Source organism: Melozone crissalis, unplaced genomic scaffold (genome assembly GCF_028551555.1).
Source record: "Melozone crissalis strain CALT ecotype California unplaced genomic scaffold, PUWL_Pcris_2 ptg000114l_1, whole genome shotgun sequence".
NCBI lineage: Eukaryota > Metazoa > Chordata > Aves > Passeriformes > Passerellidae > Melozone > Melozone crissalis.
The window spans coordinates 2,135,456-2,274,537 of record NW_026535891.1 but is presented as its reverse complement, the minus strand read 5'-3'; the positions used below and the strand labels follow the sequence as shown (position 1 = coordinate 2,274,537).

The 139,082-nt window shown below is 55.5% G+C and overlaps 1 pseudogene; it reads right to left on the bottom strand.

Annotated features, from left to right (window-relative positions):
- Positions 1-36,840: 36,840 nt before the first annotated feature.
- Positions 36,841-72,179, bottom strand: LOC128948107 (Fc receptor-like protein 3; annotated as a pseudogene).
- Positions 72,180-139,082: the final 66,903 nt, after the last annotated feature.

Sequence of the window (139,082 nt, the reverse complement as noted above, 5' to 3'; positions counted from 1 at the left end):
CCATCCATTGAAATGTCCCTCCACACAGGCCCTTGATTCTCCCAGATCCCCCATTCCCACAGGTACCCTCATTCCCCCAGCACACCCAACCCATGACTCCAAATCCCTGGAGCCCACGTTTCCCTGGGACTCCCATCCCTGAGTCCTCCCAGCCCTGAGCACCCCCATCCCTGTTGTCTCCCCCTCCTCAGCATCCCCAGCCCCTACAGCCTCCTCGGCTCCCCCAGCCCTGCCTGGGGAATTCCAGCCCTCCTTGAAACCTGCCCTGTGGCACCCAAGTTTCTCAGATCTTTTGCTGGCTTCCCCACTCCTTTTTCAGCTCCCTCCCCGGATCCCCCAGCCCTACATGGGTACCCCCATCCTTCCCCGACACTTTTTCTGTGTCCTGCCATCCCTGCCCCAGGTCCTTCCGCAGGTCCCTCCATTCCTGGCTCATGTCCTCCCATCCCTCACTGGGTCCCCTGACCCCTCCCTGTGTCCTCTCACTCCTCTCTGAGGTCCCTACACATTCCCCAGGTCACACCAATCCCTCCCTGGGTCCCCACACCCTCTCTTGTGCTGTCCCACTCCCTCTCGAGGTGTGCCCTCCTTGAACACCCCATACCCCTGTTTCCAAGCCCCCCTCCCCATCTCTGCATCTCCTCTCCCTCACTGGGATCCTCCTGCCCCTCCCCGACCACCCAGGTCCCTCACTGTCCCCTGCTGTCCCCCTCTCCTGCAGGGGTCCCACTCTCGGGGGTGTCCCTGTCAGCACGGCCCCCCGAAGGACAGGTGGCATTTAGGGATCGCCTGGTGCTGAGCCGTGCGGTGGCCGCAGGGACAGGTCCTCTGTGGGGGAAGGAGAGGGGAGGTGAGGACTGTGACTCTGAGTTTGTCGGGAACTGGCTTTGAATGTGTTCATTCAAAGCACTGCTAGGCACTGGAGGGGGGGGGGGGGGGGCACTGCTGGGCACTGGCCTCCACCTGGAGCTGCGCCACGTTGGGGACAATGACAGTGGCCAGTACCAGTGCCAGGTCAGTGACGGGGACAGCATGGCCAAGAGTGACCCCATGAATGTCACCGTCCTGGGTGAGCAGGACTCTCGGGCTGGGGGTGACCCTACTCACGGCAGCCCCATCCCACCTCACCCAGTACCAGCCCTGTGTGTATCCCCACAGTGCCCATGGCCGATGCCTCCATCACTCCCGCTTCCCTGTCACACCAGGTGTGCACAGGTGGCCCCGTGACTCTGGGCTGTTTGATGCAAGTGGGCTCACCCCCTGTCACCTTCACCTGGCTGCACAATGGGCAGGAGGTGGCCCAGGGTCCCCTCCTGGAGCTCAGGGACATCGATGTGGGACATTCAAGCACCTACCAATGCGTGGCCGCCAACCAGCTGAGAAAGGACGGGCACTGAGTGTACTGGGCACTCAGCCCAGAGCTGGCCGTGGAGGTGACACCTCACTCATCATGGGTCACAGGTGGGGTCACACAAGGTCACCAGGGAGTGCAGGACCCCTGGATTTATGGGTGACCATGATGGTTCCCCCTCTGTTTCATGCAGTGGCCAAAGGGGTCGGTGGGCCATGTGATGCCTGCACAGCAAACAAGCACCCAAGGGGGGCTTTGCTGGCCGTGGGTCACCCCAAAATCTTAGGCCCCCAAGGAAGGAGCTGAGATCCCTGTGCCCATCCAGCAACTACCCATCCCTGGCATCCCCATTTTCCTGGGAACCTTAACATGGGGCCCCCATTCCTTTAGGTCCCCCATTGCTGGACCCCCATCCCATTACTGACATTCCCCAGAATCTCCACAGCCCAGGACCTCCATTCCCAGGGAACCCTCTCCTGTTCTTTCAATCCACTGAAATCCTCCTTCCCCCAGAACCCTGATGATCTCAGGAACTCCATTCCCATGGGAACCCCCATTGCCCCAGCATTCCCATCCCATGACCCCAAATACCTGAATCCCATGTTAACCTGGGACTCCCATCCTTGAGTCCCCTCAGCCCTGCGGACCCCCGGACCTATGACTCCCCCTCCTCAAGAGTCCCATTCCCCTGGACACCCATCCCTGGGACACCAAACCCCTGCGCCCCCCACTCCTGAGAACCCCATGCCCCACTTTGTCCCACCCACCCTCATCCCCTTCCTGTGCCCAGACCGTCCCCACCCTGCCCCCACCAGGTGCCACCTACATGTGGGGACAGACGTGACCTTGCTTCCTTCTCCTTCATCCAAAGAGCTCCAAGCCAGGGGAGCGGTGGCCACAGCAGTGAGTGACAGCCAGTGCACATGGCTGGGGACACCGGGATGGCCGGGAAGGTGGCACTGCTCCTGTGGGGTGAGTGCCCTGGGCACGGGCCTGACACCCCAGGGATAGGGAGGGGAGGAGGCACAGGGGGGCTGCGGAGTCCCCTGAGGTCCCCAATTCCAGCAGTGCCAGTCCATGATACCCATAGTGGACCTGGGTGTGACTGGGGATGTAGAGTGGCTTTTGGGACAGGAAGAAAGGGCAGGAATTTGGGGATGGGGATGTGGGGACAAGAATGTGGGGACTGGCACCTTTGGGCTCAGGGAGCTCTGGGGATAGGGACAAGGGAACTGAGATGCAGGGACAGAAGGGGACAAGAACGGTGAGGATGTGGCCATGGGGATGGGATCATGGGGATGGGATCATGAGCTGGTGGGAGTGACCTGGGCCAGCATGCACTAGGTCCATAGTGTCCTCGTGCCTGGGGTGTCCACAGTGTCCCTATGTTCTGCCTCAGCCCAGGGTGGCCTCACTGTCCCTGTTCCCAATGTATCTGTGCCACATGGATGTGGTGCACAGGTGGCTGTGACACTGACATGTGTCCCTGCCTCTCCAAACCTTTTGGGGACTGACCCCACACATTTTCTCACAAGAACTGCTGTCCCCATGGGGACAGTTTGGGGACAGCCCCCACACCCAGTGTCGCCTTGCTGCTGTCTCCATGGTGCCACCCTCACTGAGCCCTGTCTCTTCTCCCTTCCAGCCCAGACCCTCAGCCTTGCTGGTGAGTCCTCGGGGGATGCCATGGCCCCACCCTGCTGTCCCCAGCCCCACACTGGCCTTGGCAGGCTGGTGTCCCCTGTCACTCACAGCTGCCCAGACCACCCAGCTCCTCGTGGAGCACCCCTGGAGGCCGGCAGTGCTGTGGGACCGGGTGACACTGACCTGCCAGGGCTCGGGGACTGCCAGAGCCGCCAGCACCTGGAACAAGGACGGGAAGCTCTGGAGGCAGGATGATGACCACTTCACTGTCACCAAGATTGGCACCTACACGTGTGACACACCTGGCACCGGGTTCAGCCCCTCCATGAGAGTCTCAAATGGTGAGGGGGGTTTGGGTGTCCTCAGCCTGGCACCCAGGGGGAACCCAAGGGTTCTGGGTGGACTCTGCTCCATGGGTCACCTCCTGTGTGACTAGAGCCTGTCCCCTGCTCTGGGGACATCCCAGCGCATCCCAGAGTGGAGAATACCATGTTGGATTTGGGCAACCCTGGTGGGCTGGGAGACCCAATTTGGGGGGTTCTGGTGATATCATGTGTGTCAGAACCCCTCTGTCCCCTAGACTGTTTGGTGCTGCAGGTGCCGGCGGGGACACTCCTGGAGGGGGACACAATGACACTGCGCTTCCAGGGCAAGTGGAACCGCAAGGTCAACTTGGTGTCCATCTACAGCGAGGGGGAGGAACTGCAAGGGCTCAGCAATGGGACCAAACTGTCCCTGTGCCCCCTGCAGCTGCAACACAGCGGCAACCACAGCTGCAATGGCCAGGTGGAAACCTCGAGGTGGAAGGAGTCAGCACCAGTGACAGTGACAGTGCACGTTGAGCACCCCAAAGCCCCCATCCCGACACCCCCATAGCCACACAGCCCCTCCCCTGGGATTCAGGCTCACAAATCCCCCTCCCCTCTCCTTCCTAGAGCTCTTCTCAGTGCTGGTGCTGGAGGGTCCTTCCAAGCCCACCATGGGGTCCCCCCTGACTCTCAGCTGCCTCAACACCCCCAACCCCCTGCAGCCCCAAGCCCCCCTCCTGCATGTGTTCTCCCGGGACGAGCAGGTGGTGGGTTGCCCACAGGGGTCCCCACAGCTGCTGGTGCCCGCCGTGGGGGTCTCCCACTCGGGGAATTATAGCTGCCCCTGTCCATCCCCGTGGAGGCACAAAGATGCCAAAGGGCTGAGAGAAAAACAAATTCCTGAAACAGCAATGAGAAAGAATAAAACTAACAGCAACAGTAACAAGGTTCTGAGTCCAAATTGTCACACAAGGAACAATTTCCAGGGGAAGCCAGCAATAAGGAACAAACCCCAGGTATTTCCCCTAAGCACGTTTCCTCCACCAGATGAACCTGGTAGGGCCCTGGACATTCCCTGCTCTGATGGCCAAAGAAGCCTTCAGGAGGCTCTGGATTCTCTTGTCCCCTGTCCCAAACTCCTCCTCTGCCGAGTTCCCTACACTAGGATGCCACAAAGGCCTTGTGGGGATTCCAGAATCTCCCCTTTTGCCAGGGCAGTCAGGATCAGGCCATGGTACAGGGTGGGGTGTCAGAGACAGGAAAGGTTTGATGTCTAGAGACATTTTGGAACAGCTGTGTGTGGTAAGGGGGCTGCTGAGGCCCTGCTTTTGGTGGGACAGGGAGGGCCTTGCCTTTCCATTAGTCTGTCAACTCTGCCACTCTGGGGACAGTGGCACGGTCTGCAAAACCCAGCTCCTGAGTGGCCACGGGACCAGAAGTGCCACTTGGGGAGAGGGTGCTTGGTGGCCCAACTAGCTTAAAAGACATACATGTGGTGGCCATGTCCCTGACTGTGTCTTCTCTTGGGGTGTCTGTCCCAGCCAGAGTGGAACCCAGAAACTTGGCAACCCCTCAAATGAGAAATGTCTACCAAAGAAAGTGGGAACATTCCTGGAATGGAAAGAAGACTCATACAAAAGACTCCATAATTTTAAAGTTGATGGAGTTTCAAGGCAGAACTGTAGGACAAGGAATAACGGCCCTTTACTGTGAAATTTATAAACCAAATCACAACAAACAACACGAACCCAAAACTTTACCTCCCACTCAGCGCTGTTGGTTTTTGTGGCAGTTATAACCGCGGCCGGCAGAGGCAGCTGCAGGGAGCACTCCCGGCTAGCAGGGGGCGCTCCCGGGAGCTCTCCTGCCCAGCAGGGGGTGCCCCGGTCCAGCTCCATCCCCTCAGGGGCCATGGCGGCCTCGGACGGGAGGGAGGAGGGGAAATCGCTCCTTTTGCAAACTCACGGGCACCAATGAGTCCCGGCACCACCACCGGCAGCGGGCAGAAGCCGCCAAGGCAGCAGGTTGGATCCCAGTACCCACTGGCAGCGTAGCAGTGTCCTGGGGCCAGACACAGGCCCTGCACAACACCCGTGGCCACACTCCATAATCCCGAATGGAAGGAAGGCAGCACCTGACCCCAGGCAGGTGTCAGGTCCACAGCAGCACCTCTGGTGGCTTTAAACCACAATTTCTGCAAACCCTCAGCCTTTCACTCAGGTGAGGAGGGCAGGGATGGAGCAGCTTTGGGGACACCTGGAATCCACACAGGGTCACTCCCCAGAGCCCAACCATGGCCAGGGGCAGAGCCCCTACTCGGTATTCCCACACTTTTCCCTCTTATCTGGCAGACACATCCCAAACCCAAACATTCTTTCCATGAGGCTCCAGAAGGCTGCAGGTTTTGTTCAAGAAGGAGGGTCCAGGTCAGGCTGTTGAGCAGAATGTTGTGGGTTGTGCAGTAGTTTTGTGGTTCTCTCTGTCCCTTACAAAGAGGAACAAACACACAATTGCTGGATTTCCAGGCTGGTTCCCACACAGCTGCCCCTGCTGGGGGGGTTTCCAACCAGCCCTGATCTGAAAACCATCAAAGGCCCTCTCAGAGCCACTGCTTGGGCTCCCCTTGGGGTTTGTGCTTCTTGCAGAGCTGAGCAAACCACAGGCAGGCCTTTTTCCTCCACAGAATTCTCACCTCTGCAGCAGCTCCATAGGCCCAGAGCCGCTTGGAATTTGTCTGGTGTGATACCCAGGCTGCTGGCTCCTTGTGGGGAGCTGTGCTGGGCTCTGGGTCACCCCAAAATCTGAGGCACCCAGGGAAGGAACTGGGAGCTGTGGTCTCACCCAGCCACTGCCCGTCCCTGGCACCTCCATTCCCCTGGAAATCAAATCATGGGTACCCCATTTCTTATGTCTCCCCCTCTCTGGAACCCGTATCCCAGTACTCACATTCCCCAGGATCTCTATGGCCCAGGTCCCATCATTCCCAAGGAACTCTCTGCTGTTCATTCCATCCCTAAAATTCCCTTCCCAAATGACCTTGATTTTCACAGGACCCCACTTCCCACAGGAACCCCCATTCCCCCAACATCCCCATCCCATGACCCCAAATCCCTGGAAATCACATTCCTCTGGGCCTCCCATCCCAGAGACCCCTCAGTTTTGGGGACCCCCATTCCCAGTGACTCTTCCCTCTCAGCACCCCCATTCCCAGGGACCCCATCCCTGGGACCCCCCATTCCCCTGGACACCCATCCCCACATCCCCAAACCCCCTGAGCACCTCATTCCTGGGAACCCCATGTCCCACTGTGTCCCACCCAGGCTTGTCCCCATCCTGTCCCCACCTTGCCCACAGCCTGTCCCCAGCTTGTGGCCACCCTGCCCCCACCAGGTGCCACCTATGCAGGAGGACAAGACTTGACCTCGCTTCCTTCCCCTTTGGCCAAATAGCCACCAGCCAGGGGACAGCCACCCCTGGCAGTGAGCGACAGCCAAGCCACATGGCTGGGGACACCGGGATGGCCGGGAAGGTGGCGCTGCCCCTGTGGGGTGAGGCACAGGCCTGACACCCCGGGGATAGAGAGGGGAGAGGGGCCCAGGGGGACTGTGGTGTCCCCTGAGGTCCCCAAAGCCAGCAGGGCATGGAGCCATGTGTGACCAGAGTTGTGGGTTAGCTTTGGGGACAGAAACAGGAGACAGGAATGAGGGGACAGGGACAGGGGGATGAAGATGTGGGTACAAGGATGTGGCAGAAGGAACCTTGGGGCTGGGGCAGCTGTGGGGACAGGGAAAGGAACACAGGAATGCAGGGACAGGGACAAGCGGACAAACACCATGTTGATGGGCCATTGGGACAGGTGCCATCAGAAATGGACCATGGGCACAGGGCCATGGGGATGTGGCTGTGGGGCTGGCAGGGGTCACCTGTGCCAGGACAGCATCTTCATGCCTGAGCAAGTGTTGGCTGCTGTGTCATTGTCCTTGAGACATGTGTGAGACACCATTGCCCCCACTGAGACCTTTCAGAAACAGCCCCACACTCCATGCCCCCGTGCTGCTGTCCGTTCAGTGCACCCTCACCCAGCCCTGTCCCTTCTCCCTTCCAGCCCAGACCCTCGGCCTCACTGGTGAGTCCTCGAGGGATGCCATGGCCCCATCGCGCTGTCCCCAGCTCCCTGGTGGCCCTGGTAGTCTGGTGTCCCCTGTCACCCACAGGTGTCCAGACCACCCAGATCCTGGTGGAGCCCCCCTGGACACCACCGGTGCTGTGGGACCGGGTGACACTGACCTACCAGGGCTTGGGGACCACCGATGCCACCGCCTGGTACAAGGATGGGCAGCGCTTGTGGCAGGAGAGACAGGAGCGCTTCACTGTCACCGAGAGTGGCACCTACTGGTGTGACAGACCCGGCACCGGATGCAGCCCCCTCGTGATAGTCTTAAAACGTAAGGGGGGTTTGGGTGTCCCCAGGCTGGCACCCATGGGGACTCCGATGGCTCTGGGTGTGCTCCGCCCCATGGGGCACCTCCTGTGTGACCAGAGCCTGTCCCCGGGACACGGGGACATCCCAGAGCATTCCAGAGTGGGAGAAACCGTGTGGTAACTGGGGACCCCTGGTGTGCTGGGTATGAAACAATGGGGGGGTCCTGGTGCCATCAGGTGTGACAGGTCCCCTCTGTCCCCCAGCCTGGCTGCTGATGCAGGAGCCAGGGCGGGCGCTCCTGGAGGGGGACACAATGACACTGCGCTGCCGGGGTTGGGAGAACAGAACGGTCAACTCGGTGTCCTTCTACCGAGAGGGGAAGGAACTGGAGAGGCTCCGCGATGGCACCAAGCTGTCCCTGCCCCTCTCTGCAGCTGAACCACAGCGGCAGCAACAGCTGCGAGGGCCAGGTGAAATTCGGGACATCAGAGAAGTTGTAGCAGTCAGTGCCGGTGACAGTGACAGTGCACGGTGAGCACTCCACAACCCCAAACCCCGACACCCCCACAGCCCCTCCCCTGGGATTCAGGCTCACAAATCCCCCTCCCCTCTCCTTCCCAGAGCTCTTCTCGGTGCCGGTGCTGGAGGGTCCCTCCAAGCCCACCGTGGAGTCCTCCCTGACTCTCAGCTGTCTCAGCACCCCCAGCCCCCTGCAGCCCCAAGCCCCCCTCCTGTGCCTGTTCTACCGGGACGGCAGGTGGTGGGGGGCCCACAGGGGTCCCCACAGCTGCTGGTGCCGCCGTGGGGATCTCCCACTCGGGGAATTACAGCTGTGAGGTGCGCTCCGAGGGTGGGGCCATGCAGAAGAGCAGCGCCTGGCTCCGCATCACAGTGCTGTGAGTGCGGGAATGGGCATGGGGAGCCCCCACAGCCTCCACAGCTCCCCCAGCCCTGCCTGGGGACTCCCAGTCCTTCCTGTCAGCTGACCTGTGGCCCCTAATTTTCCTGTATCCCTCCCTGGCTCCCCTGCTCCTTTCTCTGGTCCCTCCTTGGATCCCACATAGGTACCCCCATCCTCCCCTGGCACATTTTCCGTGTCCTGCCATTGCTGACCCGGGTCCCTCCATTCTTGGCTTGTGTCCACCCATCCCTCACTGGGTCCCCTGACCCCTCCCTACATCCCTCCACCCCTCTCTGAGATCCCCACACATTCCCCAGGTCCCACCATCCTCTCCCTGTATCCCTGTACCCTCCCTGGTGTCACCCCCATCCCCCTTCAGGTGTCCCTTCCCTGAACCCCCCATCCCCCTGTTTCCAATCCGCCCATCTCTGCGCCCCCTCTCCCTCACTGGGATCCTCCTGCCCCTCCCTGACTACCCAGGTCCCTCACTGTCCTCTGCTGTCCCCCTCCCCTGCAGGGGTCCCACTCTCGGGGGTGTCCCCGTCAGCGCAGCCCCCCAGGGGACAGGTGGCACTCTGGAACAGCCTGGTGCTGAGCTGCACAGTGGCCATGGGGACAGGTCCCCTGTACTTCTCCTGGCACCGAGAGGGCTCAGGGGCTCTGTTGGGCACTGGCCCCCACCTGGAGCTGCCCCACGTTGGGGACAATGACAGCGACCAGTATGGTGCCGTGTCAGAGGAAGGAGACCCAGACACCAGTTGGTTCATCCAAGTCCAATTTATTGATCGAATACGGCGGGTTAAATATAGTTCTTAATAAGCTTCATACATATTGCAAAAGTTGAGCTCAGGATTGGTTAGTTACATATCAGCAACTACACCTACTTCTACATTCTTGTGCTTATTCTTCTGTTACATTCTGCAGATATTCAGGACTAATCTCACCTCCCTTTCCTCATGTTGCAGCAAGGCCATCCGGCATTCTTGCCTGTCAGCAGTCACTGAATCAGAGACTGCTGACCTCCCTTTCAAGCTTAACCAGTGGCATTAAGTCAGTATGGCCTTTCTCAGCTAACCTGTCCCCACAATGTTCCTTAGCCATGGTCCAAGCCCTAAGCCTTTAAGCCATTCGTCAATTCCTAAACCTTCTTCTTCTTTGAGATTGTGAAGTCCCTGTTGCAGTTCTTTTATCTTAGTGTGAATGGACACCGAATGATCAGACAAATTCATACAACACATTCCCTCAAACTCTTCACATCCATGTCCTTGTGCTAAGAGCAAAAAATCTACAGCAGCTCTATTTTGCAAAACAGCATGGTTAACACTCTGCACATCTGCGGTTAACATGTCTAGAATTTGGGATGTCTTGTTCACCTCATTTTTTGCCCAGCACCCTAATGGCTTTGCTAAATTTATAGCCTTATTGGCAGATCCTCCTGGTAAAATAGTTGAAACTACTACTTGTCTGAATGTACCCCAAAACTCTGGATCTCCAATCTGGCTGCAGTCCAAGTCATGTATACTACGCTTTTTCCTGTTTGATGTTTGACTGAGCTGCATTAGCAAGGACACATTAGGGTGAAACAAGGACAATTTTCCCAAATAACAGGGTCCACCCTGTGGCTTAGCTGGTACACCATTCCACGCCCTGTCTCCACAAATTAAAAATATTCCTGTAGGTAATTTCATTGGTGCCGTGATTTTTGTACTGTTACATTGACTGTAATACTGTGGAGAGAATTCACTCAAATTCAGGGATGAATCTAAGGTGGCCCATGTTTCTTTAGGTTGATTTAAATTTTGAACATCCAAGGGTTTGAAACTAAACTATCCTCCAGCTGTAGTGTTAGGCATACTGGCATTTGCACTTCCAAAAAGATCCAATTCTTCAGGAGGAGAATGCAAAGAGGTGTTAAGTGATTGGATTAGTAAGCATTGGCGATAGCCATCACTCTGACCTGCAGTATACCCTTGTTGCACTGGCAATGTGATGTTTGACATGTTAGACATACATAAGGTTCGATTATTTATCAAACCACAAAATTCTCCTGGAGACCACACCGGAAGTCCTACCAGGCATGTTCGAAATGGGTTAGTAATTCCTCCAAGACTAAGACAAAGCGATGATTGATTAATTTGATTAGCAAGTGTTACCCATAGATTTTCTCTTGGCTGACTGAAATGTGTCATCCCTATTGCTTCACTTGCTGCAGCATTGAGCAGTATAAAAACAAACCTCATTTTTCTTTCTGCTTTCTCTGTTTTTCCTTTCTTCGTTGTCTTTTCCCTGGTTTGTTAGAATGTCTATTGTAAGGCTGAGTCAATTTCTGAATACACTGATTTAATTCCAAATCAGCATCCTTTCTTACAGTTATAGCGTGAGGTAAGTTTAAAGGCAAATCAGCTTTACAGCGAGCTGCTATGATGCGTGAGGATGTAGTAATTTCAAGCTCCCTAAGTACTTGCTGTAATTTCCACCTTATATATGCTATGGCCACTTGTTCTGTACTCTCATAAAGTTGTAATCCTGACCTTCCTGGTAGACCAGTACTTTGCTGAAGAGCTCTATACCAGGAAGAATATCGAATCCACTTCCCAAAACAAGGGTGACACCATAAAATTTGCTATTGTCCTTTGTGAGTACCAATAAACCTTATTACAACCTGCACAATGCAAAGCTACCCAAGCATAGCACTTATCATTATCCCTTTTGCAAACATAACAAGGAAGTGTATATAGGAAAGGATCAGTATTAAAATTTGTCTGTGTGATCCAATCCAACCAGTTCAATGGTGGTGATTGCAAAGCCTCTTCAGCTTTCTTACTATATACAGCTACCAATTCAAGCTCCTTCTTTAATACAAAATGTATCTTATCTCGTAATCGCTGTTCTTGTTCTTCAACACCTATAGCATGCCACGAAGCAGGGTCCCATGGAGCTACAGCATCCCACAAGGCAGGGTCCCATAGATGTGAAATTGCCCTAATCATAGAAAGCTAATTAGTAATCACTAATAGCCTTATTTAGATGAGGTTGTTCCCTATCTTACCTTCTTTTTCTTATCTGTTTTCAGTTTTGCTGCTCCTAACTTTACTGGTCCTGTTACTTGCAAACTTAATTTTTGCAACTTTTCAATGCAGCAGTCTAGTGCTCTTTCAGGATTCCCTCTGAAGGGTCCTACAATAGAACATTGCGTTAAAGGTACTAATTTTCTACACCTTACAGAGACTATACGTGATTTACTTTGAACCTCAATTCTATTTACAACACATTGTACTTCCCAACGATAATAAGCAAGAATTTTTTGTTCAGGAGACTCATAAAGATTTAAAGCTATATATGCATTTTGCCCTGTTTGTCTCCTTAATTCATCTTGCCAGCTTTTACCCCACGTGTGCTCGTGCTCACAAGTGTGACACCATAAATCCCATAATAATGATTGTTCTATCCAAAAAGTTCTATCACAACCCCCACAAGGTAGGGCTATCCAGGCAGCACAATGTGGATTGTAACAGTCAAGGCAATGTTCCTTTGCTGGATTTGTTAAACGAAAAGTTGATAATGAGTCAATAAAACCAATCAACTCCTGGGCCGTCCGATAGTGACGTGTCAGTGCTTTGTCCAACACTTTCGAGTGTCCCTTCAACTGTAACAGTAGTGGTCGTAGGACTAGAAACAGTTTCTTCCCCAGTCACTCCCTGTCCTCTTCCGTGAGGCAGTCCACCAGAGGCTACATCAAAAACAGGTTTAGTCCACTTAGCAGGCACCCACAAGGGTCCTGTAGGTGAGGAAACACAGAGATATCCCCGACCCCAGTATAATACTTTTGCAGGTTTTTCCCATAATCCTGTAGTCGGGTTTTAGTTTCCTGACCTGACCTCGGATGATGTTTAATTGCAGGAGGGATATCATCTTCCCCAAAAATACATAAATGATTGATCACATGCAGAACCTTAGCCAAACATGACTGTGGATCTCTCAAATCTTGATGCTTTTCAATATACTGCTTAAGGGTACCATTTGCTCTTTCCACTATTGCCTGTCCAGTAGGAGTGTGTGGAATACCTGTCACATGCTTAACAGACCACTGATTCAAAAATTTCTGGACCCTAGCACTTACATAAGCTCAACCATTATCCGTTTTGATACTCTTTGGAACTCCCATGACAGCAAAGCAACTTAACAGGTGCCTGATAACATGTGTAGCTTTTTCCCCGGCCTAAGCCGTAGCCCATATGTAATGACTATATGTATCTATAGTGACATGCACATACTTAACTTTACCAAATCTAGGTACTTGTGTAACATCCATTTGCCATTTTTCATTTATTTCTAAACCTCGAGGATTAACTCCAATGCCTAAACCTATTCCACCATTATGATAACTACATATTGGACATGCTCTAACAACGTCCTTAGCTTCTGACAAACTCAGCTCAAAGTGCTTTGCTAATCCTTTTGCATTTTGATGATATTTACTATGTGCTTCTCTGGCCAATGTATGCTTATCAATAGGACAAGAGTTATCAATGGGTAGGGTAACCAATTTATCTGCACGTTCATTTCCTTCTCCTAAACCTTCAGACCATTTATGACTCCCAATATGAATCACAGAATACACTGCACTTCTTTCTCGTAAAGCTTTCCTTAATTGTATCAATAACTCATACAATCGTTTATTATTCACTTCCTTAATTACTGCTTCCTCTATTCGTCTGGCTACTCCGGCAACATACATAGAATCTGTGACCACATTTAAAGGCTCCTGTAAGTTGGACACTGCCCATACTACTGCTAACAATTCCAGTGTTTGTAAGCTATCTGCAGGGTCTGTTGTGAGAAGTTGATGCTTCCATTGTCCTTTTTCTTGCCAGGTGACAGCAGCACGCCTTGATTTCTTTCCTGCATCTGTAAAAGCTGTAATAGCTCCTGTATCCAATAATCCATAAAGGGTTATGCTTTGATGCCCATGGGTAATTTCCACTTTTTGTTTTGGTCTATTTTGTAAATCCACAGTTAAAAGTGTAACACCAGTAGAGCCAAAACCCTTTTCATCCCGCATTTGTCCAGTAAATGATGGTATACCAGATGTCATTTGTGATAGTGGTATTAATTGTCCAATGCGTTGTCCTTTTGTTATTTTAATAGGAGGATAAAGGGTGTAAACCATGATTTGTATTTCCCCTGTATAATCCGCATCGATAACACCAGGTAATACAAATAATCCCAGCATAGTTTTTGAAGAACGTCCTAATAACAATGCTCCACATTTTTATGCATTTAATATAAGAGGACCCTTTACTCCAGTTTGTATCCTCTCAGGCCGGTTCGCCATTAGTGTGACGTCTACTGCTGCTGATAAATCCAAACCGAGGCTCCCTGCTGTTGCGGTTGCAGACAGGAGGTGACAGTGATGTTACGTCGGCAGCTGGTGTGTCCGATGTCACGGCGGCTACTTGTGTCTGGGCGCGTATGTCCCTCATTGCCGCATCGGTAACACTTGATGAATGGTCTCGAGCTCTGCGTGTCCACCAGTGAGCCGCTTCGGAGAGGAGCAAGAGCAGCTAACACCTGATTCTGAGCAGCTAACACCTGATTTTGAGTAGACTCTGCTTGCCTTTGTAACCCTAATCCTAATTCCTTTAAAGCTTCTGCTATAAATGCCTGTGAAGCTGTTGGCAGTAATGCCATTCGCTCTAAAGCTTCCTCAATAGTCCAATTTGCCCCTAAAGTAGCTAACACTCTTGCATTTGCCTAACAGGTTCACTTTTTACTCCAAACTGATTAACTGTAGAACGTAACTGGGCTAACAACTTCCAATCTAAGGGAGTATATTCCGCTATATTATGCGTAAGGTTCCCCTGTGCATCATACTGTGGTGTGTATGTGACCGGACATGCAAGATTAGAAGCTACTTCCACCGCCTCACCATCCCCCATCTGCATTACTTCTTTTGCCAAAGCAGCCCAAGCTATCCTCCTCTGTTTAGCCATCTCCCCCCATAGATCACGGTGTGCCCCTGGGATGGGATCTGGCTCTTTAAGGACGCTATGCTGCTGGCACTTCGGTACCGAGACCAAGCTCTCGCACAGGGAAGGCGGTGGAGCAGGAGCCGACTCGCGCGGGGAAGGCGGCCCCCCCGCTGAGGCCGGCTCGCGCGGGGGAAGCGGCCCCCCGGCTGCTGGAGCTGACAGTGAAACCGGAGTCGACTCGCGCGGGGGAAGCGGCCCCCCCCACCGGAGCCGGCCCGCTCGGGGGAAGCGGCGGAGGCAAAGGTGGCGGCGGAGGCAAAGCTGGCTTGCTCCCACCCCCACCATCCGACCCGCCTGAAGCTGGCGGCGGAGGCAAAGCTGGCTTGCTCTTACCCCCACCATCCAACTCGCCCTCCCCCTCTGACAGGAAGGGTGCAGATGGTTCCACTGTATCTAAGGGAAAATTTTCCACACCATTTTGCTGGGGACCCTTAGGCATAAGTATCTGAGTTACAGAAGGTGCTAAGGGATCATCCTCACGACCATACCCTATATTCCTCTTATGAGCTTCTGTTGCCCTTTCTGCTGCCTTTCTCTCAGAGACCTGCTGAAGTAACGTATTATACACCACCCGCCATAACTTGCCAAATTTCTTTGCTGACTTATCATCATCTAACACTACATCCCACAGGATATCCCCAAACTTTTTCCACTCTACTATCTCATGAACTGTATGTGGGTTAGCAAAAATTCTTTTAGAATAACCATAAGCTAATAACCCTGGTAATTCCTTTTTTAAATCTATCCCTTTTACTCCTCATCTTTCTAAATATGAGGAGAAGGGACCGTATGTCGCTTGCCTATCCATACCTATATATCAGCACGTGCTGTTGCAGCCCTTCCAGGCTTCCTGCGACACGTAGAGACATGAGATACCTTTTGTAATCCTCAAGGGTGCTTTTAAAATCTGGCACCGTCCCGGATGCAAGGACTCTCACCCAACTTCCCCGACCGTGGTGAGTTTATAATCCAAGAGAGCGAACGTTCAGAGTGTTTGCCCGCATTCTCCACCATTTGTCGGAGGAAGGAGACCCAGACACCAGTTGGTTCATCCAAGTCCAATTTATTGATCGAATACGGCGGGTTAAATATAGTTCTTAATAAGCTTCATACATATTGCAAAAGTTGAGCTCAGGATTGGTTAGTTACATATCAGCAACTACACCTACTTCTACATTCTTGTGCTTATTCTTCTGTTACATTCTGCAGATATTCAGGACTAATCTCACCTCCCTTTCCTCATGTTGCAGCAAGGCCATCCGGCATTCTTGCCTGTCAGCAGTCACTGAATCAGAGACTGCTGACCTCCCTTTCAAGCTTAACCAGCGGCATTAAGTCAGTATGGCCTTTCTCAGCTAACCAACTCTTAATAAAATCCTCCACAGTGCCGTGTCAGTGACGGGGAGAGCACGGCCAAGAGTGACCCCCTGAATGTCACCGTCAGGGTGAGTGGGACCCTCGGGCTGGGGGTGACCCTGCTCAAGGCACCCCCATCCCACCTGGCTCAGTGCCAGCACCGTCTCTGTCCCCACAGTGCCCATGGCCAATGCCGCCATCACTCCCGCTTCCCTGTCACACCAGGTGCATGCAGGTGACAACGTGACCCTGCACTGCTTGGTGCAGGTGGGCTCAGCCCCTGTCACCTTCACCTGGCTGCACAACGGGCAGGAGGTGGCCCGGAGTCCCCTCCTGGAGCTCAGGGACATCGATGTGGGACTTTCGGGCACCTACCAGTGCGTGGCCACCAACCAGCTGGGACAGGACGGGCACCGCGTGTTCCAGGCACTCAGCCCTGAGCTGGCACTGTTGGCAACCCCTCACTCACCGTGGGTCAGAGGCGGGGTCACACATGGTCACCAGAGTGTTCAGGACCTCTGGGGTTCAGAGTGACCCCAGTGTGTCCCCCTCTGTCCCAGCAGTGGCTGTGAATGTTGGCAGGACCCTCCTGTTCCTCCTCCTGCCCATGGCTGTCATCACGGGCTGTCACTGGTGGCACCGCCAGGGTGGGTGACACTGGGAGGGATGGGGGTCCTGGAGTGAGGGGGAGCCCCCAGAGTGGGGCAGAGATTGGCACCACCCAGGGCCTCTGAGCTGGGTGACACTGAGCCCGCAGTGACCTCCGCTGGGCATCCTGTGGGATTTGGGTGGAATTTGGAGGGTCTTGGTTGGGCTCCAGGGTCATCGCTGGGTGGGCTTTGAGGAACATTAAGGTGCATGGGGAACTCCTGGAGGATTTGTGGAGTTAATGGCGGGCTGTACAAGGATGTTAGGGAGTCTTTTTGGCATCCTGGGGGAGTTTTGGGTGTACCCCTCCCTGCCAGGCTTGGGGTTCTGGGGGCTCAGAGGGTTTGGGGCACTGTGGGGGTTGGGGGCACTGCAGTGGTGCAGAAGTTCTGGGAAGTTCAGGGATGCTCGGAGAGTTGGGGGAAGCAGGAGACCAGTGGGAATCAGGGCTGCAGTGGGGATTTGGGCGTCCCGTAGATGGTTGGAGCTGCTAAAGTCCCAGGAATGTTCAGGGTTCCCAGTGTCCCCACGGTCACCCCCTCCCCTTTCCCTTGCAGCCATTAGGAAGCCCCAGGACAGGTGAGTGGAGGGCTCAGGCTGGGACTCCTCTTTCCCCCTCCCCTGAAACCAACCAGAGCCCTGTTATCCACACAGAACCCCCCCAGAGGAAGGGGCAGTGCTGGACCCCCACATCGTGGGCACCGAGTGGGCAGAGGGTGAGTAAAGCAGAGGGACAGGGACACATCACCCACGTGTGTCACCCCACCCACTTGCCCACAACTGGTGTCTCTCACAGGGCACCCCTGTGCCTCATCCCCCCAGGTGACCTGCACTGAGCTGCTGGGATCCCACGGGTGACAGCGGGACCCCAGTGTCATCTGCGAGAACATGCTGGGGACACTGGGGGCACTGGGGAAACTGGGGGCAGTGGGGGCACTGGGGACACTGGGGGCACTGGGGGTCCCTGCCCTAGGGCACCCCCTGTGTGTCCCCCCCACCTCATTTCCCATGGGTGCCCACACCGCCCGGGGGGGTGGCCACGAGTGGGGGCTGCCCAGGGCTCCCCATTCCAGTGCTCCCAGTGCTCCCAGTACCCACGGAGCTCCCCATTCCCTCACCCAGTGCCAGGGGGCACAGCAACCCTGTCCCTCTTATGGGACCCAAAACTCAGCTTTTTGATTAAACCAGGAGATATGGTTTTTGTTTGTTCAGCTCTCCCCTGTTCGGGTCAGGAAGGGGGAGGGTCCCAATCAGGTTGTTGAACCAATCCTTCTCAGTTCTCAAAATTCAGAATCCAAAGGGTCACAAAAGGAACAATTTCCAGGGAAAGTCCCCAAAAAGGAACAAGCCCTGGATATTTTCCCCAGCCCATTTGCTCCATCACAGGAATCTGGCAGGGCCCTGGACCTTCCTTTCTCTGATGGCCAAAGCGGTCTTCAGGAGGCCTGGATTCTCTTGTCCCCTGTCCCAAACCTCTCCTCTGCCATGTTCCCCACACGAGGATGTTACAAAGGCCTTGTGGGGGTTCCAGAGTCTCCCCCTTTTCCAGGACAGTCAGGATCAGGCCATGGCACAGGGTGGGGCTTAGTTTCCAGTCACTTCCAGGAGCTCTGGATACCCCTCCAGGTCAAGGCAAGCTGTGTCCTTCCCTCTGCTGCCACAGGAATGGGGGCAAAGGCTTTGGCAATGTCCATGGGGGCACCACTTGTTTGCCTCGCACTCCAGCTTGTCCTGGACTTCTGGCATATCCTGCACAGCCTCTCTCAGTGGCGCTGGCACTTGGTTCCAGCCCCTACAGTCCCAGTCAGTGTCCACTCTCCACTGGACTCACGCTCTGGCCATGGGGGGCTCTTGTCAGGGGCATTCCCTGGAAATTGTTCCTTTTCTGACCCTTGGGATTCTGAATCCTGTTGCTGTTGGTTTTGTTCTCTTGTTGCTGTTTGCAGGAAATTGTTCTTCTCTCAGCCCTTTGAGATCTTTGCCTTCTGTGCCTCCACTGGGAGCCGGAGGGGCAGCAGCCCCTGGTTTTTAGTGGCAGCCCAGAATTGGAGAATCCCAGAGCTGAACAAAGAAACCCCATTTCTGCCAGTCTAACCCAAAAGCTGCATTTTGGGCCAATAGCAGGGGCTCTGTGCCTCCCTGGCATTGGGAGGAGCAATGGGGAGCCACTGGCAGCATGCAGTATGTCTTGGGGTGGTTTTATGATTATGCCCTGTTCCTGATTCTCTGCTTTATGCCCAGCAATGGCTGCTGTAGGTTTAAAGTGGATCTGGGAGAGGGTGGCAGCCTTGGAGCTTCTGCACAGGCTTGGTTTAAAGCCTCCTTCTGGAGCATGCTGGGTGCAGTGTCGAACATTATTTTGTGGCTTAGCTAGCTTGTTTTTTTGTTAGCAAGAAGCTTTTATTTTTTTTTCCTTCCCCTGGCCTGCAGAGTCTGCAGTATCAATCCTTTGGTGGCTTCTGTTTTAGTTTCCTTTCGAACTGTTGAGCTTAGTTTTGGTCAGAGATCAAGCAATTGCCTAGACCATCAACCAGGAGCCTGCAGGAGCTGCCCCAGTCAGCCCAAGAGCTCAGGAAAAGATGAACCAACGAGAGAAAGGACACCAAAATCCACCAGCTTAATCTGCTGTAAGGAGGAGACTAATGCCAGAAGTTCAACAGGTTCCTGTTGGAACCCAGGACATCCCTCTGGCTGTCCTGAGCAGCCAAGACCCTTGCCAGGGGCTCAGAGACCCTGGCACAGAGCCCAGAATGCCTGTGTGGTTTTGATTATGTCCTGTGGAGCAAGTTACCAACTTTAGATGAAGATCTACAAGCCACAACAGTTAAGAAGAATGATAGTGAATTTATCATGGGGTGAAAAAGTAGATTTTGGGGTTTTCCAGAATGGGGGTTCAGGGGGAAAGATGGAGGGAACTGGATATGTCCAGCCTTTCTCCTTCTTCTTCTTGGCCTCCATAATCTGCTGGGATGTTGGCACTTTTAGATTGGCTTAGAGTAGAAGCTCACTATCTAATGTAGGCGATAGGTATTGGAAAGTAATTGTAAACATTGTATACGTAATTTTTAATATAAAGACATAACATCGGCCTGGGGGCAGGCAGAGTGCCTGGACTGTCTTGCTGAATGGAACCTCAGCTGTGAGACAGAGTGAAAATCCCCCCCGAGTAAAAATCCATTTTGAATTAGGTGAAGTGTCTAGGAGAGGTGAAAAGTCTGTAAGGCCAAAGCTGAAGGGAACACTGCAGGACATGGATAGTGAGGTGACACAAAAAAAAAGAAAAAAACCAGAAATGGTTACAAGGCCAATCTGCCCTGGCCTAGGAATTCTTTTGATAAAGAGGAACTGGTGATAAATATCACGCGGAATGAATTTGTATGAACCTATTGTGAAACTGTATGCATATGTATTTGGAAGGGGAGATAAAAGGAGATCTGAAGTTCTCAGAGGTACACATGTCTTTTTTTGAGGAGAGCAATCTCCGCATGCATCCAGTCCTGTAAGAAACATACCAAGCTTTACAACCTTTACAAAGTTGTGAGGTTTCTTCTTTTCTCCGCAACACATTTTGGCGAACCAGGCCAGGAGTTCTCTGTCCCCGCAGGGGCAGGGGGAATAGACGGACCTCCAAGGTGCACCCTAGGAATTTTTTTTCCTGGTGGGGCTCCGCTTCTCTCGACATGCCTCCTGCGAAAACAGACAAGGACCTGCTGGCTGTGGAGGAAGATATGGTATGTACTGAGGGGTCCCCGGGGGAAAAGAGAGGTAGGGAGTAAATCACTCAGAGACATCTGGGTCCAGCTGATGGAGCAGCTGGAGTAGAGATGGGGGTTCATTGTTCTGATAAGGCAGACCGCTAGCGACCCTAGGGGGTGGGTCGAATGAATCTCTATATGCGTGTGTGTGTCAAACACTGTGTCGCTGTATGGTTAATGCATTGTGTGGTCAGTGCACTATGTTTCTAATCGTGCAAGTGTTTAAGTGTATGGTGTATAAAAGAAAGTAGATCTACAGTGCTCTACAGTGCGGAGGGGGGTGAGAACTACCCGAGTTTGAAGCAGCCAAGCGAGGCCTGAGGCACCGGCTGCAGCAGGCTGTGGGGACAGGGAGAGAAGTGCCCTGCGGAGAAGCGAGTGCAAGAATATCAGTGACAGTATTTATTGTGTTTAAATGTAGTGATTTTTGTAGATTTGGTACATTTTAATCGTGAGTACGAGCTCAGAGAGTTCCTTTGCCCTGGATGTTTAGACTTGATCTCTAGACTGTGTGCTGTTATTTTGATTGTGTCCAGTAAGAACTGATGTGAGTAAATGCTGAATTATGGTATGCTGTGTTGTGTTGAGAAAAGTGGGCACTTTGAGAGATATGCCCTTTCCCAGTGATTTTGTGTGGTGATTTTCTTCCACTGCATTGTGGTAATTTGATTCTCAGATTGTATAGTAGTGATTGTGGAGATTTTAAGATTTTGTTTGCAACAAGAGTAGCATTTTACACAGAAGAACTATGGTATGGTGATTTATGCTTAACTACAATAAAGCGAATTAAAGGAATTCCAAGAATTCTCCCCCCAACAGCAATTCAAGCCTTGGCTCTAGTGAATTTGAGATAAGGGGCGGGGAGGGGGTGGGCGGTGCGTGTGCCTGTGTCTGTGGGCAGAGTTTCGGCTGGGACAAGCACAGCCTTTTTGCAAGGCAGTAAAACAAGTGTAAGTAGACACAGTGCTTAATTAGATTGTGCAAGAAGAGAACTAGAAAAGGCTGATATTTTGTAAAACAGAGTTTAGATAGAAGAGATGTATGAGTTTATGAGACTTCAGCTGGTACTACAGTAGGTCTGGACTGAGAACAGCCTGCTGTAGGGATTTAGAGTTCTCTGTAATAAACGGAATAGCCTGCCTTTGCGGGCAATTCCTCAGAGCCTTTGGTGCATCAAGAGGCTGGCACGCTGCGTTAAGTATTATTGCAGTGCAGAGTTTGTGAGAAACGCTGGTATTGCTGTTCTAAAAAGCGTCAGGGCACATGCCCCGAGTGTAAATTAAAGGTTTCTGGTCAAGCTGATTCAGAACCTAAGATCTTAAGGCTCTTGTGTGAGAAATCACATCTGATACCTGCCACCTGGAGCTGTGTGTGTGTAGGAGGAAGACTGAGAAACTACTGGGAAGGTCTGTAAAAAGAGGTTTGGGTGGAAGTGAGATAGGGCAAGGAGAAAGAGATAATGAGAACTGACCAGAACAAAGAGGTTCCTAAATTAGCCCCTTTTTGGAGGGGCTTACTGGGACAAGGCTGCCAGTAGGAGCAGCTCAGAAAATAAAAAGATTTATAATACTTCACTGCAGTTAGTACTGTTTTAAAATAGGAAGGTAAATGGGATGGGGTTTTTGTATGCTGATATGTGTTTTTGTTTTAAGAAACCACCCAGAATGGCAAAGAGACTGTGAGATCAGACCACCCTCTGGTCTTGGCCCTTGAAAAGGAAAACAAGGCAAAGAGAAAGCAAATCAAACGTGTTGTTCAGCATGCAGCATAGGATGGCAACGTATGAAGTCAAGCAAAGATTATCATGCTGAAATGCAAAGTGATTATAGTGCACAAAATGAGTACATATAATTTGTTAAAGGCTCCTCCTAAGGTAAGGGAGGAAGGATAAAGATGACTTCCCCAGAAGGGTAGAATTTTAGTCGACACAAGGGCCATATATTCAGTTTTAAATAAAGCTTTAGTACCTGCGGAAAATGTTTATGTTGTAGTGTGAGGAACAACTGAACAACTGGCCAGTCTGAGAAGGCATACTTTTGCAAACCTTTAAAGTAACATGTGTACTATGTGTACTGTTGCCTTCTGATGCAAGGCGAGGCGACCTGATTCTGAGGAAACGGCACGGCGACCCAAACTCTCCAGGGTCAGTCGGGCCAAGAACACACGCAAGCACCAGTATGGTTGACGGTTCAAGACCTTTATTGTCCCGTCTCATCGGGTTTTATACTCTGCAAGTTTTTTCTCTACGTCAGGGGGTCTTACCTTACTGTAATTGTTTAGAAAGGAGTAAAAGGTTACTAATATTAGGGGGGACTACATTCTTGGGTGATCTCTTATCACTAGAAGTTAGGGGGAGAGGAATTCTACTGCTTTCCATGACATCGCGAGATTTTCCGAGCGCCTCTCCCTATCTACTACATCTCCCCCCCCTTTTTCACAAATGAACGAGGTAGTCATATACATAGGTACTGAGATGAGGTATGAGGTTGTTGACAAAGAAAGAGGTTTGGTAAACTCGGGTAGAAAATCTTGTGACTGGCAGTGTTCCCTGGTCGAATTCACAGGAGTTGTTGCCGGCCTATGAACAGGATGTTGGCCCGTTCCTGGCGCGTCTGAATGAATGAGACTAGCTTGTTCAGTAGGCATGGTCCGAAGGTGACTGCTAGAAGCAGCAATGCCAATGGACCTATTAGGGTAGAAATCAGAGTGGTTAGCCATGGTGATCGATTGAACCAGGACTCGAACCAACCCTGTTGGTCTTCCCTGTCTTTTTGCCTCTGAGCCAGTCTGTTTCGGAGTTCCGCCATGGAGTCTCTCACGACTCCCATGTGGTCTGCGTAGGAGCAGCACTCCTCCTTCAAGGCGGCACACAGGCCTCCTTGCTGCATGAACAGGAGGTCTAGACCTCGCCTGTTCTGCAAGACCACTTCTGAGAGTGAGGAGACTGACTTCTCTAGAAAGGAGATGGATTTCTCGATCCTCTGCAGATCCTCGTCGATTGTTGCAGCTGTGACAGTCCTTGGTGTTGGGTCGCCAGGGCTGAGACTCCTGTGGCCGTTCCGGCTGCTCCTAGGCCGAGCAGCATTGCGATAGTTATACCTGTTGCTATTTCTCTTTTGTGAAGCCGGCTGGGTTCCTCAAAAAGGTGGTACACTTCTTCATCTGCGTGGTACAGGACCCTAGGAACAATCAGAACTTGGACACAAAAGTCGTTGGAGTCATCGAATTTGGCAAGGAGGACACAGGGACTCACTCCTGATTGCTGGCAAACCCACATCCCAGATGCGGATGGGACTACCCACTTATTGTTTTTCCCGTCGGGTTTGACAACTTCGGTGCAGACGTTGCCTTTCCGCCTAGCTAGGGTTGCATTGCCAAAGCATCTGCCCTGGCCTGTGACTTGACTCAGGGTGATTCCTTTGCGGGGGGTGTCCCATCTACATTGGTTGGGTGCATCTGCTGTGGAGTAACTGAACAGAGTGTTTAAAGCGACTCCTTCGTAAAAGGGAGGTTCGACATTGTAACAAAGCCAGCAGGATTCAGTTAGGTTAGGGTTAGTATCGTTCAGGAATAGGAAGGTAGCTTCTAGCATACGAAGGATTGGGTCTAAATCTGACTCGGCTAAACGGTCTACCTGGCCGTAGAAAGGCTTCTACAAGGCCGTTCGGGATATCAGCGACCCTTGTGGGCGAGGCTTTGGGGTGGGTCACGTTTTTCCCTTTCGGCATGCTTTTAATCACTTTGTTGGGTCCGATCGCTCGGGGCGCCGACGGTTGGAGCCTAATAATTCGCACGTTCGCCTTTTCTTTTGACCCTTGAAGGACTACTGTCCACGTTCTGCCTGTTGCCCAACTAGGGTGATGTGGCTGCAAAACTGTCATGATGTAGTCTGTGCATTTCTGAAATTTGGGGATTTTATGGCGATATCGATGGAAGTTTCCAGGTATGAAGATGGGTGTTTTGCAACTGGTGGGTGCCCAGGTGAACTGTCAGAATTTGTCGGGCTCTTGTGGATCCCACCCAGGCCCCGACAGTCTGGCATCTGTGACAACGGTTTTGCAGCCCCAGTGCCCACAGTGTCCCCACCCTGGGTGATTGCAGTAGCTTTTCCCAGGGTTTGAAGCTGGGCACCAGTAGGATAGGTACATGTGTGTGGCGTGTGGGGAATGGGGGCCTACCTTTGGTCATCCTGGAAACAGGTCGGTGATGCAGAGCACGAAGGATGGAGTGTTCGGTGTGATGATTTCTCTGAGCACCTTGTCACTACTAAGGTGTTGCATGACCCACCTGAATGGCCGATGGGGGTAGTGATCTGGGCTGGCTTGCCCTCTGGCAACAAGCCCCAACAGCAAAATCACACAGAAACACCGTTGATGCTTGGGTCTCACCCGTGCGGGTCTCTCGAGCGCTGCCTGACGGCTTGGTGGTCCGTCGCTTACCTCTGGAATGGGGATGTATGCATCACGAGGACGTCCCACGAGCATGTCCTGTAAACAGAAACTCACAACTCTCATCAGTCTCATTCTGCTCGCTATGGAGGTCCGGCTTAATTGACTTAAGTAGACACCACCTGGTTTTGCCGTCCTTTTTGACAGCTGCGTACCCTCGCCCTGTGAGCATCAACCTCCAGCCCAGTTCCCATTCGCCTAGCTCATTTCTGATTACAACCTGTGGGCCCTCCTCCAGCATTCGAGTGACCCAATGTTTTTGAACGGGACTGTTAGTTTCATCTCCCCTAGGGAATTGGTTCAATGCCAGCAGAGCGGTTGCCAGTATACATGCCTGGTCTCCTGGGGGAATGGCATTGGCAAAGCCCTCTGCTTTCACCAACACTTCTATCTTGGTTTTCAGGGTCTGATTTGCTCTCTCGACTATGGCCTGCCCGGTACTGTTATACGGGATACCTCGCACTAATGTGATGCTCCATTTCGAAGCGAACTCTTGTACTGGTTTAGAAATGAAACTGGAACCGTTGTCGGTTTTGATCTGTTTAGGGATACCAAGCCAGGCCATGGCTGTCAGCCAGTGCTGAATTGTGGCCTTGGAGTTTGTTTTGGCGTGCTGTGTGGCTATGATCGTTCCGCTATAAGTGTCTACTGTCACTGCAAGCCATGCTCGAGGCTTCAGCAGTTCGCACCAAGTGAAGTCCGACTTCCAGATTTCTGAGGGCTTGAGACCTCTCGGGTTGACCCCGTAGGTCCACAGGGGTGACTTCTGGCAATGAGGGCAGGTGGCTACCACATGTTTTGCGTCCGCTGTCGAGATTCCGCATCTCTTCGCCAGTGCTTTGGCTCCTATGTGGAGCGACTCATGCAGTTGACGAGCTTCCTGCAACGTCCAGATGCCTTTCGCTGCGGCATCTGCTTTGTCGTTGCCGATCTGGAAGTAACCTTTGACTGGGTCGTGGCTGTTGATGTGGATGACTGACACGGTGCCCTGTCGCGAGGAGAGTGCTTCTTCTAGCGTTAGGGCTGCTGCTGATGTCGACACTCCTGGTCCTGCCATGGCTAGGCAAAGCCTTGCCACGAATATAGAGTCCGTTACTATGTTGAGGTGTTCTTCTTGGAAGAGTCCGCACGCCAAGACGACTGCTGCTGCCTCCAGTTGTTGCACTGACAGTGTGGGGTCACACGCTTTGACGCAATGCCATTGCTCTCCTGTCTGCCACACTGCTGCTGCGGTTGAGGTCGTGGAGGAAGCGTCTGTGAAGACCGTTGGTCCTGGCTGCAGTCGACCCATGACCTTTGGCGGCATGTCCATGTCAACTACGGTCAGCAGCTGAGTCCAGGGTGGCTTGGAGGAGTAGGAGATTTCTCCTCCAAAGCCGGTGAGAGCAAGGGCTAGGTACTCCGATATTGTGGCTGACTCCAAGGTTGGTTGCTTGCGGAAAGGGAGGTGGATGCTTGTTGGCTCTGTTCCCAGGTGTCTCAAAGCGAGTTTCCTGCCCTTCATGATGAGGTTAGCAATGCATTCGATTCCCGGGGAAAACACATGGGCAGGTCTTCCGAGCACCACCCATTGAATGGGTCGGGCCTTTTCAGAAGGTCCTTGGGCCAGTGCTCCCACTCCCCCCTTCAGTGTAAAGTGGACGTATAGGTCCAGGGGCATGGCTGGGTTCCACCTGGCAAGTGTGCCAGTAGCCATCTGGCTTTCGATGAAGTCGAGGGAGCTCATTGCCTGCGGTGTCAGCTTCTTGGGATCCCAGGGGTTCTTTCCTTTCAGGAGGTCATACAGAGGGTCCATGACCTCGGGGGGAACTAAGACGATGTTGCGAAGCCACTGCAGTGATCCCACCAGGCGTTGCACATCGTGGAGTGTTTCGATGTCTCGACTGACCTTCGCCTTGGGGGGTGTGACGTAGGAGCTTGTGATCCCTACTCCCAGGAAGGTCACGCAGGGTCCTCTCTTGACCTTTGCACTCGCGATCTCGAAGCCGTTGGCCTGAAGGGTTTCTGTGATTGTGGACACCAGGTGATCTACTTGGCTTGCCGATGGTGCAGCGACTAAGATGTCGTCCATGTATTGGATGATAGTTGCGTCGGGATAGGAGTGTCGGACCGGCATCAGTGCTTTGTCCACGGTGATTTGGCATATGACGGGGCTGTCAACAAGACCTTGTGGAAGTACCCTCCATTGGAAGCAGAGGTTGGGCCGCTCGCCGTTTCGAAACGCCACGGAAAAGGCAAACCGTTCTCTGTCCTCAGGGTGCAGGGGTATCGAAAAGAAACAGTCCTTGATGTCCAGCACTGCGCATGGCTGCCCTTCGGGGATGGCTGAGTTCGCGGGGAGCAGTGTCTGGACTGGACCCATGGGTCGGATCGTCTTGTTCACTTCTCTCAGGTCGTGGATGAGGCAATAGCCTTCTCCAGACCTTTTGGGGATCACGAATACAGGGGTGTTCCACAGGCTGACGGAGGGTTCTCTGTGACCCTTTTGCAGTTCGCGGTCGACCAGTTCCAGCAAGGCTGCCATTCGAGGCTCTGTCAGGGGCCACTGCTCAACCCATACAGGGTCTGATGATTTCCAAGTCAATTTGATTGGCAGCGGAGGGTGCACGGCAGTGGCCCTCAGGATAAATTTGTGATCCGAAATCCTAGCAAGGAAAGAACATCCCTTCCCAACAGGGGTGGAGAATTTTGCAAAATGTAGGGGTAGATTGCTACTGTCTGTTCTGGTCCCTCTTTTGTGTGAAGTGTTAAAGCCACCAGCTGGGTGCTTTTCCATGCCCGGGACTGCCCTCCCACTCCATTCACTGGAGGGACTTCTTTGAATTGCCAATGCCCGGGCCAATACGCTTGGGGAATAATTGTGCAGTCTGATCCCGTGTCCGCCCAGAACTGAAACCCTATGACGTGGGGATCTTGACTGCCGTAAAGGTGGCATGTCCCCCACACCATCAGGGGCTCCTTCCCTATTCTCATGGCCAGGGCCACCCAGGGATCCCGCGCTGATGCGTCCCCTGCTGGTCCTGTGACACCGGCGCGGCTTGTGGCAGTGGGGGGTGTGAAAGCATCACTGGTGGTGTTGTGCAGTTCTGGCATTGCGTTGTAGGTGGGGATATAAAATTGACTGCTTCCTGTGGGGGCATGGGGTATGAGGGTCCCCTGCCCCACTGGGGGTTGCTGTAGCTGGGCCGCTGCACATTCCAGGCAGGAGGGGGCTGAACACGGCCCGGCCACCCCCTCCCTCTGCCGTTTCCCTGAAGCCTGGATCTGCATTCCTTAGCTAAATGCCCCTTTTTCCCACATGCCCAGCATGGTCCCCTAAGTTCTCCCTGGCGTTGTGGAGCAGCTGCTGATCGACGCCTTGGCTGAGGGCAGTTTACTGCCACGTGGCCTGCCTGGACACACTTGAGGCATGCCATCACACTGGTTATTGCAGTGTGGACTGCTGCTTGGATGGGAGCAAGGTGTTCCTCCTTTGCAACGTGTCTGATCATGTCTGCTATGTTGGCCCCAGGTGGCAGTGATCTTAAAATGTCCTTGGTGGCTGAGTTGCATTGCTGGCGTAGGCAGTCTGCCAGCATGGGACCCTTAGCCTTTGGGGGCAATGAGGAGGAATCTAACGCTGCCTGAAGCCTGTCCACAAACTGAGTGAAGCTCTCACTTTCACTCTGTCTTCTGGTAGACCACTGTGAGGGTTTGGCTACTACTTTGGCAGTAGCACGGATGGCTTCCCGGGCAGCACGAGTGGTTGTCATAACTTCATGGGGCCTTAATCCCTTAGCCTGGGCCTGGGGGGTGATCATAGTAGGGTCTCTACCCATCAATCTCTGTATACTGGAGTCGTGTAGTGGATGGTCAGGCCCCGTTATCTGGGCTAGCTCCTTTGCGCATTGATCCTCCCACTCTTGTTTAAAAAAAATCATCCCCGCGCCATTGAAAATCATCCTACACGTCTGTTTGATGTCAAAGGGAAGCATGTCATCCCCCCCAAAAACGCCGTCAATGAGTGTGGTAACCATGGCGGAATTAATTCCCTTGTCTGCAATCGCTTTAATAATTGTCTGTACCTCTTTTAGATTCAGTGGAGAATAGGTCCTTCTTTGGTTTTCGCCTGCCCCCCCCACACGGACAGGAAACACTAGCTTGGCTGAAGGGGTGTATTCGGCGCAGGCTATCTTTATTTTTCGCCAGTCTGTAAGTAGGGTTCGGTCTTTCTCTGATGACCCCTTCACCCATGCGGGAGCACTGCGACTAGAGATCTTATATGCTGCTGCTCTCCCTCTGTTAAGGCTAGTATCCGAACCGGAGCTCCCCAACTCCCTCTCAGACTCGTCCCGGCTCGAGTCTGAGTCGGAGTCGGAAGTCGAATGGCCGAGCATTTCCGGGCTGCTCTGCCTTTTTCTTGAGATCCGACCCTGCCCCCTCCTGCGGGGGGTGGACCGTTCCCTCCCCCTGGGGTCTCCCCGCCTCCTGCTGGAGGAGGTCCTTGCCTTATACGGGCTTAATTTGAATAGAGCGCTCTGAGTGGTCTCACCCCTCACCGCGGGGACCGCACCCCCTCCCCGCTCTCCCGCGCATGCGACGTTAAGTGGGCTGGCTCCATTTCCGCCCTTTGCCCCCTCTTCTCTTCCGCCCTGACCACGCGGCCGGCCGCCATCTTTGAGCCCATTTGGTGGCGGAGAGATTGTACCGATCCCGGCGGTTTCTGACCGTCCCGCCGCTTCCCGCGCCTCCTCCACCAGCCCCCCCCAAAAATACCGCGCCTGTTGCTCTGCCTCCTGCGTCGGTTCGGCGATTGGCGAGGGGGGGGGCGGGTAGAGGGGTCGCGGTTTTGTCGAGAGGCTCCGAGGGGGGGCTGGGGTCTGGTGGGCTCTGCGGGGGTTGGGGGGTCTCCCGGGGGTTTTGGGCTCAGGCTCGAGGGGAGGTGGGACGCTTCTAGCCCCCGCACATCCCGTCTGCAATCTGATCGCTTTCCGGGGTGGTCTGTGTCGCTGCCCCCACTCCTAGCTGCGGAGTGGCTATTAAACAACTTCTGGCAGCTTTCCAGGTTTCTTGCTCTTGTCGAGCTTTTTGCAGAGCCCGGATGACTCTGCCCCACGATTTTAGGGCTTTCCCCGAGCCTGAACACATGGTATCCTCGGCCAGGGTTTTCGTGAAATTATCCCACACCTCCGGGTGTAAAATATCCACGGGGCTCTCTATAGCCCCCAGATTAATCAATCTTGGCAATGCGAGAGTCATATCTTTGAGCTTACAATCGATTCCCCATTGTGCATGCATTTCACTTACTACCTTTGCGATCGCTTCCATGATTCTAGGGCGTCCCCTCGGCTGCACAAGGCCAGCTGTGCAGCCGCCGTCCTCTGTCCAGGCGATCCCCGTTCCCCGGGCACTGGTTCGATCCCGGGTGTCGGCACCACTTGTTGCCTTCTGATGCAAGGCAAGGCGACCTGGTTCTGAGGAAACGGCACGGCGACCCAAACTCTCCAGGGTCAGTCGGGCCAAGAACACACGCAAGCACCAGTAAGGTGGACAGTTCAAGACCTTTATTGTCCCGTCTCGTCGGGTTTTATATTCTACAAGTTTTTTCTCTACATCAGGGGGTCTTACCTTACTGTAATTGTTTAGTAAGGAGTAAAAAGTTACTAATATTAGGGGGGATTACATTCTTGGGTGATCTCTTATCACTAGAAGTTAGGGGGAGAGGAATTCTACTGCTTTCCATGACATCGCGAGATTTTCCGAGCACCTCTCCCTATCTGCTACAGTGTACTTAAAAACTTTTGTACAATTCGCTCAATTGACTAAACATTCTCAAATGAGAAAGGTTACTCTGGAGGCAAATGATATAAATATGTTAGGCTTAAAATTAACAGACACTGAAATAAGGAAAGACATTAGTAAAGAGATATTAGAATAAGTAAATAAGTGTTTTCGAGGGTATAGGCCTCTGCTGTACCAGGGAGAGTGAAAAATGCCCCCCCATGGTAATCAAGCTTAAGGAAAGAACTCAACCAGTGAGAATTGAGTAGTACCCTCAAAAGGAAGATAGGGAAGGAATCAGCCCAATAATTGATAGTACTGGATTGACGGCTGTCAATAAGAAAACACAGAATTTATACCCTGTGGTAGCAAATCCAGATACTTTACTAACTTGTTTAACACCTGAGCTAACCTGGTTCACTGTTTTAGGCCTAAGAGATGCCTTCTTTTGCCTCCTTATCCACCAAGCCAGCCATAAAATTTTTCCATTCAAACACAGCTCACATAGTCCATGAGCCTGAAGGCTTCAAAGTTCCCCACTCCGATTGGAGAACAGCTTGCAAAGACCCAGAGTCCTGGGAAGCTCCACAAGAGGAAAGGAGGCTGTTGCAGTACATGGATGATCTTTCAGTAGCCACTCGGATGAGGGAAGCGAGAGAAGCCTGGACGGTAAGCCTTTTGAATTTCCTAGGACTCCAAGGATAGAGTCTCAAAGAAAAAGGCACAGGTAGTGAAACAGAAGGTAATCTAAGAAGGTAATCTACCTGGGGTAAGAAGTGAGTGCTGAGCAGCAGACTTTAAGGCAGGGAAGCCATATGCCAAACCCCGAAACCCCAGACAACGAAGGAACTCCGAACCTTCTTAGGCATGGCAGAGTAGTGCCAACTATGGGTTTATAATTATGGACTGCTCATCAGACCCCTCTATGCTCTTATTGCCGATGGAAACAGAGATCTCCAGTGGACAAAAGGAGCCACACAGGCCTTTCACCAGCTAAAGAGTGCCCTCATGTCAGCTCCAGCTTTGAGACTTCCAGATGTAAGTAAACCATTCTTTCTATTTTTCCATGCAAGGAATTGCCCTGGGAATACTGGTACAGGACTTGGGTCCATACCGAAGGGCAGTTGCTTACTTCTCTAAGCAACTAGATGCATCCGCCAAAGGATGGCCAGGTTGCCCCAGAGGTGTAGCAGCAGTTGTGCTGAATATTCAAGAGGCACCCAAGTCTACCCTAGGACAAAAATGACTGTTGCTAGTGTCCCACACAGTGTCCGCAGTACTGGAAGTAAAGGGTGGCCACTGGTTTTCACCACAGAGGTTTCTGAAATACTAGGCCATCATGGTAGAGCAAGATGATGTAGAGATAGTGGTGACTAATATTGTCAACCCACCTTCTTTTCTCAGTGGAATCAAAGAAAAGCAGTACACCATGATTGCCTAGAAACCATTGAAGCTACCTTCTCCAGCCACACAGACTTAAAGGACACTCCTTTAGACGATGCCGAGACCTGGTTCACTGACGGGAGCAGCTATATTGCCAGTGGAAAGCAACATGCAAAGTACACAGTGACTACCTGCAGAGAGGTAATAGAGTCTGGACCCTTACCAACAGGTACCTCTGCACAGAAGGCTGAGATAAATGCATTGACCCATGCCTTAGAAACAGCGAAAGACATTCAGAGTCTTGCACGCACGTGGAGCCATCTGGAAGGAAAGGGGTCTGCTAACCTCACAAGGGAAGAAGAGACAATGCAGCTGCTGGAAGCAGTTCAGCTACCTGAAAAAGCATATTAAGGCACACCAGAGAGTGAGCTTTAAATTGGAGGAAAGAAATGAGCTGGCGGATGGAGAGGCAAAGAAGGCAGCAAAGGGTGAGGTACAGATTTTCCTCGAAGGTAAGCCATAATACAATAATACTAATCAAATGAGACGTACAACTGCAAGGGGTGGGCTACCATTGAAAGAGAGCTAGTAATCCCTTCCCATTTTTGTGGTTACTAGTGAAAGAAGGGCACCAGAAAACACACCAGGGCCTAACTACTTAAAAGCCTTTTATAGAGTGTGGCTCCTTTCCCAAAATGACCAAGGCTGCCAGTGATACAGAGTGCACTGAAATGAAGTGTTGACTTTGAAGTAGTAATTTCCACAGGCTTTCTAGAACATACATCTGATTGAAAGAATTTATTGTTGTCAGGAATTTATATGCCACTATCACTCAGGTAAGCCGACAATGTGATCCTTGCCTCCAGACAAACCCCAAAAATACCCCAGGCCAAAATTCAGTCAGACTGAGAGAGGCCACAAGCCTGTACAGCAGTGGCAAATTAACTTTTCAGAACTCCCAAGGAAAGGGGGGTATCATTATTTACTAGTATTGATAGATACATTTTCAAGATGGCCAGAAACATTCCCCACCAGAACTGTCAAAGCTCAAGAGGGGCCCAGAGTATTGTTACAAGAAATAATACCACGGTTCAGAGTTCCAGCCACAACATCCTCAGATGGAGAATCATATTTCATTTCCAAAGCAGCGCAACAGATTAGTAGCCACCTGGGCATAGATTAGGAACTTCACACTCCATACCGCCCCAATCAAATAGCCAGGTAGAGAAAATGAATCATTTGATTAAGCAGCAGATTGTAAGACTGGGGCAAGAAGTTCATCTACCCTAGCCCCAAGCTCTTCCACTGGCACTATTGCGAATTTGAACTAAACCTTGAGCTAAAAGAATGCTGAATCCTTTTGAAATGCCTTATAGAAGACCATATGGAATACAAAAGGAAGGTCCACCCACATTAGGGTGATAACACTGGCCACCTACATGGTGGCTTTAAGCAAATAACTCAGAGAATTTGAGAAACATGTGGCTGGAACTCGGAGCAAGGAGTTAGCCTGGGGATGATGTATGTGTTAAGTCTCTTACAGAGAAGACTTTGGAACCACAGTGGGAGAGACCGCTGCAAGTACTTCTCACCACCTTCACTGCAATCAAAATCAAAGAGCAGAATGCCTAGATCCATCACTCTCAAGTGAAGAAAGCCCTAAAGTCCCTTGGAGAGTGACACCAGTGACACCAGAAGACAATGAACTGAGACTAAAACTTACTCGGGCAAAATGAGTATATTGCAGTCGGGGGTAGTTCATACTTTAGTTTACAGAATTGTTTTGTATGTAATTATAACTGAAGTTTCAGAACTAGAGAGTAACTCTATCCAAAGCAATGCTGAATGGCCTTGGTCCCAGGCTTTTAATCAGTATACTGGATCCATGAGAGAACTTCCTGAGATAAAAGATTTAAACGTATCTACTGTAGTAATCCATGGGAATCGGGTATATGAGAAGCAAGAATGGCAGGAATGAGAACTGTGGGCACTTCAAAGAATCAGAGGAGAAGAAATCAAAGTAAGGTGCCAGGTCATCAATAAGATGGCTTATGAGAGACCAGATGCAATAAGTGACTCAACCTCTCCTGGTGTATATGAACACCAGGAAGTTTGTGATAGCCTAAGTCATTCAGACTGTTAGTGTAATTTCACCTTAATACAGCCTGTAGAAGTGACCTACCTTTGAGCTCGAGTTGCTATCAGACTTTCATTTAAATTCAAAGTAGACACTGCACTTTTAACAACAGCAGGGCCTTATACAACCCATACTAGGACTCAAATAGTTCAGACTCTACCCAAATTTGAACTTAAAGTGTATGAAATAGGCCCCTACGTAGTAAAGAATGTAAGAGAACAACAACTATTATTCAATCCAGAATGGTCTCTCAAAAGTGTTGAGTTGCTAATGCAAATTAACATCTCAAAAATCCAACCAGCCTGCTCCTCCTTCCTAAAAACATCCTTTGAAGGCTAGACAACGAAGTTACAAAGAAAACTGTATCTCCAGAGCAGAATAAGAAAAGATCTAACTGAGATATTAAGGACAAGATTAAGAGTTTTAAATGGAATTGATTCAAAAATACTGATGAATAAACTGACCACTGCAGCAGGTAGCCTAACAAAATTGAAGCAGCCTTTACAGTCATCTCTATTGGCATTAAGAAGTAGCCAGTGGCAGATTTCAAAAGTACTGCCAAAGTAAGAAAGTACGAAAAAGCCAGGGACCAAGACCACAAGGTAATAGCAAAAGCACTTAGTAAAGTTCAGGATAATGTGTCTTTAGCTTTCAGTTGTATACAAGCACAGTTATAGATGCAAACAACAGCAGCTCTGATCATACGGGAAAGGGGTGAAAGTCATTTTCCTGCTGAAATTTAGAAAATTGTTTGAGATAATGCAATTGATTTTGAAAGGAAGTTTCAATCGTGGTGGACTATGGTGAATTTCAGCTATGATCCTGCTTCTCATGTGGCCACTGCCTTTGTGCTTACTGTATGTAATGCCACTGTTTATGTTATCCATCCCATCATTGCACTAAGATTAAATCATGAAAAAACAATACTCTACCCTTCAGAACATAGAGTGTGGGGCACAAAAGGTGAATGAAAAGTGCAGACAGTAAACTTAGAATCCTGCATTACTAGAGAACAGATGAGATTCATTTGTGAAAGCAATACTATTAATGCCCAAGATATGTGTTTAGACAGTGAATAGAGTATTTGTCACTTCGAAGTTCATCCAGTCACTGACCAAAAACTGTGCTCGTATATGCTAGAAAAGAGTATGTGTGCCTGAGAACTGCTTGTGCTGCTGTAAAAATTGATAGCAATGATGTTATTTTGTCTAGTAGAAATCATTCTAATTTCTGTATTTGTAATTTGTTAAGATTATCAAGTGTAGTTTTTCGTACTTAGACCGAGTGACATCCCACCAGCTGATTGAAAGCAATTACACAATGAATCACAGACTATCACCTACTCCTATTGTTTCCCGATTGATAAATGACACAAAACTCGGATAAGTTTTGTGGGTGCTTTATTAAGGGCCTGGGGGTGCCGGCGGACTAACATCCCAAGTCCGAGCCCCCAATTTCACATATGAGTGCTTCCCTTTTTATACATGCAATTCATAACAAGGTCTCCAAGAAACAGTTCCCCTTGCCTAGTCACAGTCCCCTTGTGATACATTCCTTAGTTCACAAGCAAGATCATAAATCTTCTGCTTATCTTATTCTAAGAGCATTGTATGCTGCCTCCAGACAGGTTAGCATTCTTACTTTCCTGCACTAGTTTAAATATTTATTAAATTCCTAAGACTACCTGCTAGGTTACACACAAGCCCAACACACACACTATCAACAGCTACAAACTGCTTTTAACAAACCAATTCACACACAACTCATAACTAAACTATAATTACACATTTTGCTAAATTTCATTTCTTTTCCAACACTATTAGAATGGATCTTAGATTAGTAAAACAATTAATTAAGCACCAAGACCTACTAAAGATCCTAAAGAAAAACTCAAAGAAGCAGAGAGAACTGTTCAATGTGATACAAAAAGAAATAGCTAGAATTCTGCAGAGTAAAACAAAATGCAGATCATCACTGGTGAGATGTGGTCTTTAAGTAGTCGCCAACTGCAAATAGAATCTTTAATAAGTTGTGTCATCCTACTGTAGTTTTGTTAATATTAGTTAGCATAGGTTTAAGATTATCCATTATGAAACATACATGGTAAAGCACTAAAGTACACTTGTTGTTCTTTTACTTTGTACAAATAAGAATTTGTACAAAGTAAAAGAATTTACTTCCCCCTTTTAGGCAAGGGGAGAATGAGGCAAAATGAAAATTTTCCAAGATAGAAATTCATTTTATTTAGGTGAAATGTACATTTTTGAGTAAAGTCTGCATTTAGAAACCATAGTTATTTAGCCAGACAGCAAGGCCTAAGCTCAGTGAAGTTATTTCAGCGAAGGACAGAGATAAAGGGGGGGAGACAGAAGATGACAGAGAGAGACAGGGACTGCTGTAAGGGCAAGTCAGCCTGACCTCGGAATTCTTTCAGATAAAAAGGAACTAGTGCCAAATGTCACACGAAACCCATAAACCATATTGTGAAACTGTATGCATATGTATTTGAGAGGGAGATAAAAAGAGACCTGAAGTTCTCAGAGGTCCACATGCCTTTTTTGAGGAGAGCAATCTCTGCATGCATCCAGCGCTGTAAGAAACATACCAGCTTTAACACTTTCAAAAAGTTGTGGAATACTTTTTCTTTTCTCCACAAAACAAATGTGTCCCTGCCCCCCCATACTCAGACCTTGCTCACTCGGTGCCCACGATGTGGTTATTGAGCACAGCCCCCTCCTCCTGGGGGGTCCTGTGGGGAAAAGGGGAGTCCCAGCCTGAGCCCCCCAGTCACCTGTCCTGGAGCTTCCTGGTGGCAACAAGGAAAAGGGGAGGGGGTGACCAAGGGGACACTGGGACCCCTGAACCTTCCTGGGATCTCAGCAGCTCCAATCACCCACGGGACCCCAATTCCCCATTTCAACCCCAATTCCCAATGAACCCCTGATTCTTCCTGGACACTCTAAACACCCCTGAGGACCCCAGAAATTATGCACCACCGCAGGACCCTAATCCCCTGGTGCCCCAAACCCTCTCTGTCCCTGGAACCCCAAGCCTGGCAGGGAGGGGCATCTCCAAACTCCCCCAGGACCCAAAAAGGTCCTCCAACATCCCTGCACAGCCCTCCAGGAGCTCCCCAAACTCTCCAGGAGCTCCCAGTGCCAACCCAATGTTCCTCAAAGCCCACCCAGCCATGACCCTGGAGCACAACCAACACCCTCCAAATTTCCCCCACATGCCCAAGACCTCCAGCCGAGGTGACTGCAGGCTCAGTTTCCCTCAGCTCAGGGGCCCTGGGTGGTGCCGAACTCTGACTCCACTCTGGGGTCTCCCCCTCACTCCAGGACCCCCCATCCCCCTTATTTCCACCAACCTTGCGGTGCCATCAGTGACAGCCCCCGATGACAGCCAGGAGCAGGAGCAGGAACAGGAGGGTCCTGCTGACATTCACAGCCACTGCTGGGAATAGAGTGGGACACACTGAGGTGACCCTGAACCATGGGGGTCAGTAACACCCCGGTGACCCTGTGTGACTCCACCTGTGACACAGGATGACCCACGTGTCACCTCCAGGGCCAGCTCTGGGCTCAGTGCCCAGAACACGCGGTGCCTGTCCTGTCCCAGCTGGTTGGTGGCCACACACTGGTAGGTGCCCAAATGTTCCATATCAATGTCCCTGAGCTCCAGGAGGGGACCCCAGGCCACCTCCTGCCCGTTGTGCAGCCAGGTAAAGGTGACAGGGGCTGAGCCCACCTGCACCGAGCAGTGCAGGGTCATGTTGTCACCTGCATGCGCCTGGTGTGACAGGGGACTGAGGGTGATGGTGGCATTGGCCACGGGCACCTGTGGGGTCGCAGACAAGGCTGGCAGTGGGCGAGGTCGGAGGGGGGTGCTGTGCGTAGGGTCACCCCCAGCCCGAGGGTCCTGCTCACACAGGATGGTGACATTCAGGGGGTCACTCTCGGCCACGCTGTCCCCGTCACTAACCCGGCACCAGTACTGGCCGCTGTCATTTTCCCCAATGTGGCGCAGCTCCAGGCGGAGGCCAGTGCCCAGCAGTGCCGCTGAGCCCTCCCGGTGCCAGGAGGAGGACAGGGGACCTGTCCCCACCGTGCAGCCCAGCACCAGGCTGTCCCCAAGTGCCACCTCTCATCCTGGGGGGCTGTGCTGACAGGAACACCCCCGAGGGCGGGACCCCTGTGGGACGGGGGGACAGCAGAAGACAGTGAGGGACCCGGGGCAGTCAGGGAGGGGCAGCAGGACCCCAATGTGGGAGAGGGGGCACACAGATGGGGAGGCTTGGAAACAGGGGAATGGGGCATTCAGGAGGGCAGACACCTGAAGAGGGAGTGGGGCAACACCAGGGAGGGTATGGGGAAACAGGGAGAGGATGGAGGGACCTGGGGAACGTGCGGGGACCTCAGAGAGGGGTGGGGGGCAGCAAGAAGGACTGAAGGGACCCGGTGAGGGATAGGAAGACATGGGCAAGGAATGGGGCACCTGGGGAGGGACCTGGGGCTGGGAGGGCAGGACATGGAAAAAGTGTCAGGGAAGGATGGGGGTACCCATGTAGGGCTGGGGGATCAGGGGAAAGACCCAAGAAAGGATGGGGGGGCAGGGACAGATCTGGGAAAGGTTAGGGCCACAGGGCAGGTGTCAGGGAGCGCTGGGAGTCCCCATGCAGTGCTGGGGGCCCAAGGAGGCTGTGAGGGCTCCCCATGCCCATCCCCACACTCACTGCACACCGTGATACGGAGACGGGCGCTGCTCTTCCGCACGGCCCCACCCTTCGAGTGCATCTGGCAGCTGTAATTACCCGGGTGGGAGACCCCCACAACGGGCACCAGCAGCTGCGGGGACCCCTGCCGGCCCCCCTCCACCTGCCCGTACTGGTAGAACACGTGCAGGAGGGGGTCTCAGGGCCGCAGGGGGCTGGTTGTGCTGAGGCAGCTGAGAGTCAGGGGGGACCCTTGGGTGGGTTCAGGGGGACCCTCCAGCACCGGCACCAAGAAGAGCTCTGGGAAGGAGAGGGGAGGTGAGGACTGTGATTCTGAGTCTGCTGGGAAGTGACTTTGGGAGTGTCAAGATATTGGAGTTGCAGCCGTGGGGGTGCTCACCATGCACTGTCACTGGCACTGGCACTGACTGTGCCCACATTGACATTTCGGTGTCCACCCAGCCCCTGCAGGTGTAGTGGCCACTGTGGTGCAGCTGTAGAATCAACAGGCAGAGCTTGGCCCCATAGCAGGACCTCCCCACCTCCTTGCCCCCATGGTAGAATCGCACCTCTGTGAGTGGCATGTCCCGCCAATGCCAGCAGCGCAGTGTAACCGTGTCTCCCTGCAGCAGTGCCCGTGCCAACACCTGCAGCACCAACCGGGCTGCGAGACACAGGGGTCTCAACACACCAGGGGTCCCGTTTTCATAAGGGTCCCCCCATTGGGTCACACCCAGGGCACCAGGGGTACCTGTTGGAGAATTTTGCTCAGACATGGCTTGAAGGAAAAAAGGCCATGAAAATATACAACTGATGGGAAAGTAAAAGGCAGCTGTAAGCAGCTAAGTCTCAAGCCTGTTTCTTAGGCACATTTCTATAAGCAGCAGAGTTCTCAGGCTGTTTTTTCATAACAGGTAAACATTCTGTCCTTGGCTGTTACAGAAAGCAAAAGTGACAAACATGGAGGCCTTGAGAACCATTCATATCAGGGTGAGAACACAAATCTTGGTTTCAATAACAAGCCACAGGTATTGAAAACAAAAGGAGGGATTAATGTTTAATCTGTAACCTATGATGAGCTCAGGTTTTGCAAATGTATGAGCTTAATTAACACTGTTATAAAATGTGCCTGGTGGATCAATAAATCGGAGTTCGATGCTGATCAGATGATGTGTCATCTCCCTTCACTGCATCAAATGGTGACCCCGACCTCATACTGCGACGCACCACGGGGAGTGAAGAAACGGGTCGGGTTCCGTAGCAGCTGGGACAGCAAAAGCGCAAAGAAAAAAAAGCAGATAGAAAAGAAGCCAAGACGCGCCGTGCTCTAGGTGATCGTAAAGGCGAGCCTGGCCGAGATGTGCTGCCACGACCTCGAGTAGCTGCAAAAGCGCTTTCGATTTAGGTATGGAGAGGCAAGCAGCATATAATGTATTTATTGCTTTTTTGCAGAAAAGGCAGGTTAAAGGACTAGATTTGCAGAGGGATTTACCAGGACTTTTATCTTATGGTTATGATAGAGGAGTTTTCCTTAACCCCCATACGGTTCACGAGTTAACAGAGTGGCGTAAATTCTGTGATATAATATGGTAGGCTACTTTAGATGGTGATAAAACTGCCAAGAAGTTAGGTAAATTATGGCGGGTCGTTCACAATGAATTGCTGCAGTTGCAGGCTGAAAAAAAGGCTGCTCAGCAGGCTACCGCCGCTCATGACTGTAATAAAGATTATGATCAATATAGGGAATACGATCAGGAGAGGGGAATTCCATCTGCCCCCGCAATGAGGACGGTTTCATTACCTGCTTCACTGCCGCCTTTGGCAAGCCAGGCTACACAGAGCGCTTTATTACCTGCTTCGCCACTGTCTTCGGCAAGCCAGGCTCCACAGACCACTTCTGAGGCTCCCGTATCCTCTGAACAACAGCATCCATGGCCGAGACCGCCCGGTCAGCTCCCGAAAAGCAATCAGCCAATCCCTGGGGCGGAAAACAACCTAGTGGCGGCTATTGCGAGGGAGCGACGGGAGGCGTGGGCTGCCTTGGCAAGAGATGAAATGGAAAAGGGAGATCAGGAGATTGTAAGCGTTGCTACTGAACTGGCTTGCCCGGTTGTCTTCAGTCCTCAGGATGGGGGTGGCATGCAGGTGACTATTACCGCTATTGATTGGAAATGGTTGTCTCAACTACGATCTACTGTCAGTCAGTTTGGAGTTAAAAGTGAGCCAGTCAAACAAATGTTAGATTATATTTTTGACACTAGCCTCCTTCTCGTTAATGATTGTCGTGGATTAGCTAAATTGATTTTTACTCAACATCAGCAGCTGTTATTTAATGCTCATTGGCAAGTGCTTGTTAACGAATGTGTGGCAGTTCAGAGGCAGCCGGGTGACCCTCTCCATGGCATCACTATTAATGAACTTATGGGCCTGGGACCTTTTCTTCGTACTGAGGCACAAGCTCTATTGGGCCAGAAGAAGTGCCGGGAGGCTATGAGATTAGTTAGACTCACTATAGAGAGGGTAAAAGAACCAGGAGGGGTACCCATGTATATGGGAATTAAGCAAGGGGCAGAAGAGTCATTTGGGTCATTTATTGATAAGGCTGCTGCCGCAACTGAAAGAGCTGGGGTGCCAGAATATCTTAGGGAGGCATTACTCAAGGAGTGTGCTCTCCAAAATTGTAATTCTACTACTAGGAGAGTGATTAATACTCTGGGTGCCAATTGGACTATAGAAGGAGGCATTAGAAAGGATGGCATTGGTGCCAACAGGAGCAGAAGCCTTTGTAGTAGATGCAATCAAACAAGTAGGGCTAGACCTACAAGAACAGGTGAAATCCTCTCAAAGTCAGGTGTTAGCTGCTCTTGCACCTCTTCAAACGTCAGCAGCACTGCCTCCGACAGCTAATTGGGGCCAAAAATGCCGCTCGGACACCTACGATACGAGTGCCTGCAAGCAGAGACCGGGAAGCGTGAACTGCAGGGACCACGCACTGGCTCAAGTCGTTGCTGAAGCATCAGCACCCTCTTCTGTCTCCAACCCGACACCACAGAGAGCTGCCATAGGGGGAGCGGAGCCGCCGTGGGGGGAGTGACCCGCGCCGCCACAGCTGCAGCACGGACAGAGCGCACGCTGCACCCAGGGCGGGGGGGTTCGCCAGCTCCAACACAAGCAGCGGGGGACCGGAGCGCTTTTCCAGTGCCAGGATTTCTCTCTCCGCCCCGCAGCCGGCAAGAAAGCTTCAGTTTTAGACCTAACAGCAGTAATAAATGTGACTCTTGTCAACAAAAGAAGGGATCCCTACTGCAATTAAGAAACCAGTGATAATAAACAAATGACACCAAGGACCATTGCTATCAAGACGTTTCTCACCTAAGTTAAAAGGACCTTTTGTTCTCCCTGGCAGAGACTGTGAAACAGAAATCAGCGTATTGAATGTGGGAGTCAAATTTCGGCCGATTTGGCTTAGCATTCGTTATGCTGTCAAAATCACCTGTATTAACATGGACTTTAAGCATCGGAAGCCTAGATAACTCAGTCGGTAGAACATCAGACTCCAAAATTGTATTTTGAAAAATTTAGGGATGTTGGAAATGTGTTGGTGTGATTGTGTAAGTAAGATGTTATGAATGTGCTTTTTTGTATAAATGCTGCAGCAAACACGTGAAGAAAGTTGTTTTAGCTTAGTATTTTAGAATCAGGCCTGTAAGTAAGTTATAGTAAATGCTATATTTTATTTCTATAGTAAGTTTTATTTGTTGCTAAGTAGTTTAAGTTAAATTATCTATTAGGTGCCATTTGAGCCAAATGACTAAGGGATTACAGACTGTAAAAGGACAAGAGAGGGGGAAAATGGTTTTGAATCCGCCGGAGGACTTACCTTACTGACTTTGAACTTTTCTGAGAAACCCAAGAAAAGGGTGGACGTGGAATTTCAAGGGCAGAAATGATCATTCTCAAGCTTGTTGGACACTGGGGTGGATTCCAGCATTATTAGCCCTAGCTGTTTGCCTCCTCTCCGGGTTCGCATGAATGAAAACAGCTAACAGCCTTCTTTTCTTAGTCCAATTACCACCTACCCTGCAATGCCTGATAAGGCAGGACATTATGGCTCAGTTGGGGGTGGTTTTTACCCTTAGGGGTAAAAGCCATTGCTCGGACCGTGGCTGGGGAACCTTATAGAGATACTAAGTGTGCTTTTGAATGCTTTTGCTTATTTTGCTTTTTATTTTTGGTTGTATTCAAAATATGGTCAGTAGAATGATAGAGAAACCTGGCATACTAACCACCTTGAGCAAAAAAGAAAAAAGCGGGAATTTGTTGGACAATTTTGCTCAGACATGGCTTGAAGGAAAAAAGGCCATGAAAATATACAGCTGATGGAAAAGTAAAAGGCAGCTGTAAGCAGCTAAGTCTCAAGCCTGTTTCTCAGGCACATTTCTATAAACAGCAGAGTTCTCAGGCTGTTTTTTCATAACAGGTAAACATTCTGTCCTTGGCTGTTACGGAAAACAAAAGTGACAAACATGGAGGCCTTGAGAACCATTCATATCAGGGTGAGAACACAAATCTTGGTTTCAATAACAAGCCACAGGTATTGAAAACAAAAGGAGGGATTAATGTTTAATCTGTAACCTATGATGAGCTCAGGTTTTGCAAATGTATGAGCTTAATTAACACTGTTATAAAATGCACCTGGTGGATCAATAAATCGGAGTTCGATGCTGATCAGACGATGGGTCGTCTCCCTTCACTTCATCAGGTACCCAATTCCAACATGGGGTTCTCCACACTGGGATGCTCTGGGATGTCCACAGAGCAGGGGACGGGCTTTGGTCACACAGGAGATTACCTATGGAGCAGAGACCACCCAGAGCCCTTGGGGTCCCCATGAGTGCCAGGTTGGGGACACCTCAAACCCCTCACTGTCTGAGACTTCATGGGGGGGCTGCACCGAGTGCCAGGTCTGTCACACATGTGGGTGCCTTCCATGTTGACAGTGAAGTGGTCGGGTTCCTCCTGCTATAGGTGTTGCTTGTCCTTGTACAAGGTAGTGTCACCAGCTGTCCCTGAGCCCTGGCAGGTCAGTGTCACCCAGTCCCACAGCACCGCCGGCCTCCAGGGGGGCTCCACAAGGAACTGGGTGGTCTGGGCACCTGCAGGTGACAGGGGACACCAGCCTGACAGGGCCAGCGTGGGGCTGGGGAGAGCGAGGTGGGGCCATGGCATCCCTTGAGAACTCACCAGCTAGCCAAGGGCCTGGGCTGGAAGGGAGAAGGGACAGGGCTCAGTGGGGGTGGAACTGTGGGGACAGAGCCACCTGGGCCACAGGGCATGAAGGCTTCCCCAAACTATCCCCATGGGGACAGCAGCTCCCACTGGGAAAGCGTGTGATGGTGGTCCCCAAAAGTTACTTGTTGAAGCAGGGAGACATGTCTGTGTCACAGCCACCCATGCACCGCGTCCATGTGGCACAGACACCTTGGGAACAGGGACACCGAGGCCACCCTTGGCTGAGGCAGAACATGGGGGCACTGTGGACACCCTGGGAATAAGGAGACCACAGACACAGCCCATGCTGGCCCAGGTCACCCCCACCAGCTCATGATCCCATCACCATGATCACATCCCATGGCCACAATTTCACTGTTCTTGTCTCCTTCTGTCCCTGCATCCCAGTTTCCTTGTCTCTCTGCCCAGAGCTACCTGAGCCCAAAGGTGCCAGTCCCCACATTCCTGTCTCCCACATCCCCATTCCCAAAATCCTACATCAGTCAGAGTCCCATCAAGGTCTGCTGTGGGTAACATGGACTGGCTCTGGGGGCATTAGGGACCTCAGGGGACCCCACAGCCCCCCTGTGCCCCGTCCCCTCCCCATCCCCAGGGTGTCAGGTCCATGTATGGGGCACTCACCTCACAGGACCAGCGCCACCTTCCCGGCCATCCCAGTGTTCCCAGCCATGTGCACTGGCTGTCACCGTTGCCAGGGGTGGCTGTCCCCTGGCTGGTGGCTATTTGGCCAAAGGGGAAGGAAGCGAGGTCAGATCTCACCCTCATGCGTAGGTGGCACCTGGTGGGGGCAGGGTGGCCACAAGCTGGGCCCAGGCTGTGGGCAGGGTGGGGACAGGATGGGGACAAGGCTGGGTGTGACACAGTAGGACATGGGGTTCTCAGGAGTGGGGGGCTCAGAGAGTTTTGGGAGCCAGAGCTGGGTGTCCAGGGGAATGGGGGGTCCCAGGGATGGGGGCCCTGGGAATGGGGATCCTGAAGAGGGGGAATCACCAGCGACAGGGGGTGCCATGGGAATGGGGGTCCCCAGGGATGGGAGGACTCAGAGATGGGAGTCCCAGGGGAATGTGGGCTCCAGGGATTTGGGGTCATGCAATTGGGATGCTGGGGGAATGTGGGGTCCCATAGGAACTGGGGTCCTTGGAGAATCAAGGTCCTGGGGAAAGCAGGATTTCAGGGGATGAAATGAATAGGAGAGGGTTCTTTTGGAATGGGACAGAGGGCCATGGAGATCCTGCGGAATGTAAATATTGGGATAGAGGTCCCATGCAATGCGGAACATATAGGAATGGGACACCCTTGATTTGATTTCCAAGGGAATGGAAGTCCCAGGGATGGGCTGTGGCTGGGTGGACCCATGGGTCTCAGGGTCCTTCCCTGGGTGCCTCAGATTTTTGGGAGACTCGTGGCCCAGCACAGCCTCCACAAGGTGCCGGCAGTCAGGGCGTCACCCCAGACAGATTCCAAGGGGCTCTGAATCTGTGGAGCTGCTGCAGAGGTGAGAATTCAGTGGGGGGAAAAGGCCTGTCTGTGGTTTGCTCAACCCTGCAAGAAACACAAAACGCAAAGGGAGCCCACGCAGCGGTTCCACGAGGGCCTCTGATGGTTTTCAGAGCAGGCCTGGCTGGAAAAACCCCCGCAGGGGCAGCTGCGGGAGAACCAGTCCAGAAATGCAGCAATTTATCATTTTCTCCCTTTGCCCAAGGTTCTGAGAGAGCCCCAAATACCCTTCAAAGACAACAACAATCTGTTGAAAAACCTGATCAGGTCTATCATCCTTCCTGTCTCAAACCTGCAGCCCTTTGTAACAGCCTGAGAAGAACTTTTGGGTTCTGACCATGGCTGCTAGACATGAGGGAACAGTGTGGAAATATTGAACAGGGGCTCACCCACAGCCATGGTGGGGCTGTGGGGAGTGACCCTGTGTGGATTCCAGGTGTCCCCAAAGCTGCTCCATCCCTGCCCTCCTCACCTCAGTAAAAGGCTGAGGGTTTGCAGGAATTGTGGTGTAAAGCCACCAGAGGTGCTGCTGTGGACCCGAGACCTGCCTGGGGTCAGGTGCTGCCCTCCTTCCATTCGGGATCATGAAGAGTGGTTGTGGGTGTTGTGCAGGGTGTATGCCTGCCCCGGGATACTGCTACGCTGCCAGTGGGCACTGGGATCCAACCTGCTGCCTTGGCGGCTTCTGCCCACTGCCGGTGGTGGTGCCGGGAGCGATTGGTGCCCAGGAGTTTGCAAAAGGAGCAATTTCCCCTCCTGCCTCCCGTCCAAGGCCGCCATGGCCCCTGAGGAGATGGAGCTGGACCGGGGCACCCCCTGCTGGGCGGGAGTGCTCCCTGCAGCGCCCCCTGCTGGCCGGGAGTGCTCCTTGCAGCGCCCCTTGCTGGCCGCAGTTATAACTGCCACAAAAACCAACAGCGCTGAGCGGGAGGGAAAGTTCTGGTTTTGTGTTGTTTGTTCTGTTCTGGTTTATAAATTTCCTAGTAAAGAGCTGTTATTCCTTTTTCTACACTTTGGCCTGGAAGCCCCATCATTTTTGAAATCAATAAAAGTTTTAGCATGGGTCTTCTTTTCATTCCAGGACAGTTCCCACTTTCCTTGGCAGACATTTCTCATTTAAATGATCTGCCAACTCTGGGGATAAGACAGACATCCCAAGAAAGACAGGGTCTGGGATTTTGCAACCTCATGCTCTGCATTGTAAGCCAGTTTGGCTACCAAGGGCCCTCTCTCCAGGTGGCACTTCTCGTCACCCGGCCACTCAGGGGCTGGCTTTGGCAGAGCCTCACACTGTCCCTAGTGTGCCATGGCTGACAGACTGATGGACAGACGGGGCCCTATCTCACCAAAAGCAAAGTCTGACCCACCCCTGCCACACACAGGTGTTCCACAATGTCTCCAGACATCAAACTTTTCTTGTCTCTGACATCCCACCCTGTGTCATGGCTGGATCCTGACCTGCTCTGAAGAAGGGGGAGGCTCTGGAACCCCCACAGGGACTTTGTGACATCCTCGTGGGTGCAACAGGGCAGAGGAGGAGTTTGGGACAAGGCACAAGAGAATCCAGAGCCTCCTGAAGGCCGCTTTGGCCATCAGAGCAAGGAAGTTGCAAGTTGCAGGTTCCTCTGGTGGAGGAATTGTGCAGGGGAGAGTTTCCAGGGTTTGTTCCTTTTGGGGACTTCCCCAGGAAATTGATCTTCTTGTGAAAATTTGGAATCTGAACATTGTTGCTGTAGCTTTTGGTTTTATTCTCTCTCTTTGCTGTTTCAGGAAATTGTTCTTCTCTCAGCCCTTTGGGATCTTTGTGCCTCCACAGGGAGGGGCAGTTTTTAGTGGCAGCACACACACGAGTGGGTGCCCATGGGTGGGGACACCCAGTGCACCCCAGTTGCCCCCAGTGTCACAGCACAACCTCATTGATGTCACTGGGATTTCTTGGTCGCCCTTGGGATCCCCGCAGCTCCACATGGGCCACCCAGGGTTACTGGTGGTCGGTGATGCCTGAGGGCCCTGCAGGAGAGAACGGTTGGAGGCATCAAAGGAGAAGGGGTGACACCATTGTGACTGTCTCCCCAATCCACAGTACTCGCGCTGCACATGTTTGGTGCTCACAACATGGGTGTACACAACCTCTCCCTCCTCTGGGAGGGCCAGGGAATCGGAGTGGGGGGGGGGCTGTGGGGAAAAATACAATATGTGGGAGGCGATGGAGACTTGTGACATGCTGGAAAAAGGGGACTCATGGTTGAAGAACCCACTCACCTTTTCTGCTTCTTCCTGGCAGCTGCAAAGGAAAGAGGGTAAGGGTGACTGTGGTGTCCCAGGGCCCTACCCCTCTCAGGATTCCTGAACCCCCACAGGACCTTCAAATCCTCTTACAACCCCCAAGCATCTCTCAAGCCCCCCAGTTCATGAGCCTCCCCAGTGCCCTGGGCCAACTCAGCCTCAAGAATTCAAAGTCCAGAGGGGACAGACATGCTCCAAACACTGCCAGAGCCCCTGAAAGAATCCCCAACATCCTTGCACGACCCTCCAGCACCTCCCCAAACCCTACAGGACCCCAGGGCAAGGTGACAGTTCTGGGGCAATGGGTGCTGCCCTATCATGCCCACACTCTGGGGCCCTCTACAGCTCCCTAGGACCCCCTGTCCCCCCATTGTCACCCACCCACACGGTGCCACCGGATGCCAGGCCACAATGACACCCACGAGCAGGAGCAGGAAGAAAAGGGCCCAACCGACACCTGCGGCCACTGCAAGAAACCGAGGGGGACACATCAGGGTCACCCAGAACCTCAAGGGTCCTTCGACCCCGAATAACCCTGTGTGACCTTACCTTTGTCCCTGTGTCCCCACGGTGTCACCAACAGGGTCAACTCTGGGCTATGTGCCCGGAACACATGGTGTCCGTCCTGTCCCAGCTCGTTGGGGGCTATGCACTGGTAGGTGCCCGAATGTCCCACATCGACTGCCCTGAGCTCCAGGAGGGGACCCTGGGTCACCTCCTGCCTATTGTGCAGCCAAGTGAAGGTTACAGGGGCTGAGCCTACCTGCACCAAGCAGCGCAGGGTCATGGGGTCACCTGCACGCACCTGGTGTGATAGGGTGCCAAGGGTGGTGGTGGTATTGGCCACAGGCACTGTGGGGACAGAGTCTGGGCTGAGAGCACAGGGAGGGGCTGGCAGCCGGTGTGGGTGGGTAGGGACAAGGGGGGTGGGTGTGATGGGGGATGTTGTGGATGGGGTCACACCACAGAGGGGTGAGGGGACACAGGGCAGAGGCGGAGGACACAAGCATGGTGTCCGAGGGACATGGAGATGCCCAGGAAAGGAGACTAGAGGAGGCTGTGAGGGCTCCCCGTGCCCATCCCCGCACTCACTGCGCCCCATGACCCGGAGCTGGGCACTGCTTTTCCGCATGGCACCCCTCTGGGAGTGCACCTGGCAGCTGTAATTCCCCAAGTGGGAGACCACCACGGCGGGAACCAGCAGCTGAGGGGACCCCTGCGGGCCCCCCACCACCTGCTCATCCCAGTAGAACATGTGCAGGAGGGGTCTTGGGGCCGCAGGGGGCTGGGGGTGCTGAGGCAGCTGAGAGTGAGGGGGGACCCTTGGGTGGGCTCGGGGGGACCCTCCAGCACTGGTCCCTGGACAAGCTCAGAGCAGGAAATGGGTGGCTTTGGAAACAATGACCCCGAATCCCTGGTGAGGCGCTATGGGGCTGTCGGGGTGGCGGCTGTGAGGTGCTCACCATGCACTGTCACTGTCACCGGCACTGACTTCTCCCATCCCCATGATACCCCGTTGTTTACCCAGGCCTTGCAGTGGTAGCGGCCACTGTGGTTCCGCTGCAGAGGGGAGAGGGACAGCTCGGTCCCATTGTGGAGCCCTCTCAGTTCGGTCCCCTCGCGGTAGAAGAACACCGGAGTGGCCGACTTTTCCTGCCTGTGCCGGCAATGCAGTGTCAGCGTTTCCCCCTCCAGCAGTGCCCACGCCAGCACCTGCAGCACCACCTGCTCTGGGGGGCAGAGGGGTGCCATCACATCACAGGGGTCTGGAGGGTCCTGATATCATCAGGACCCCCATATTGGGTCAAAGCCAGCACACCAGGTTTCCCCAATTTCAACACGAGGGTCCCCCCATAGTGGGATGCTCTGGGATGTCCCCCTGTATAGGGGACAGTCTCTGGTCACACCAGAGGGTGACCCATGGAATAGAGCTCATCCAGCATCCTTGGGGTTCCCGTGGGTGCCAAGCCGGGGACACAAACCACCCTCACTGTCTGAGATGTTCACGGGCAGGCTGCACCCACTTCCAGGTCTCTCACACATGTAGTTGCCTCTCTCAGTGACAGTGAAATGGTCGCCTCCCTCCTGCCCCCAGCACTGCCCATCCTTGTACCAGGTGGTGTCACCAGCTGACCCCAAGCCCTGGCAGGTCAGTGTCACCCGGTCCCACAGCACCACCAGCCTCCAGGGGGGCTCCACCAGGAGCTGGGTGGTCTGGGCACCTGCGAGTGACAGGGGACACCAGCCTGCCAGGGCCATTGCAGGGTTGCGGACAGTGGGGTGGGGACCTGGCATCCCCCAAGGACTCACCAGCGAGTCTGAGGATCTGGACTGGAAGGGAGAAGGGACAGGGCTGGGTGAGGGTCATGGGGACACTGTGGACACCCTATGTTTGCACTGCCCACCTCCACCAGCCCTACAGCACCTGTCCCCACAGCCAAGTCCCATGGCCATATGCCCATGATCCCATTTCAATGGCACCTTTCCCCATGGCCAGGTGACATTTGCATGTTACGTGGCCCCATTCCATGTCCCAGTATCCCTGTTACCCTGTCCCTATCCCCACAGTCCACAAACTCCAAGGCTCCTTCTGCCACATACTTGTCCCCAAATCTCTATCCCCCTCCTCCTGTCTCCACATCTCAGTTGCCCTATTTCTGTCCCTAAAGCCACCCTAAATCTCTGCTCACACTGAGCTCCATGCCCTGCTCTGCCTCTGCTGCCATTGGGGACCTCAGGGGACCTTAAAGCCCCCCTGTGCCCCCTTCCCACCAGTCTCTGCCTCACCAGGGCCCATCCCCAGGGTGTCAGGCCCGTGCCCAGGGCACTCACCCCACAGAAGCAGTGCCACCTTCCCGGCCATCCCGGTGTCCCCAGCCATGTGCACTGGCTGTCACTCGCTGCTGTGGCCGCTGCTCCCCTGGCTGGCGGCTCTTCAGATGAAGGGGAAGGAAGCGAGGTCACGTCTGTCCCCACGTGTAGGTGGCCCTTGGTGGGGGCAGGGTGGGGACAGGATGGGGACAGGCTGGAGACAAGGCTGCATAGTCTGGGGACATGGTGGGGACATGATGTTGCCACAATTTGGAGTCTAAGGCTGTGTAGGGAGCCAGGGATGAGTGTCCAGGAGAATGGGGTGCCCAGGGATGGAGTCCCAGGTAAATGGGTGTCCCAAGGGTTGGGTAGACTCTGACTTGGGGATGAGGGTGCCAGAACAATGTGGCCTCCAGGGATTTGTGATCATGAAATGGGGGTGCCAGGGGAAAGGGGGACCCTGTGAGAATGGTGGTCCTGGGGGAATCAAGGTCCCCAAGGGCAGAGGTGTCCCACGGTCTGAAATTACTGGGATGCTGTTCCTTGGGGTTGGAGATCCTGGGGAATTGCAGTCCAGGGATGGGGGTCTCAGGGAAGGGGTGGCAGAAGGAAATTGGGTTCCAAGGTTGGGGTCCCAGAGGAATGGGGGTGCCAGGGTTGGGGGGGAACATGGGGGTCACAGCTCCTTCCCTGGGTGCCTCAGATTTTGGGGTGATGCGAGGCCCCGCATAATCACCCCTGGGGTGTTCATTTCCTGGCCAGGCATGGTATGGGGGTCCTGGGTAGTTCGGCCTCTGTGTCCTCGCCTGCCCCTGACTTTTTCCTCTCTTTATTTCTCTTTCGTCCTTATACTTCTTACTTTTTGCCATATCCCCTCACCCCCGGTTCCTGGCTCAGAAATCCTGGGGTGCACCTGAGCAGGGAACGGGTTGGGGGACCCAGGAGAGGGGGGAAATGGGGAGCAGGGGGTGCAGGGAAGGGTGAGGAGGCTTTGGGGGATGGAGGTGCTGGGCTGTGCCCGCTCAACACTTTCACTTTCATGGTCCTGGAGGAGAGGGAAGAGGCCATTTGTGCTGAGAATTAGATGGGAAAAGGAGGCATTCTCTGTTTCTAGGGGGGCACATACAGGGGGCTTCTGTCCTCTAAGGTCTCTCCTCTGGAGTTCAGCTGGGGGATCCTGTCCCAGGGGGTGACACATCCTGGCATGGGGGGTCCTGTCCCAAGGGGTGGCAGTTCCAGAAATGTCCCTGCACATTCCTGGCCGGGTGCCTGTCCCAGGGGTGGCACATCCTAGGGACCCCTGCCAATGCAAGAGTGGGGCCCAGCCATGGCCCAGCCCCACTGCACAGAGATGGCCATTGCCCAGCCCTGCTCTGGCCAGCCCCAGGGGGTAGCCAGCACCTGAGGATCCCCCCTGCCCCCTTGGCTTTGATTCTGGCAGCTTTAGAGCTGCTGCAGAGGTGAGAATTCTGTGGGTGGAAAAAGGCCCCCCCACAGGATGAGCTGAGCTGTGGTTTGCTCAGCCCTGCAAGAAGCAAAAAATCCCAAAGAGAGCCCAAGCAGTGGCTATGTGAGGGCCTTTGATGGTTTTCAGAGCAGGGCTGCCTGGAAAAACCCCTGCAGGGGCACCTGCGAGGGAACCAGTCCAGAAATGCAGCAATTGATCATTTGGACCTTGAGGCACACAGGGGCATTTCCCCAGATTCCTGTGCACTGTCCCAGGGATGGACAGAGCTTCTCCCCTTCCTACAAGGGAAATCAATCAAGTTTCAGGGTGGGAATGAGCAAAATGGGGAGAGTTCCTAAAGATGGCCAAAGAAAAGGCTTCCTTCAGGGCTCGGTTGCTACCCAGCAGGCAGGGAACAATCCCATGGAGCTGTTGGACACTCAGGGAGATTCCCCACTCTCGGTTATCCCCAAGCAAACGCTGCTGTGGTATGTACCAATGGGCTCCTAAAGAGAACTGAAAACTCTCATTTCATTGTGATTTGTTTGCGGTATTTTGTGAGTGACTTATTGGGAAAGCAATGGATTCTATAAAGCAGAGCATTTATACCTTGACAGTTGTATTTTCACTGAGTTTTTACATATTGGGAAAATAATGGTGTGGGAAAGATTTTTGGTTTTATTCTATGGCTTTGGTCTGAACCAACTGGTCTTCAAGTGTTGCCTGGCATTGCTGAGCCAGGAAATGGGGGGACCTGACCTGGAGGTGTGTGGGGCAGGGACACAGAGTCTCCCAGGACAGCCCTGGAGTGCTTCAGGTATAGCGCTTTGCTGGGCTCTGAGTCACCCCAAAATCTGAGGCACCCTGGAAAGGAGCTGTGACCCCTGTGGCCACGTAGCAACTGCCCAACCCTGGCACCCCCATTCCCATGGGAACCCAACCATGGGACCCCCATTGCCTTGCTCTCTCCTCTGCAGAGACCCCCATCCCAGGACTGCCATTGCCTGCCACCACCATTGCCTTCATCCCATCCGATGGGCTACTTCTTCCCTCAGAACCCCTGTTCCCAAGGGTCCCCTTTTTCCCCCTGCACCCCCAACCTTGGGACCCACATTCCAAGACCCCAAATCCTTGGGGACCATGTTCCCACAGTTCCCCTGGACCCCCATTCTGCTGGACACCCATCCTTGGTTCCCCAAATCCCCTGAACCCCCTACTCCTGGCAACACCATCCCCATCATGTCCCCAGCCTGTGCCCAGCTTGTGGCCACCTTGCCCCCACCAAGAGCTACCTACACATGGGGACGGACATGACCTTGCTTCCTTCCCCTTCATCCAAAGAGCCGCCAGCCAGGGGAGTAGCAGTGAGTGACAGTCAGTGCACATGGCTGGGGACACCGGGATTGCCGGGAAGGTGGCGCTGCTCCTCTGGGGTGAGTGCCCCGGGCACGGGCCTGACACCCTGGGGATGGGGAGGGGAGGGGGCACAGGGGGACTGTGGGGTCCCCTGAGGTCCCCAATGCCAGAAGAGCCACTCCATGTTACCCACAGTGGACATTGGTGTGACTGGGAATGTAGGGTGGCTTTGGGGACAGGAAGAGGGGGTAGGAATTTGGGGATGGGGATGTGGGGACAGGAATGTGGAGACTTACACCTTTGGGCTCAGGGAGCTCTGAGCATAGGGACAAGGGAACTGGGATGCAGGGACAGAAGGGGACAAGAATGCTGAGGATGTGGTCATGAGGATGGGATCATGGGGATGGGATCGTGAGCTGGTGGGGTTGGTCTGTGCCAGCATGGGCTGTGTCCGTGGTGTCCTCATGCCCACGGTGTCCACAGTGTCCCCATGTTCTGCCTCAGCCCAGGGTGGCCTCAGGGTCCCTATTCCCAAGGTGTCTGTGCCACATGGATGTGGTGCACGGGTGGCTGTGACACAGACATGTCCCCCTGCCTCTCCAAATCTTTTGGGGACCACCCAGACACACTTTCCCACAAGAACTGCTGTCCCCACGGGGACAGTTTGTGGACAGCCCCCACACGCCTTGCCCCAGTGCTGTTTTCCCTGCAGTTCCACCCCCACTGAGCCCTGCCCCTTCTCCCTTCCAACCCAGACCGTCGGCCTTGCTGGTGAGTCCTCAGGGGATGCCATGTTCCTAACCTCACTGTACCCAGCCCCACACTGGCCCTGGCAGGCTGGTGTCCCCTGTCACCTGCAGGTGCCCAGACCACCCAGATCCTGGTGGAGCCCTCCTGGAGGCCGGCGGTGCAGTGGGACCGGGTGACACTGACCTGCCAGGGCTCAGAGACCGCCAGTGCCACCACCTGGTATAAGGATGGATGGCACTGAGGCAGCAGGGACCTGACCGCTTCACTGTCACAAAGAGTGGCACCTACACCTGTGACAGACCTGGCACTGGGCGTCGCCCTGCTGTGAGAGCCTTAGATGGTGAGGGGGCTTCAGGTGTCCCCAGGCTGGCACCTGCAGGGACCCCAAGGGCTCTGAGTGGGCTCCGCTCCATGGGTCACCTCCTGTGTGGCCAGAGCCTGTCCCCTGCTCTGGGGACATCCCAGAACATCCCACTGTGGGGGAACCCTTTGTTGGAATTGGGGACCCCTGGTGCACCCAATTGGGGATCTCAGTGCCATCAGGTATGACAGGAACCCTCTGTCCCCTAGACGGGCTGATGCTGCAGGTGCCAGCACAGATGCTGCTGGAGGGGGACACGGTGACACTGCGCTGATGGAGCTTGCGAAAAAATACGGTCACCTCGGTGTCATTTTACCATGAGGGGAAGAAACTGGAGGGGCTCCGTGATGGCACCGAGCTGTCCCTGTCCCCTCTGCAGCTGCACCACAGAGGCAACTACCACTGTTAGGGCTGGGTGAGCAAAGGGGTGTCAAAGTGGAGGGTGTCGAAGAGGGTTAGAGTGACAGTACACAGTGAGTGCAACGATGGGGACAGGGAAGCCCAACATCCTCCAAAGATTTCCTATCACTGCCTGAATCCTTCCTCCCTCCCTTTTCTCCTCCCTGGGTCATATAAAATTTCCCAAGTCCCTCCTGGTTTCCCCCATGACTGCCCAGTTCCCCCTCCTGATCCCTCATCCCTCTCTTTGTCCTTCCCATTCCTCCCTGGATTCCCCACCCTTTCCAAGGTCTCTGCTTCACCCTCGGCTCTCCCTTCCTTCCATGGGTCCTCCGGCCTATCTATAAACCCCAAATCATTCCCTGAGTCTCCTCAGTCTCTCTTGTGGTTCCCCATCCCTGCCTGGGTCTCTGCACCTTTCCATGGGGTCTTACCATTGTCCCTAGGTCCCAACATGCCTCCCAGGGTCCCCTTCTGCTCACTGGGATCCTCTCTGCTTCCCTCCAATCCCTTCCTTTCCCTCCCGTGTCTCCCACCCTCCCTGGGTCCCCAATCCCTTCTGTGTCCATCCACAGGGGTCCCACTCTCAGGGGTGTCCCTGTAGGTGCAGCCACCCAGGGGACAGGTGGCACTCGGGGACAGCCTGCTGCTGACCTGAGAGGTGGCCATGAGGACAGGCCTCCTGTCCTTCTCCTGGCATCGGGAGAGCTTGGGTGCACTTCTGGCCACCGGCCCCTGCCTGGAGCTGCAACACGTTGGGGACAATGACAGCGGCCAGTACCAGTGCCAGGTCAGCGACAGGAACAGCATGGCCGAGAGTGACTCCCTGAATGTCACCGTTCTGGGTGAGCAGGACCCTCGGGTTGGGGGTGACTCCACCCATGGCACCCCCCTACCATCTCACCAGGTGCCAGCACCATCTCTGTCCCCACAGTGCCTGTAGCCAATGCTACCATCACTCCCGGTCCCCTGGCACACCAGGTGCGTGCAGAGGACAACGTGACCCTGCGCTGCTCAGTGCAGGTGGGCTCAGCCCCTGTCACCTTCACCTGGCTGCACAATGGGCAGGAGGTGGCCCGGGGTCCCCTCCTGGAGCTCAGGAACATTGATGTGGGACACTCAGGCACCTACCAGTGCGTGGCCACCAACCAGCTGGGACAGAACGGGCACCGCATGTTCCGGGCACTGAGCCCAGAGCTGGCCCTGGAGGTGACACCTGGCTCACCCTGGGTCACAGGTGGGGTGACACAGGTGGGGTCACCAGGGAGTGCCAGTCTCCTGGGCTAATGGGTGATCCTGGTGTGTCCCCCTCTGTTTCTTGCAATGGCCACAGGGGTTGGTGGGGTCCTTTTCATCCTGCTCCGGCTTGTGGGTGTCATTGTGACCTGGCACCAGTGCCACCTTGTGGGTTGGTGACAATGGGGGGACGGGGGTCCCAGGGAGCTGTAGAGGCCCCCAGAGTTGGGGAGCGATAGGGCAGCACCCACAGCCCCAGAATTGTGACCATGTCTGGGGGTCCTGAAGGGTTTGGGAAGACACTGGAGGGTCCTGCAGAGATGTTGGGAGATCTTTCAGGAGCCCCAGGCGTATCTGGGGGTCTCTGTCTCTGCCAGGCTTTGGGTTCTTGAGGCTGAGTTGGTTGAGGGCACTGGGGATGTTCATGAATTCTGGAGGGCTTCAGGGATGCTTGGGGAATTCCTGAGGGGAATTGAGGGTCCCGTGGGAGTTCAGGAATCCTGAGAGGGGTCAGGGCTCTGGAACCTCACAGTCACCCCGCCCCTCTTTCCTCTGCAGCTGCCAGGAAGAACCAGGAAAGGTGAGTGGGGGGCTCCAACCACACTGTCTCATTTTACCCCGACCCCCAAGACCTTCCCTCCCCTCCCCCACATCCCCTTTATTCTCTCAGGGCCTCCCCGGATCCCCAGATCCCCCCAGAGGAGGGGGAGGTGCTGTACACCCACGTTGTGGTCACCAAGAGGGCAGGGGGTGAGTACACGGGGGAGACACGCAGAGGGACACGTCACCCACCAGTGTCACCCCACCCAGATCCCACAGCCCGTGTCTCTCGCAGCGTCCCCCCGTGCCACCAGCCTCCAGGATCCCCAGGCGACCTACGCAGAGCTGCGGAGACCCCAGGGGTGACCGCAGGAACCCGGTAACATCTACAGGAATGTGCTGTGACACTGGGGGGAACTGGGGGGCACTGGGGGTCCCCACCCATGGGCACCCACTCGTGTGTGTGCTGCCACTAAAAACTACACCTCTCCTTCCGCGTGGCGGCACAAAGATCCCAAAGGGCTGAGAGAAGTACAATTTCCTGAAACAGCAACCAGAGAAAATAAAACCAACAGCAACAACAACAAGGCTCAGACTCCAAATGGTCACACAAGGAACGATTTCCAGGGAAAGCCAGCAATAAGGAACAAATCCCAGACATTTCCCCCAGCACGTTTCCTCCACCAGATGAACCTGGAATGGCTCTGGACCTTCCTTGCTATGATGGCCAAATCGGGCTTCAAGAGGCTCCAGATTTTCTTCTCCCCTGTCCCAAACGTGTCCTCTTCCATGTTCCCCACATCAGGATGACACAAAGTCCCTGTGGGGGTTCCAGACCCTCCCCCTTTTCCAGGACACCTAGGATCAGGGCATGGCACAGGGTGGGGTGTCAGAGACAGGAAAAGCTTCATGTCTGGAGGCATTTTCGAACACCTATGTGTGGTAGGGATGGGTCAGGCCTTGCTTTTGGTGAGACAGGGCTCCATTTGTCCATCAGTCTGTCAGCTGTGGCACACTGGGCACAGTGTGACGCTCTGCCAAAGCCAGCTCCTGAGTGACCAGGTGACCAGAAGTGCCACCTGGGGAGAGAGCCCTTGGTGTCCCAACTGGCTTAAAAGGCAGAGCAAGAGGTGGCCAAGTCCCTGACCGTCTCTCCTTTTAGGGTGTCTGCCCCATCCACGCTGGAACCCAGGAGTTGGCACCTCATTTATATGAGAAATATCTGCCAAGGAAAGTAGAAACCTTCCTGGAATAAGAAGACCCATCTCTAAAACTCTTTTTCTAACTTCAAAGATTATGGGAATACCAGGCAAAAGTGTAGGAAAAGGAATAACAGCTCTGTAGTGGGAAATTTTTAAAGCAGAACAAACAACACAAACCCAGAACTTTCCCTCCCACTCAGCGCTGTTGGTTTTTGGGGCAGTTATAACCTCGGCCAGCAGGGGGGGGGGCAGGGAGCACTCCTGGCCAGCAGGGGGCGCTGCAGGGAGCATTCCCGGCCAGCAGGGGGCGCCCCGGTCCAGCTCCATCCCCTCAGGGGCCATGGCGGCCTCGGACGGGAGGGAGGAGGGGAAATCGCTCCTTTTGCAAACTCACGGCCACCAATCGCTCCCGGCACCACCACCGGCAGCGGGCAGAAGCCGCCAAGGCAGCAGGTTGCATCCCAGTGCCCACTGGCAGTGTGGCAGTGTCCCGGGACCAGGCACATGCCCTGCACAACACCCGTGACTGCTCTCCATAATCCCGAATGGAAGGAAGGCAGCGCCTGACCCCAGGCAGTTCTCAGGTCCACAGCAGCACTTCTGGTGGCTTTACACAACAATTCCTGCAAACCCTCAGCCTTTCACTCAGGTGAGGAGGGCAAGGATGGAGCAGCTTTGGGGACACCTGGAATCCACACAGGGTCACTCCCCACAGCCCCAGCACTGCCACGGGTAGGGCCACTGACCGATACTTCCACACTTTTCTGTCTATTTTTGTGGACAAAGTCGGAATCTATTGGAATATGAATCCCAATATTACCAGTTATATTGTGCCTGGGCCAGTCTGACCCTCACTGCTGGGCCAAAGGCAGCAACTGTGGTGTTTCACCCCAGAGATACATTGGCTCGCTGGTGGTTGCAGCTGGGCACTGAACAAGTCCAGGCTTGTTAGGAACTCCGTTTACCTCAGGAGAGCTTCAGGCGATGGTGAAGAGAAAAGGAGAGGATTCTGCTAGAGAGTTTAATCCAGAGCTTTATTCCATGGTTACAGAGGTCTCAGTGTAGGCAACTGCTCCAACAGAACCCTAGCTGCATGGCCTGATTACCTTTTTAAGCTCCCGGAGCAGGGGGAGGGGAGGGGACAGGTGAGCCACCCAACCAGGTAAGAGGGGCAGGGTCTCAGGGGGGGATGACACCTAGACAGGCCAATGACCCCTGGGCATAGGGGCATCTTTTGAACTTGACCAACCACACGACGCCTTGCTGGAATGTTAAGCCTGATTGACAGGACTCACTCAGCATGGGGGAAAGGGGGAAGGGACAGAGGTATAGGCACACCTGGGGAAGGAACCCGGTAGCTTAAGACACACTGCAACAGGAATCCAAGCATTCTTTACATGAGGTTCCTCAAGACTGCAGATTTTGTTCAAGAAGGAGGTTCCCAGGAAGGTTGTTAGCACATTGTTGAGCGATTTGCAGTAACTTTGAGGTTCTCTCACTCCCTTACCGACAGCAACAAATGATAAATTGCTGCATTTCCAGGCTGGTTCCCACACAGCTGCCCCTGCCAGGGGTGTTTCCAGCCAGCCCTGCTCTGAAAACCACCAAAGGCCCTTGCAGAGCCACTGCTTGACCTCTCTTTGGGTCTTGTGCTTCTTGCAGAGCTGAGCAAACCACAGACAGGCCTTTTCCGCCCTCGCAGAATTCTCATCTCTGCTGCAGCTCTAAAGCTGCCAGAATCAAAACCAAAGGGACAATGGGGACCCTCAGGTCCTGGTTGCCACCTGGGGCTGGCTAGAGCAGAGCTGGGCAATGGCCATCCCTGTGCAGTGGGGCTGGGCCATGGCTGGGCCCACCATTGGATGGCCACTGGCTTCAAGGAGAAGGAGTTTGGGACCTCCTTCCTGCCTGGGGCTCCATTCCCCAGCTGCTCTTGCTGGCTCAGATCCAGCAGGGGACGAGCAAGAATGGAGAAGTCTGGACCCCTCCAAAGCTGCCAAGCTCCAGGACAGGACCCTCTTCCCCAGCATGTGTCTCCCCGGGACAGGAACCCCCCTGGGTAGGAGCCCCCTGGATGTGCCCCCTAAGGACAGAACCCTTCCCCCCCACGTGAGAAAGGTGTCAAAGGGCCTTTTCCTTCTTCTGCGGGAGACAGAAAGTGAAAGAGTTGGGGGGTAAAAGCTGGACTCCCCCATCCCCCACAGCCTCCCCAGCCCTCCCTGCAGACCCCTCACCCCTGCTTCCCCCACCCTGGGCTTCCCAGAGCCTGTTCCCTGCTCCAGGTGCCCCCAAGGACCATCAAGGCACGAACTGGGAGGTTGTGAAATTGAGGGGCAAAATGATGGAAATGGAATAAAGAGAGGGAAAAATCACTGGAGGCTGGGGGACACAGACCCAGAGCAGCTCAGAATCTGTCTGGGGTGACACCCTGGACACCGGCACCATGTGGGGGTGGTGCTGGCTCTGGGTCACCCCAAAATCTGAAGCATCCAGGGAAGGAGCTGCAACCCATGGGCTCACCCAACTGCTGCCCATCCCTGGCACCCCCATTTCCCCGGGAACAGAAACATGGGACCTCCATTCCTTATGTCCCACTCTCTCTGCAGCCCCCATCCCAACAATGACATTCCCTAGGATCTCCATGGCCCAGCACCCCATTCCCAAGGAACCCCTTCCTGTTCATTCCATCCCCCGAAATCTTCCTAGGACCCACCATTCTCCGATCCCATGAACTCAAATCCTTGGAGCCCACATTCCCCTGGGACTCCCATCCCTGAGTCTCCCCAGGTATGGAGACGCTCATTCCAATGGCACTCCCATTTCCAGATATTCCCCCTCCTCACAACCCTATTTACCAGTGACCCCATTCCTGCCTCCCCAAAACCACCGAATTCCCAACTTCTGGGAACCCCATGACCCATTTTGTCCCACCCACCCATGTCCCCAGCCTGTCAACACCCTGCCCCCACTAAGGGCCACCTACACATGAGGTCGAGACATGACCTCGCTTCCTTCCCCTTCATCCGAAGAGCCACCAGCCAGGGGAGCGGTTGCCACAGCAGCAAGTGACAGCCAGTGCACATGTCTGGGGACACCGGGATGGTCAGGAAGGTGGCGCTGCTCCTGTGGGGTAAGTGCCCCAGGCACAGGCATGATACCCCAGGGATGGGGAGGGAAGGGGGCACAGGGGGACTGTGGGGTCCCCTGAGGTCCCCAATGCCAGAAGAGCCACTCCATGTTACCCACAGTGGACCTTGGTGTGACTGGGGATGTAGGGTGGCTTTGGGGACAGGAAGAAGGGGCAGGAATTTGGGGATGGGGATGGGGGAACAGGAATGTGGGGACTGGCACCTTTGGGCTCAGGCAGCTACGGGGATAGGGACAAGGGAACTGGGATGCAGGGACAGAAGGGGACAAGAACGGTGAGGATGTGGCTATGGGGATGGGATCATGGGGATGGGATCATGAGCTGGTCGGGGTGACCTGGGCCAGCATGGGCTGTGTCCTTGGTGTCTTCATGCCCACGGTGTCCACAGTGTCCCCATGTTCTGCCTCAGCCCAGGGTGGCCTCAGGGTCCCTTTTCCCAAGGTGTCTGTGCCACAGGGATGTGGTGCACGGGTGGCTGTGACACAGACATGTCCCCCTGCCTCTCCAAATCTTTTGGGGACCACCCACACACTTTCCCACAAGAGCATCTGTCCCCACGGGGACAGTCCGGGGACGGCCACCACACCCTGTACCCCATGTGCCTCTGTCCCCATGGTGACACCCCCACCCAGCCCTGCCCCTTCTCCCTTCCAGCCCAGACCCTCGGCCTCACTGGTGAGTCCTCAGGGGATGCCATGTCCCCACCCCACTGTCCCCAGCCCCACACTGGCCCTGGCAGGCTGGTGTCCCCTGTCACCCACAGGTGCCCAGACCACCCAGATCCTTGTGGAGCCCTCCTGGAGGCCGGCGGTGCTGTGGGACCGGGTGACACTGACCTGCCAGGGCTCAGGGACTGCCGGTGCCACCACCTGGTACAAGGACAGGCGGCGTTGGTGGCAGGACGACACAACTGCCTCAGTGTCACTGAGAGTGGCACCTACACATGTGACAGACCTGGCACAGGGCGCAGCCCCCCCTTGACAGTCTTAGATGGTGAGGGGAGACCTTTAATAATCATGGGGGCCCCAGAGTGGTAAGGGTGGGCTCCACTCCATAGGTGGCCTCACACCCCTCGTGTGACATGAGCCAGTGCCCTGCATACAGGGACATCCCAGTGCACCCCAGAGCACCCACATGTCCCCAGTGCTATGGGCACCCACCTCAGAACAGTCTCATCAGTGAGATGTGACCTTCCTGTCCCACAGACCCACTGGTGCTGCAGGTGCCAGCGCAGGAACTGCTGGAGGGGGACACCTTGACACTGCGCTGCCGGTGCCGGCAGGACAACCATCTCACCAAGGTGCGATTTTACCCAGAGGAGAAGGAAATCAGGGGGTCCCTCAGGGGGACCAAGCTGTCCCTTTCACCTCTGCAGCTGCACCACAGCAGCCGCTACAGATGTGAGGGCTTGGTGGGGTCCTGGCAGTCACGGTCAGCACCAGTGACAGTGACAGTGCATGGTGAGCACCCACACGGCTGGAACTCCAATATCTTGACAACCCCAAAGCCACTTCCCAGTGCACTCAGACTCACAGTCCTCACCTCTCCTCTCCTTCCCAGAGCTCTTCTCGGTGCCAGTACTGAAGGGTCCCCACAAGCTCACTGAGGGGTCCCCCCTGAATCTCAGCTGCCTGAGAACCCTCAACACCCTGCGGCCCTGAGCCCCCCTCCTGCACGTGTTCTACCAGGACGGGCAGGTGGTGGGGGGCCCGCAGGGGTCCCCACAGCTGCTGCTGCCCGCTGTGAGGGTCTTCCACTCGGGGAATTATGGCTGTAAGGTGCACTCCCAGGGGGGATCTGTGCAGAAGAGCAGCAACCGGCTCCTCGTCACGGTGTGCAGTGAGTGCGGGGAAGGGCACAGGGAGCCCTCACAGATGGCTCAGGTCCCCCACACTGCCTGGAACCCCCCAGACCTCCCTGACGCCTGCTCTGGGGCACTCAACCTTTACCAGATCCCCCCCTGCCCCCACCATCCTTTCTTGGGGCTCTCCCCAGGACCCCCAGCCCCGTACATGGGTACCCTCAACGTTCCCTGGTGCATTTTCTGTGTCCTGCCATAGCTGCCCTGGGTTGCTCCTAAGGTCCCCCCATTCCTGGCTCGTGTTTCCCTCCATCCTTCGTTAGGTCCCCTCCCCATCCCTGGGTCCCTCCACCCCTCTCTGAGGTCTCTGCACATTGCCCAAGTCTCACACACCCCTCCCAGGGTCCCCGTACCCTTCCTGGTGTTGCCCACCTGCCTCTCCAGGTGTTCCCTCCCTGACCCCCTTATCATCTCTCGGGGTTCCTTTCTAAGCCCCCCCCGCCCCAATCTCTGCACCCTCTCTCCCTCACTGGAATTCCCCTGCCCCTCCTTGACACCCCCCCGGGTCCCTCACTGTCCCCTGCTGTCCCACTCTCTCGCAGGGGTCCCGCCCTCAGGGGTGTCCCTGTTGGTGAGCCCCCTGGGGGACAGGTGGCACTCGGGGACAGCCTGCTGCTGAGCTGTGTGGTGGCCATAGGGACAGATCCCTTGTCCTTCTCCTGGCACGGGGAGGGCTCAGGGGCACTGCTGGGAACCAGCCCCCGCCTGGAGCTGCAACACGTTGGGGACAATGACAGCAGCCAGTACCGGTGCCAGGTCAGCGACGGGAACAGCGTGGCCGAGAGTGACTCCCTGAATGTCACTTTTCTGGGTGAGCAGGACCCTCGGGTTGGGGGTGACTCCACCCACGGCACCCCCCTACCATCTCACCAGTTGCCAGCACCATCTCTGTCCCCACAGTGCCCGTAGCCAATGCCACCATCACTCCCGGTCCCCTGTCACACCAGCTGCGTGATCCTGCGCTGCTCGGTGCAGGTGGGCTCAGCCCCTGTCACCTTCACCTGGCTGCACAATGGGCAGGAGGTGGCCCAGGGTCCCCTCCTGGAGCTCAGGGACATCGATGTGGGACATTTGGGCACCTACCAGTGCGTGGCCACCAACCAGGATGGGTACCACGTGTTCTGGGCACTCAGCCCTGAGCTGGCCCTGGAGGTGACACCTGGCTCACCCTGGGTCACAGGTGGGGTCACAGGGGGTCACCAGGGTGTTCAGGACCCCTGCAGTTCAGGGTGACCCCAATGTGTCCCCTCTGTCTGCAGCAGTGGCTGTGAATGTTGGCAGGACCCTCCTGTTCCTACTCCTGCTCCTGGCTGTCATCGGGGGCTGTCACTGGTGGCACCACCAGGGTGGGTGACATAGGAGGTGGACGTGGAAAGCCCCACACACTGGGGGCCCTGTTGGGGCATCACCCAAAGCCCCTGAGCTGGAGGAAGCTGAGCCCCCAGTGACCTTTGCTTGGGGTGCTCGCAGGTTTGGGGGCATTTTGGAGGGTCCTGGGCTGTGCCAGGAAGGGCCTTGAGGAATATTGGGGTGTCACTGGGATCTCCTGGGGGCTTTTTGGGAGGTATTGGAGAGTTGTGCAGGGATGTTGAGAGCTCTTCAGGGATCCTGGAGCACTTTCGAGGGTTCCCTGCATTCCATTCTTGGGGTTCCTTGAGGCTTGAGGGGTGCTCAGGGGGTCAGGGTTCCTGGGGAGGGGGTTGGAGTACCTGGGTGCCTCAGGTCTTCTGGGGCTCCTCAGGGGTGCTTTGGGGTGCAGGGGCCTGGGAGTCCAGTAGAAATCAGTGTCTGGTGGGGGCTCAGGGCTCCAGTGGGCATTTAAAGGTCCCAGGTGGGGTTGGGGCCCAGGACACCCCATGATCACCCCATCCTCTTTTTCTTGCAGCTCTCAGGAAGTCCCAGGACAGGTGAGTGGGGAGTCCAGCCATGACTCTGCCTGACCCCCTCCCCAGACACCCCTCAGACCCACCTTATCCCCACAGGGCCCCCCAGAACCCCCTTATCCCCTGGAGGAGGGGGAGGGGCTGGACATGAGGGGGCATAGGGTGAGTATGGGGGATGGGTGGGGACATGGACATGTCACCCATGGGTGTCACCCCAAGACAGGTGTCTCTTACTATCCCCGACAACGACCCCCAGGTGACCCACGCAGAGCTGCCAGAACCACATGGGTGACTGCAGGACACCAGTGACATCTATGGGACCTGCTGTGACAATGGGGTACACTGGGAGTCCCCGTCCCATGGCTCCCGTGGTGGCCCATCCTGCTTGGGGTGATGACCATGAGTCAGGAGGGCTGCACAGGGCACCCAGTGCTGCGCTTTCCCCCTCCCAGTGCTCCCAGTACACCCATGGCTCGCCAGGCTCCTCCCTGTGCCAGAGGACACAAGACCCATTTCCTTCCTATTTAGTCCAAAATGCAACTTTTTGGTTAAACTGGCAGCGATGGTGTTTGTTCAGCTTGATTGGGCTTTAGGAATGGGATTCTGCAGTTCTGGGTTGCCACTAAAAACCACGGGCTGCTGCCCCTTTCTCTACCGCTCCCCATGGAGGCACAAAGATTCCAAAAGTCTGAGAGAAGAAAAATTTCCTGAATCAGCAATGAGAGAACAAAACCAACAGCAACAGAAACAAGGTTTAGAGTCCAAATTGTCACACAAGGAATAATTTCCAGGGAAAGCCACCAACAAAGAACAATCCCCGAACACTCCCCCCCCCGCCATCACGTTTCCTCCACCAGAGGAATCTGGCAAAGCCCTGGACCTCCCTTGCTCTGATGGCCAAAGTGGCCTTCAGGAGGCTCTGGATTCTCTTGTCCCCTGTCCCAAACCCCTCCTCTGCCATCTTCCCCACACCAGGATGTCACAAAGTCACTGAGGGTGTTCCTGAGCCTCCCCCTTTCCCAGGGCAGTCAGAATCAGGCCATAGGACAGGGTGGGGTGTCAGAGACAGGAAAAATTTGAAGTCTGGAGACATTTTGGAACAGCTGTGTGTGGCAGGCGTGGGTCAGACCTTGCTTTTGGTGAGACAGGGCCCCGTCTGTCCATCATCTGTCAGCCATGGCACACTGGGGAAAGTGTGACACTTTGAAAAAGTCAGCTCCTGAGTGGCTGGGTGACCAGAAGTGCCACCTAGGGAGAGGACCCTTGGTGACACAACTGGCTTAAAAGGCAGTTTTGTCCCTGATCCTATCTGCTCTCTGATCCTATCTGCTCTTGGGGTGTCTGTCCCATCCACACTGGAACCCAGAAGTTGGCAACTCATTTAAATGAGAAATATCTGCAAAGGAAACTGGGAAAAGTTCCTGGAATTGAAAGAATCCCATCTCCAAAACGTTTTTTAATTTCAAAGATGATCTGGCTTTCAGGCCAAAGTGTAGGAAAAGGAATAACAGCTCTTTCCTGGAAAAATTATAAACCAGAACAGAACAAACAACACAAACCCAGAACTTTACCTCCCGCGCAGCGCTGTTGGTTTTTGTGGCAGTTATAACCGCGGCCATCAGGGTGCGCTGCAGGGAGCACTCCCGGCCAGCAGGGGGCGCTGCAGGCAGCACTCCCGCCCAGCAGGGGGTGCCCCGGTCCAGCTCCATCCCCTCAGGGGCCATGGCGGCTTCGGACGGGAGGGAGGAGGGGAAATCGCTCCTTTTGCAAACTCACGGCCACCAATCGCTCCCGGCACCACCACCGGCAGCGGGCAGAAGCCGCCAAGGCAGTAGGTTGGATCCCAGTGCCCACTGGCAGTGTAGCAGTGTCCTGGGGTCAGGCACACACCCTACCCAACAACCACGAGCGCTCTCCATGATCCTGAATGGAAGGAAGGCAGCGCCTGATCTCAGGCTCATCTCAGGTCCACAGCAGCACGTCTGGTGGCTTTACACCACAATTCCTGCAAACCCTCAGCCTTTCACTACGGTGAGGAGGGCAAGGATGGAGCAGCTTTGGGGACACCTGGAATCCACGCAGGATCACTCCCCACAGCCCCACCACAGCTGCAGCCAGAGCCACAGCTTGATATTTCCACACTTTTCCCTCTTGTCTGGCAACCACAGCCAAAAGCCAAACACTCTTCCCAGGCCATTCTAAAGGGCTTCATGTTTGAAGCAGGAAGGAGGAGGGAACTGGTCAGGTTGTTGAGCAGATTCTTGCGGGGTATGCAAGGTTTTTGGGGCTATCTCAGACCCTTGCTGCAAGGGACAAAATAATCAATTGCTGCATTTCCAGACAGGTTCTCACACAGCTGCCGTTAGAGGGGGCGATTTCCAGCCAGCCCTGCTCTGAAAACCATCAAAGGCCCTCACAGAGCAACTGCTTGGGTTCCTTTTGGGTTTTGTGCTTCTTGCAGAGCTGAGCAAACCACAGACAGGCCTTTTTCTCCCACAGAATTCTCACCTCTGCAGCAGCTCTAAAGCTGCCAGAATCAAAGCCAAGAAGGCAAGGAGGGACCCTCAGGTGCTGGCTGCCACCTGGGGCTGGCCAGAGCAGGGCTGGGCAATGGCCATCCCTGTGCAGTGGGGCTGGGCCATGGCTACGCCCTACCCTTGGATGGCCACCACAACAACATCAGCCACTGTTGGAGATGAAGGGGAGACGACCATCCTTTAATGCATCGAACTCCAACTTTATTGATCAATCAATCACCTTAAATAACAGTACTAACGAACTTCATGCATATTCTGTAATCCAATGTCATGATAGGCTAACAGAGAAATTTCTAACCACTCCTCTTGTTTTAGAATACCTACAATTGTTTATTAAAAACAGAATCAGTGTTCCCAAAACTTCTTCATCAGTTCTCAGTGTGCCAGCTTTTCCCAGAGACGGTGTTCTTCTTGTTATGGGAAGACAGCCTGAGAACTTTATTGTTTATAAAGAGAGTCTAATCTTTATACAAATCAGAAGGCTGAGAACTGTTAGAAACTGCTTTACTTTTCTCTTCTACTTTTCTCTCAATTGTATGCCTCATGGCCTTTTTCTTCAAGCCATTCTTGAAAAACTCTCCAACAAGCCACTCCACAATACCTTTCACTATCTGAACAACGTTGCAATATTTAATCAACAGTATAACCAATAATGTAATATCAATTCATATAATATCCAGTAAAAGTCAACTTCCATTAACTTGTTTCTCACAATACATACCAGTAAAGAACTGTTATTCCTGTTCCCACATCTTTACCTAAAAGCCCTGTAATTTCAAAATTATAATAGTTCAGAGAGAAGGGGGTGGTATTTTCCATTCCAAGGGAGGTTCCCCCCTTGTTCAGCTTCCTTGTCAGAGCTGAACAAAGAAACACCATTTCTGCCAGTTTCACCAAAGAGCTGCATTTTTGTCCCAGGAGCTGGGAACCAGGTCCTGTGCCCCCTTGGAACTGGCATGGGCACCCGTAAGCCACCTCATTGGGAGCACTGGGATGGGGACTGCAGAGCCACTAAGCACACTGGGGTTAAGAGGATCAAATCTGATTTTGATTTATGTCTCAACATACGCTACACATGAGGTGAATAATGACTCTGTGGTTGTACATGTGCTGGGAACCCTGTCCCTGGCGAGGCTTCACACAACAGACGATCAGGGGAGAGAAAGCTTCAGTGATCGGGCTATGAGTGACCCCCACTGGCTGGTGGGACAGATGCCCGAGGAAAAATATCTATGAAAAATGCCCCGGAAATCAGGCTGTGGGAGGAGTCTTTGCAAATAAAAGCAGCTAACTGCGACACAACAGGAGTGTTTTGCTTTGGGTTTCTTGTAGGGATCAGGGGCTCGCTCGGAGGGTCAGTTTGGCCCTCCTCCCCGTGGGATTCACATTCTCTGAACCTGAGAGAAGCAGTGAGAGAAGCAAAGAATGATCCAAACAATTCTCATCTCATTTTCTGCTCCTGTGTTGTTCACACGTGGAATGCATTGTGGAAGATTGTTTACCTGAAGGGAATTGCTAATTGGATTCTGGTGTGAGTGTTTTGATTCACTGACCAGTTGAATCCAGGTGTGTGTGTGTGTGGGGACTGTCAGCTGACAGTCATGAGATTGTGTGCAGTGGATGCAGTTGAGTGCTTGGCAGATTCAGTTTAGATGTAATGTAATATAATATAGAATAATACAGTATCATAAAGTACTTAATTAGCCTTCTGAAAAGATGAAGTCAGATGCATCATTCCTCCCAGTCGTCCGGCAAAAATATCACCTATACTACCCCCATTGCCTTTTCCTCCTGGTGGTCCTTCTTCCCTGTCCGCACCCGTTCTTCCCTGCTTCGCTGCTTCCATGAGGCAGCTCATTCCTACTCGTCCTGGATATTCCTTCATTGCCTCCCCGATGGAGCAGATGCTGCCGGCATCCCCCCTCCACCTCTGCCGCGTTTCCCATGCTGCCCACAGCACCGAGCCTGCTGCACCTGCCCACCGCAGCCCCTGCCCGCGGCAGCCAGCCCAGAGTCACCAGTGCTGCAGCACCAGCCCGCAGCCAGCCCGCAGCAGCCAGCCTGCAGCCATCGCTCGCCCATGCCAGAGACACGCAGGTGCCCTCCTTGGAAATCACACCCAGCCACTCACAAAAGCCATGTGGGCTCACCCTGGCTTGCAGCACACACACTCCATCTGCCCAGCTGATGCCCACAGAGCGCCTGGGCTTCTTGCAGTAGCGCTGTCCCTGTCTTCTGTTTCTCTCTCTATCCTTGTCCCTTTCTACTCCCTTCTCTCCACATTCAGTAAGAACACTTACCCTCCTTTATCAATAAACAGTTCTCTGATATAATATTGCCATCATTGTGCTTCATTTTCACCTTAGAAACCTTTCAGCAAGAATCCTCCCCGACTCCCCCTTTTACAGCGGGATGGGACTGGGGTAGTGGGAGCGGGAATGGGGAACCCCTGGGTGTACTGCAAGCACTGTGGGGAGAGAATGGGGCAGTCCCTGAGGGTACTTGGGCACTTGGATGGGGCTGGGGAGCCCCCGCAGGAACCAGAAAAGGGATGGGGGAGCCCTTGGGGATACTGCGAGAGGAAATGGGGAGCTCAGGGTGCCCTATGTAGCCTCCCACTGACCCATGACCACCTCCCTTGGAAGGATGGGCAATCACAGGAGCCATGGAGGGAGCACCCCCAGTGTCACCCAGTGCTCCCACTTCCCAGAGCATCACAACTCTTGGTGTAGATTGTCATAGATGTCACTGGGTTCCCACCATTGCCTTCGCAGCTCCATGTACGTCGTCTGAGGATCCTCCACTGGGGGTTCCAGGGGGTCTGTGGGGGCCCTGTGGGAATAAGGAGGTGTGTGGAAGGGGATGGGAGGTGCTGGGGATTTGGGTAAAAGGTGTATCATGGCTGGAGGCTGCACTCACCTTTCCTGGTGCTTCCTGGCATCTGCAGGAAAGGAAAACTGGAGGGGTGACTTTGGAGTCCCAGGGGCTCCCATCCACCCTTGGCAATGCTGAACCACCACCAGACACACAATTCTCCCCTGGCCCTCCAGTATCCCTGATGCCCCCCCAGTATCCCGGAACCACTCCACTTGCACCAACACCCTGAGCCCCCAGAACCCCGAGCCTGGCAGGGAGGGGGACCCCTGATAGAACCCCCAAAATCCCTGCAGGACCCTCCAACAGCTCTGAGCCATGGCCACTGAGGACTCAGCCCCTCCCAAGTCAAGGGCTGTGGGTGCTGCCCTATGGCCCCTCTTCTCTGGGGCCCTTGACACCCCTCTCCATAACCCCTGTCCCCCCATTGTCACCCACCCACACGGTGCCTCAAGTGCCAGGCCACAATGACACCCATGAGCAGGAGCAGGAACAAAAGGGCCCCACCGACCCCTGCGGCCACTGCAAGAAACAGAGAGGGACACATCAGGATCACCCATCACCCCAGGGGTCCTGCACTCCCTGGTGACCCCATGTGAACCCACCTGTGACCCAGGGTGAGCCAGGTGTCACGTCCAGTGCCAGATCAGGGCTGAAGGCCTGGAACACGCGGTGCCTGTCCTGTCCCAGCTGGTTGGTGGCCACGCACTGGTAGGTGCCCACATGTCCCACATCTATGTCCCTGAGCTCCAGGAGGGGACCCTGGGCCACCTCTTGCCCATTGTGCAGCCAGGTGAAGGTGACAGGGGCTGAGCCCACCTGCACCAAGCAGCGCAGGGTCATGTTGTCACCTGCATGTATCTGGTGTGACAGGTGACTGGGGGTGATGGTGGCATTGGCCACAGGCACTGCAGGGACAAAGACAGGGCTGAGGCCACAGGGAGGGGCTGGCACCTGGTATGGGGGGATAGGGACAAGGGGATGGGGGATGTTGGGGATGGGGTGACATCAGGGAGGGGTGAAGGACACAGGAGAGAGGTGGGGGGACCCAAGAAAGGTGTCAGGGAGACCTGGAGGTCCCCAACCAGGGCACCCGGGGCGTCTCTGGGGGCTCCCTGTGCCCATCCCCACACTCACTGTGCACCGTGATGTGGATCCAGGCGTTGCTCTTTCGCACAGCCCCCCCCCTTGGAGTGCACCTGGCAGCAGTAATTCCCTGAGTGGGAGGCCCCCACGGTGGGCACCAGCAGCTGTGGGGACCCCTGAGGGCCCCCCACCACCTGCCCATCTTGGTAGAACACGTGCAGGAGGGGGGCTTGGGGCCGCAGGGGGCTGGGGGTGCTGCAGCAGCTGAGAGGCAGGGGGGACCCCGCAATGGGCTCAAGGGGACCCTCCAGCACAGGCACCGAGAAGAGCTCTGGGAAGGAGAGGGGAGGTGAGGACTGTGAGTCTGAGTGTGCTGGGAAGTGTCTCTGGGGGCGTCAGGATATTGAAGTTCCAGCCATGGGGGTTCTCACCGTGCACTGTCACTGTCATGGCTGCTGACTGTGCCCACGATTACATTTCGGAATCCACCAAGCCCCTGCAGCTGTAGTTTCCACTGTGGTGCAGCTGCAGAGGGGACAACAACAGCTCGGTCCCACTACGGGACCCCTCCACCTCCTTGTCTCCATGGAAGAATCGCACCTTGGTGATGGGGTTGTCCCGCCAGCGCTGGCAGCGCAGTGTCACCGTGTCTCCCTCCAGCAGCTCCCGTGCTGACACCCGCAACTCTAACCGGGCTGCGGGACAGGGGGGTCCTGTCACAACAGGGTCCCGTTTGCATGGGGATCCCCCCATTGGGTCACATCCAGCGTACAAGGGGTCCCCAATTCCAACACAGGTTCCCCACACTGGGATGCTCACCTTGCACTGTCACTGTCACCTGCGGTGACTCCTGTTGTCCCCAGGATCTCACCCAGCACCTGCAGCAGTACTTACCACTTTGACTCAGCTGCAGGGGGGACAGGGACAGCTTTATACTATCACGGAGTCCCCTCAGTTTCTTCCCTTTGTGGTAGAAGGACACCGAGGTGACCATGTTGTTCCACGAGTCCCGGCAGCGCAGTGTCAGTGTGTCCCCCTCCAGCAGTGCCCACGCCGGCACCTGCAGCACCAGCGGGTCTGGGGGACAGAGGGGTCCTGTCACACCCAATGGCACCACGACCCCCCCATTATGTCACACCCAGAGCACCAGGGGTCCCCAGTTCCAACATGGGGGTCCCTCTACACTGGGATGCTCTGAGATGTCCCAAGAGCAGGGGATGGGCTCTGGTCGCACAGCAGGTGACCCATGGAACAGAGACCACTCAGAGCCCTCAGACACCCCGTGGGTGCCAAGCTTGGGGACACCCAAACCCTCCTCACCGTCTGAGACTCTCATGGGAGAACTGAGCCCAGTGCCGGGTCTTTCACATGTGTAGGTGCCAATCTCAGTGACAGTGAAGTGATCGCGCCTTTCCTGCCCCAATCGCTGCCCATCCTTGTACCAGATGGTGGCACCAATGGTCCCTGAGTCCTGGCAGGTCAGTGTCACCCGGTCCCACAGCACCGCTGGCATCCAGGGGGCTCCACCAGGAGCTGGGTGGTCTGGGCACCTGTGGGTGACAGGGGACACCAGCCTGCCAGGGCCGGTATGGGGCTGGGGACAGCAGGGTGGGGCCATGGCATCCCACGAGGACTCACCAGCAAGGCCGAGGGTCTGGGCTGGAAGGGAGAAGGGACAGGGCTGGGTGGGGGTGGCACTGCAGGGACAGAGGCACAGGGGCATGGGGTTTAGGGGCTGTTGCCAAACAGTCTGTGTGGGGGCACTGGTGTGGCACAGATGTCTCAAGGACAGGGACACAGCAGTCACGCCATGCTCATGCTTGGGGCCCCATGCTGGCACAGGTTACACTTGCCAGCCGCATGCCCACATCCCCTTGGCACTGTGCCCATCGTTGCATTCCAATGGCACCTGGACTCATGGCCCAAGCACATGGTACCAGTCCTGTTGTCCCTGTCCCTACATCTTTGTGTCCCTGTCCCCAAAGCTGCTCAAGCTCCAAGGTTCCTTCTGCCACATCCTTGTCCCCACATTCCATCCCCCTGTCCCCACATCTGAGTTCTTTGTTCCTGTTCTGTGTTCCTGTCCCCACAGCCACCCCACAACTCTGGTCACACTGGGCTCTGTGCTCTGCTAGCATTGGGGAAGTCAGGAGACCCCACAGCCCCCCTGTGCCCCCTCCCCTCCCCATCCCCAGGATGTCAGGCCCATGCCCAGCACACTCAGTCCACAGGAGCAGCGCCACCTTCCCGGCCATCCCGGTGTCCCCAGCCATGTGCACTGGCTGTCACTCGCTGCTGTGGCCACCGCTCCCCTGGCTGGCGGCTCTTTGGATGAAGGGGAAGGAAGCGAGGTCACATCTCGTCCCCATGTGTAGGTGGCCCTTGGTGGGGGCAGGGTGGCCACAAGCTGGGGACTAGATGGGGACAAGGCTGGGTGAGACAAGGTGCGATATGGGTTCCCAGGAGGGGGGGGCTTGGTGGGTTTGAGAACGTGGGGATGGGTGTCCTGGGGAATGGAGGTCCTGAGGAGGGGGAATCACTGGGGATGGGGGTGCCCAGGGCTGGGGGGACTCAGGGATGGGAGTCCCAGGGGAGCGTGGGCTCCAGGGATTTGGGGCCATGGGATGGGGACGCTGGGGGAATGAGAGTCCCATGGGAATGGGCGTCCTGGGAGAATCAAGGTCCTGGAGGAAAGAGGATTTCAGGGAATGGAATGAAGTGGAGATGGTTCCTTGGAAATGGGGTGTTGGGCCATGGAGATCCTGGGGAATGTCAGTACTGGGATGCGGGTCCCTGGCACGGTGGGACTTAAGGAATGGGGCACCCATGGTTGGTATCCAGGACAATGGGGGCTGCCAGGGATGAGCAGTTTCTGAATGGGCACAGGTGTCTCAGCTCCTTCCCTGAATCCCTCAGATTTTGGGGTGACCGAGGGGCCCAGCATTGCCCCTCCTGGGGTACTCCTTTCCTGGGCAGGCATCACATGGGGGTTTTGGATAGCTCAGCTTCTGCGCCCTCCCCTGCCTTTGGATTTTCCTCTCTATTTCTCTTTTTTCCTTTTTTTCTTCAATTTCGTGCCATGTCCCCTCAGCCCCGGTTCCTGGCCCAGCAATCCCGGAGAGCACCTGAGCAAGGAAGGGGTTGGGGGCACCCAGGGGAGGGGGAAAATGTGGAGCAGTGGCTTCAGGGAGGGAGGGGGAGATTTTGGGGATGGAGGTATTGGGCTGTGCCCTCTCAACACATTCTTTTTCCTGGACAAGGAGGAAGAGGCCGTTTGTGCTAAGAGTCAGATGGGAAAAGGGGGAGTTTCTGTCCTGGGGGGCACATCCAGGAGGGTCCTGTCCTTGGGGGATCCTGTCCCAGGGGGTTACACATCCTGGCATGGGGGGTCCTGTCACAAGGGGTGGCAGCTCCAGAATTGCCCCTGCACATTCCTGGCCGGGTGCGTGTCCTAGGGGTGGCACATCCTGGGGACCCCTGTCAATGCAAGGATGGGGCCCAGCCATGGCCCAGCCCCACTGCACAGGGATGGCCATTGCCCAGCCCTGCTCTGGCCAGCCCCAGGTGGCAGCCAGCACCTGAGGGTCCCCCCTGCCCCCTTGGCTTTGATTCTGGCAGCTTTAGAGCTGCTGCAGAGGTGAGAATTCTGTGGGGATAAAAGGCCCTGCCTGTGGTTTCCTCAGCCCTTAAAGCAGCACAAAAACCCAAAAGGAGCCCAATTGTTGTTGTCTTTGCAGTAGTTATGGGACTCTCTCAGTCCCTTGGGCAAAGGCACAAAATGATCAATTGCTGCATTCCCAGACTGGTTGCGTCACAGGCATGTCCCCCTGCCACTCTGAATCTTTTGGGGACAACCCACACTTTCCCACAAGAACTGCTTTCCCCAGAGGGACTGTTTGGGGACAGCCTCCACACGCCTTGCCCCTGTGCTGTTTTCCCTGCAGTGCCACCCCCACCCAGCCCTGCCCCTTCTCCCTTCCAGCCCAGACCCTCAGCCTCACGGGTGAGTCCTCGGGGGATGCCATGGCCCCGCCCTGCTGTCCCCAGCCCCACGCTGGCCCTGGCAGGCTGGTGTCCCCTGTCACCTGCAGGTGCCCAGACCACCCAGATTCTCCTGGAGCCCCTCTGGAGGCCAGCAGTGCTGTGGGACCGGGTGACACTGACCTGCCAGGGCTCGGGGACCGCCAGTGCCACCACCTGGTACAAGGATGGATGGCGCTGGAGGCAGCACGGACCTGACCGCCTCACTGTCACCAAGAGTGGCACCTACACCTGTGACAGTTCCGGCACCGGGCTTAGTCCTGCTGTGAGAGCCTTAGATGGTGAGGGGGCTTCAGGTGTCCCCAGGCTGGCACCTCTAGGGACCCCAATGGCTCTGGGTGGGTTCCCCTCCATGGGTCACCTGCTGTGTGACGAGACCCTGTCCCGTGCTGTGGGGACATCCCAGAACATCCCACTGTGGGGGAACCCTTTTTTGGAATTGGGGACCCCTGGTGCACCCAATTGGGGATCTCAGTGCCATCAGGTATGACAGGACCCCTCTGTCCCCTAGACGGGCTGATGCTGCAGGTGCCAGCACGGATGCTGCTGGAGGGGGACACGGTGACACTGCGCTGCCGAAGCTGGCAGAGCAACACGGTCACCTCGGTGTCATTTTACCATGAGGGGAAGAAACTGGAGGGGCTCCGTGATGGCACCGAGCTGTCCCTGTCCCCTCTGCAGCAGCACCACAGAGGCAACTACCACTGTGAGGGCTGGGTGAGCAAAGTGGTGTCAAAGTGGAGGGAGTCGAAGATGGTGACAATGACAGTACACAGTGAGTGCAACTATGGGGACAGGGAAGCCCGACATCCTCCAAAGATTTCCTATCCCTGCCTGAATCCTTCCTCCCTCCCTTTTCTCCTCCCTGGGTCATATAAAATTTCCCAAGTCCCTCTTGGTTTCCCCCATGACTGCCCAGTTCCCCCTCCTGATCCCTCATCCCTCTCTTTGTCCTCCCCATCCCTCCCTGGATTTCCCACCCTTTCCAAGGTCCCTGCTCCACCCTCTGCTCTCCCTTCCTTCCATGCATCCTCCGGCCTATCTATAAACCCCAAATCATTCCCGGAGACTCCTCAGTCTCTCTTGTGGTTCCCCATCCCTGCCTGGGTCTCTGCACCTTTCCATGGGGTCTCACCAATGTCCCTAGGTCCCAACCTGCCTCCCAGGGTCCCCTTCTGCTCCCTGGCATCCTGTCTGTGCCCTTCCAATCCCCTCTTTCCCCTCCCGTGTCTCCCACCCTCCCTGGGTCCCCAATCCCTTCTGGGTCCATCCACAGGGGTCCCACTCTCAAGCATGTCCCTATCATCACAGCCCCCCAGGGGACAGGTGGCACTCAGGGACAGCCTGGTGCTGAGCTGTGCGGTGGCCATAGGGACAGGTCCCCTGTCCTTCTCCTGGCACCGGGAGGGCTCAGGGGCACTGCTGGGCACCAGCCCCCACCTGGAGCTGCAACACGTTGGGGACAATGACAGTAGCCAGTACCGGTGCCAGGTCAGTGACGGGGACAGAGTGGACGAGAGTGACCCCCTGAATGTCACCATCCTGGGTGAGTGGGACCCTCGGGCTGGGGGTGACCCTACTCACAGCACCCCCATCCCACTTCGCCAGGTGCCAGCCCTGTCTCTGTCCCCACAGTGCCCGTGTCCAATGCCGCCATCACCCCCGGTCCCCTGGCACACCAGGTGTGTGCAGGTGAGAACGTGACCCTGCGCTGCTCGGTGCAGGTGGGCTCAGCCCCTGTCACCTTCATCTGGCTGCACAACGGGCAGGAGGTGGCCCAGGGTCCCCTCCTGGAGCTCAGGGACTGTTGCTGTGGGACATTCAGGCACCTACCAGTGCATGGCCACCAACCAGCTGGGACAGGACGGGCACCGCGTGTTCCGGGCACTCAGCCCAGAGCTGGCCCTGGAGGTGACACCTGGCTCACCCTGGGTCACAGGAGGGGTCACACAGGGTCACCAGGGAGTGCAAGACCCCTGGGGTTATGGGTGACCCTAATGTGTTCCCCTCTGTTTCTTGCAGTGGCCACAGGGGTCGGTGGGGCCGTATTCTTCCTGCTCCTCCTTGTGTGTGTCATTGTGACCTGTAGCTGGTGGCACAGTGTGGGTGGGTGGCAATGGGGGGACAGGGCTACGAGGGAGCTGTAGAGGCCCCCAGAGTTGGGGAGCGATAGGGCAGCACCCACAGCCCCAGAATTGTGACCATGTCTGGGGGTCCTGAAGGGTTTGGGGAGACACTGGAGGGTCCTGCAGGAATGTTGAGGGTTCTTTCAGGAGTCCTGGGGGTATCTGGGGGTCTCTGTCCCTGCTGGGCTTCGGGTTCTTGAGACTGAGTTGGTCGAGGGCACTGGGGATGTTCATTAATTCTGGGGGGCTTCAGAGATGCTTGGGGGCCCTGAGGGAAATTGAGGGTCCAGCGGGGGTTCAGGAATCCTGAGAGGGGTCACGGCCCCGGGACCCCGCAGTCACCCTTTCCTCTTTCCTCTGCAGCTGCCATGAAGAACCAGGAAAGGTGAGTGGGGGGCTCCAACCACACTCTCCCATTTTACCCCAACCCCCAAGACCTCCCATTCCCTCCCCCACATCCCCTTTATTCCCTCAGGGCCCCCTGGATCCCCCAGGCCCCCAGAGGAGGGGGAGGTGCTGTACACCCACGTTGTGGTCACCAAGAGGGCAGGGGGTGAGTACAGGGGGGACACAGGCAGAGGGACACGTCACCCACGAGTGTCACCCCACCCAGATCCCACAGCCTGTGTCTCTCGCAGCGTCCCCCCGTGCCACCAGCCTCCAGGATCCCCAGGTGATCTACGCGGAGCTGCGGAGACCCCAGGGGTGACCACGGGAACCCAGTGACATCTACGGGAATGTGCTGTGACACTGGGGGGAACTGGGGGGCACTGGGGGTCCCCACCCATGGGCACCCACTCGTGTGTATACTGACACTAAAACTGCCCCTCTCCCTCTTCGTGGAGGCACAAGGATCCCAAAGGGCTGAGAGAAGAACAATTTCCTGAAACAGCAATGAGAGCGAATAAAACCAACAGCAACAGCAACAAGGTTCAGACTCCAAATGGTCACACAAAGTACATTTTCCAGGGAAAGCCACCAATAAGGAACAAATCCCAGACATTTTCCCCAGCACGTTTCCTCCACCAGAGGAACCCAGGAGGGTCCTGGACCTGCATTGCTCTGATGGCCAAATCAGCCTTCAAGAGGCTCCAGATTTTCTTCTTCCCTGTCCCAAGCTCCTCCTCTGCCGTGTTCCCCACACCAGGATGACACAAAGTCCCTGTGGGGGTTCCAGAGTCTCCCCCTTTTCCAAGACAGTCAGGATCAGGGCATGGCACAGGGTGGGGTGTCAGAGACAGGAAAAGTTTCATGTCAGGAGGCATTTTCGAAAAACTTTGTGTTGCAGGGATGGGTCAGGCCTTGCTTTTGGTGAGATAGGGCCCCGTCTGTCCATCAGTCAGTCATCCATGGCACTCTGGGGACAGTGTGACGCTCTGCCAAAGCCAGCTGCTGAGTGACCGGGTGACGAGAAGTGCCGCCTGGGAAGAGGGCCCTTTTTGGCCCAACTGGCTTTAAAGGCAGAGCATGAGGTGGGCAAGTGCCTGACCATTTCTCTTCTTGGGGTGCCTGTCCCATCCACGCTGGAGCCAAGGAGTTGGCAACTCATTTAAATGAGAAATATCTGCCAAGGAAAGTAGGAAACTTCCTGGAATAAGAAGACCCATCTCTAAACCTCTTTTTTAATTTCAAAGATTATGGGGATACCAGGCAAAAGTGTAGGAAAAGGAATAACAGCTCTTCACAGGGAAATTTACAAAGCAGAACAGAACAAACAACACAAACCCAGAATTTTCCCTCTCACTCAGCGCTGTTGATTTTTGTGGTAGATATAACCGCGGCCAGCAGGGGGCGCTGCAGGGAGCACTCCCGCCCAGCAGGGGGCGCCGTGGTCCAGCTCCATCCCCTCAGGGGCCATGGCGGCCTCGGACGGGAGGGAGGAGGGGAAATCGCTCCTTTTGCAAACTCATGGGCACCAATCGGTCCCGGCACCACCACCGGCAGCGGGCAGAAGCCGCCAAGGCAGCAGGTTGGATCCCTGCCCCCGCTGGCACCGTAGCAGTGTCCTGAGGCCAGGGACACGCCCTGCACAACACCTGTAACTGCTCTCCATGATCCGAAAGGAAGGAAGGCAGCGCCTGACCCCAGGCAGGTCTCGGGTCCACAGCAGCACCTCTGCTGGCTTTACACCACAATTCCTGCAAACCCCCAGCCTTTCAGTCACGTGAGCAGGGCAGGGATAGAGCTCCTTTGGGGACACCTGGAATCCACACAGAGTCACTCCCCACAGCCCCACCATGGGTGCGAGCAGAGCCACTGCTCAGTATTTCCACACTTTTCCCTTTCATCGTGCGGACACATCCAGAACTTAAAAATTCTTTCCATGAGGTTCCAGAAGGCTGCAGGTTTTGTTCATGTTCTGGGTTGGCTATATCATGCTTCGATCCCCTATCGTCTCATACTGTTTATATTGAATAATGAGTGTTGTACCTTTAAGAGTGTTCCAGAGAGTGTAGGGGGGAAGAGAAGAAGCGCGCAGTTTGTTTTCAGACACTGCACTCCTCCTCCACATTCCTGCTCCTGGACTGTGTTGTCTACGGATGGACAGACAGCAGGACAGAGTTCTTCCTTTGCTTTTTAGTTACTTCTAGCTAGCTGAGGCAGAGAAGTTCCCTGGACTGTTTTTTTTCTTTTTTCTTTGGACCTGTTGAAACTGCTCTGGACTGAACACCCAGGAGAGCACCGGCAGCTGCAGCTGTGGCCCACCGGGCCAGGCCTGGCCTGCGACAATTCCAGCACCAGAGGGACTTATCAGAGACTGAGTGAGTTGCAACCCGAGGACGGGGTTTTTCTCAGTTTGTCATCTCTTTTAGGATGGCACGGGGTCTCATTGTTTGATATTGTTTTAGTTTTATTGTTTAATAAACAGGTTTTTTCCCACCTTTCTCCATGGAGGTATTTTTTTTCCCTCCCGTACCAGTCGCGGGAGGGGCTGATTGGATCTGCTTTTCCCACCGGAGCTCCTTTGGGAGATTCTTCCCCAAATTTGCTGTAAACCTGGACAAATACAAGAATAGGCACCCAACATGGGGCTGGAAAAGGTGGAAAAAAGCTCTATTAACTGTGCGTTTGTTGTTGTTAAAGCAGTTAGTAGCCATGCTTCTTGAACCCCTGATGTCTCTGGTTATGAAAGCCTCCGTGTGGCTCTGGGCTCTAGACCTTTTTGAGGTTTCAATACCTTTCTGTTCACTAGGATTATTGTCCTTAACAAGTAATTTTTAGGATAGAGGGGTACGGATTGGAATAGCTGTTGTGCTGGCCTTGGTGATAATGATTTATAAAGCATTTACAAAGATACTGGCCTCTGTTTACGATATATATGGTTTATGGTTTCTTCGTCCTACCCTGCATCCCAATTCCAGTAGTACATTTTGGGAATTTATTAGTAATTACACTCAGTCTGTTAGAGGAGGAGCCAAGAATGAGACTTTCCAGCCATCCAAAATACATTCATGTATTTGTCCAGGTTTACAGCAAATTTGGAGAAGAATCCCCCAAAGGAGCTCCGGTGGGAAAAGCAGATCCAATCAGCCCCTCCCCCCAACTGGTCCAGGAGGCAAAAAAAATACCTCCTTGGAGAAAGGTGGGAAAAAACCTGTTTATCAAACAATAAAACTAAAACAATATCAAACAATGAGACCCCGTGCCATCCTAAAAGAGATGACAAACTGAGAAAAACCCCGTCCTCGGGTTGCAGCTCACTCAGTCTCTGATCAGTCCCTCTGGTGCTGGAATTGTCGCAGGCTAGGCCTGGCCCGGTGGGCCACAGCTGCAGCTGCCGGTGCTCTCCTGGGTGTTCAGTCCAGAGCAGTTTCAACAGGTCCAAAGAAAAAAGAAAAAAAACAGTCCAGGGAACTTCTCTGCCTCAGCTAGCTAGAAGTAACTAAAAAGCAAAGGAAGAACTCTGTCCTGCTGTCTGTCCATCCGTAGACAACACAGTCCAGGAGCAGGAATGTGGAGGAGGAGTGCAGTGTCTGAAAACAAACTGCGCGCTTCTTCTTTTCCCCCCTACACTCTCTGGAACACTCTTAAAGGTACAACACTTATTATTCAATATAAACAGTATGAGATGATTGGGGATAGAAGCATCATATAGCCAACGCAGGAGAGTTCAAGAAGGAGGGTCCCAGGCACGTTGTTGAGCAGTATGTTGTAGGTTGTGCAGTAGTTTTGTGGTTCTCTCTGTCCCTTACAAAGAGGAACAAATGAACAATTCCTGCATTTCTGGACTGGTTCCCTCTCAGCTGCCCCTGCGGGGGCATTTTCCAGCCAGCTCTGCTCTGAAAAGCATCAAAGGCCCTCGCAGAGCCACTGCTTGGACTCCCTTTGGAGTCTGTACTTCTTGCAGGGCTGAGCAAACCATGGGCAGGCCTTTTTCCTCCACAGAATTCTCACCTCTGCAGCAGCTCCACACACCCAGAGCCCCTCGGAATCTGTCTGGGGTGATGCCCAGGCTGCTGGCACCTTGTGTGGGCAGTGCTGGGCCCTGGGTCACCCAAAAATCTGAGGCAACCAGGGAAGGAACTGGGACCTATGGGCCCATCGAGCCACTGCCCATCCCTGGCACTTCCATTCCCCTGGAAATCAAATCATGGGTACCCCATTTCTTATGTCTCCCCCTCTCTGGAACCCATATCCCAGTATTCACATTCCCCAGGATCTCCATGGCCCAGCACCGCATTCCCAAGGAATCCTCTCCAACTCATTCCATCCCTAAAATTCCCTTCCCACAGGACCCCCATTCCCATGGGAACCCCCATTCCCCCAGCATCCCCATCCCATGACCCCAAATCCCTGGAGCCCAGATTCCTCTGGTACTCCCAACCCTGAGTCCCCTCAGCCCTGGGGACCCCCCTTCCCAGTGAATCCCCCTCCTCAGCTCCCCATTCCCAGGGAACCCATCCCTGGGACCCCCCATTGCCCTGGACACCCATCCCCAAATCCCCAAACCCCTCTGAGCCCCTCACTCCTGGGAACCCCATGTCCCACCATGTCCCACCATGTCCCACCCAGCCTTGTCCCCAACCTGTCCCCACCCTGCCCCCAGCCTGTGCCCAGCTTGTGGCCACTCGGCCCCCACCAGGTGCCACCTCCGCATGAGGATGAGACCTGACCTCGCTTCCTTCCCCTTTGGCCAAAGAGCCACCACCCAGGGGACAGCCACCGCTGGCAGTGAGTGACAGCCAGTGCACATGGCTGGGGACACCGGGATGGCCGGGAAGGTGGTGCTGCTCCTGTGGGGTGAGTGCCCTGGGGAGGGGTCTGACACCCTGGGGATGGGGAGGGGAGAGGAGCACAGGGGGACTGTGGGGTCCCCTGAGGTCCCCAAAGCCAGCAGGGCATAGAGCCCAGTGTGACCAGAGTTGTGGGGTAGCTTTGGGGACAGAAACAGGAGACAGGATTGAGGGGACAGGGGGATGAAGATGTGGGGACAAGGATATGGCAGAAGGAACCTTGGGGCTGGGGCAGCTGTGGGGACAGGGAAAGGAACAGAGGAATGCAGGAACAGGGACAAGCGGACAATCACCATGTTGATGGGCCATGGGGACAGGTGCCATCGGAAATGGACCATGGGCACAGGGCCATGGGGATGTGGCTGTGGGGCTGGCAGGGGTCACCTGTGCCAGACCAGGGTCCCCATGCCTGAGCAAGGGTTGGCTGCTGTGACCCTGTCCTTGAGACATCTGTGCCACACAAGTGCTCCCACTTGAGACCTTTTGGGAACAGCCCCACACTCCATGCCCCCGTGCTGCTGTGTCTGTGGTGCCACCCCCACCCAGCCCTGTCCCTTCTCCCTTCCAGCCCAGACCCTCAGCCTCACTGGTGAGTCCTCGGGGGATGCCATGGCCCCACCCTGCTGTCCCCAGCCCCACGCTGACCCTGACAGGCTGGTGTCCCCTGTCACCCACAGCTGCCCAGACCACCCAGATCCTGGTGGAGCCCCCCTGGAGGCTGGCGGTGCTGTGGGACCCGGTGACACTGACCTGCCAGGGCTCGGGGACCGCCAGTGCAACCACCTGGTACAAGGACAGACGGCACTGGGTGCAACAGGGACCTGACCACCTCACTGTCACTGACAGTGGCACGTACAAGTGTGACAGTCCCGGCACCGGGCATAGCCCTGCTGTGAGAGTCTTAGATGGTGAGGGGGCATCAGGTGTCCCCAGGCTGGCACCTCCAGGGACCCCGAGGGCTATGGGTAGGCTCCCCTCCATGGGTCACCTCCTGTGTGACCAGAGCCTGTCCCCTGCTCTGGGGACATCCCAGAGCATCCCAGAGTGGGGAAAATCATGTAGGAAATGAGGACCCACGGTGTGTTGGGTGTCACCGAATCAGGGGGTCCCAGTGCCATCGGGTGTGACAGGACACCCATGTCCCCCAGACTGGCTGGTGCTGCAAATGCCTGCGCAGGCGCTGCTGGAGGGGGACACGGTGACACTGTGCTGCCGGGGCTGGGGGAACAGCATGGTCTCCATGGTGTCCTTCTACCATGATGGGAAGAAACTGGAGGGGCTCCATGATAGGACTGAGCTGTTCCTGTCCCTCCTGTAGCAGCACCACAGTGGCCGCTACCACTGCAGGGGCTGGGTGCTGTCACAGTGGAGTGTGTCAAACAGGGTGACAGTGACAGTGCAGAGTGAGTGCAAGAATGGGGACAGGGAAGCCCAACATCCTCCAAGGGTTTCCCCAGCACTGTCTGAATCCTTCATCTCTCCCTTTAATCCTCTCTGGGTCACCCAAAATTTCTCAAGTCCCTCTTGCTTACCCCCATGAGTCTCCTGAGCCTCTCGTCTGGTTCCCCATCCCTGCCTGGGTCATCCCCCTTTTGACGGGGGCTCGACATTGTCCCCAGGTCCCAACATGCCTTCCAGAGTCCCCTTCTGCTCACTGGAATCCTCTCCGCCCCCCTCCAATCCCCCTCTTTCCCCTCCTGTGTCCGCCAACCTCGTGGGTCACCAATCCCTTCTGTGTCCATCCACAGGGGTTCCCACTCTCGGGGGTGTCCCTGTCAGTGCAGCCCCCTGGGGGAGAGGTGGCACTCGGAGACAGACTGGTGCTGAGCTGCACAGTGACCATGGGGACAGGTCCACTGCCCTTCTCCAGGCACCGGGAAGGCTCAGGGACACTGCTGGGCACCGGCCCCCACCTGGAGCTGCCCCACATTGGGGACAATGTCAGCGGCCAGTACCTGTGCCAGGTCAGCAATGGGGACAGCACGGCCAGGAGTGATCCCCTGAATGTCACAATCCTGGGTGAGCGGGACCCTCGGGCTGGGGGTGACCCCACTCACAGAACGCCCATACCACCTTGCCCAGTGCCAGCCCTGTCTGTGTCCCCACAGTACCCGTGGCCAATGCCACCATCACTCCCGGTCCCCTGGCACACCAGGTGCTCACAGGTGACAATGTGACCCTGTGCTGCTCAGTGCAGGTGGACTCAGCCCCTGTCACCTTCATCTGGCTGTAGAACAGGCAGGAGGTGGCCCGGGGTCCCCTCCTGGAGCTCAGGGACATCAAAGTGGGACATTCGGGCACCTACCAGTGCGTGGCCACCAACCAGCTGGGACAGGACGGGCACCGCGGGTTCCGGGCATACAGTCCTGAGCAGGTCCTGGAGGCAACTCCTGGCTCACCCTGGGTCACAGGTGGTGTCACACAGGGTTGCTGGGGGTTCAGGGCCCCTGTAGTTCAGGATGACCCCAATGTGTCCCCTCTGTCTGCAGCAGTGGCTGTGAATGTCGGCAGGACCCTCCTGTTCCTGCTCCTGCTCCTGGCTGTCATGGGGGGCTGTCACTGGTGGCACCTCCAGGGTGGGCGACAATGAAGGTGGACGAGGTCCTACAGGAATTGGGAGGAAGATCCACACACTGGGGGTGCAGTTGGAGCATCACCCAAAGCCCCTGAGCTGGAGGAAGCTGAGCCCCCAGTGACCCTTGCTTGGGGTGCTCACAGGTTTGGGGGCATTTTGGAGGGTCCTGGGCTGTTCCAGGAAGGGCCTTTAAGAATATTGGGTTGACACTGGGATTTCCTGTGGGTTTTATGGGAGGTATTGGAGAGTTGTGCAGGGATGTTGAGAGCTCCTCAGGGATTCTCGAGCAGTTTGGAGCCTTCCCTGCATTCCAATTCTTGGGGTTTCTTGAGGCTTGAGGGGTGCTCAGGGGCTGTGTGAAGAATCAGGGTCCTGAGGTGGTTCAGGGTTCCTGGAGAGGGGCTTTGGAGTACCTGGGTGCCTCAGGAGTTCTGGGGCTCCTCAGAGGTAGTTTTGGGTGCAGGGGCCTGGCAGTCCGGTAGAAATCAGTGTCTGGTGGGGGCTCAGGGCTCCAGTGGGCATTTAAAGGTCCCAGGTGGGGTAGGGGCCCAGGACACCCCATGATCACCCCATCCTCTTTTTCTTGCAGCTCTCAGGAAATCCCAGTACACGTGAGTGGGGAGTTCCAGCCATGACTCTGCCTGACCCCCTCCCCAGACACCCCTCAGACCCACCTTATCCCCACAGGGCCCCCCAGAACCCCCTTATCCCATGGAGGTGGAGGAGGGGCTGGACATGAGGGGGCAGGGGGTCAGTATGGGGGATGGGTGGGGACATGGACATGTCACCCATGGGTGTCACCCCAAGACAGGTGTCTCTTATTATCCCCGACAACGACCCCCAGGTGACCCACGCAGAGCTGCCAGAACCACATGGGTGACTGCAGGACACCAGTGACATCTATGGGACCTGCTGTGACAATGGGGTACACTGGGAGTCCCCATCCCATGGCTCCCGTGGTGGCCCATCCTGCTTGGGGTGATGACCATGAGTCAGGAGGGCTGCACAGGGCACCCAGTGCTGCGCTTTCCCCCTCCCAGTGCTCCCAGTACACCCATGGCTCGCCAGGCTCCTCCCTGTGCCAGAGGACACAAGACCCATTTCCTTCCTATTTAGTCCAAAATGCAACTTTTTGGTTAAACTGGCAGCGATGGTGTTTGTTCAGCTTGATTGGGCTTTAGGAATGGGATTCTGCAGTTCTGGGTTGCCACTAAAAACCACGGGCTGCTGCCCCTTTCTCTACCGCTCCCCATGGAGGCACAAAGATTCCAAAAGTCTGAGAGAAGAAAAATTTCCTGAATCAGCAATGAGAGAACAAAACCAACAGCAACAGAAACAAGGTTTAGAGTCCAAATTGTCACACAAGGAATAATTTCCAGGGAAAGCCACCAACAAAGAACAATCCCCGAACACTCCCCCCCCCCGCCATCACGTTTCCTCCACCAGAGGAATCTGGCAAAGCCCTGGACCTCCCTTGCTCTGATGGCCAAAGTGGCCTTCAGGAGGCTCTGGATTCTCTTGTCCCCTGTCCCAAACCCCTCCTCTGCCATCTTCCCCACACCAGGATGTCACAAAGTCACTGAGGGTGTTCCTGAGCCTCCCCCTTTCCCAGGGCAGTCAGAATCAGGCCATAGGACAGGGTGGGGTGTCAGAGACAGGAAAAATTTGAAGTCTGGAGACATTTTGGAACAGCTGTGTGTGGCAGGCGTGGGTCAGACCTTGCTTTTGGTGAGACAGGGCCCCGTCTGTCCATCATCTGTCAGCCATGGCACACTGGGGAAAGTGTGACACTTTGAAAAAGTCAGCTCCTGAGTGGCTGGGTGACCAGAAGTGCCACCTAGGGAGAGGACCCTTGGTGACACAACTGGCTTAAAAGGCAGTTTTGTCCCTGATCCTATCTGCTCTCTGATCCTATCTGCTCTTGGGGTGTCTGTCCCATCCACACTGGAACCCAGAAGTTGGCAACTCATTTAAATGAGAAATATCTGCAAAGGAAACTGGGAAAAGTTCCTGGAATTGAAAGAATCCCATCTCCAAAACGTTTTTTAATTTCAAAGATGATCTGGCTTTCAGGCCAAAGTGTAGGAAAAGGAATAACAGCTCTTTCCTGGAAAAATTATAAACCAGAACAGAACAAACAACACAAACCCAGAACTTTACCTCCCGCGCAGCGCTGTTGGTTTTTGTGGCAGTTATAACCGCGGCCATCAGGGTGCGCTGCAGGGAGCACTCCCGGCCAGCAGGGGGCCCTGTAGTGAGCACTCCCGGCCAGCAGGGGGCGCTGCAGGGAGCACTCCCACCCAGCAGGGGGCGCCCCGCTCCAGCTCCATCCTCTCAGGGGCCATGGCGGCTTCGGACGGGAGGGAGGAGGGGAAATCGCTCCTTTTGCAAACTCACGGCCACCAATCGCTCCCGGCACCACCACGGGCAGTGGGCAGAAGCCGCCAACGCAGCAGGTTGGATCGCAGTGCCCACTGGCAGTGTAGCCGTGTCCCTGGGTCAGGCACACACCCTACCCAACAACCACGAGCGCTCTCCATGATCCTGAATGGAAGGAAGGCAGCGCCTGATCTCAGGCTCATCTCGGGTCCACAGCAGCACCTCTGGCGGCTTTACACCACAATTCCTGCAAACCCTCAGCCTTTCACTACGGTGAGGAGGGCAAGGATGGAGCAGCTTTGGGGACACCTGGAATCCACGCAGGATCACTCCCCACAGCTGTACCACAGCTCTGGGGGAGAGCCACAGCTTGATATTTCCACACTTTTCCCTCTTGTCTGGCAACCACAGCCAAAAGCCAAACACTCTTCCCAGGCCATTCTAAAGGGCTTCATGTTTGAAGCAGGAAGGAGGAGGGAACTGGTCAGGTTGTTGAGCAGATTCTTGCGGGATATGCAAGGCTTTTGGGGCTATCTCAGACCCTTGCTGCAAGGGACAAAATGATCAATTGCTGCATTTCTGGACTGGTTCTCACACAGCTGCCGTTAGAGGGGGCGATTTCCAGCCAGCCCTGCTCTGAAAACCATCAAAGGCCCTCACAGAGCAACTGCTTGGGCTCCTTTTGGGTTTTGTGCTTCTTACAGAGCTGAGCAAACCACAGACAGGCCTTTTTCTCCCACAGAATTCTCACCTCTGCTGCAGCTCTAAAGCTGCCAGAATCAAAGCCAAGGGGGCAAGGAGGGACCCTCAGGTGCTGGCTGCCACCTGGGGCTGGCCAGAGCAGGGCTGGGCAATGGCCATCCCTGTGCAGTGGGGCTGGGCCATGGCTGGGCCCCACCCTTGGATGGCCACAACAACAACATCAGCCACTCCACAATACTTTTCACTATCTGAACAACATTGCAATATTTATTCAACAGTATAATCCATAATGTAATATCAATTCATACAATATCCAGTAAAAGTCAACTTCCATTAACTTCTTTCTCACAATACATACCAGTAAAGAACTGTTATTCCTGTTCCCACATCTTTACCTAAAAGCCCTGTAATTTCAGAATTATAGTAGTTCAGAGAGAAGGGGTTGGTATTTTCCATTCCAAGGGAGGTTCCCCCCTTGTTCAGCTTCCTTGTCAGAGCTGAACAAAGAAACACCATTTCTGCCAGTTTCACCAAAGAGCTGCATTTTTGTCCCAGGAGCAGGGAACCAGGTCCTGTGCCCCCTTGGAACTGGCATGGGCACCCGTAAGCCACCTCATTGGGAGCACTGGGATGGGGACTGCAGAGCCACTAAGCACACTGGGGTTAAGAGGATCAAATCTGATTTTGATTTATGTCTCAACATACGCTACACATGAGGTGAATAATGACTCTGTGGTTGTACATGTGCTGGGAACCCTGTCCCTCGCAAGGCTTCACACAACAGACGATCAGGGCAGAGAAAGCTTCAGTGATCGGGCTGTGAGTCACCCCCACTGGTTAGTGGGACAGATGCCCGAGGCAAAGTATCTATGAAAAAACGCCCGGGATATCAGGCTGTGGGAGGAGCCTTTGCAAATAAAAGCAGTTAACTGTGACACAACAGGAGTGTTTTGCTTTGGGTTTCTTGCAGGGATCAGGGGCTCGCTCGGAGGGTCAGTTTGGCCCTCCTCCCCTGTGGGATTCACATTCTCTGAACCTGAGAGAAGCAGTGAGAGAAGCAAAGAATGATCCAAACAATTCTCATCTCATTTTCTGCTCCTGTGTTGTTCACACGTGGAATGCATTGTGGAAGATTGTTTACCTGAAGGGAATTGCTAATTGGATTCTGGTGTGAGTGTTTTGATTCACTGACCAATAGAATTCAGGTCTGTGTGTGGGGGGACTGTTGGTTGACAGTCATGAGATTGTGCGCAGCGGAGTGCGGTTGAGTGCTTGGCTGATTCAGTTTAGATGTAATGGAATATAATATAGACTAATATGGTATCATAAAGTACTTAATTAGCCTTCTGATAAGATGGAGTCAGATGCATCATTCCTCCCAGTCGTCCGGCAAAAATATCACAGACACCCCCCCCACTGCCTTTTCCTCCTGGTGGTCCTTCTTCCCTGTCCGCATCTGTTCTTCCCTGCTTCGCTGCTTCCCCGAGGCAGCTCATTCCTGCTCGTCCTGGATGTTCCTTCATTGCTTTCCCTGATGGAGCGGATGCTGCCTGTACCCACCCGCCGCCTCTGCCTCTTTTCCTGTGCTGCCCACAGCACCGAGCCTGCTGCACCTGCCCATCGCAGCCCCAGCCCACGGCAGCCAGCCCAGAGTCACCAGTGCCGCAGCACCAGCCTGCAGCCAGCCCGCAGCAGCCAGCCTGCAGCCATCGCTCGCCCATGCCAGAGACACACAGGTGCCCTCCTTGGAAATCACGCCCAGCCACTCACAAAAGCCATGTGGGCTCGCCCTGGCTTGCAGCACACACACTCCATCTGCCCAGCTGATGCCCACAGAGCTCCCGGGCTCCTTGTGGTAACGCTGTTCCTGTCTTCTGTTTCTCTCTCTATCCTTGTCCCTTTCTACTCCCTTCTATCCCCCTTTGGTACAAACGCTTATCCTCCTTTATCAATAAACAGTTCTCAGATATAATATTGCCATGTTTGTGCTTCATTTTCATCTGAGAAGCCTTTCAGCAAGAATCCTTCCCGACTCCCCCTTTTACAGCGGGATGGGACTGGGGTAGTGGGAGCAGGAATGGGGAACCCCTGGGTGTACTGCAAGCACTGTGGGGAGAGAATGGGGCAGTCCCTGAGGGTACTTGGGCACTTGGATGGGGCTGGGGAGCCCCTGCAGGTACGAGCAAAGGGATGGGGGAGCCTTTGGGGGTACTGGGAGAGGAAATGGGAAACACAGGATGCCCTGTGTAGCCTCCCCCTGACCCATGACCACGTCCCTTGGAAGGATGGGCAACCACAGGAGCCATGGAGGGAGCACCCCCAGAGTCACCCAGCGCATCCCACTTCCCAAGCATCACAACTTTTGGTGCAGATTTTCATAGATGTCTCTGGGTTCCCACGGTTGCCTGTGCAGCTCCATTTACGTGGCATGAGGATTCTCCACTGGGGTTGCCAGGAGGTCTGTGGGGGCCCTGTGGGAATAAGGAGGTGTGTGGAAGGGGATGGGAGGTGCTGGGAGTTTGGGTAAAAGGTGTATCATGGCTGGAGGCTGCACTCACCTTTCCTGGTGCTTCCTGGCATCTGCAGAGGAAAACTGGAGGGGTGACTTTGGAGACCCAGGGGCTCCCATCCACCCTTGGCAATGCTGAACCACCACCAGACACACAATTCTCCCCTGGCCTCCCAGTAGCCCTGATGCCTCCCCCAGTATCCCTGACCCACCCCACTTGCACCAACACCCTGAGCCCCCAGATCCCTGAGCCCAGCAGGGAGGGGGACCCCTGATAGAACCCCCAACATCCCTGCAGGACCCTCCAACAGCTCTGAGCCATGGCTACTGGGGGCTCAGCTCCTCCCAAGTCAGGGGCTGTGGGTGATGCCCTGGGACTCCTCTGGGGGCCTTCCCACCTCTCTCCATGACCATCATCCCCCCATTGTCACCCACCCCTACGGTGCCACCAGTGGCAGGCCACAATGACACCCACGAGCAGGAGCAGGAACAGAAGGGCCCCACCGACCCCTGTGGCCACTGCAAGAAACAGAGAGGGACACATCAGGATCACCCATCACCCCAGATGTCCTGCACTCCCTGGTGACCCCATGTGACCCCACCTGTGGCCCTGTGTCCCCACGGTGTCACCTCCAGGACCATCTCGGGGCTGGGTGCCCGGAACACACGGTGCCCATCCTGTCCCAGCTGGTTGGTGGCCATGCACTGGTAGGTGCCCGAATGTTCCACATCGATGTCCCTGAGCTCCAGGATGGGACTCCAGGCCACCTCCTGCCCGTTGTGCAGCCAGGTGAAGGTGAAAGAGGCTGAGCCCACCTGCACCGAGCAGCGCAGGGTCACCTTGTCACCAGCACACACCTCATGTGCTAGAGGACCGGGGGTGATGGTGGCATTGGCCACGGGCACTGCAGGGACACAGACAGGGCTGAGGCCACAGAGAGGGGCTGGCAGCTGGTGTGGGGGGATAGGGACTGGAGGGGATGAGTGTGATCGGGGATAGTGGGGACAAGGTTATGCCATGGATGTGTGGAGACAAGGGGAGTGGTGGAGGGACCCAAGAAAGGTGTCTGGGGGACGTGGAGGTGCCCAGGCAGGGGACCCTAGGAGGATGTGGGGGCTCCCCGTGCCCATCCACACACTCACTGCGCACCGTGTTGAGGAGCCGGGCGCTGCTCTTCTGCACGGCCCCACCCTCGCAACACACCTGCGAGCTGTAATTCCCCTAGTGGGAGACCCCCACAGCAGGCACCAGCAGCTGCAGGGACCCCTGTAGGCCCCCCACCACCTGCCCGTCCCGGTAGAACACGTGCAGGAGGGGGACTCAGGGCTGCAGGGGGCTGGGGGTGCTGAGGCAGCTGAGAGTCAGGGGGGACCTGAAGGATCCCTCAGGGGGACCCTCCAGCACTTGCACAGAGAGGAGCTCAGGGCAGTAGACTGGAGGCAGTGGGGACAGTGACCCCAAGTCCTTGGGGAGGGGCTGTGGGGGTGTTGGGGTGGAAGCTGTGGGGTTCTCACCATGCACTGTCACTGTCACCGGCGCGGACACCCCCCCACTCCCTATCGTTCAGCCAGCCTCTGCAGAGGCGGTGCCCACTGTGGTGCGGCTGCAGAGGGAACAGGGTCAGCTCTGTCCCATTTCGGAGCTCCACCAGCTGCTTCTCCTCACAGTAGAAGGACACCCAGGTGGCCAGGCTGTTCCACCGGTCCCGGCAGCGCAGTGTCACCCTGTACCCCTCCAGCAGTGGCCGTGCTGGCACCTGCAGCGCCAGCCAGTCTGGGGAGCAAGTAGGTCCTGTCATATCAGGAGGGCTTGGAGGGTCCTGAAGGCACCACCCAATAGTGACCCCCCTAGTGGGTCACAGCCAGCACACTAGGGGTCCCCAATTCCAATACAGGAGCCCCTCCACACTGACATGCTTTGGGATGTCCCCATTTGCAGGGGATGGGCTCTTGTCACACAGGAGGTGACCCATGGAGCGGAGCCCACCCAGAGCCCTTGGGGTTCCCGCAGGTGCCAGGCTGGGGACACTCAACCCCCCTCACCATCTAAGACTCTCATGGGGAGTCTGAGCCCAGTGCCGGGTCTGTCACATGTGTAGGTGTCATTCTCAGTGACAGAGAGGCGGTCACGTCCCTGCTGCCCACAACGCCGCCTGTCCTTGTACCAGGTGGTGGCACCGGCAGTCCCCAAGCCCTTGCAGGTCAGTGTCACCCGGTCCCACAGCACTGCTGGCATTCAGGGGGGCTCCATGACGACCCAGGTGGTCTGGGTGCCTGCAGGTGACAGGGGACACCCAGCCTGCCAGGACCAGTGTGGGGCAGGGGCCAGGGGGGCGGGGCCAGGGCATCCCCTGAGGACTCACCAGTGAAGCCGAGGGTCTGGGCTGGAAGGGAGAAGGGACAGGGCTCAGTGGGGGTGGCTCAATAGTGGCATCCAGAGCTCGGCTTTTGGCATCATCCCCAGATTTCTCCTGTGGGGACACCAGCGTGGCACGGACCTCTCAGGAACTGGGGCTCCAAGGCAACCTCAGGCTGAGGCAGGACACAGGGACACCATGGACAGAGTGGGAATGGCGATACCAGGACCACCCCGTGCCAGCAGAGGTCACCCCCACCAGTCCCCCGGTCTCTGTACCCAGGGCCCATCTGCATGGTTCTTTTCCCTTAGTTCATGTCCAGGCCCCCCCTGGCACCCTGTCCATGTCCCCACAACTTCACCAGTGCCATTGTCGCAGACATTTTTTCACAGAAATCCTTTCTTTGGGACTTGTTCGTTTTCTGGGAAGCAAGGGCCCCCAGAAAGAGAATGTAAACAATTGTTATCAGCTGCTGTGAAATGCAAGAACTTGGTCACCTCATGCATTGACTCTCCTGGCACTGGGGACCTCAGTGGACGCCACAACCCCCCTATGCCCCCTCCCCACCGCTCTCTGCCTCATCAGGGCCCCTCCCCGGGGTGACAGTCCTGTTCCTGGAGCACTCACCCCACAGGAGCAGTGCCACCTTCCCGGCCATCCTGGTGTCCCCAGCCATGTGCACTGGCTGTCACTCGCTGCTGTGGCCACCGCTCCCCTGGCTGGTGGCTCTTCGGATGAAGGGGAAGGAAGCGAGGTCACGTCTGTCCCCACGTGTAGGTGGCCCTTGGTGGGGGCAGGGTGGGGACAGGATGGGGGCAGGATGGGGACCTTGTGGTTAATGGGGGGGACGGTGGGACATGGTGGGGACATGGTGTTGCCAGAATTTGAGGCTGAGGTGGTGTAGGGAGCCAGGGATGGGTGTCCAGGGAAATGGGGTGTCCAGGGATGGGGTTCCATGGGAATGGGGGTCCCAAGGGTTAGGTAGACTCACATGTGGGATGAAAGTCCATGAACAACTTGGCGTCCAGGGATTTCTGATCATGGGGTGGTGGCCAAGGATAGGGGTGCCTGGGGTAAGGGGGGCCCTGAGAGAATGGAGGCCCTGGGGAAATCAAGGTCCCCAAGGGAGTGGGGGGTCCGCAGCTCTGGAATTACCGGGATGGGATTCCTTGGGAATGGAAGTTCTGAGAAATTGCAGTGAAGGGTTGGGAGTCCCAGGGAAGGGAGGACAGAAGGAAATAGGGTCCCATGGTTGGAGTCCCATGGGAATGGAAAAGCCAGGGATGGGCAGCAGCTGGGGGGGGCCCAGGGGTCACAGCTCCTTCCCTGGATGCCTCAGATTTTGGGGTGACCCAGGGCCCAGCACTGCCCACCTGGGTTGCTCATTCCCTGGGTAGGCATCACATGGAGGTCCTGCGTAGCTCTGCTTCTGTGCCTTCCCCTGCTCTGGACTTTTTCCTCTCTTTATTTCTCTTTTTTCCTTATTTTCTTCAATTTTGTGCCATGTAGCCCCAATACCAGTTCCTGGCTCAGCAATCCTGGGGAGCACTTGAGCAGGGAAGGGGTTGAGGGAACCCAGGGGAGGAGGAAAATGGGGATTGGGGGGAGCAGGGAATGGTGGGGAGGCTGTGGGAGATGGAGGTGTTCAGCTTCGCCAACTCAACCGTTTCACTTTCTTTTTCCTGGACAAGAAGGAAGAGGTCATTTGTGCTGAGTAGCAAAGGTTACAAAGGGGGGGTTCAGTCCTGGAGTGGCACATCCAGGGGCTCCTGTTGTAGGGGTATCCCATCCCAGGGGGTGACACATCCTGGCATGGGGTGTTCTGTCCCAGGGGTGACAGTTCTGGAAATGTCCCTGCACATTCCTGGCCGGGTGCCTGTCCCAGGAGTGGCACATCCTGGGGACCCCTGTCAATGCAAGGCTGGGGCCCAGCCATGGCCCAGCCCCACTGCACAGGGATGGCCATTGCCCAGCCCTGCTCTGGCCAGCCCCAGGTGGCAGCCAGCACCCGAGGGTCCCCCCAGCCCCCTTGGCTTTGATTCTGGCAGCTTTAGAGCTGCTGCAGAGGTGAGAATTCTGTGGGTGGAAAAAGGCCTGCCTGTGGTTTGCTCAGCCCTGCAAGAAGCACAAACCACAAAGGGAGCCCAAGCAGTGGCTCTGTGAGGGCCTTTGATGGTTTTCAGAGCAGGGCTGCCTGGAAACTGCCCCTGCAGGGGCAGCTGAGAGGGAACCAGTCCAGAAATGCAGCAATTGATCCTTTTTTCTGTGTCCCCAAGAGACTGAGAGGGCCCAAGAACTACTGCAAAGACAACAACAATTCGGCTCCCTTTGAGTGAAATTGTTGAAGGAGCCCAACCCAACATCTCCATCCTCCACAGCCTCCTCACCCTTCCCTGCACCTCCTGCTCCCTGTTTTTCCCCTTCCCTCAGTCCCCCCAATCCGGTCCCTGCTCAGGTGCTCCCCGGGATTGCTGAGCCAGAAATTGGGGGTGAGGGGACCTGGCAAAAAAGTGAGGAATATAAGGAATAAAGAGAAATAAAAAGATGAAAATCCAGGGCAGGAGAGGGCACAGAAGCAGAGCTGCCCAGGACCCTCATGTGATGCCTGCCAAGGAAATGAGCACCCCAAGGAGGGTAGCTCTGGACCCTGGGTCACCCCAAAATCTGTGGCACCCAGGGAAGGAGCTGAGACCCCTGTGCCCATCCAGCCACTGCCCATCCCTGACACCCCCATTCCCCAGGGAACCCAACCATGGGGCCCCCATTCCTAATGTCCCCTCATCCCTGAGACCCCCATCTCAGTACTGCCATTCCCTAGGATCTCCACGGCCTAGCACCCCATTCTCAAGGAATCCTCTCCTGTTAATTCTGTCCCCTGAAATCCCCCTTCCACCGGGATCTTGATTCTCCCAGAACCCCCATTCCCAGAGGGACCCCTCATTCCCCCAGCATCCCCAGTCCATGACCCCAAATCCCTGGAGCCGATGCTCCCCTGGGAGTCCCAACCCTGAGTCCCCCCACCCCTGGCACCCCCAGATCCATGACTCCACGTCCTCAGGAACCCCATTCCCCTGCACACCCGTCCCTGGCTCCCCAAACCCACCTAGCCCTCCCCTCCTGTAAACCCCATGTCCCACTTTGTCCCACCTACTCTCATCCCCTTCCTGTGCCCAGATTGTGGCCACCCTGCCCCCACAAAAGGCCACCTACCCATGGGGACAGACATGACCTCGCTTCCTTCCCCTTCATCCAAAGAGCCGCCAGCCAGGGGAGCGGTTGCCACAGCAGCGAGTGACAGCCAGTGCACATGGCTGGGGACATCAGGATGGCCGAGAAGGTGGCACTGCTCCTGTGGGGTGAGTGCCCCGGGCACAGGCCTGACACCCTGGGAATGGGGAGGGGAGGGGGCACAGGGGGTCTGTGGGGTCCCCTGAGGTCCCCAAGGCCAGCAGAGCCAGTCCATGGTACCCACAGTGGACGCGGGTAGGACTGGGGCTGTAGGGTGCCTTTGAGGACAGGAACAGGGGCAGGAATTTGGGGATGGGGATGTGGGGACAGGAATGTGGGGACTGGCACCTTTGGGCTCAGGGAGCTCTGGGCATAGGGACAAGGGAATTGGGATACACGGACAGAAGGGGACAAGAATGGTGAGGATGTGGCCATGGGGATGGGATCATGAGCTGGTGGGGGTGACCTGGGCCAGCATGGGCTGTGTCTGTGGTGTCCTGATGCCCAGGGTGTCCACAGTGTCCCCAAGTTCTGCCTCATTACAGGGTGGCCTTGATGTCCCTGTTCCCAAGGTGTCTGTGCCACATGGATGTGGTGCACAGGTGGCTGTGACACAGATGTGTCTCTCTGCCTCTCCAAATCTTTTGGGGACCACCCAGACACACTTTCTCAAAAGAACTGCTGTCCCTATGTAGACAGTTTGGGGACAGCCCCACAACCCGTGCTCCCGTGCTGCTATCCCTGCAGTGCCACCCCCAACCAGCCCTGTCCCTTCTCCCTTCCAGCCCAGACTTTCGGCCTCGCTGGTGAATCCTCGGGGGATGCCATTTCCCCATCCTGCTGTCCCCAGCCCCATGCTGGCCCTGGCAGACTGGTGTCCCCTCTCACCCACAGGTGCCCAGACCACCCAGCTCCTCGTGGAGTCCCCCTGAAGGCCGGCGGTGTTGTGGGACCGGGTGACACTGATCTGCCAGGACTTGGGGACAACCAGTGCCACCACCTGGTACAAGGATGGGCAGTGTTGGTGGCAGGAGGGACATGACCACTTCACTGTCACCCAGAGTGGCACCTACACGTGTGACAGACCTGGCACCGGCCGCAGCCCCCCCGTGACAGTCTCAAATGGTGAAGGGGGTTCTTTGATGATTCAAGTGGCCCCTGACAAGTCTGGGTTGGCTCCAGTCGGTGGGTGGCCTCACACCCCATGGCTCTGAGGACAAGAGCCTGTCCCAGGACACCTGGACATCCCAGTGCATCCCAGTTCATCCCAGTGCACCCAGATGTCCCTGGTGCCAGGGGCACCCACCTCGGAGCTGTCTTGAGCCTCTCAGTGAGATGGGACCCTCCTGTCCTACAGATGATCTGGTGCTGCAGGTGCCAGCACAGGCACTGCTGGACGGGGACACGGTGACACTGCGCTGCCGGGGCTTGTTGAACAACACGGTCAACGCGGTGTGATTTTACCAGGACGAGAAAGATCTGAGGGGGCACGTCAATGGGACCGAGCTGTCCCTGTCCCGTCTGCAGCTGAACCACAGCGGCAGCTACAGCTGCAGGGGCTTGGTGAGGTCCTTTATGTCTCAGTCAGCAGCAGTGACAGTGACAGTGCATGGTGAGCACCCACACGGCTGGAACTCCAATCTCCTCACATCCCAAAGCCCCTTCCCAGTGCACTTGCGGTCACAGTCCTCACCTCCCCTCTCCTTCCCTGAGCTCTTCTCGGTGCCGGTGCTGGAGGGTCCCCCCAAGCCCACCGAGAGGTCCCCCCTGAATCTCCGCTGCCTCAGCACCCCCAGGCCCCTGCGGCCCTGACCCCCCCTCCTGCACGTGTTCTACCAGGACGGGCAGGTGGTGGGGGGCCCGCAGGGGTCCCTGCAGCTGCTGGTGCCCACCGATGGGGGTCTCCCACTCGGGGAATTACAGCTGCCAGGTGCGCTCTGAGGGGAGGTTGTGTGGAAGAGCAGCGCCCGGCTCCGCATCACAGTGCACAGTGAGTGCGGGGATGGGCACAGGGAGCCCCCACAGCCTCCTCGGATGCCCTGCCTGGGGACCTCCATGGCCCCCTGAAACCTTTCTTTGGTCCCTCCACCCCTGCTCTGTGTCCCCTAACCCCTCTGTGGTGTCACCCCATCCCCGACATTCCCCATCACACCCATCCCCCTGTCCCTATCCCCCCACACCAGCCACCAGCCCCTCCCTTTGGCCTCAGCCCTGTCTGTGTCCCCGCAGTCCCGTGGCCAATGCCACCATCACCCCCGGTCCCCTGGCACACCAGCTGCGTGCAGGTGAAAACGTGAGCTTGCGCTGCTCAGTGCAGGTGGGCTCAGCCCCTGTCACCTTCACCTGGCTGCACAACGGGCAGGAGGTGGCCCGGGGTCCCCTCCTGGAGCTCAGGGACATCAAAGTGGGACATTCGGGCACCTACCAGTGCGTGGCCACCAACCAGCTGGGACAGGACAGGCACCTTGTGTTCCGGGCACTCAGCCCTGAGCTGGCCCTGGAGGTGACACCTGGCTCACCCTTGCTCACAGGTGGGTTCACACGGGGTCACCAGGGTGCTCAGGACCCCCATGGTTCAGGGTGACCTCGATGTGTCCCCCTCTGTCCCCAGAAGTGGCTGTGAATGTCGGCAGGACCCTCCTGTTCCTGCTCCTTCTACTGGCTGTCATCGGGGGCTGTCACTGGTGGCATCACCGGAGTGGGTGACAATGGGGGGGTGATGGGGGTCCTAGAGTGAGGGGAAGACCCCAGAGTTGGGGCAGAGATCAGGGATCCGGTGGGAACCAGGGCTACTGTGGCGATTTGGGTGTCCCGTGGGTCGTTGGATCTGCCGAGGTCCCGGGAAGGTTCAGGGGTCCCGGTGTCCCCACGGTCACCCCCTCCCCTTTCCCTTGCAGCTGCCAGGAAGCTCCAAGACAGGTGAGTGGGGGGCTCGGCCTGGGACTCCCCTTTCCCCCTCCCCCGACACCACCCCGAGCCCCCCCCATCCCCCTCAGACCCCCCCGGAGGAGGGGGCTGTGCTCAACAACATCGTGGGCACCGAGTGGGCAGCGGGAGAATTCCGGGGGGACAGGGACACGTCACACACGGGTGTCACCCCCACCCAGATGTCAACAACTGCTGTCACTCTCTGGGCCCCCACGGGTGTCCCCCAGCCCTGCCCCACCTCAGGATCCAGAAGTGACCAACGTGGAGCTGTCGGGACCCCACGAGGGACAGCGGGACCCCCGTGACTACGATGACGTGCTGTGACACTGGGGCCACAGGGGGGCACTGGGCGCATCGATTCCCCTCAGGGGTCTCTTATTCCCCTTCAGGGGACCCCTTGGGCTCCTCCTTCCCTCTCCCAGTGTTGATGGAGCACACAACATTTTTCCCTCTTACTCTCGTACCCAAAATGATGCTTTTGATTAAACTGTGAGAAACAAGGCTCACTCTTTAAAATTTTTTAATGTTTAATAACAAATAAAAGGGACATTAAACAGCATGCTAGGTGCCTTGCAACTGCCAGAGGCACATTGTTATCTACAACAATTCCTCTTCCATACCTTTTCATTGTATATATTGTTAAATATATAATTGGAAGAGTTATACATATTTAAACATTCTTTCCAGTTTACGTATTACAGGAATCCTTTTACATGGTTTGACCTTTGATTCATTTTCATAAATTACGTGCCATACTGCAGATTAAATTTATATATTTTATGTCCTCACAATGCCCCCCTATTCTGTGGTTTGACAGTTCTTGATAACTGAACGGTCAGTGGTAAATTCCTCTTTGCATTCTTTCTTTTGATGTTTTTTCACTTGCTACTTTTCAATGTGTTCCTATCGTACAGATGAGAAACTCCACCAGTACATTAAATCAACATTAGCTATTTCACAAAGTTATTTCAGTTATTCTCACCATTGTCACTTAGTTACACAAAAAAAGGCTTTAGCTACTACTGCAACAGTTAATGTTGTAATACACAGCGCATTGTCTCTATTTTGATATTTTGGGAGAGCCTAAACTATAATATATTTATCACATTGAAATATATATTCTACACAGAGTTTAGAGTAAAAAGGCTGACAAACTGTAGTGTACCAAAAGCAGTTAAGAACTGATTACAAACTGTATTGTATCAAAATAATTTGCAAAAACCCAATATAATAGTGAAAACCAATGACTGCATAGTCATTCATAACAGGGGGAAGGAGTATTGAAGGGTTTATTTGACTTATCCTTATCCTGCCCTGATTTTGTCAGCAATACATTCAATTCATATCTATATTTCCGAGGCAGTTTTGCCTGTGACAGGATTTGATGAGTGATCTCTCCTGGTCCTTGTCTCAACCCAGGAACCCTTTGCTCAATTTTCTCTCCCCATCCAGGTGTGGAGGGCAATGAGAGGGTGGCTGTGGTGGGTGCGGGTCATCCGGCCACTGTCCATCCACGGCAAGGGAGGAGGAGGAGGGTCCAGGTCAGGTTGTTGAGCAGATTGTTGTGGGATTTGCAGTAGTGCTGGGGCTCTCTCAGTCCCTTGGGCAAAGGGACAAAATGATCAATTGCTGCATTTCCAGACTGGTTCCCCCACAGCTGCCCCTGCAGGGGCGGTTTGCAGCCAGCCCTGCTCTGAAAACCATCAAAGGCCCTCACAGAGCCACTGCTTGGGCTCCCTTTGTGGTTTGTGCTTCTTGCAGGGCTGAGCAAACCACAGGCAGGCCTTTTTCCACCCACAGAATTCTCACCTCTGCAGCAGCTCTAAAGCTGCCAGAATCAAAGCCAAGGGGGCTGGGGGGACCCTCAGGTGCTGGCTGCCACCTGGGGCTGGCCAGAGCAGGGCTGGGCAATGGCCATCCCTGTGCAGTGGGGCTGGGCCATGGCTGGGCCCCAGCCTTGCACTGACAGGGGTCCCCAGGATGTGCCACCCCTGGGACAGGCACCCGGCCAGGAATGTGCAGGGACATTTCTGGAACTGCCACCACCTGGGACAGGACCCCCCCATGCCAGGATGGGTCACCCCCTGGGACAGGATTCCCTCAGGACAGGAGCCCCTGGATGTGCTACCCTAGGACAGAACCCCCCACTTTCACATCTGAAATTGAGCACCAACGGCCTCTTCTTTCTTGGCCAGGAAAAGGAAAGTGAAAGTGTTGAGGAGGCAGAGCCCAATGCCTCCATCACCCACAGCCTCCCCCCGCATCCCTGCATCCCCCACTCCCCATTTTACGCCTCCCCTGGTCCCTCCAACCCCTTCCCTGCTCAGGTGCTCCCTGAGATTGCTGAGTCAGGAATGGGGGTGAGGGGACATGGTACAAAAGTGAGGAAAATAAGCAACAAAGAGAAATAAAGAGAGGAAAAATTCAAGGGTGGGGGAGGGCACAGAGGTAGAGCTATCCAGGTCCCCCATGTGTTTCTGCCCAGGGAATGAGCACCCCAGGTTGTCTTTGCTAGGCTGTTGGTCACCCAAAATCTGAAGTACCCAGGGAAGGAGCTGAAATCCCTTTGTCCATTGTGCCACTGCCCATCCCTGGTACCCCCATTCCCCTGGCAACCCAATCGTGGGACCCCCATTGCCTTGGTCTCTCCTCCCTGGGGACCCCCATCCCAGGACTGCCATTGCCCAGCACCACCATTGCCTTGATCCCATCCCATGGGCTGCTTCTTCCCCCAGAACCCTTATTCCCGAGGGTCCTCATTTTCCCCCAGCACCCCCAACCCTGGCACCCACATGCCATGACTCCAAATCTTTGGGGACCGTGTTCTTACAGCACCCCCATCCCTGAATCCCCCCAGGCATGGAGACCCCAATTCCCCTGGACCCCCATTCTCCTGGACACCCATGCTTGGTTCTCCACATCCCCTGAGCCTCCCACTCCTGGCAACACCATCTCCCACCATGTCCCCAGATTATGCAGCCTTGTCCCCAGCCTGTGCCCAGGCTTGTGGCCACCCTGCCCCCACCAAGGGCCACCTACACATGGGGACAGACGTGACCTTGCTTCCTTACCCTTCATACGAAGGGCCGCCAGCCAGGGGAGCGGTGGCCACAGCAGCAAGTGACAGACAGTGCACATGGCTGGGGACACCGGGATGGCTGGCAAGGTGGCGCTGCTCCTGTGGGGTGAGTGCCCCGGGCACAGGCCTGACACCCTGGGATGGGGAGGGGGCACAGGGGGCTGTGCGGTCCCCTGAGGTCCCCAATGCTAGCAGTGCCAGTCCATGGTACCCACAGTGGACCTTGGTGGGACAGTGGATGTAGGGTGGCTTTGGGGACAGACAGAGGTGTCAGGAATTTGGGGATGGGGATGTGGGGACAGGAATGTGGGGACTGGCACCTTTGGGCTCAGGTAGCTCTGGAGATAGGGACAAGGGTACTGGAATGAAGGGACAGAAGGGGACAAGAACGGTGAAGTTGTGGCCATGGGGATGGGATCATGGGGATGGGATCATGAGCTGGTGGGGGTGACCTGGGCCAGCATGGGCTGTGTCCATGGTGTCCTTGTGCCCGGGGTGTCCACAGTGTCCCCATGTTCTGCCTCAGCCCAGGGTGGCCTCACTGTCCCTGTTCCCAAGGTGTCTGTACCACAGGGATGTGGTGCACGGGTGGCTGTGACACAGACATGTCCCCCTGCCACGACAAATCTTTTGAGGACCACCCAGACACAATTTCTCACAAGAAATGCTGTCCCCATGGGGACAGTTTGGGGACAGTCCCCACATCCCCTGTAGCCTAGGTGCTGCTATTCCTGCAGTGCCACCCCCACTGAGCCCTGTCCCTTCTCCCTTCCAGTCCAGACCCTCAGCTTCACTGGTGAGTCCTCGGGGGATGCCATGGCCCCACCTTGCTGTACCCAGCCCCACACTGGCCCTGGCAGACTGGTGTCCCCTGTCACCCACAGGTGCCCAGACCACCCAGTTCCTGGTGGAGCCCCCCTGGAGGCCGGCGGTGTTCTGGGACCGGGTGGCACTGACCTGCCAGGGCTCGGGGACTGCTGGTGCCACCACCTGGTACAAGGACGGGCAGCGCTGGTGGCAGGAGGGACACAGCAACATCACCGTCACTGCAATTGGCACCTATATGTGTGACAGACCTGGCACTGGGCACAGCTCTGCCGTGAGGGTCTTAAATGGTGAGGGGGGTTTGGGTGTCCCCAGGTTGGTACCCCCGGGGACCCCAAGGGCTCTGGGTGGGTTACGGTGCATGGGTCACAAGAGTGGGAGATGCCAGTGTTGGAACTGGAGACCCCTGGTGTGCTGTGTGTGACTCAATGGGGCAGTCCCTGTGCAATCAGGTCTGACAGGACCCCTCTGTCCCCCAGACTATCTGGTGCTGCAGGTGCCAGCGTGGTCGCAGCTGAAGGGGGACACAGTGACACCGCACTGCCGGGGCAGGCGGAACCACAAGGTCACCTTGGTGTCCTTCTACCATGAGGGGAAGGAACTGGGGGGGATCTGCAATGGGACAGAGCTGTCCCTGTCTCCTCTGCAGCTGAACGACAGCAGCAGCTACAGCTGCAGGGGCCAGGTGGGATCCTGGGGGTGGAAGGATTCAGCGCCAGTGACAGTGACAGTGCATGGTGAGCAGCCCACAGCCACCACCCTGACATCCCCAAAGCCCCTCCCCAGGGATGCAGGCCCACAAATCCCCCCCGCCTCTCCTTCCCTGAGCTCTTCCCGGTGCTGGTGCTGGAGGGTCCCCCCCAGCCTCCTCAGCAGTCCGCCCTGACTCTCAGCTGCCTCAGCACCCCCAGGCCCCTGCAGCCCCCAGCCCCCCTCCTGCACGTGTTCTACCGGGACAGGCAGGTGGTGGGGGGCCCGCAGGGATCCCCGCAGCTGCTGGTGCCCGCCGTGGGGGTCTCCCACTCAGGGAATTACAGCTGCCAGGTGCGCTCTGAGAGGAAGAGCAGCACCCAGCTGCACATCACGGTGCACAGTGAGTGTGGGGATGGGCTCAAGGAGCGCCCAAACCCCCCTCAGCTCCTTTGCTTGGGCACCTCCATGTCCCCCAGACACCTTCCTTGTGTCCCCTCACTTCTCCCCTGTGACCCCTCATATTTCCATAGTGTAACCCCATCCCCAACATCCCCATTCACACCCATTCCCCAGTCCATATCCCTCCACACTTGCTGCCAGCCCCTCCCTGTGGCCTCAGCCTTGTCCGTGTCCCTGCAGTGCCTGTGGCCAATGCCACCATCTCCCCTGGTCCCCTGGCACACCAGGTGTGTGCAGGTGACAACGTGACCCTGCACTGCTCAGTGGAGGTGGGCTCAGCCCCTGTCACCTTCACCTGGCTGCACAATGGGCAGGAGGTGGCCCGGGGTCCCCTCCTGGAGTTCAGGAACATTGATGTGGGACATTCGGGCACCTACCAGTGCATGGCCACCAACCAGCTGGGACAGGACGGGCACCGCGTGTTCCGGGCACTCAGCCCTGAGCTGGCCCTGGAGGTGACACCTGGCTCACCCTGGGTCACAGGTGGGGTCCCACACAGTCACCAGGGATTGCCAGATCGCCAGTGTGATGGATGATCCTGATGTTTCCGCTCTGTTTCTTGCAGTGGCCTCAGGGGTTGGCGGGGCCCTTTTGTTCCTGCTCCTGCTCGTGGCTGTCATTGTGGCCTGGCACCGGTGGCACCGTGTGGGTGGGTGAAAATGAGGGGAACGGGGTCCCAGGGAAATTTAGAGGCCCCCAGAATTGGGGAGCGATAGATAAGTACCCACAGCCCTGGAATTGTAACTTTGGCTGGGGTACCTATAGGGTTTGGGAAGGTGCTGGAGGGCCCTACAGGGATTTTGGGGGGTCTTTCAGGGGCCCCGGGAGCGTTTGAGGGATCTCTGTCACTGCTTGGCTTGAGGCTGAGTTGGTCAGGGGCACTGGGGAGGTTCATGAATTCTGGGGGCCTTCCGAGATGCTTGGGGGTCCTGTGGGAAATTAAGGGCCCAGTGGAGGCTCAGGAATCCTGAGGGGATTCAGGACCCTGGGACCCCACAGTCACCCCTCCCCTCTTTTCTCTGCAGCTGCCAGGAAGCAGCAGGAAAGGTAGGCGGGGGCTCAAACCACACTCTCCCCTTTTACCCCATCCCCCAAGACCTCCCATTCCCTCCCCCACATCCCCTTTATTCCCTCAGGAACCCACCAGATCCCCCAGCCCCCCTAGAGGAAGGGGAGGTGCCCTACACCCACATCGTGGTAACCAAGAGGACCGCGGGTGAGTACAGGGGGGACACAGGCAGAGGGACACGTCACCCACCAGTGTCACCCCACCCAGATCCCACAGCCCATGTCTCTCGCAGCATCCCCCCATGCCACCACCCTCCAGGATCCCCACGTGATCTACGCGGAGCTACAGAGACCCCAGGGGTGACCATGGGAACCCGGTGACATCTACGGGAATGTGCTGTGACACTGGGGGAAACTGGGGGGCACTTGGGGTCCCCACCCATGGGCACCCACTTGTGTTTGTGCTGCCACTAAAAACTGCCCCTCTGCCTCCCTGTGGGGGCACAAAGATCCCAAAGGGCTGAGAGAAGAACAATTTCCTGAAACAGCAACCAGAGCGAAGAAAACCAATAGCAACAGCAACAAGTTTCAGACTCCAAATGGTCACACAAAGAACGATTTCCAGGGAAAGCCACCAATAAGGAACTGGGATTTCCCAGACATTTCCCCCACCACGTTTCCTCCACCAGAGGAACCCAGCAGTGTCCTGGACCTGCATTGCTCTGATGGCCAAATCAGCCTTCAGGAGGCTCTAGATTTTCTTCTTCCCTGTCCCAAACCCCTCCTCTGCCGTGCTCCCCACACCAGGATGACACAAAGTCCCTGTGGGGGTTCCAGAGCCTCCCCCTTTTCCAGGACAGTCAGGATCAGGGCATGGCACAGGGTGGCGTGCCACAGACAGGAAAAGATTCATGTCTGAAGACATTTTGGAACACCTATGTGTGGCAGGGATGGGTCAGGCCTTGCTTTTGGTGAGACAGGGCCCCATCTGTTCATCAGTCTGTCAGCCGTGGCACACTGGGGACAGTGTGACACTCTGCCAAAGCCAGCTCCTGAGTGACCGGGTGACCAGAAGTGCCGCCTGGGAAGAGGGCCCTTTTTGGCCCAACTGGCTTTAAAGGCAGAGCATGAGGTGGGCAAGTCCCTAACCATTTCTCTTCTTGGGGTGCCTGTCCCATCCACGCTGGAGCCAAGGAGTTGGCAACTCATTTAAATGAGAAATATCTGCCAAGGAAAGTAGGAACCTTCCTGGAAAGACCCATCTCTAAACCTCTTTTTTAATTTCAAAGATTATGGGGATACCAGGCAGAAGTGTAGAAAAAGGAATACCAGCTCTTCACAGGGAAATTTACAAAGCAGAACAGAACAAACAACACAAACCCAGAATTTTCCCTCTCACTCAGCGCTGTTGGTTTTTGTGGCAGTTATAACCGCGGCCAGCAAGGGGCGCTGCAGGGAGCACTCCCGGCCAGCAGGGGGCGCCGTGGTCCAGCTCCATCCCCTCAGGGGCCATGGCGGCCTCAGACGGGAGGGAGGAGGGGAAATCGCTCCTTTTGCAAACTCACCAATCGGTGCCGGCACCACCATCGGCAGCAGGCAGAAGCCGCCAAGGCAGCAGGTTGGATCCCAGTGCCCACTGGCAGCGTAGCAGTGTCCCGGGGTCAGGCACATGCCCTGCACAACACCCATGACTGCTCTCCATGATCCTGAATGGGAGGAAGGCAGCGCCTGACCCCATGCAGGTTTTGAGTGCACAGCAGCACCTCTGGTGGCTTTACACCACAATTCCTGCAAACATTCAGGCTTTCACTCAGGTGAGGAGGGCAGGGATGGAGCAGCTGTTGCCTTCTGGAGCAAGGCAGGCGACCTGGTTCAGACGAACAGCACGGTGGCCCACTCACCAGGGCCACTCGGGCCAATGACACACGCAGACATCAATGTGATGGACGGTCAAAAGGCGTTTATTATCTCATCTCTTGGGTTTTTATAGTCTAAGGGGTCTCTACGTCAGCATGGGTCTGTCTTTACCATCTATGGTTAGTAAGAGGTGGACTGTTACTGGGTAGGGGATGGAAAGTTACTGGAATTTGGTTAAGGGAGGCTACATTCCTATGTTAGTTTCTTATCTACGGGAAGCAGATGGTCTTATCTAAGGGGATCAGAGGGTCCTGGCTTTCCGTGACATCGCGAGATCTTCCGCAGCGCCTTTCCCTGTCTACCACAAGCAGCTTTGGGGACACCTGGAATTCACACAGGATCACTCCACAGAGCCCCACCAGGGCCACGGGTAGAGCCACTGACCGATACTTCCACACTTTTCTCTATTTTTGTGGACCACGTTGGAATCCAAGCATTCTTTCCATGAGGTTCCTCAAGGCTGCAGATTTTGTTCAAGAAGGAGGTTCCCAGGAAGGTTGTTGGCATACTGTTGTGCGATTTCCAATAGTTTTGTGGTTCTCTATGTCCCTTACAAAGAGGAACAAATGATCAATTGCTGCATTTCCAGGCTGGTTCCCCCACAGCTGCTCCTGCAGGGGGAGGTTTCCAGCCAGCCCTGCTCTGAAAACCACCAAAGGCCCTCACAGAGACAATGCTTGGGCTCTCTTTGGGTTGTGTGCTTCTTGCAGGGCTGAGCAAACCACAGACAGGCCTTTTCCGCCCTCGCAGAATTCTCATCTCAGCTGCAGCTCTAAAGCTGCCAGAATCAAAGCCAAGGAGACAATGGGGACACTCAGGTGCTGGCTGCCACCTGGGGCTGGCCAGAGCAGAGCTGGGCAATGGCCATCCCTGTGCAGTGGGGCTGGGCCATGGCTGGGCCACACCCTTGGATGGCCACTGGCTTCAAGGAGCAGGAGTTTGGGGCCTCCTTCCTGCTCAGGGTTCCATTCCCCAGCTCCTCTTGCTGGCTCAGAGCCAGCACAGGACGAGCAAGAATGGAGAAGTCTGGACCCTTCCAAAGCTGCCAAGCTCCAGGACAGGACCCTCTTCCCCAGCATGTGTCCCCCCTGGGACAGGAACCCCCCAGGACAGGAGCCCCCTGGATGTGCCCCCTAAGGACAGAACCCTTCCCCCCCATGTGAGAAAGGTGACAAATGGCCTTTTCCTTCTTCTGAAGGAGACAGAAACTGAAAGTGTTGGGGGGTAAAAGCTGCACTCCCCCATCCCCCACAGCCTCCCCAGCCCTCCCTGCAGACCCCTCACCCCTGCTTCCCTCACCCTGGGCTTCCCCCAGCCTGTTCCCTGCTCCAGGTGCCCCCAAGGACCATCAAGGCACGAACTGGGGGCTTTTGAATTTTAGGGGCAAAATGATGGAAATGGAATAAAGAGAGGGAAAAATCACTGGAGGCTGGGGGACACAGACCCAGAGCAGCTCAGAATCTGTCTGGGGTGACACCCTGGACACCGGCACCATGTGGGGGTGGTGCTGGCTCTGGGTCACCCCAAAATCTGAAGCACCCAGGGAAGGAGCTGCAACCCATGGGCTCACCCAGCCACTGCCCATCCCTGGCACCCCCCATTTCCCCGGGAACAGAAACATGGGACCTCCATTCCTTATGTCCCACTCTCTCTGCAGCCCCCATCCCAACACTGACATTCCCTAGGATCTCTATGGCCCAGCACCCCATTCCCAAGGAACTCCTACCCATTCATTCCATCCCCCGAAATCTTCCTAGGACCCACCATTCCCCCATCCCATGAATTGAAATCCTTGGAGCCCACATTCCCCTGGGACTCCCATCCCTGAGTCCCCCCAGGTATGGAGACGCCCATTCCAATGGCACCCCCATTGCCGGATATTCCCCCCCCTCAGGACCCCATTACCAGTGACCCCATTCCTGCCTCCCCAAAACCACCGAGTTCCCCACTCCTGGGAATCCCATGACCCATTTTGTCCCACCCACCCGTGTCCCCAGCCTGTCCCCACCCTGCCCCCACTAAGGGCCACCTACGCATGAGGTCAAGACCTGACCTCGCTTCCTTCCCCTTCATCCGAAGAGCCGCCAGCCAGGGGAGCGGTGGCCACAGCAGTGAATGACAGCCAGTGCACATGGCTGAGGACACTGGGATGGTCGGGAAGGTGGCACTGCTCCTGTGGGGTGAGTGCCCCAGGCACAGGCATGATACCCTGGGAATGGGGAGGGAAGGGGGCACAGGGGGACTGTGGGGTCCCCTGAGGTCCCCAATGTCAGCAGAGCCAGTCCATGGTACCCACAGTGGACCTGGGTTGGACTGGGGATGTGGAGGGGCTCTGGGGACAGGAACACGGGTCAGGAATTTGGGGATGGGGATGTGGGGACAGGAATGTGGGGACTGGCACCTTTGGGCTCAGGCAGCTCCGGGGATAGGGACAAGGGAACTGGGATGCAGGAACAGAAGGGGACAAGAACGGTGAGGATGTGGCTTTGGGGATGGGATCATGGGGATGGGATCATGAGCTGGTGAGGGTGACCTGGGCTAACATGTGCTGTGTCCGTGGTGTCTTCATGCCCACGGTGTCCACAGTGTTCCCATGTTCTGCCTCAGCCCAGGGTGGCCTCAGGGTCCCTGTTCCCAAGGTGTCTGTGCCACAGGGATGTGGTGCACGGGTGGCTGGCACAGACATGTCCCCCTGCCTCTCCAAATCTTTTGGGGACCACCCACACACTTTCCCACAAGAGCATCTGTCCCCACGGGGACAGTTCGGGGACAGCCACCACACCCTGTACCCCATGTGCCTCTGTCCCCATGGTGACACCCCCACTGAGCCCTGCCCCTTCTCCCTTCCAACCCAGACCCTCGGCCTTGCTGGTGAGTCCTCAGGGAATGCCATGTTCCCACCTCGCTGTACCCAGCCCCACACTGGCCCTGGCAGACTGGTGTCCCCTGTCACCCACAGGTGCCCCAACCACCCAGATCCTGGTGGAGCCCTCCTGGAGGCCGGCGGTGCAGTGAGACCGGGTGACACTGACCTGCCAGGGCTCGGGGACTGCTGGTGCCACCACCTGGTACAAGGACAGGCAACGTTGGTGGCAGGAGGGACAGGACGGCCTCAGTGTCACTGAGAGTGGCACCTACACATGTGACAGACCTGGCACTGGGCGCAGCCCCCCCTTGACAGTCTTAGATGGTGAGGGGAGACCTTGAATGATCATGGGGGCCCCAGAGCGGTAAGGGTGGGCTCCACTCCGTAGGTGGCCTCACACCCCTCGTGTGACATGAGCCAGTGGCCTGCACACAGGGACATCCCAGAGTACCCCAGAGCACCCCAGAGCACCCAGATGTCCCCGGTGCTCTGGACACCCACCTCAGAACTGTCTCATTAGTGAGATGTGACCTTCCTGTCCCACAGACCCACTGGTGCTGCAGGTGCTGGGAGGGGGACACCTTGACACTGCGCTGCCGGTGCCGGCAGGAAAACCATCTCACCAAGGTGCGATTTTACCGGGAGGAGAAGGATCTCGGGGGGTCCCTCAGGGGGACCAAGCTGTCCCTTTCACCTCTGCAGATGCACCACAGTGGCCGCTACAGATGTGAGGGCTTGGTGGGGTCCTGGCAGTCACGGTCAGCAACAGTAGCAGTGACAGTGACAGTGCATGGTGAGCACCCACACGGCTGGAACTCCAATATCTTGACAACCCCAAAGCCCATTCCCTGTGCACTCAGAGTCACAGTCCTCACCTCTCCTCTCCTGCCCTGAGCTCTTCTTGGTGCCGGTGCTGGAGGGTCCCCGCGAGCTCACTGACGGGTCCCCCCTGAATCACAGCTGCCTCACCACCCCCAACACCCTGCGACCCCGAGCCCCCCTCCTGCACGTGTTCTACCGGGATGGGCAGGTGATGGGGGGCCCGCAGGGGTCCCTGCAGCTGCTGGTGCCCTCAGTGAGGGTGTCCCACTCAGGGAATTATGGCTGTAAGGTGCACTCCCAGGGGGAATCCGTGCAGAAGAGCAGCAACCGGCTCCTCATCATGATGTGCAGTGAGTGTGGGGATGGGCATGGGGAGCCCCCACAGATGCCTCGCATCCCCCACACTGCCTGGCATCTCCCAGCCCTCCCTGACGCCTGCTCTGGGGCACCCAACCTTTTCCAGATCCCCCCCTGGCCCCCACCATCCTTTCTCGGGTCTCTCCCCGGGACCCCCAGCCCCGTACATGGGTACCCTCATCCTTCCCTGGTGCATTTTCTGTGTCCTGCCATCGCTATCCCAGGTCGCTCCTAAGGTCCCCCCATTCCTGGCTCATGTTTCCCTCCATCCTTCTTTGGGTCCTCTACCTCATCCCTGGGTCCCTCTGTCCCTCTCTGAGGTCTCTGCACATTGCCCAACTCTCACCATCCCCTCCCATGGTCCCCGTACCCTTCCTGGTGTTGCTCACCTCTCTCTCCAGGTGTTCCCTCCCTGACCCCCTTATCATCTCTCGGGGTTCCTTTCTAAGCACCCCCTCTCCCTCACTGGAATTCCCCTGACCCTCCTTGACACTCCCCCGGGTCCCTCACTGTCCCCTGGTGTCTCCCTCTCTTGCAGGGGTCCCACTCCCAGGGGTTTCCCTGTCAGTGCAGCCACCCAGGGGACAGGTGGCACTCGGGGACAGCCTGGTGATGAGCTGTGAGGTGGCCATAGGAACAGGTCCCCTGTCCTTCTCCTGGCACCGGGAGGGCTTGGGGGCACAGCTGGGAACTGGCCCTCGCCTGGAACTGCGCCACATTGGGGACAATGACAGCGGCCAGTACCAGTGCCGGGTCAGTGACGGGGACAGTGTGGCCGAGAGTGACCCTCTGAATGTCACCGTTCTGGGTGAGCAGGACCCTCGGGCTGCGGGTGACACCACCCACAGCAACCCCATCCCACCTCGCCAGGTGCCAGCACCTTCTCTGTCCCCACAGTGCCCGTGGCCAATGCCACCATCAGCCATCATCCCCTGTCACATCAGGTGCGTGCAAGTGACAATGTGACTCTGAGCTGCTCGGTGCAGGTGGGCTCAGCCCCTGTCACCTTCATCTGGCTGCACAACGGGCAGGAGGTGGCCCAGGGTCTCCTCCTGGAGCTCAGGGACATCAATGTGGGATACTCGGGCACCTACTAATGTGTGGCCACCAACCAGCTGGGACAGGACGGGCACCGCGTGTTCCGGGCACTGAGCCCAGAGCTGGCCCTGGAGGTGACACCTGGCTCACCCTGGGAGGAATCAGGAATCACAGGTGGGGTCACACAGGGTCGCCAGGGGTTCAGGACCCCCAGGGTTTAGGTGACCCCAGTGTGTCCCCTCTGTCCCCAGCAGTGGCTGTGAATGTCGGCAGGACCCTCCTGTTCCTGGCTGTCATCGGGGGCTGTCACTGGTGGAACCACTGGGGTGGGTGACAATGGGGGGGATGGGGATCCTGGAGTGAGGGGGAGACCCCAGAGTGGGGAGAGAGATCAGCAGCACCCAGGGCCCCTGAGCTGGGGGACACTGAGCCTGCAGTGACCTCAGCTGGGGGTCCTGGGGGATTTGGGGGGAATTTGGAGGGTCTTGGTTGGGCTCCAGGGCCTTCCCTGAGTGGGCTTTAAGGAACATTAGGGTGGCACAGGGAGCTCTTGGAGGGTTTGTGGAGGTCCTGGAGGGATGTGCAGGGATGTTGGGGGATATTTCTGGGGTCGTGGGGGAGTTTGGGGTGCCCCTCCATGCCAGACTTGGGGTTCTGGGAACTCAGAGGGTTGGGGGCACCAGGGAGTTGGGGGCACTGTGGTGGTGCAGAAGTTCTGGGGAGGTTCAGGGGTGCTCAGAGTGTCTGGGGGGAATCCGGGGTTCATTGGAAATCGGGGCTGCAGTGGGGATTTAGGGGTCCAGTCAGTGGTTGGATCTGCCGAACTCCCAGGAAGGTTCAGGGGTCTCAGTGTCCCCACAGTCACCCCCTCCCCTTTCCCTTCCAGCTGCCAGGAAGCTCCAGGACAGGTGAGTGGAGAGCTCAGGCTGGGACTCCCCTTTCCCCCTCCCCCGACACCACCCAGACCCCCCAATCCCCACAGGAACCCCCCGTAGAGGAGGGGGCTGTGCTCAACACCCACATCATGGGCACTGAGCAGGCAGAGGGTGAGTACAGGGGGGGACAGGGACACATCACCAACATGTGTCACCCCCCAACCAGGTACCCACAACCTCAGGTGTCACTCTCAGGGCCCCCACAGGTGTCCCCCAGCCCTGTCCCACCTCGAGATCCACAAGTGACCAACACGGAGCTCTCGGGACCCCACGAGGGACAACGGGACCCCTGTGACTACGATGACGTGCTGTGACACTGGAGTGCATGGGGGTACTCGGGGGCATTGATTCCCTTCAGGGGTCTCTTCTTCTGCTTCACAGCACCCCACAGCGCTCCTCATTCCCCCTCCCAGTGCTGGGGGAGAACACGACGTTTTTCCCTCTTATTGTACCCAAAATTCAGGTTTTTGGTCAAACTGTGTGAGAAACAAGGCTCACTCTTTGAATTTTGTAAATGTTTAATAAGGGATAAAAGGGAGAGTAAACAGCGTGCTGGGTGCTTGGAAACTGCCAGAGGACCATGGATAACTACAGCAATTCTCTTTACATAACTTTGCAATGTATTGGTGAAATACATACTCAGGAGGATTATACAAATTCAAATTCTTTCTAGTTCACATGTTCTGTGAATTCTTTTGCTTGGTTTGACCCTTGATTCATTTTCATAAAGTACATGTCATCCTGCAGATTAAATTTATATATTTCATGTCCTCACAAGGCCCCCCTGTTCTGTGGTTTGATAGTTCTTGATAACTGAACGGTCAGTGGTAAATTCCTCTTTGCATTCTCTCTTTTGATGTTTATTTATTTGCTACTTTTCAATGTGTTCCTATCATACAGATGAGATACTCCACCAGTACATTAAATCAACATTAGCTATTTCACAAAATTATTTTACTTATTCTCACCATTGTCACTTAGTTACACAAATAAAGGCTTTAGCTACTTCTGCAACAGTTAATGTTGTAATACACAGCACATTGTGTCTATCTTGAACTTCTGGGAGAGCCTAAACTATATAAACCATGTTCCCACAGCACCCCCATCCCTGAATGTCCCCAGGCATGGAGACCCCAATTCCCCTGGACCCCCATTCTGCTAGACACCCATCGTTGGTTCCCCACATCCCCTGAGCCCCCCACTCCTGGCAACACCATGCCCCACCATGTCCCCAGCCTGTGCCCAGGCTTATGGCCACCCTGCCCTCACCAAGGGCCACCTACACGTGGGGACAGACGTGACCTCGCTTCCTTCCCCTTTGGCCAAAGAGCCGCCAGCCAGGGGAACGGTGGCCACAGCAGTGAGTGACAGACAGTGCACATGGCTGGGGACACCAGGATGGCCGGGAAGGTGGTGCTGCTCCTGTGGGGTGAGTGCCCCAGGCATGGGCCTCACACCCTGGGGATGGAGAGGGGGCACAGGGGGCCTGTGGGGTCCCCTGAGGTCCCCAATGCCAGCAGAGCCAGTTCATGATACCAACAGTGGACATTGGTGGGACTGGGGATGTAGGGTGGCTCTGGGGACAGGAACACGGGTCAGGAATTTGGGGATGGGGATGTGGGGACAGGAATGTGGGGACTGGCACCTTTGGGCTCAGGCAGCTCCGGGGATAGGGACAAGGGAACTGGGATGCAGGGACAGAAGGGGACAAGAACGGTGAGGATGCAGCCATGGGGATGGGATCATGGGGATGGGATCATGAGCTGGTGAGGGTGACCTGGGCCAGCATGAGCTGTGTTTGTAGTGTCCTCATGCCGGGGATGTCTACCCATGTCCCCATGTTCTGCCTCAGCCCAGGGTGTCCTCAGTGTCCATGGTCCCAAGGTGTCTGTGCCACACAGATGTAGTGCACGTGTGGCCGTGGCACCGATATGTCTCCCTGCTTTGCCAAATATCTTTTGGGGACCACCCAGACACACTTTCCCACAGGATCTGCTTTCCCCAGCCCCATGCTGCCCCTTGCAGGCTGGTGTCCCCTGTCACCCACAGGTGCCCAGACCACCCAGCTCCTGGTGGAGCCTCCCTGGAGCCTGGCGGTGCTGTGGGACCCAGTGACACTGACCTGCCAGGGCTCGGGGACCATCGGTGACACCATCTGGTACGAGGACGGGCAGCGCTGTGGGCAGGAGGGACCTGACGACTTCACTATGAGTGTGAAAAGCACCTACGTGTTTGACAGACCAGGCACCGGGTGCAGCCCACCATTGACAGTCCCAGATGGTGAGGGGACTTTGGGTCTCCCCAGGCTGGCACTCGTGGGAACCCAAGGGCTCTGGGTGGTTTCCGCTCCATGGGTCACCTCCTGTGTGATCAGAGCCCATCCCCTGCTCTGGGGACAGCCCAGAGTGGGGGGATCCCAGTGTTGATATTGAGGACCCCTGGTGCGCTGGGTGTGACCACATACCCAGGGGGATCCCCATGAAAATGGGACCCCCAGTGTGACAGGACACCCATGTCACCCAGACTGGCTGGTGCTGCAGGTACCAGCGTGGGAGCTGCTGGAGGGGGACACGGTGACATTGCACTGCCAGTGCTGACGGGACTGGAGTGTGATTCTACCATGAGGACAAGGAGGTGGGGAGGCCCCGCTATGGGGCCGAGCTGTCCCTGTCCCCTCTGCAGCTGCACCACAGTGGCCACTACAGCTGCAGGGGCTGGCTGGAGGCTGAAACGTCAATGTGAGCACAGTCGGCGCCAGTGACAGTGACAGTGCAAGCTGAGCACCCCCACGGCTGGAACTCCAGTCTCCTGACAAACCCAAAACCACTTCCCAGCAGACTCAGAGTCACAGTCCTCACATCCCCTCTCCTTCCCTGGGCTCTTCATGGTGCCGGTGCTGGAGGGTCCCCCAGAGCCCACGGAGGGGTCCCCTCTGGCTCTCAGCTGCCTCAGCACCCCCAGCCCCCTGCGGCCCCGAGCCCCCCTCCTGCACCTGTTCTACCAGGACGGGCAGGTGGTGGGGGGCCCACAGGGGTCCCTGCAGCTGCTGGTGCCCACCGTGGGGGTCTCCCACTCGGGGAATTACAGCTGCCAGGTGCACTCTGACGGGGGGGCTCTGCATAATGGTGCGCACTGCTGAGTGTGGGGTGGGCATGGGGAGCCCCCACAGCCTCCTTGGCTACTCCAGCACTGCCTAGGGATCTCCCAGCCCTCCCTGACACCTGCCCTGTGGCCCCCAACCTTTCCTGGATCCATCTCTGCCTCTCCTACTCTTTCTCGGGTCTTTCCCCGGGTCCCCCAGCCCTACACGTGTACCCCCATCCTTCCCGACACCTCTTCTCTGTCTTGCCATTCCTGCCCTGGGTCCCTCCCCAGGTCCTCCATTCCTGGCCCATGTCTCCCCATCGCTCACCGAGTCCCTTCACACCTCCTTGCATCCCCCCACCCCTCTCTGAGGTCCGAACACATTCCTCAGGTCACATCATACCCTCCATGAGTCCCCATACCATTCCTGGTGTCACCCCCCTTCCTCTCCAGGTGTCCTCTCACAGAACCCTCTATCTCCCTGTTTCCAAGCACCCCCCTCTCTGTGCCTCGTCTCCCTCACTGTGATCCTCCTGCCCCTCCCCGAACCCCCCAGGTCCTTCACTGTCCCCTGCTGTGGCCCCCCCTCCCGCAGGGGTCCCGCCCTCGGGGGTGTCACTTTGGACGCAGCCCCCCGGGGGACAGGTGGCACTCGGGCACCGCCAGGTGCTGAGCTGTGCCGTGGCTGTGGGGACAGATCCCCTGTTCTTCTCCTGGCACCGGGAGGGCTCAGGGGCACCACTGGGCACCAGCCCCTGCCTGGAGCTGCACCACATTGGGGACAATGACAGCGGCCAGTACCGGTGCTGGGTCAGCAATGGGGAATGCGTGGCCGAGAGTGACCCCTGAATGTCACCGTCCTGGGTGAGTGGGACCCTCGGGCTCGGGGTGACCCAGGGTGTGCCTTAGGGTCTGATTGCCTGGTAAATCCACTCCAGCCTGCCCTGAATTCCCCTGCCTGGGCACTCCCTGCTCCTGCTGTGACACCCCTGCTCCCCAGCCCCTCGTGTGCAGCCACAGCTCAATATTTCCACACTTTCCCCTCTCTTCTGCTGTGCACATCCAGATCACAAACATTCTTTCTTGGAGGCACCAAAGGGCTGCAGGTTTTGTTCAAGAGGGAGGGTCCAGGTCAGGTTGTTGAGCAGAATGGTGTGGAATTTGCAGTAGTACTGGGGCTCTCACAGTCCCTTGCTGAGAGGGACAAAATGACCAATTGTCACATTTTCGAACTGGTTCCGACACAGCTGCCCTTGCATGGGAAGTTTCCAGTCAGCCCTGCTCTGAAAACCACCAAAGGCCCTCACAGAGCCACTGCTTGAGTTCCCTTTGGAGTTTGTGCTTCTTGCAGGGCTGAGCAAACCACAGGCAGGCCTTTTCCCCCACAGAATTCTCACCTCTGCAGCAGCTCTAAAGCTGCCAGAATCAAAGCCAAGGGGGCAGGGGGGACCCTCACGTGCTGGCTGCCACCTGGGGCTGGCCAGAGCAGGGCTGGGCAATGGCCATCCCTGTGTAGTGGGGCTGGGCCATGACTGGGTCCCAGCCTTGCATTGACAGGGATCCCCAGGATGTGCCACCCCTGGGACAGGTCCCTGGCCAGGAATGTGCAGGGACATTTCTGGAACTGCCACACCCGGGACAGGACACCCCATGCCAGGATGGGTCACACCCTGGACTCGTTTCCCCCAGGTCATCCCCACAACAGGGATCTCACAGGGCAGGATCCTCCTGGATGTGCCCTCCCAGGATAGACACTGCCACCCTTTGCCATCTGACTCTCCGCACAAACGGCCTCTTCCTTTTTGTCCAGGAAAAAGAAAGTGGAAGTTTTGAGGGGGCACAGCCCAACACCTCCATCCCCCACAGCCTCCCCACCCTTCCCTGCACTCCTTGCTCCCCATTATCCCCCTCCCCTGGCTGCCTCCAATGCGTTCCCTGCTCAGGTGATTCCTGGGATTGCTGAGCCAGGGACTGGGGTTGAGGAGATATGGCAGAAAAGTGAGGAAAATGAGGATAAAAATAGAAATAAAGAAAGAAAAAATCCCCCACCACACCCATCCCCCCATCCCTATCGCCCCACACCAGCTGCCAGCTCCTCCCTGTGGCCTCAGCCCTGTCAGTGTGTGTGTCCCCACAGTGCCCGTGGCCCATGCCACCATCACCTCCGGTCCCCTGGCACACCAGGTGCATGCAGGTGACAACGTGACCCTGCGCTGCTTGGTGCAAGTGGGCTCAGCCCCTGTCACCTTCACCTGGCTGCACAATGGGCAGGAGGTGGCCTGGGGTCCCTTCCTGGAGCTTGGAGCAGTCAATGTGCAACATTTGGGCATCTACCAGTGTGTGGCCACCAACCAGCTGGGACAGGACGGGCACCGCAGGTTCCAGGCACTCAGCCCTGAGCTGGCCCTGGAGGTGACACCTGGCTCACCCTGGGTCACAGGTGGAGTCACACAAAGTTGCTGGGGGCTTCAGGACACCTGCAGTTCAGGATGACCCCAGTGTGTCCCCCTCTGTCCCCAGCAGTGGCTGTGAATGTCGGCAGGACCCTCTTGTTCCCGCTCCTGCTCCTGGCTGTCATCGGTGGCACCGCAGAGGTGGGTGACATTGGGGTGGGATGGGGACTCTGCAAGGACGGGAAGCCCCCACAGTGGGGGCAGAGATCAGCAGCACCCAGGGCCCCTGAGCTGGGGGACACTGAGCCTGTAGTGACCTTGGCTGGGGGGCCTGGGGGATCTGGGGGGAATTTGGAGTGTCTTGGTTGGGCTCCACAGGTTTCCCTGGGTGGGCTTTGAGCAACATTGTGGTGCATTGGGAGTTCCTGGAAGGTTTGGGGAGGTCCTGGTGGGCTGTACAGGGATGTTGGAGGATCTTTTTGGATCCTGGGGGAGTTTAGGGGTGGCCCTCCCTGCCAGGCTTGGGGTTCTGGGGACTCAGAGGGTTGGGGGCACCAGGGGGGTTGGGGGCACTGTGGGGATGCAGAAGTTCTGGAGGTCTCAGGAGTGCTGAGTGTCTGGGGAGAATCAGGGATATGGTGGGAATCGGAGCTGCAGTGGGGATTTGGGGGTCCCGTGGGTGGTTGGAACTCTGAGGTCCCAGGAAGGTTCAGGGGTCCCGGTGTCCCCTCGGTCACCCTCTCCCCTTTCCCTTGTAGAAACCAGGAATCTCCAGGACAGGTGAGTGGGGGGCTCGGGCTTTCCCCCTCCCAGACTACTGAGATCCCCCCTTATCCCCACAGGATCCCCCCTGGAGGAGGGGACTGTGCTCAACACCCACGCCATGGGCACCGAGTGGGCAGTGGGAGAATTCGGAGGGGACAAGGGCACATCACCCACGTGTGTCACCCCCACCCAGGTCCCCACAACCGGTGTCACTCTCAGAGTCCCCAAGGGTGTCCCTCAGCCCTGCCCCACTGCGGGATCCACGAGTGACCAACGTGGAGCTGTGAGGACCCTACGAGGGACATGGGGACCCCTGTGACTACGATGATGTGCTGTGACACTGGGGGCATTGGCGGAATTGGGAGCCCTGGGGGCACTGGGGACACTGGGAGCACTGGGGGTCCCTGCCCCAGGGCACTCCTCGTGTGCTCCCCTCGGGATCCTGTGCTCCTGTGCCCAGGGGGTGGCAATGAGTGGGGTCCCATGTCGGGCTGACCAGAGCTCCCAGTACCAGTTCCAGTGCTCCCAGTGCTCCCAGTAGCCACGGGCTCCCCATTCCCTCCCCCAGTGCCAGGGGGCACAGCACCCCATCCCTCTTATTGGACCCAAAATGCAGCTTTGTGATTAAACTGGGAGAAATGGTTTTTGTTTGTTCGTCTCTGCCTGGCCAGCTCGGGATTGAGCAGGGTCCCGGTCAGGTTATTGAGCAGATCCTTGTGGGACTTGCAGGATTTTTGGGGCGCCCTCAGTCCGTTGGGGACAGGAACAAAATGATCAATTGCTGCATTTCCGAACTGCCCCGCAACGGGGAAGGAGCTGCCGCTCCCTGTTTTTCCCGTCTCGGTGACACCGGCCAAGGGCTCAGGCACCTGTGGCAGTGCCGCCCCGTTACCTCGGGCACCGATCCGGCAGCTGCCGAGCCCCTCGGGCCCACCCCAGCTCAGCCCATCCCCGCTCGGTGCCCAAACCCCGCACCCGGCGCTCCCCGAGCGGCGTCTGAACCCCGGAGGTGCTGCGGAGCCCCGGCCGGGGGCACCGGGAGGGCGGAGGGGACCGGGGACCCTGGGGAGGAGCCCCCGGTGCTGCGGGAGCAGAATCCAGGCCTCGGGTCACTGTCGCCGGTCGCGGCTGCCATCGCACTGCGAGAGCCGGGACTGTCCCGGGCTGTGGGGACCGACGGTGTCGGTGTGTCCCGAGGGGGGATTTTGGGGTCTCACCCCGTCCTTTCCAGGAACCCCCGATCCCCCATCCCCCCGCGGCTCCGGGGTTGTTGCGGACGTTGGGAACAGCGCCGCTCGCGCCGGGGGCCGTTGGGGACATCTCGCGACAGCCGCTGCCGCTGTCCACGGCCGGGCCTGGCCACAATCGCGACATCCGTATCGGCCAATGGCGACACGCGACAGCCACCCCTGCCCGGGATCCGCCTCCCTCCATCCTGGGGACACCCCAGGGTCCCGGGTCGCCAACCCCAGCGGGTCCCGTGTCCCCCAAAACGCTCCTGGGGACATCTCGGTCCCTCCTGACACCCCGGTCCCTCCCGTCCCCCCCGGGCTCGGCGGAGGCTCCGCAGGAGCTCCGGGGCTCGGAGCCCGCCCGGGGAGCGCCGGCTGCGGGGTCGGGCACCGAGGGGGCACCGGGAGGGGAACCAGGCAGGGCTGGGGAGGGGGGATCTGGGCACCGGGGGGATTTTGGGAGGATCTGGGGAGATTTTAGGGTGATTTGGGGGATTTGGAGGGCATTTTGAGGTGATTTGGGATTATTTTGGGGGCCATTTGGGGGATTTTTGGAGGGTGGGGAAATTAGGAGGGGTTTTGGGGTGATTTTAAGGGATTTTGGGGGTGATTCAGAGGTGATTTCAGAGAAGTCTGGTGAAATTTGGGGTAATTTTGGGCAGATTTTTGAGAGTTTGGGGTGATTTGTGGGATTTAGAGGATATTTGGATATTTTGTGCAGAATTTGGAGGATATTGGGGTGATTTAGAAGATTTTGGGGCCTTTAGGGATGATTTCGGGGAATTTTGGTGCAATTTGGGCGTAAGGATTTTGAGGAGTTTGGGGACATTTGGGGTTGATTTTGGTGGATTTTCTGGGTATTTTTGTGGTATTTTGGGGGCCATTTTTATGGGAGTTTTTCGTGGGATTTTGGGAGAATTTGGGGGGGATTTGGGAGTCTCACCTCATCCTTTCCTGCAGCCGGAGGGCTGCTCCAGCCCCATCGTGCTGCTCCATGATGTCACCAATGTCACCGTCACCCCTGGAGCGCTGCCCTTGCTCCGGGACAAACCCCAAAACCATCCAAGTCATCATCAGGGAGCTCATGTGAGTCTCCCAAAATCCAACATTTTTCCCCCAACATCTGCAATTTTTCTCCCCCAAAATCTGCTATTCCCCACCCCCCCCCCCAAAAAATCCATGATTTTTTGCCTCCAAATTCGTGATACTTTGACTGAAGATTCAGGATATTTTCCCCCCAAATTCAGGATTTTTTCATTGAAAAGTCATGGGTTTTTTCCTCCAAAATTTAGGATATTAAAAAAAAAAACAAACAGGATATTTTTGCTTAAAATCTGGTGGTTTCCCCTCCAAAATCTGGGATATTTTCCCCAAAATTCAGGGTATTTTTCCTCAAAATTTGAAAATTTTTCCCCCAAAATCTGGGATATTTTTCCCCTGATCCTGGTCCGTATGCCCAAGAATTCCCAGGGATCGACCTCCAGCTTTGCTCATCATTGGCACTGAGGAATTCCAGCAGATCCAGGAGGAGGCTCAGCCTCCCCGGCAGCTCACGGATAGGCTGCGGATCCTCAAATCCCACCAGGATGCGGCTTTGTGGGCATCTCCTGATTCCCTGAGCCCCAATTTCCCAAACCCAAATTTCCTGATCCCAAATTTCCCAATCCCACTTTTCCTGAGCCTGATTTTCCCAATCCCGCTATTTCTGGTCCCGAATTTCCTGAGCCCGATTTTCCCTATCCCAAATGTCCCAATCTCGATCTTCCCAATCCCAAATTTTCTGATCCCACTTGTCCTGACCCCGCTTTCCCTGACTCCACTTCCCCTGATCCCACTTTTCTGGTCCCAATTTTCTCAATCTCGATTTTCCCAATTCCACTTTTCCTGATCCTGATTTTCTGGATCCTGTTGTTCCTGATCCTGATTTTACTGATCCAGGGAATGTCCCGGGATTTCCCCGGGAATGTTTCCAGGAATGGCTCTGAGAATGTCCCTGGGAATGCCTTGGGATGTCCCAGGGATGTCCTCAAAATGTCTGCGGGCTCTCCCAGGGATATCCCTGGGAATGAACCCCAGGAAGATGCTGGGAATGACCTGGGCTGTCCTTGCAATGTCCCTGGGCTGTATTAACATTGTTTGTGATTCTCTTTATGTTACAGGAATCATTGAGAGAATTCAGCACTCATTCCTGAAGGAAGGCTCTAGCAAAGTTCTTTTTCTGTTATTAATCTCTCTGTACAGCTTTTCACTTCACAGGTCTCAGCAATACAACCTTCTGCACTTTAGATCACACACACCTCTGCCTGGACCTGCACTGGAAGGTGATGTGAAGGTGGATGCCCTCACCATGACAGTCACTATACCACAAAAGTCAGGGCAGGCCAAACTTTCTCATGATGTCTACCATCAAAATGCCCGAGCACAGGGAAAACAATTCCATCTGACTTTGCCCCAAGCATGGGATGTAGTGAATCCTTGCTTACAGTGTCAGCAGACTCTTTCTTTGCCACAAATGTTAGGTACAAACTCACAAGGGTTGAAACCTAAAGACATCTGGCAAACAGATGTAACACACTTTTCGAGCTTTGGGACTTTTAAATATGTCCATCTTTCTCCTGATACCTTTTCTGGATTCACAGTAGCAGCAGTACACTAGGATGAGAAATCCACGGGAATTTGAGGGGAATTTCGGAGGGGAACTGAAAGATTCTAAATGCCTGGAATGCTTTCATTCCTTGGAAATATTGGAGGGGAACTGCAGGATTCCAAATTCCCAACATCCGGAATGCCAGTATTCCATGGGAGTTTCATGGGGAATTTGGGAAGGGAGCTGAAGCATTCGAAATTCCTGATGCCCAGAATGCAGTTATTCCATAGTTTTGGTGGGAATCTGGGAGGAGAACTGGAGCATTCTGAATTCCCAACACCCAGAATGCTCTTATTTGTTGGGAATTTGGGAGGGGAACTGAAGGATTCCAAATTCCCTATGCCCCAAATGCCATTATTTCATGGGAATTTTGAATGGGACCTTCAGGATTCAAAATTCCCAATGTCCAGAAGGCAATTATTCCATAGTTTGGGGGCAATTTTGGATGGGAACTGGAGGATTTGAAATTTCCAATGCCTGGAATGCAATTATTTCATGGGAATTTGGGAAGGGAATTGAAGGATTGAAACTTCCTGATGCCCAGAATGCCATTTTTCCATGTGAATTTGGGAGGGGAGCTGGAGGATTTGGAATTCCTGGTGCCCAGAATGCAGTCATTCCATTCTACAGTTTTGGTAAGAATATGACATTGGAGCTGGAGGATTCAAACTTCCTGACGCCCAGAATGCTGTTAATCCATGGGAATTTGGGAGGGGAATGGGAGGAGTTGGAATTCCTGACATCCAGAATGCTGTTATTCCATGGGAATTTGGTGGGAATTTGGGAGACGAGTTGGAGGATTTGAAATTCCCAACAGTTTGAATGCCATTATTCCGTGGGCATTTCGTAGGGGAGCTGGAGCATTCAAAAATTCCAATGCCTGGAATGCCATTGTTCCATAGTTTTGGGGGGAATTTTTGAGGAGAACTGGAGGGTTTGATGCCTGGAATGCCGTTATTCCATGGGAATCTGGAGGGAGAGCTGGAGCATTCAAAATTCCTCATGGCCGGAAAGCCATTATTCCATGGGAATTGGGGAGAGCAGCTGGAGCATTCAAAATTCCCAATGCCTGGAATGCCATTATTCCATGAGAATTTGGAAGGTAAATGGCAAGATTGAAAATTCCTGATGTCTGTGCCTCTCATGTGCCTTTGCAGCTGCCAGAAGGTGCAGTTTTGATCTGTGCTGATCATGCTTGTGCCAAACATGGGCACCAGTGCTTCTGCATTTTGATGCAAAAAAGCATGTTTTGCTTGTTCAAAATGTTTGGCAAAGTGTTTGAAAAAACCATTGTCAGTTTGTCGGCTCTCACATTTCCTTCTGCCATGAATCCTGTTAGCGAGGAATGAGCCCTGATATGAGAGACAAAATATTAGTTAGTTCTCAGTGTCAAAATTGTAGAAAGACGTGAAAGCCAACAATATCATTTGTAACATCCTTTAAAACTGATCCTTCTATTCTTTTAACAATACTAGCAACACAAGATAAATCTGTAATTAAATTCAAAAGTTCTGAAAAGAGCTGAAACGCTCTAAACTACTGCAGCCAGTTCAACAATCTGAGGAGAGCCCTCTATTGTTGGAACATCTGACTCCCATGTTTTGGTTGTTTGATTTTGCCATACTATTACTGATTTCTGTGTTTTCCCTGCTCCATCAGTGAGGAGAGTTATAACACTTAAAGGCTCTTCACTAAGCATGGGTTTTTCTCTAAAACTTAATTTAGCTTGTAACAATTTGTGGCCTGCGTAATGAATAGAACAAACACCTGAATAATTTAGCAATGCAATTTGCAAGTCTAAATTTTGCAAAGCCAAATCAACCCTTTTCACAGGTAAATAAATAATTACAAAATCTTGGCCTGACATAGTTAGCAATCTCATTCTGGCTCTATGATTTCAGCTGTCATCTCCATGGTTGTAAAAATTGATTTTTGGAGATCTATAAGGAAGAAAAACCCACTGTGTGATTAACAAAGGATCTTTTTCAGAAGTGTCCTATTTAAAAATGAGACCATAAAGTTGCATTATTTCTCCTAACTGCAAGAAATGAGTGTCTATTCTACAAGATTCCTTCACTTTTATTTCTAGCTTTACAAGAGCTAGATGTGGGAGTCAACCCAACTAAGACATAGGGTCAGCTGACTTCACACCAAACACACCAAGCCTGATCTTCAAGGTCTGGGAACCAGTCATCTAAATCAGGGCAAGCCTCAGATCGCCTCCTAAGAGCCTTTGGAGTAGTTATGTTAATTAGTCCAAGTTCCACTCCCCTACTGGTTACATGTGTTCCATATATAGTATGGTTTCTAGAATGTTCATCTCCAAGACTATATACTGTTATGTCTTCCTTGTTTCTGGCCCTTGGAGCTTCTCCCTATGTTGTGTTCTGTTCCTGAGCATAGTTCCCATTTTTATTTCCCATTAAAAGTCGTTTCCTTGTTGGACACTCCATGGCTCCCCCTCCTTCTCTCCTATTTCGCACCACGTTCACCCTGAAGTCAGGGGACCCAAAGGTTTGTCACAGCCACCCTCACTGCGACAGCCAGTGCCCAGAGCGCTGGCAGGCAGTGCCGGGATCCCGGCTGTGCTTCTGCTCCCCACAAGCCAGGAGTGGCAGCCCCAGGCTCAGACCCAGGCAGAAAGCCAACCAAGGGAGAGCAGAGGGAGGGCACCCTTCCAGTCTCTCTGGGGCATGGCCGCAAAACAGCCCCTGCTGCCTCTTCCTCCGCCTGTGTTTGGGCTGTGCTGGTGGCAGAGCCAGCCAAGTTGTGCTCTGTGTTCCAAAGCCTGTTGGGAGCAGGCATGAAAAGCACTGTGTGCACAGCACAGAGTCCTGGAAGGTGCTGGCAAGAGCGTCCTGCAGGAACAGGGCTCTGGTCCCTCGCCAGGAAAAGCCTGGTTTTGGTGCTGTGAGCACAGGCAGGAGCTGAGGCAGGTGAAGAGGCAGCAGGCAGTTGTGTTTGTAGAGGGCCTGGGGCTGCACGTCTGAACCTGCCCCTGGAAACTCACTTGAGGGAATAGGAGCTAGAGCTGGAGTGCCTGTCCTGAAAGGACCTGAAGTCATTCAGCCTTGCCAGCGTTTCTTAAGTGTGTGTTGGTGTTCCCCAGGAAAGCTGTGCATTTGGGGAAACACCTTTGGAGAAAAGAGGCTTGCTTCTCAAGGAAAGTGCTTCCCACGGAGCTCCCAGTGAGGCAGGTGCAAGTGTCCCCCTTTGGCTCTCTGTGCTCCTTTCAGTCCTTGAGGCCCATTGCACTTGGCAGAGGGGCAGGGAGAAGGCAATGAAGAGCAGGTTTGGCATCTGCCTGGACCTGTGGAAATCAACCCAAGCACCTGCAGCAGGTAGTGTTACCCTCTTTGGACAGAGGTGTGAGCAGGAGCATCTCTGTCCATCCATGAGCCCCAAAGCTCTCTGTGAGAGCTGTGAATTAAAAGGCCTTTACACACACACCTTTCACATCTTTCCTGTCTGCTGTGTTTCAACTCCTGGCAATAAGCATTTGCCTCCTGCTTGGTGGGAGCTGCTGTGGCCCAGGGCCATCACAGAGCTGGGATGTGTGGGATAGGCAGCGTGGAGAGTCTTGGCTGATCTTGGTGTGTCCCTGCCCTCAGAAAAGGCCTCCCAAAATGTCCTGCTCATAGGGTCTCCCTGTGCATCTTGGAGAGAACAAGGCAGGCATTTCTAGATGCTGGGCATCAGCCAGCCTTAAAATGGGGACGTCGGCGGGAGTGAGCCCAGCTGAGACACCCTGAGAGCAGCCCAGTGCTCCTTGTTCCTCTCTGCTGACCCGTGAGCGTTTGTCGGCTTTCGGGATGGCCCTGGCTGTGTCAGGGCTGCTCCGTGGACACGAGACAGCCAGTCCTGTCCTGCTGGGTCCCAGAAGTGCCTGGCAGCAGCCCTGCATCCACGTCAGGGTGCTGGCCAAGAGAGGCCCCGGAAGCTGAGGCAGCTGATTTGAAGCTTTTACAGATACACACGGGATGGCCAGCAGTGTTCCCTCAGGATACAGCAGTCCTGATGGGCATCTCATCAGTCCTGAGCTGCCTGATGCCACCCACTCCTTGTGGCACCAGTTGCTTTCCTGTGGGATGTTCTACCTCCCCCAAGAGTGAAGAAGGAGCTGGAGAAAGAGCTTGCCAGGCTGCTCTGGATCTTTTCCCGGCAGCCCTGGTTGAGTGGAGAAGTCCAAGCTGAGTGCAGATGTGCCAATGGAGCAGCCGTGCACAGGAAGGCTCACTGGCAAGGATGATCCAGGAACCACAGGCCTGGCAGCCTGGCTCCAGAGAAGGCCTTGGAGCAGATCCTCCTGAGTGCCATACCACGGCACGTGCAGGGAACCAGGGGCTCTGCTGGAGGCTGGGAAAGCTCTGCGGAGGTACGGGCACAGCTGGGGCTCCTGGCGGGGTGTTGAGGGCTTCTGTGGGGGCGTTTAGGGGTGGTTGTTGGGGGGTGTGTTGGGGAAGGAGTTGTCTGGAAGGTGAGAGGTCTGGTCTGGAACTTGAGCCAGTTTGAAGGCAGCATCTGTGCTTTAGCACAGCTTTGGTTATGGAGGGCAGAAAGAATATCTGTGACCATTTTTTTTACTGGTGCTGTTTCTCCTGCAGGGAACAAGAAGGGAGAGTTGTACTTTATTGGCCACTTAGATATCTGTACTGGGGGAGGATTAGCCCTTTTGCCATCTACTCTTTTGTTCTGGCTATGATCCCTTATTCTGAGCAACTGTTTGTGGCACTGCTCTTCCATATTGTCATCACTACACAGCAGATGCCACCAGAGGAAGCTGATACCTTCTGGAGAGCATGCCAGGAGTAACACCGCCTTCCCATCAAGCTTAACAGGTCCCAGTCCTCCTGTCCTTCCCATTTTGTTCTGGTGACTCTTGTAACACTGAGTGGTCTTTCATTCCTTGACAGCTTTTACTCCTTAAAAGAATTAGAAGATTATAATCCCTTCTTCAAAATCCATTTGCAAATCAAAGAATGGCCTTCTTTTTGGCTCTATGTAGTGTTATGTTTTGTAAAGTGACTTCCAGTGGATGATGTTAAGGCAAATGAGTTGCTGCTTTGAGATGGGAACAAACTTCCAAACCATTCCCATTCTCTGGAGAAGTTTGCAAATTTTGGAACTACTTGAGTTGAGCAATGGGAAGTAAAGCTTTCCTGAAGTGAGGATTCTTAAATGCCCTGAGCCCACAGAGCAGGGCAGCATTTGCTGATGTTTCGAGCAGTTCCAAGAGATCCTGTGGGGCTGCCTTAGACACCTGGGCCCAGGGATTCCTTCCAGCCTGGGCCACTTTGGCTGGGCTGGGGGCGGCCCCAGGGCAGGTGGCAGTTGTGCAACGGCCCTGGGTGGCAAGCTGCAGCACAGTAACCGTTGCATGGAATGGAACCCGGTGTCCAAGGGACCTTTGTGACACGTGGGAAATAGAAGCTTGCCCAGGTGCTCAGAACAGGCAACGGGACAGAACAGGACAGAGCAGTGCTGTGAGGAGCCCCCACACAGCACACTCGTTTCTGTCTCTCCCAGTGCTTTTCCGCAGCGTTATTCCTGCAGCTGAGCTCGAGGCCAGACTGCGGGACTCTGTGACTCGGAGCTTTTCCGAGGCATCTGCCATTCCTGCGGCCAGTGCCATCGACCGTGGGATTTGGTCACCTGAATCACTTAGGAGGAGCCTCCTGTCATTGTGGCAGGAGCCCTCAAGACCAGAGTGCAGGGCTTCCTGTCCTGCAGCCTTCCTGAGGCTTCCCTGTTGCAGGTGCCCTGAGGGCACAACTGCAATTGTTCACTTGACGATATCCTGAGGCATCTCTTTTTAAGACACCCTCAAGAACAGACTCTGGCATGGCAGCCAGATTCCCCGGCATGTTGAAAGTCTTTAGGGGGAAAAAAAGGACAAGCCCTGGAGCTGCCCCAGCACAACAGCCTGAAGATCCAGAGCAGATCCAGACACTGCAGGATGGTGAGTAGCAGAGCTGGGCCACAGGGCTGATGGGTACAGCCAGCTTGGCCCCATCCCATCCCATCCCATCCCATCCCATCCCATTCCCTGGGGAAATGCCCATGGACAGGATGAAACAGGGGCAGGACAGACACCCCACAATGGCCATGCTCTATCCCCTGGGTCATGCTGGGGCTCTCCCTGCCTGGGAGCGCAGAGCTGGGCTGCCTTCTCCAGGCTCTCCCGCAGCCCCTCAGCTCTGGCTGCGCTCACTCTTTGCCAGATGCAGCCCTGGACATGACACAAGAGCAGAAGTCCAGCCGTGGCTGCTTGCGCCAAACCCTGAAGGTACCTGCAGCCACCCCCACCTGGGCTGGGCCTGCTGTCCCTGCTCAGCCCAGCACCACGCTTGGAGCATGCCACGGAGCATCCCTGGCTTCCCTGCCCTTTATTCTCCTGCAGGTGTTCCAGAAATTCCTGCGCATCCGACGACGTAGAAAGAGTGGCACCACAGCAGCTGAGGGCACAGCCCAGCCTGACTCTGGGCTGACTGAGCTCCAGGCAGAGCCTGACGTCAGCCCAGATTCGGCTGACCGCTCACAAAACTCTGTGGCTACAATGAATGAGGACAGGGCAAAGGCAGACAAGGCAGTGACTGAGGATGTGGCTGTCATAAACACCAACACTGCAGAGACTGAGGACATCTCAAATACTGGCACCAGGCCCACTCTCACTGGGATTCATGCTCCCACTAAGGATTTTTTCGAGGAGAGTGCTGTTCCTTCTCAGCAGCAGGTAAGCAGCCTGGGGCCAGGCCTGGAGGATTGCCAGGATTGTGTGTCCCCTCAAGGCATGGTCACTGGGCCCCCTCAGCCTTTGAGGCCAGCACAGTGTGGCGGGAAGGGAAGCACTTCTTGGGGGAAGCTGGGGAAGTTGCTCCCAAGGACAGCACTCAAAATCTACCCCATGCCTCCTCCAGGTGCCAGCCATCGTAAGAAACATCCACCAGACTCTACTGTCCCAGGGCACTGTGGATGCCAGGCTGCAAAGAGACATTGTGAGGCTGGCTGAAGAACAGCCTGCTGACGTGGTGCTGACCCTCCTGCGCTGTGCCCCAACATGTGACAGGTACTGAGCCCACGTGCCTGGAGAGCTGAGGGCTCACCAGCCTTTAGGGCCCATGGCCCTGCACAGCCTGTGCTATGGGCTCTGCCAGACAGGCACAGAGGTCCAGGACCCTCGGGCCCTTCTGTTTCCCAAGCCTGCTGCCAATGCTCCCCCCCTGCCCCTCAGGGCACTGAGGCTCTTTCATCTGCACTCCCACAGCTGCACAGGGCAAGGTACTGTGACTGAGATGCCCCTGACAAAGAGATCTGATCCCACAGAGCTGCTGCAATCATATGGAGAACCATTGGCTCGTCACAAGTAACAATGGAGAGAGTGCTGCCAACACTGGTCCGTGTAATGGAGGATTGGCCACTGCACAGCGCATGCACCTCTGATGGGGACAACAGCAACGTTTTTGCCCTGGCTGTGAGTTTCTGGGCCCATGCTCACCCCCAGGTCGCCTCTCCAGTAGCTCTCAGTCCTTTTGGTGCCAGAGTCACTGGGCTGAAACCTGGTCTAGGGGCACGCTCAGGGGGCACCAAGCCTGCTGCTCCTCCTGCATCTGCCCTTGGGCCCTGCCCCATGGACGCCTTGGCACTGAGCGCTGTCTTGGGCTGCTTCTTTTGCAGGCAGCTCTGGTGCTCTGGGTGACTGTCCAGGTGCCTGAGTGCAAAAAGGCCATGATCCCTTATTCTGAGCAACTGTTTGTGGCACTGCTCTTCCATATTGTCATCACTACACAGCAGATGCCACCAGAGGAAGTTGATACCTTCTGGAGAGCATGCCAGGAGGAACACCGCCTTCCCATCAAGCTTAACAGGTCCCAGTCCTCCTGTCCTTCCCATGCCCTTGTGGCCAGTGCCAGCGCTCCCAGTGTGACCTGGCCTTTGCTCTGCACACAGGTTTGCAGTGCAGGCCATGAAGGTTCTGCTCTACATGCTGCAGTGTGACCACGTGGTGATGTCTATGGAGCGCAAGTGTGGCTGGGACACACTGCTGTGTGCGGACACCCAGCACTATGCCATGGGTCTGCTGGCCAGGTGAGACCCCCTTCTCCCCACTGCCCCTGGCATTTGTGCCCTGTGCTCCACACAGTCCCTGTGGTCATGGGCCACGGAGCCTCGTCACTGAGGGACGGCCAAGAAGCCTGAAAAAGGCTGGGAGAGGAGAGTGCCCAGAAGGGGCCACTTCCCAGAGCACCCACATCCCCTCCAGGGATGCTGGGGAAAGACCAGACCTCTCTGAGTCAGTTCTGGGAGAGGTTTGCCCCCCACCTCAGGGTCTCCTTTTTTCCCCCTGCCAGGGAGATTCGTTATGACTTGAACCCCCTGTGTTCCCATGTCGCATATTGCCTTCTCCTGCTGCTCAGCAGTGAAAAGCCAAGATGGGATCTGCCCTTGCTGGCATTCCTTGTGGAGGTGAGCCTGGTGGCCAGCGCTGCCTTGCTGAGCTGCCTCCCAGCTCTGTGCCCTCCCACAGCCCCAGCTGCCTGGGATGGTGCCCACGCCCTGTGCTGCTGCCTGGGCCCGGCCCTGTGCGCTTCTGGGCTCCTGCTGGATGGCTCCCCTGTCACTGCCCTGTGCCTTTCAGGTTCTCGAGTGCCTGGACTTGAGGAAATGTGCTCGCACTCTTGTGAAGATCACGTCAAGTTGCCTGCAGATGGAGTGCAGGGAGCAGCGTCGCCTGGCACTCAGAGGCCTCGTGGTGCTCAGCAAGGATCCCTCGATGGTGAGAACGGGGCTGTGGCTGAAGCTGCGCTGAGGAAAGCAGCCCCTTGGGCGTGCAGGGCTTCAGGAGCTGAGGCAGCTGCTCCCAGCTCTCCTGCCTCACCTGCCCCAGTGCTTGGCGTCAGGCCGTTGGCCTGTGGGCCCTGCAGCAGCAGGGTGGGCTTGCAGTGCCAGGGCAGTGTTGTGGTGCAGCTGTCCATGGCTTTGCAGCACAGTCTTGTGTTCCACACAGGCCAGCAGACTGTGCAGTCTGTCTCCAAGCCTTCTGGAGCTGCTGGGTGATGCCGATGGAGAGGTGGTCAGCATGTCCATCCATGTGTTCACAAATGTGCTCCAGGCAGACATCCTGGTATCCAGCACCACTGCCCCAAAACTGGCTGAGGCACTGCTGCTGCTCTTTGACCATGTAAGGCTCTGTGTCCCCAGTTGCAGGCACTGGCTGCTGCCCAGAAACTTTGCCTAGGTGAGCCTGGAGTAATTGGTCTAAAGGCCTCATCCTCTTCCATTCCTCCAGGACAACAGCTATGTGCAAGTGCTCTCCCTTCAGCTCTTCTTCAGGGTGATGGACTTGGTAGTGGATGAGGGAAAAAAGCCCCTTGCAAAGATTCTAAGCCAAAGCCTCCTTCCACTCTTCTTCCACTGCCATGATGAGAACCAGTGTGTGGCAAAGGTGAGGTTTTGTGTGATGCTGGTGTATCTCGGGGAGGGGGCTCGGCTGCCTCCTGCCCTGGCACCTCATGGACTGCAGCCTCCTGCAGGCCTTGGCACAGGGATGTGGGTCTTGTGCCTTGGCCTGTGGGACCATCTCTGAGTCTCTGCTGCCCTCCAGGCCTCTTGGGAAACGCTGCTTCGTGTGGCAAGGTTCCTGAAGAGGAGGAAGCTCAAGCAGCTGGTGAAGAAGGGGCAGCTGTCAGAGTTCACCGAGGTCCTGGTAAGGAGGGCCTGGAAGCCGCAGGCGCAGCCTGGAGAAGGTCCCTGAGGGCAGTGCTCAGTGTGCGGGGCTGGCAGTTGTGCCCGCTGCTGCACCCAGAGGCCGCGCGGCCTCTTCTCCAGGCGCCCGTGGGCCCGAGTCGGGTGCCCACGGAGCCCCAGCCCGGCGGGGCTGCGGGGCGGCACCGCGGCTCCCCGGGCAGCAGCCGGCCCGCTGCCCCCTCCCATCGGGAGCCCTTGGCCAGCGGCTGCTGGCCGCGCCTCAGGGCTGTGCGGGCAGGCGAGGCCGGCGATGGGCGCAGGCAGCGCCCGGCCCAGGAGCTGAGCCCGCGCCAACCCTTCCCTCCTGCCGCTCTCTCCAGCTGGCAGAGGACAGGAGCCGAGCGGCAGAGCACCTGCGCCGGGCGCTGCGCTTCCTGGATAGCCCACAGGAGCCGCTGCGAGCGGCGGCCGTCAGGATCATCGGTGAGTCGCGAGCCCGCCCTCCCTCCCCGGCCCGCCGCAGCTCGGCCCGGGCCCCGCCTGCCCCCCCGGCAGCGCCAGCCGGGCCTGGCGCCGTGGAGCCCCGCCTGGCCTGGGCGCTGCTGCCGCCCTCTGGCAGCCGTGCCCTGGGGCGGCAGCGAGCGGCGAGGGCCCGGGCTAAGCTCTGCCTGGCCAGCAGCCCGTGTGGCCACAGCGCCGGCAGCGCCGCTGGCAGGGAGCTGTGCCGCTGGGACCGTGACAGGCTCTGTGTTCACAGGCATGGCCGGGATGGTCAGGATGAGCTGGAAGGAAGAGCTCCAGCTCCTCAATGAGGGTGAGTGCGGGCAGCGGGCTGACAGCGGGGGCTGGCGGGGGCAGCTGCAAGTCCTGCCCTGGCTGTGACAGGCTTCTTTCCCTGTGTGGACAAGCACAGAGAGATCTCAGGGACAGGACCTGTGCGGGGGACATTTGTGGCCAGCACCTTCTGGCTGATTCCATTGTCTCCTGCTGCCTCCTGTCCATGACAAGAGGTGGGGGGTATGGCCCTGGCAGGAAGGCCTCCTTGGCTACATGCAGATCCAGGCTCTGACTGTGCCTCTGCTCATCTCTCTTCCAGCCCTTCAAGGCCTGAGAAGGGATGACAGCCCTTCCCAAATGAACATAGTCGTTCAGCAGAGAATCATTGAGAGATCTGCAGAACTACGTATATCTGGTGGCTCAGAAGAACCATTGCTCCTAAAAGTCCTAAAAACACCATGGAAGAGGAGATCACCTTGAGAGGCCAGAAGAGACAGAAGAGACCAGCTGGAGCTTCAGGCACAGCTGATGATTGGCACAGCTGAGCCTATGGGAAGCTCCAATAGCTCCTGCCTTCTCCCTGCCTGTTGACAACTCTGTGCCTCCCCCCAGCCCTCAGACCCTGCCCGTCCCCTTTCTTCCCTCCCCACTCCTCCCTTTGCTTTGCCTTCCATTAATAAACAGTTTGGCTTCTTCACTTTGCCTGCATCCCTGTGGAGCTGAAGCACATCCGGGGCCCTGGGATACACTGGCCCCTGCTGCCATTCTCTCCCACAGACCCAGAGGAACGAGGGCAGGTCAGGCTGGAAAGGTCCCTGTGCTGAAGGTGCAGCTCCACAGCACTGTGCAGTTCCACAATCTTCTTGAGCACACTAAAAGCCAGCAGAGGGACAAGGAGCCTGTGTGTCAGGACCAAAGTCGTGTCTAAGGCCCTGCCATATTTGGTCCACTGTTGTCCACGTCAACAAGATCATGAAGAGCAGACAATGAAGGAAACTTTGTGGTTTAACTGGTGGGAAGTTCAATGTAACTGGAAAAACTCCACTCCAAAAGAGGAGATGTCAGGCCTGGTTATGGGCTGGAGGGATGAAAAGGACAAAATGCCCATCCTTTTGATGCAGGGGATGCCCTGAATGAGGGTGGCCAGCCTGCTCCGCCCACTGGAGCACCATGCTGAGATACCCTGAGAGCAGCCCAGTGCTCCTTGCTCCTCTCTGCTGACCCATGAGCGTTTGTCTGCTTTCAGGATGGCCCTAGCTGTGTCAGGGCTGCTCCGTGGACACGAGACAGCTGGTCCTGACCCACTGGGTCCCAGAAGTGCCTGGCAGCAGCCCTGCATCCACGTCAGGGTGCTGGCCAAGAGAGGCCCCGGAAGCTGAGGCAGTGGATTTGAAGCTTTTGAAGATACACACAGGCGATGGCCAGCAGTGTTCCCTCAGGATACAGCAGTCCTGAGGGGTCTCCCTAATTCAAAGAAATCAGCAGACAAATGCATTGCCTTGTAAAAGCCCTTTTATTGAGCTAGCAGGAGGGCAGGGGGTCTGCACTCCACTAAAATGCTTCTCTGCCACGTGAAAATTTCAGTAGGTTGATGTAGGAATTATCTTAAAAAAATAATCCATCTTTTCTCTTCTGAGGTGATTTTAATAGGCAGCAGGTTAGAAATACATTCTGTCAGATTCCTGTACTTGAATCTAATGTCCAGGTGCTGGTCAGGAGCAGTCTCCATGCCCTATAGGAGTCAGTAGTCAGTGTCCAATGACAGGCAAGGACATTGTGCCCTTGGTGCAACAGCAGGATAGGGGAGAACATCTTTGGCAGAAATATGAAGAAAAGTTTCAATAAAATATCCACAAGAATGCAGAAGTAGGTGTACTTGGCTGATAAGTAACTAACCAATAGTGAGCTCGCCTTTGCAATATGTATGAGCCTCATTAACACTGATATAAAGATGTGTACCTATCAATAAAGTTTGAGATTTGCTGATCACTCATATTGCGTGCTGCATTTCTCCCGCCAATCCCAACAACAAGGTGACCCCAACGACGTGGCATACCGGTAACGGCGACCACGGGGGATCGGTGAAGGAGTTCGGGTCCTGTCGCAACAAGGACGGTGAAAAAGCACCTCTGAAAACGGGGGAGGTGCCGCTCCCTGGGTGACTTCAAAGGAAAGCCCGGCCGATACGTGCTGCCTCGACCTTGTGGGGGGCTGCAACAGTGCTGATGTTTAAAATGGAAAGGCAAGCAGCATATGATTTATTTACTTGCTTTTTAAAAAAGCAACAGGTTAAGGGCATAGATTGCAGAAAGAGCTTCATGGGTTATTAGCTTACGGGTATGCACAGGGATTTTTTCAAAATCCTCATACAGTCCATAAATTAAGTGAGTGGCGAAAGTTTGGAGATAAGCTGTGGGAGGCGGTTTTAGATGATGATAAAACTGCAAAGAAGTTAGGAAAGTTATGGCGAGTGGTGCATAATGAGTTAGTACAATATCAGGTAGAAAAGAAGGCTGCACAGCAAGCTACTGCGGCTCAGGGTAAGAATAAAAGTTATGGGGATTGGTCAGATTGCCCATTACCCCCTGCCACATCCACAGTTATCTTGCCGCCAACATCGGCTCCTGCTTCAAGCAGCAACTCACCTCCCATAACAGCACCATCCACACCGCCTGTGCCCTGGCAAGACTGTCCATCTCCCTCTCCTAGCAATGAGCTGATCCCTGGGGCAGAGAGTGACCTAGCAGGGGCCATTGCACAAGAGTGGAGGAAGGCATGGGCAGCGGTAGCAAAAGAGATCATGGATTCGGGGGATAGTGAGGCTATGGCAGCAGCTATGGAAGTGGCTTGCCCCGTGGTGTATACTCCTCTGGCCGGGGGTGGATTACAGGCAGCAATTACTGCCCTAGATTGGAAACTGTTGTTGCAGTTATGGACCACAGTTAGTCAGTTTGGGGTGACTGGTGAGCCCACAAAGCAAATGCTTGACTATATTTGGGGGACCCAGGTGTTATTGCCAGCCGATTGTAGAGGAATAGCGAAGCTTATTTTTACTCAACATCAGCAGCTTCTGTTTAATGCACATTGGCAAGCACTCTGCCAGGAGTGCATAGCAGTGGTACGGCAACCAGGTGACCCTTTACAGGGGATAACCTTAGATGAATTATTGGGCATAGGGGCTTTTGCTCAAACAGAAGCACAAGCGTTAATCAGTCCTGATAAATGTTGAGAGGCTATGTGACTGGTGAGGCTAGCTATAGACAGGATAAAAGAACCAGGCAGGGTTCCCTCATACATGGGTATAAAGCAAGGAAGGGGTGAGTCGTTTAGATCTTTTATAGATAAGGCAGCCGCTGCTATCGAGCGATCTGGAGTGGCAGATTTTATGAAAGGGGCCCTATTGAAGCAGTAAACGCTTCAAAATAGCAACCAGGCTACGAAAAGTGTGTTAAATACCCTAGGAGCTAATTGGACTATAGAAGAAGCTTTAGAATGCATGGCAAATGTGCCCGTAGGGACTCAGGCGATGTTAGTAGAAGCTATTAAAGAGCTAGGGACAGGATTGAAGGAGCGGGCAGCAGCATCGCAGAGTCAAGTCCTTGCCACCCTTGCGCCCCCTACAAGTAGCAGCAACAAGTAGTCCACAATCTCCATCTACTGGCCGATTTAAATGTTACCGGTGCGGAGGCATGGGACATACTCGGCGAGCCTGCCAAGCAGCTAGCATCTGGTGTCACAGTTGTCGCTCGCATACCCACAATACCGGAGCCTGCGGACACCGCTCGGGAACCGGGAGGCCCAGCGCGCTCAACAGCCACCGCACCCAGACAAAAGTAGCAGCTGTCAACACCTCAGCCCAGCCCCCCTTCAATCAGCCACCGCCAGGAGCCTCGGGCTGGACGTGGCAGCCTCAGTAGCGGTAACATTGATGACCACCCAACTGGAAAAGGTCCCGACTGGAATAAAGGGACCAATCATCATTGATGGACAGCCTATGGGAGCTTTGCTTCTGGGGCGATCATCAGCCACCATGATGGGATTATTTGTTTTAACTGGGGTAATAGATGCTGATTTTACTGGGGAAATTTGTGTTATGGTACATACTCCTTTTCCACTGATACGAATTAAAAAAGGACAGAGGATGGCTCAATTAGTTCCATTGGAACAAATGACTAAAACATTACCCCCTCATCAAACACAATCCAGGGGGGAACATGGCTTTGGCTCCACTGGAGGACTTACTCTGTTAACAATGAGTTTAAACTGTCAGCCAAAACATGCTGTATTGATAGAGTATCAGGGTGACTGGCAAACCTTGGAAAGTTTATTAGATACTGGCGCAGACTCCAGCATTATCAGCCCGGATTGCTGGCCCCACAACTGGCCGTTACAGCCAACCACAGTAGCAGTTACCGGGGTTGGAGGCTTATCGCTTGGAAGAAAATCACCCATGTTATCAGAAACTATCGACGAAAAAATTTTACGGAGTGTTTTCTCAGTTGAGCCTTTTCCCCCTACTGTGCAGTGACTCATTGGTCAGGACATTTTGGCTCAAATGGGGGTAGTGCTGACATATGAGTACCCTTTGGGCTAATGGCCATTGCGTGGACTTCCCCAACCCCACTCATTTGGAACACGGACACACCAGTGTGGGTTAAGCAATGGCCATTAAAAAGGGAAAGTCTGGAACAAGCACATGTACTAGTACAAGAACAATATGAGCCGGGTCATTTACAGTTGTCAGTAAGCCCATGGAATATCCCTATTTTTGTTATTAAAAAGAAGTCGGGAAAGTATCGTTCACTACAAGATTTACAGGCTGTAAATGAACAAATGGAGCCTATGGGAGCCTTACAATTAGGTTTGCCTAACCCAGCCATGTTGCCAAAGGACTGGCCACTGTTAATTGTGGATCTTAAGGACTGCTTTTTTACTGTTGCTCTTAACCCTCAAGACACTCGGAGGTTTGCATTTACCTTATCGGTTTTAAATAGGG